This window comes from Delphinapterus leucas, chromosome 12 (assembly GCF_059928025.1).
Source record: "Delphinapterus leucas isolate spDelLeu-1000000601 "Yukka" chromosome 12, BTC_Dleu_Yukka2, whole genome shotgun sequence".
Taxonomy (NCBI): Eukaryota; Metazoa; Chordata; class Mammalia; order Artiodactyla; family Monodontidae; genus Delphinapterus; species Delphinapterus leucas.
The window spans coordinates 38,054,824-38,199,002 of record NC_143140.1 but is presented as its reverse complement, the minus strand read 5'-3'; the positions used below and the strand labels follow the sequence as shown (position 1 = coordinate 38,199,002).

The window sequence follows — 144,179 nt, the reverse complement described above, 5'->3', positions numbered from 1 at the left end:
AAGTTCTGGGGTCCTGGCGCATGCCATGCTGTGTCCCTCACTCAGTTAGCCCTGGGAAGGCCTGCGATCACCACACAAAAGATCTGTGCCCTCAGGACGGGTGTCAGCCTCCTACCACTGGGCCCAGTGAGCCTTTTTTTTTTTTTTTTTTTTCATACTGAGGTTCTGTTTTTCCCAATTGGCTCTGAAGTTACAGAGTGCCTGTAAATAGATCTTTGTGGAATTTGTATACACCCCCAAATCCATCTACTTCTCTAAAATTCTTTTTTTTTCCCCAAACTGTACACCTAAATTCTGCTTATGTCCTCCCACAGCCCTTTCAGAGAGAGAAAAGCAGCCACTTGCAAGGCCCCACTGTTTTTATGATAATGCTACAGCTCACAGAACAACATCTCATAGAATTTCCACAGCAAACCTCCAGGTAGCACTTCAGAATGCCCATGGGTTCCATATTATAATTTTAGCACGATGGATTTCTTTAAATTTATTTTATGTTTAGACGAAATTGAGATAGCCTGTGTTGTTTCTGGCCCATGTTCATGGAGAATTTTTGAAAGCTTGAGAATCCAAATGCTATGGGAGACCTGGGATTCATTTCGCCCCTCGGGGAAAAGCTTCCTCATAGCTCTTGCCCAGGCATGGCAGGCCCAAACCTGTTATGACGACCAAAGCCGCATCTCTTCATCATATGTAGCCTCAAAGGGGGCAGGAGAAAGGAAGATGGGAAGACCACAACGCCAGGAAAGACACAATGTCTCAGACGTGGGAAGATTTGTCTTATGGCACTGTCTCCAGGAGAAAACCATGTTTTCTGTGGGGAGAAAGAAAGTACCAAAAGTAACTCTTTAGAGCAAAATTATTCCCTGCATACCACACAGGACGACCATGCATGGATTTAAGAGAGATGTTTTGGGCTTCCGTGGTGGCGCAGTGGTTGAGAGTCCGCCTGCCGATGCAGGGGACACGGGTTCGTGCCCCGGTCCGGGAAGATCCCACATGCCGCGGAGCGGCTGGGCCTGTGAGCCATGGCCGCTGAGCCTGCGCGTCTGGAACCTATGCTCTACAACGGGAGAGGCCGCAACAGTGAGAGGCCCGCGTACCGCAAAAAAAAAAAAGAGATGTTTCTTGCTTGTTTGTTTTTTAAGAAGTGGTTTAAAGTGTAGAGAACTCTAGAGGTCAGTTAACAGCCTCTGGACAAGAGTTCTAGTTATCACACTGGACAAGCTCCTCATCTTCCTGGCCCTTTGCATTTTCCTCTGGCGGTGGGTTACACAGCACACCACATTTCAAAATGTAAAGTCCCATGTTGGGTTCCACTGATTTGCCACTTCTGTTCTCTGGCTTTATCCTCATTTTAGTCCAGTCACCCCTGCAGTGACCTCTTCTTCTTTGAGCTTCATAAAATTGTAGGCAGGTAAAGTCTACCCAGGTAAAATGGATCCAGATTGTGACCGATTGCACAAGTGTGCAATAAGGAAGCCATTGAGTGTTGACCATGGCAGGCAGGTAAGCACTTGGGGTGAAGCAGTGAACAAGACAAAGCTCCCTGCCAGGGGCCTTACACCTGAGAGAGGGGCCATGTAACGATAAATGTAATGAATAATTACATTATATAGGATGCTTTCAAAGCATTATGGGGGGAGGAGGAAAACAAAGACACCTAGAGTGATGAAGGAGTTGGCTGTAACTTCAGATAGGGTGGTCAGAGTGGGTCTCATTGAGAAGGTGGTAGTTGAGCAAAGACTCGAAGGAGAGTTAGCATTAGACTGGGTGTAGAGAATCACTCCAGGTGGAGGAAACAGTGCATTGAAGAGCCTCAGGGCCTGTTCATGTTCAAGAAACAACAAGGAGGCTGGTGTGGGGGACTTGAAGGGGCAAGGGTCACGTAGTAGACAAGAGGTCCCAGAGATTACATGGGAGAGTCAATCCCTGCACAAATCATTCCCTGCCATCGGACTAGGGCCTTTTGCTGATTGGCCCAAGCCTGGGTTTCTAAACCAGTTACTGGCAAGAGAGATGAGAAAAACACCACAATCCCACCCTTGGCTTATGTGTCTCAGAACCTGAGCTTGGAGCTAAGCCCCCAAACCACAGGGCGGCTGAACATCTGGGAAGGGTAAGGTGGATGCTGAGACTCAACCATGACATCCTCCACTGTGACTGAACCTTAAGAAAGTTTCCCTGCACAGTCTCTAAAGTTTGAGTCCCAATCTTGGCCAAACAGCTTCTCTTTTGGCTATTATACCACTGGCTGTCATCAAAGATTTTTCAACCACAGGAACTGGAAGAAAAGGAGCAAGGCATAGATGATGTGGATGGTCAAGGAGATACATAAGGAAGACCTTACTGGCAGTAGATAGCCGTTTCTGAAAAGGATGCTGAAGCCCCTTCTCTGGGCATCTACAGAGACTCGGGGGCAAGGCTGTGGGGCTGAGGTGAGACTGTGCAGGAACACCTCTGACAGTGGCCCCATGAGCTTTCCACATTCTCCCCAGCTCTTACCTTGTGTGACCTGGAACCCAGGGGTGGTGGTTCAGAGGTGACAGGAGCCTGCTTTATTCCCTTTCTTCCTGCTGGCTTCCTGTTGTCTCCACGTTCACAGCTTTCCTTTAGACCTCAGCTTGAAAGATCAGACTCAGAAACTGTGAGAGTCTAGGGATGATCTAATGCTAATCCAATGCCCTTGGATTTCAAATGTGAAAACTGAGCTCGGGGAAGGGCACTGACTTGCCCAAATGTACACTCTTGGGGGTTCATTTTCCACCCTACTTAATCCAGTAATGTGACTACAATAACACTAAAATGGCTCTTATTCAATTTCTTAAAAGTTGTCTATTCTTACAAATTTGCTGAATTCTGGCGATAAACGTGAAGAATAATCTCAAAGTTATTTAGAAGATGACAGTGACTCTTGCAGACAGAAGGGATTATCTAAGACTGGAGTCATCAAGGTTGATTAGGTGGTCATTACCTACTTAAAAGCCAGGTAGAGGACACAGCAAAGTGTGTAGGATACATATTACCTCAGGAAATGAAAACAAATAAAGGTGAAATTCTACCTTGAGTAACATCGTAATAGCAATGCACTCTAGATTCTGAGACAGAAGACGTGGGTTTTAGGTGTAAAGTCTGCTCTTTCTGTGTGACCTTGAGCCAAGGCACTTCATCTTTCTGAACTGCAATGTGTTCATCTGTAAATGGGGACAGTGGGATTAAACTGGTCAGTTATTGTGAAAATTCAGCTAGAAATTGATGGGAAAGCACTTTGTAAACTTGAAAGCTCCTTACAAACGAAAGATTGTATATTATGGCCAAGTAGAGATGACAGCACATTGCCCTGGTGGAGGTAGAAAGGTGATATGGTCGTCATCAACTCAGGCTGGAGATTAAATAAATTACTGTAAATCTTTCACTATTATAACTTCTGAGTCTCATAATATGATAATTTACAAAGTAATCCACGTAGTTCAAAGATATTTGGGGTGATGTGCTTCCCCGTAAGGTTTGTAACTCCCTCCCTGAGAGGTGCCATGATATGGCCTCACCTGTGTTACCGCAGGAGCCGTTGGTGAGACCTGGGTGTCTACTCTGGTCACGGCTGGGTGGTGAGGAAGGCGCAGGACCTGTGCCCTGGAGACCAAACATATGCTGGGTGGTGGGAGGTTGAGGGCTATCTGGCCAACAGCAAAGGCTGATTTGGTTGGGGAGGATGAATTGCTGTCTCACAACGAGAAGGCTTGGCGCCATTTTTATAGAGGGCTGGAAGCTGGTGCCACAGAAAACATTCTTTATTCTTGGAGGCAGTGTGCTTCATGGTTAAGAGTGCAGGCTCTAGAACCAGATTGCTTAGATTCTAATCCTAGTCCTTTTACATTTTAGTGGTGTAACCTTGGGCAAGTTATTAAATACCTCTAAGGGTTAGTTTTCTCATCTGTAAAGTGGCGATAACAGTAGTCCTAAGGTTTATTGTGAGGATTAACTGAAATAATTCATAAAATATGCTTATGTTAGCACCTGGCATGTAGAAAGTAAACGGTCAATGTCCCTATAAATTCATTCAGGTAAGTTTCTTTCCCTACATACAGCAACAGGTATGAATACCACATATTTAAAAACCATAATTGTTATTCCTTCTTGTATTTGAATATTTAGCATAAAAAATTGACCCTAAGGCTAAATTTTAAAATCTCTCCTTTATAGAAAAGAAAAAAATGATAAATAAGAAAACTACTTTTTTTTTAACATTTTTGTTGGAGTATAATAGCTTTACAATGGTGTGTTAGTTTCTGCTGTATAACAAAGTGAATCAGCTATACATATACATATATCCCCATATATCCTCTCTCTTGAGTCTCCCTCCCACCCTCCCTATCCCACCCCTCTAGGTGGTCACAAAGCACGGAGCTGATCTCCCTGTGCTATGTGGCAGAACCTCAATTTTGAAAAGTGGGAGATTCTTACTTACATTATTCAATTAAATAAAGTCAATAAAAGAAGAAATAACAGATAATTACTGTCTCTAAATTGGCTAATTGAAATTGTTTTTTAACTCCACTGGAAACAACAGAATAGGGAAATGAAAATAAGTTGAAGTTTCCATGAAAAGAAAGAAGAAAGAGGTGTACTTTTAGGAATCTTGAATGATATGGGTACATGGAAAGCATTTGTACTCTGTGGGGAAACCCCCATGAGAATCAGAGGACAGCCCATCATCCCAGCTCATTCCCAGAGGGCCACCCTGTCACCTCTCCCTGAACCATAGTAAGATCTACTCTGGGGAGTAATTCACATCGTTGCCCTTCCTTATGGAGCTAGTGACTCGGAGACGTGGCTTTTAGTGAAAAACTACAGAGTATGACTTTGCTCAAATTCTGGTTAAGCAGAAGCCAGTGAGCCTTCGTGATACCAACAGCCTCTTCCTGGGCAGAAGCATAACTACAGCAATCTTCACTACCTCCCCTGTGAGCCCCCAGTGGGATTGTTAAGTCCCTCTGCATACATTCTAACAGACCACTCTGCCAAGCGTCTCTGTTATACACCATGCTCTGAAATATTTAACGTTTCCATCATAAAGCCCATCTGGGGTCAGCTCCTCTTCCATTTTGTAACTCCTTTAAACTAATGTCACAGAGAAGCTTCTAATGAATTCACACTTTAGGTCTTTTCTTCCTTGAGGATAAAGTCGGATTAATCTGGTCCTGCTTCTCTTTGAATTAATCATCTTCAGCAGTTGGTCTCCCAACTTCCTTCCTTCTTTGGAATATTTACTGCCCACCCACAGAGAACTAGAGAGGAAGGAAGTTCCCTGAGAATCAGATTCTAGGAGCACAAAACAAGAGTTGGAAGGATGAGATTTCCCAATTTCTACTCTAACCAGCAGCCACTCAAGCCTCTATTTCATCATCCATCCAGAGAATTTTTGTGGTAATCAAATCCAGCCCTGGTCATGCCACAGATCACTGGCCTTGTCCAGAGTTCTAGTTCATTCTTTAAAAGTTTGTTTCTTGTAAGCAGCATATAGTTGGGTCTTATAGTTTTTTTTTTGCGGTACGCGGGCCTCTCACTGTTGTGGCCTCTCCCGTTGCGGAGCACAGGCTCCGGACGCGCAGGCTCAGCAGTCACGGCTCACGGGGGCAGCCGCTCCACGGCATGTGGGATCTTCCCGGACCGGGGCACGAACCCGTGTCCCCTGCATCGGCAGGCGGACTCTCAGCCACTGCGCCACCAGGGAAGCCCAGAAATCACACTTTTATTATTCCTGCCCAATAGCACATTCTGAGTTGTGGCTTCTGCTATACTTCATTCTAAGGAGAGCACACACCAGCCACAAGGACAGGGGAGACAGGTATTTGTTGAGCACATTATTGCCAGTATTATCCTACCTCATTATATATAAAGGGAACAGCTAACATTGTTTTGGAAGCTTATTTTCCTTAGTCACTGGGATAAGGTTTTCAGAATATCTAGATAGGTCGGAATTGCAGGAAAAGTCGCCATTGGTGATTTCAACTTTCTGCCACACAAATTGGTTGATTCTTAGGTGGATGCCTGGAAGCTGCCAGAAAAATTCCATGTGTTTTGCCTGCTAATGTCAGTACGCTAGCCATTGCCAGAGACTAAAGTTTTCTCTTCTCTTTCACCTTCTAAATTTCATGGGAGTGACTCTCACTGATGGAATCTAATCAGTATCCCCGCAGACAGAAAATTCTGGAACATAGAGTTCCCAGGCTTCTCCCCTGTGATGCAAGGGAGAGTTCAGAAGGAACTGGGGACGGCGCTGAGTTGACCACAGTCTTTTCTAGTCACTACTTTCTACTGCCTTCCAGTAAAAGACACTTTTCCACTGTAGTGAACAGCACCACCACCCATTCCTCAGGCAAATAGTGAACATCCACAGATGAGACACACGGATCTGAGGGTTTTAAAATCTGATATTCCTAGCCTCAGGTGCTCATCACACTGCCTATTAATCTTATTCAGATGCCTGGAAATTTTTCCTACTGTGCCATCCTTTACTATAGAATTTACTTTATTTAGTGAATGCATCAATTCCCATCAGATTGGTAAGAATTGTAATTATTACAATCATTGTTGATTCTCCCCCACCTCCCTCAGGTTTACGTGTTACTGTTTATCTTGAATGGTCTTCTCTGATGGAGTAAATACGGGAATTTCTCCTGTTAGGGTTTTTAGTGTCAGTGCCTCGTTAGAGATTGTTTTGTGGTTTACGAATTTTTATTAAATCAGTGGCTCTGACACCTACATTAGACCCCTCCTCTGTCAGATTGCATTATTCCCACAGGGCCTTTGGGGTCCTGAAATCTGGAAGAAGACCAAAGAGTCAAACCATAACTTAGGTGTCATGGGTAGATCTGGTATGAGTAACAGAAGAAGGAACATTGGGGAAAAGACTAGAGAATAAGGTAAGTGAGAAGTAGAAGGGAAAGGAGAAAGGAGAAAGATAAAGCAGAACCGCGTGTCTCAGAAAATGGGTGCAGTAACACCACCAACTGGCTTTAAGTTGCCCAGAAAATTGAGGCAATAGATTCTATCCCCTTGATATATCTTCACTCTGTCCTTTCCTCCCCCTCAATACCACCATTCATCACCAACCTCTTGGGTTGTTGCAACAGCTTCCTTATTTTTTGCCATGTCTCCAACTTCACTCCCACAAATGCATTCTGCTGAGGACAATCTCACAAAAAAAGAAATCTAATTATTTTAACCTTCCTTGGCCCCTTGCCAAGCTTACTCATAATCTGTTAATGTTTATAAAAGTTTTGAATGGGGCAAAGTTTATGGGATTAACTTTTAAAAGGTATGTATAAAATTGCTTTTACAGTAAAATCTCAGATAGGTAAAATAAAAAATGTAGAAAAATATTGGAAGTCATCTGCCAAAATGTTAATTGATGCCTCTGCATGGTAAGATTATGGATGATTATTTTTTCCTTTCCAATTTTCTACAATGAGCATATACTACTTTCATAATCAGAAAAGAGCAAAATTTTTCTTTAAATGAAAAAAAATTAACCAAGTTTTCACGTTAAGCTAAAACTCAGCCATTGTCTCTTCATCAACATTATAAAGTGGGGCGATCAGTTTTACTGACCAATTCTTCTTGGGAAAATGGATGGAGACATTAGAACAAAATTATCCATTTGTATTATTTGTTATCAACTTTCTAATGAATTTAGGACCCACGGTAAGAAGTAAAAAAAAAAGTATATATATAGCTATGTATATACACATAGAGTATACATATATGTATACATATATGTATACATGTATTTGTTTGCTTATGTGTGTTATAGAGCAGTTAAAGTCATCATATAAATTCTGCCTATACAAAGTATAAATTCCAAAAAACAGGGAAAATGGAGGCCCAAAGAAGTTCTGAAATCTTTGTGAGGTTTCCCAGTAGCTACTGCCTCATGAATGTTACTCAGTACTGCTGACACCAGCCCTCTGTTAGTTCCCTGATCCTTGCTACCTGTCAGGTAAAAGAATGGTAGAATTCTCTAATCTCTGAGTCACTTTGATATTGTCAAAATTTATTGGAGGTACTTATTGTTCTGGTCAGTCTTCAAAATCCAGGAGATAAAAAATAATCTGATCCAATTAAAAGGATGTTTCCCCTCTACTGTGAGAAATTAGCATCTTTTCTTTGTTCCAATTTCCCTTGGAAGTTTTACAAGTTCCAGACCTGGGCCAGTTTACGGCTCTCTTGGTACTTAATTGATTTTTTTTTTTTTTTCCCTGTCTAGGCAAATAGTTAATAAGGATCCATCCTTTCTGTGTCAATTCCAATGCAATTCATTCCATAGTGGTAAAATTTAAAAGGTACAGAAGAAAATAACAGAATGTTATTTCTTACTAAATTCACAGTGATACACACACACACACACACACACACACACATCTTAATCTCCAAATATCCCTGAATTTTTCTCATTTTAACCCAATGTTGTATAGCCTTGCTACTTAATTGGTATTTTCACTCTAATTGTTTTCCCCTCTGTATTTGATGGCATCATTTTCTTCCCGTCTTTTTTTTTTTTTCCCTGTAGTAGACGTAACCAATATAGGAAATTATTTTTAAGGTAAAATTTTAAGGTAAGCTTTTACTCACTTTATTTCCCATGCTATTTTGCATCTGTAGTTGAATGTGAATGAATTATTTTAAATGAGTTTCCAAATTATTATAATGTATATTTCTGTCAAATGGTTTGTTTTCACACAGAACAGTCATCAGTTAGTGCTTCTTTCATCTCAGCACTGTTGGGTACGTCTTTCTCCCTTCAGAATTGATTGTTAATACATAATAACAGCCACATCCACCTACTCTAATGAAGTTACCAGTCACTTCGTCAGATGCCTCAGAAGAAAGCTAAAATTAATGTTGAGCTTGTCTGCCCAGCAGCAGAATGGGTTCCAGAAATGAATTTGACTATAACTTTTCATAGAATTATTTTATCACAGGGACCTTTAGAGTAAGAAATTTTGTCAAATTAATGTAATTTAACTTGACAAAATTTTTTGTTTGTTCTATACCATCAAAACAACTTGGATTTTGAGGCCTTGACAATTTTTGTTGCTGTGTGAAGGGCTCCTAAATTATCTACCTGATACAAAGACTAATGAAAGAATAGCCCTGAAACCCTGACTAAACATAGTCCTGAAGGTTGACTTCCTGGTCCAACAGTAGAAGGAAAATAAATCCCAAAATTCTGAGGAAGTATTTAGGATTTTTCAATATGCATGTTAGGATTATTGTTTTGGATTTTAAAATATTTTTTCCCTTATTTCTCTTTTTTATTCTACAGTTTTTACTTTCACATTTCCATTATATATTTGTCAAAATGTCATTGGATTAGGAAAGAAATGAAGACACGAAGGGAATAGTGAATAGTGAAGAGGGTGTGAAGTCAGTGCATTGGGGGTCCCAGGTGAAATGTTATGGAAATCAGGGTACTAGAGAGAATAAGCAGAAAAGATAGAAGGAGGCTTGTAATTGAGATTATGGGGGTTTACAGATATTGGTAATGACAAAGTCTGGAATATGACCACAAGAAAAAATGACTGAGATAAGGTAGAGGACAAGTCATTGGAGAGAGAAGCTGGTATATCAGAAGTGTCATCCCCTTGGATATAAGAATCACCAAGACTGAAGTAGTGTGAAGAGGGGACAGCCAGCCTGGTGTAGCATCTTTGAGGAATGAACGGGATGACTGGGGGTTGGTAGAAATTCTGGTTGGTATGGCTGATAGCAAGAGCCTCAAAAGCGCTGAAGGCTTAAAGTCAGGAGAGAGGGTGAGTGATCTGGAAGGAAATGAGGAGGAAGGAGGCTACCTCAGCTCCAGGTCCACCTGTGGGTAGAGTGCAAGAAAAATAGCTTCCACTCCTTAAGGCTGCAGGGCAGGCAGTGCCTTCAGGGTATGGTCAGATTTTATTTAGAATAAGAAAGAGGAAGGAATGCTGGGAGAGGAAGTGAAGGATAAAGGGGATTTGGGTGTGATCCAGAGAATGCAGTGGAAGCGTTTAGGGGTCCATCAGAGGAATGGAGCCCAATTAGGGGATGCACAGAGGTCCAGGGGATGAGGATGGTGTGCCCTCCAGTCTAGTGACACAATGACGGGGTCATCTACGTTAGCAGAATAGCTGGGCTGGGCTGGTGCTCAGTTCTGAGCTGAGGGCCCTTGGAGTTGACTTCTCACCTTCTGTGCGCTCGGCAGTCTTTGTGTAGCTCTGCTGGTAGCCCTGACCTGGGACCTTTGGGTCAGTGCGGAGCTGGGGCAGCTGAAGAGGGCGGGGACACAAAAGGCAGCTGAACCAGAGGGCAGACAGCAGAATGGACACCAAGGGGGGAAGTTGGGGGGGGAGTGAGGGGTGGTGGTGGTGGTGGGATGAATTGGGAGATTGGGATTGACCTATATACACTAATAAGTATAAAATAGATAACTATAAGAATCTGCTGTATTAAAAAAAAAAAAGTCAGCTGGTCCACTGCACTCACATTCCAGCAGTTTCGCTGTTGCTCCTTCACTCGGTAAACCTTCTTGAGCCTCCACCACGCTCTACACATTAGGTGAGTGTTGGAGTTATGCCAGATCCCTGCCCTCGGGGTACTCATACTGAGACATGCAAATACATGATTGCAATCTAATGAGACGGGTGAAAGATAAAGACATTAGTTTGTTTGGTTTAGGTTTTTTGGGCATGAATTTTAGGGACTAATGGAACATAACAGCTAGAATTCTTTAAAGGACAGTTGGTATATGCATATGAAGCTCAGCACAGAGTATCGGCTAGAAGTATAGGTTTGTAAGTTTGGAGGGTTTGAGGAACAGGAAATAAATAAGACCCATCTTCTTCATCCGAGATCTGAATCAATTAAATAAAACAAAAGAGAAAGAGAGAAAGAAGACCAAACTGATCAAACTCGCAGTGGAGAATCTGGCTCAAATCTGCAGACAAGGAGACCTGTAACACCAAGCACAGAATTAGACAGAATTACCAGCCCCGTGATGGGCAACTGCCAGGGACCATACCTCCTGGCTCAGGGCCTTTACCGTGGAGCTTGTCATGTGCTTGGGAGTAACAATGATACGTGGCACTGAGACAATGAGGGAAGCGTTGGGCCAAGCACACCCAGTTCATCCTTTCCACATTTACCAGTGTGATAAGTGACTCCACCTTCCAAACGACGGAGTGAGTGAGAGAGGGAACGGGACCAGGAGGGTTTCACCGGCAGGGACATTTCCACATGGAAGGAAACATCAGTAGTGGGGCAGAAACATCCTCTCGACCACTCCCCACTTAATCAAGTCAGGCCAATCAAGGGCCCAGGAGAAGACAAGAAGCTAGACCAGGAACTCTGGGCATGAGACACTAGGAGACGGGCAGCTGGGAGCACCTGGGTAGAGTGAAGGGAAGAAAGATCTCAAGACGAATAAGCTTCTCCCATTTAAGGGAATACATCTGACTCTGCCTGTCGCTCCAAGGACTCCTTTAATGTGAGATTTTATGTTAATAAAATTTTGACAGCATCACTGTCAGTGTTTTCTAAGACTGTCCTATATGTTTTTTCATGACTACTCACCACTTAGAAAACTCTAAGATAAATAGTATTTTACGGCTATCATATAGATGAGGCCACTGGGATCCAGAGAACTTGAGTCTCTAAAGCATGATCACTCAGCCACTCAGGGGGAAGCTGAGACCTCAATCCAGGATTCTGATGCAGCCCCTCACTAGGTACATACAGAGCTGAAAAAATGTATGTGATGATCTCTTTTGATCTGGTGATCGTTTAAAAGGATGACTGAAATGATCATCTGTTATTAGCTGTGGCTCCTCAGGTCCTAATAGGACAATTAAAAAGAAAACACAGGATCTTCTTTTCTTTATAAGAGTGAAATAATTGTCATAAATTATTTGTTTGAGGTTAAATCAGTAATACTCTAACTCTGAGACATATTGGGTTCCTTTGGGCTCTTTGGTAAAGGGGGAAACTCAAAGCTGAGACAAAAGTCATGAAATATCTGAGAAAACGTATATTTAGCATCAGTGCTAAGTTGTGATGTGTATGGCAATTTCACTAATTCAAAAAGAGCATTTAACATAAAAAAGCTGAACCTCAGATTTTTTTTTTTTCCCCCAAAGTGTGCTTGTCCCCAATCTTCAGTTCTTCCAATGTTCTTTAGGCCTTAATTAAATAAGAGCAAGAGAGAGCACTGGGCTTGGGTTCAGGATAAATATCCCGGGCTTGAGCAGGAGATGTTGCTTTATTGCTTTAATGACTTGGAATACATCCAGAAAGCTCAGACTGGCTAGCGGGCGTATCTGACAGCTACTGAATCTCACAGCAGCAACATTCTAACCAATTAAAAACAGAGCTAGAAATAATGGTTTGTCGCTGAGTGGTGTTTCAGAAACCAATTGGTCCAGATTAACCAGAGGATTAACTTTTCTAACTGAATTTAAAGGTCACGGGGAGCTGCCTTTAATGAAAGAAAGAGAAAAGCATTCAGGTAGAAGGGGAAGACTTACATAGAGAAATTAGGTTAATAGATCTTGCTTTCTTATTTATAGATAACTAACCAAACTGCTGTCTTATTTTACGGCAGGAGTTCAGAGTCAAGGATAAATATGTTCAGGATACAAACGAAAGTTAAATGAGCAATCAGGTGTTTCTAAGGGATCCCTCTAATGGAAAGGGCATAGATGGCCTTCTAACATCCATAAGTATGATCATTTTTAAAAAAGAATTTTTGCTAGGTAAACCAGCCTACTTTTGACTGATACCTAAGTCAGATGGGATTGAAGTCAGGTTAGTGACAGACCATCTGACTTGCGTAGGTACCTGAGATCAACTCGTCAGATGGCACTTGCGTGGATAAGACCACAGTAGCCTGTTCTTATCAGGGCCACCGAAACATGTGCACAAAGAGAAGGCTTTGGTATCACTGTGGCAAAGCTTTTCACGGCTGTGTGACGGATGGCTTTTCCTTGTTGTAAGGATCTTTCCTCCAAGATTCACTCTTCCTACAGTAACCTACCTCCACAGCATGCATCTCCCGTTGTGCGCATCACCCTCGCACCCACAGAGTGAAAGCAGTTTGCTGTGGGTGGGAGGATCTTGGGCTGGACCTTGGATGAAATACTGGTGTGCAGTTAAGTGTTAAAATGACCTCCTGTTTAAAGTTACTTCCTGTCCCTAGCACATAGTTGGTTTTAATAAACATTGTGGAGAGAAGGTTGGGTGTGTGTGGCAGGGCCGGGGGAGTGGAAGGGAAAGAGAGGGAGGAAAGTTAGTCTGACGGAAGGAAGATGTTGCTACTGACTGTAAGGGATTAGAACGGCCAAATAACCGAGGCAGTGTCAGTTCTGTCATTTACGTGTAGAGCTTGCATTACGTTCTGGAATTGGATTTTGAGAGCTGGGTTTTGCTGCGAAGAGTAACCTTGTGTCAGAGGTGTGTAAGAACCTTCCAGAAGCATGACACCCCAATTGCTGATTATTTAAAGGGAGCCCTTTGATTCCTCTGTGTGATATGTGTCAACAGCCTCCAACAGGCACCACTCGATCCTACTGAAGCCAGGCAGGGATTAGAGTTTCAGGCAGGATCTGAGATTGTATGCTGGATCTAGTCACAGACATACGGGGCCCAGTCCATTTTCTGGACTCTCCCCTCTGGTCGGTTGGTCTAATGTTGAGTCTGGCTGGGATGTTCTGCTGAATGGGACTGCGTACTCATTAAAACTCCTCATGGGGGGCTTCCCTGGTGGCGCAGTGGTTGAGAGTCCGCCTGCTGATGCAGGGGACACGGGTTCGTGCCCTGGTCCGGGAGGATCCCGCATGCCGCGGAGCGGCTGGGCCCGTGAGCCATGGCCGCTGAGCCTGTGCATCCGGAGCCTGTGCTCCGCAACGGGAGAGGCCACAACAGTGAGAGGCCCGCATACCGCAAAAAAAACCAAAAACAACTCCTTGTGGGTGGAAACCAGATTCTATACCAATATTCAAGGATAATTTTCAGTTGGGGTGCACTGGTTTGACTGACTGTTAAGAGATCACTGCTTTTGTACCAGTGGTAAATGGCTGCTGCCATAAGCACGCCTGCCTCCCACCCACTGCCCCCTACACCTGCTGCCCTGGCCTCCCCCTCACTGTCCTGAAACTAAAGGCCTGGCCCAGAAGGGGACCCTCAGGACTCTGAACCACGATCTGCAACCGGTGCCCGTTCTTAGGGTCTGTGTCGAACGCTTGGCATATTGCTCCTGCCTACATCTGTGCGAGGCTCTCAGCAGTCACTAATGTGTGTTCTGTGTGCCCCTCATCGTCTCAGTTTACAGGGGTCACCTCACTGACTCCTATTCGCTCAGAAGCCCATAAGTAAATTACCTGCAGCTATCAAGGAATGAAACAGTCGCTTAACATCTTCATCCTAGGAACACCACAGCTAGGCCTATATATCCCAAAGAGAAGCGTAGAGGTACTGCTATCTGGCTTACTTAGATGTGAAGGCAGTCAAACGAGTTTTCTGCATGTAAAATGCACTTTCTGACCGAATATTTAAATTGGCTAGTTAGGGGGACTGAATTAACCTGACAGCTGACGATCTCACCTCCTTCTAGGTATAACCTTATCGTTAGCATCTTACGGCTAGAAACACAAGCATTTCAAACATTCTTAGCTTAGCAAAATTCCTTTGTTGATAGTTCATTTTTCTGCTGGTCATTTAAGTTTTGTTCCCTTTTAAATCAGTTTCACTCAAAACATAAGAAATAACTGTGACCAAATTAACTGACAAAAGTTCGTATTTTAAACCCCTAGTAAAAAGCAATTGTCCTTCTAGGGACATTTCATCTCAAACTGAAGTTATCCCTCCTGTATGAGGGCAGCAGAAAGATGAGCCATGTTTGTTCCACTTCTGAGACTTGGCTGAGCTACAGTTGATAGGTTTTGCGACAAGTGCACTTAGATGCCAGTGGAGTTCCTATTATGAGCCACGCACTCTTCTGAGTGGTAGGGATTCAACAAGGAGCAAAACAAAGTCCCTTCCCTCCTGGGCCTTAACATCATCCCAAACTATCGTGCTGTTTGTGGGAAAAGAATCATGAATTCCCCAGATGTTTTGAGGATCTTAAAAAAGAAATTCTGCTAAATTATTTTTTATCTTATTTTTTGTTCATTCTACTAATCCTACTTTTCTATTGTATATTATACTGGAAAGAAAACCTGGAAAGAAGAAAAAAAATTTCAGAAAGATACTTCTGGTTATATTTACCATTTCTTTACACTACAAATCCTTGGGTGTAATCACAGTAAACTACTCCCCTGTACATTTTTCACAAAAGGAGTGCCGCCTTTGTTGGCTTTGGTAAAATGCACAGTGCCTAGAAGGATGTCTCTGTCCCAGAATCCTCCCTGCCCTGGACTGGACCAGCCCTCCCTCCTGCTGGAAAGCTCTTCCCCAAACACCTCCACTTGTGCAAGTTCTATTTTCCTGGTCGTTTGCAAACACACTCCTTTGTTGTGTTTTTCCTCCATGTATGGTGTATCCTTTAAAATCGAGCATTTACAGCCATGTGTAGACCGCCCATTCTTCAAAGTCTTTCTCTGACATTGCTCGCTCCGGCAGTCCCTCCCTTTCAGAGCCCCTGGGATGGAGCACATTTCTCTTTCTTCTCTCATGGCTCCTTGTTTAATATTTCCTCCAGTCTATCATGAATTAGGGCTCTTTGTGTATGCATTTGCCTCTTTCTCTAAAGCATGAGCTTCTAGAGAACTAAGACTGTATTTGAATCATTTTTGTATTTCCCAGAGTATCTAGCATGGTGAGTTACACAGAGTAGCCACTTAATAAATGCTTACTGAATTGAGTAGAATAAAATAATTTAGTGTCACTGCAATCCTTTATCACTGACTTGAAAAGGTAGAGAGGGAAGAAATTGGGTTAAGCTAAACATATTCATTTTTGCAATGTACTCTATCAGACAGAAAGATTATTCAATGTATTTGTTTCCAGTTTCTTATAGAATATTCCTTCAATTCGTAGATATACTGTATATTGGGGTGTGGAAGTGAATTACACATGAGGCACCCTGTCTAAAGTATATGGAGTTTACAGAATTGCCTAGGCTTCGTGGGACCCCCTCCCCCCAAAATGAGGGAAATAAAGCCTATCCAAATATTTTCGAAAGCCACTGGAGAGGAATAAAATACAAAAAGGTAATCATGCAGTAGCAATAGCAACCAAACTCCCTAAGTTTTGTTAAACTACCTGACTAGTTAGAGCCATGTTCAGGGCGTCTCCCGCATTTTTCTCTACCCACCTCTACATTCCGTCTGCTCCCTTGGGAAGCTTGCTCTCATTAAAAGGGATGGGAAACTAGCCACATCATTACATTCACTTAAGGCAGAGCTTAGCTGGTCAGTACCCACTACTGTCAGCAACAAGGGCCACTTTGGGATTTTTGAGCCCTTATGGGCATCTTGGTTGGGATTTTTATTTGTCTTTCTTTGAAATTTACATGTCTTTAGAACAACTAAAATTCACAAGAACGAGCTAATTAATGGATTCCATTTTTGACAGCTACAAGAAGACGGATGAGAAAGTAACATGCTTCTGGCAGCGTGTTATCAATTGGGAGGCAACAGTGCATTCTCTCTATGTGGAACAGTGAGCTGGAACCGACACTGACAGATGACACGGCCCTTTGACAGTGACGCCTGTACGAGCTGACAGCTCCACTTGCAGTCAGTCAAGTCCACGCTTTGCAGTGGAATTTTAACGGGCTTGATTTGCAGAATATGCTTTGCCTACTTCTCAGCTTGTAGTAGAAATGAATAAAAATTTCAAAACATTCACATTAAAAAGTGGATTCTAGGCTCTGTTACCCAACCTTCTTCTCCCTTCAAAGCTAACGGTAATAACAGTAAATAAATCTTAACCTTAAAAAGCAAACAAAAAAAATAAAAACCTGTAAGACATCTAGAAAAGGAGCAATTCTCTCCTTAAAATTAGGTTTTCTATAAATCAAGGTAATTCACATATTAGTCAAAAGCCCTTAGGAAGGGCAAGATGCCAAATTTCCCAAGGTAATTATAATTTAATCATAAAATATATATGAGTGTGTGTGTGTGTGTGTGTGTGTGTGGTTTGTATTCAAATCACAGGAAAAAGGACTGACTCAGTTATGTTTTTTTAAAAAAAATTTACCACCTCAACCACTTTTTAAAAAATAAATTTATTTTATTTATTTATTTTTGGCTATATTGGGTCTTCGTTGCTGCATGTAGGCTTTCTCTAGTTGCAGCGAGCGGGGGCTACTGAGGGGGGCTACTCTTTGTTGTGGTGCGTGGACTTCTCATTGCAGTGGCTTCTCTTTGTTGCAGAGCACGGGCTCTAGGCACACGGGCTTCAGTAGTTGGGCAAGTGGGCTCAGTAGTTGTGGCTCACGGGCTCTAGAGCGCAGGCTCAGTAGTTGTGGTGCACGGGCTTAGTTGCTCCGTGGCATGTGGGGTCTTCCCGGACCAGGGCTCGAACCTGTGTCCCCTGCATTGTCAGGTGGATTCTTAACCACTGCGCCACCAGGGAAGTCCCAATTATGGTTTTAAAGCTTATTTACTATATCAAAAACTGCTTCCAAATATTAGAAAATATTTTTCTTTAAGGAAATTGTTTACTCATTCACTTCCAGGTTTTAGGTCACGCTTTTTCTTTTACCTTTTTGCAGTCTCCTATCTTTGAATAAGACATGTGCATGAAGCTGATTTTCCTGTGTGACATTTGTAAAGTTACTGTTCTGTGTTTCAATTCCTTTACCAATAAAATATAGCTAATCACCCCGTCACCACCAACATACCTCCCAGGCTCAGAGCAAGAAATGAGGGTGTCTGGGGTGACAAACTAGTGACTAAAAGGCCAAATCGGACTGGCAGGGGGGAAGTTTTGTGTTTGAATGCCCCTAGGCTGGGCAGGTACGCTTGGGTTTCCATAGCCTCTGCTCCCTGTCTAACACTGTTATCTTTCCACATTTCTGTAACTTGCCTGGGCTCTGCAGGCAGTTGAGTTTGTGGCGGTGGCAGCATCAACCAACGTATTCTCACTCTTCCTCATAGAAACACATAATAATTCTAACATGGTTGATTTCAAAAGACTCCATAAATGGCAGAAATGAATAGAATTGGATGGTGGAGACAGGCAAATACAAATGAAATAAACATACAGTTACCAAGAACAATTAAGTAAAAGGATAATATTGGCATATGAAGCAAACTCTGTTTCAGGGGTGATAAACTATGGAATCTAAAAAAAAAAAAAAGGCTCTGCAGAAACAGGGGTAGGACAGGAATAAAGAGGCAGATGTACAGAATGGACTTGAGGACATGGGGAGGGGGAAGGGGAAGCTGGGACGAAGTGAGAGAGTGTCATGGACATATACACACTACCAAATATAAAATAGATAGCTAGCGGGAAGCAGCTGCATAGCACAGGGAGATCAGCTTGGTGCTTAGTGTCCACCTAGAGGGGTGGGATAGGGAGAGTGGGAGGGAGACACAGGAGAGAGGAGATATGGGGATATATGTATATGTATAGCTGATTCACTTTGTTATACAGCAGAAACTAACACACACATTGTAAAGCAATTATACTCCAATAAAGATGTTAAGAAATAAATAAACAAAAATAAAACCAAAATTCTTCCCTCTTCTCAAAAAAAGAAGACTATGTTGTTGCTGCTGGAATAGAGCCCATGCAATTTGTAATGAGGAAAATATAAGGCTGGGGTCCCAGGATTTACTTCAAACACAAAGTATTACAGTGTGCTATGTTGTGAGGAAATACATTTCACAGACTGCGTACAGAAGGCAAGTAAAATATAATGACCTTCCATTTGTTTTATGGTAATTGGACTTTTAGTTCATAAAGTAAGTACTGCTATTATACCATGAGCCGTGATAAAAAGGAAAACTTTTCAGTTTACATTTCACCCATCATAACCTTGAATATTAAAATAAACTTACATGCTCCATTAACCAGAAAATAATTTCTCTCCATGCTTTGAATTTGTCTAGGGTGTGGTTCTCAGTGAGGACAAATTCAATTGATATGCTTGAAGAATTCTAATTAAGAAACAAGGTAATTTCAAAGGTATGACATTCAATGCATTACTAGCATCTTTTAAATACATGCTTTTATTCTATCCTTCAATTTCTTGAAACTCCATATTTTTTTTGAGTCTTAACTTTGTGATTTGTATATGAATTAAATCTTATTGGTCAACCTCTTACTCCATAGATGAAAATTATCATAGGCTGATAAAGAATATTTAGTTAGTGCCTAGTATGCTTAGAATAGTGTATCAATGAGGGTTAGTTGGATATCAACGTGCTAAGTGTCTTGGTGGTATTCAAAAGAATTATTGGACGTATTTTTTCCCTCTAATGAGCAGTTGATGATATAAAATAGAAAATTGTAGAAAAATAGATTTCCTTTTTAAATTAATGCTTCTTTTCAGGTTTCTTTTTTTCTTTTAATCTCTAATCAGTTTTTATTTTAAAGCCCTTGACCAATTATATGATAGGAAAACACAAAATGGTTATAATATCAAAAAGTCAGGTTACATAAGAGTTTTAAATAAGATGGGTAGATTGTAAGACAGTTAAATATAATTATACAAAACTAATTATGAGAAAATTTCCCATTATAGATAGAAAAATGAGGGAACCAAAATTCCAATAAAAACTCTGGTCAGAGTAAGAAAATAAGAAAAACATTTTAATAACAGGAGTTAAAATGAGAATCATGTTTGTTGTTCTAGTTGGATAAATGCAATAATTTAATGGAAATGTCCAAAGAAAGGCTTTATAGGTTTTTAATTGAATTTAAAACAAAAATGCTTGTATAATAGCTGTATACCTGATATTTTATGTAGCTGTTGAACTTGGCATGAAGTAATCATTTATCCTTTAGCTTTGACTTTAATTTTGAGTGATGCTAATTTAATAGACACTTTTAAGAATTAAATACAATTTAATTTTTATTTTTTTTTTGAAAAAGGGAATTTGGTTTTCTATAAATGTGAAGAGGAAAAAGAAAACAGATTTAAACAAATACCCCAAAAATGAAATGGGGGCTTCCCTGGTGGTGCAGTGGTTGGGAGTCCCCCTGCCGATGCAGGGGACACGGGTTCGTGCCCTGGTCCGGGAAGATCCCACATGCCGCGCAGCGGCTAGGCCTGTGAGCCATGGCCGCTGAGCCTGCGCGTCCGGAGCCTGTGCTCCGCAACGGGAGAGGCCACAGCAGTGAGAGGCCCGTGTACTGCAAAAAAACTACAATGAAAGTTTCTTTTAAAATTTTTCAAGTGTATAATAAAATACTTTATTATTGGATTGAAATTAGTATGTTTCAATCATAGAGAATGAGAAGGGTGGGGGAGGGGAGAGAGAGAGAGGGAGAGACCTAAAAAGTTTTTTAAGAGTGACCAGTAGGTCACTTTAAAGGAAAGTGAGTTGCTGTGAGCAATGTAAATTCAATACCGAAGATCTTGTTCTTTAATCCATGTTTTTTATTTTATTACTTTTCTATCTTTGTTTACTGATTTGTAAACTGACTTTTAATTTTATCTTTTTTACAGATGTAGAATGGATACCTCAATAATTGCATCAAATGTAAAACATAAATAAATCACTGTGGTCAGGTAGGAGAGGAGAAGTCAGGTCAAACAGGACCCCCCAATGCTTGGGGTATCCAGAATCTTTGTCAGACCTCTCACTGCCACTTTTATGGCCCACAGACCACTGCATTCGTACAGTAGAACTGAAAGCTAATTTGTAGGTCTGCTCAACACTGCATTGTATTCGAGTGAGAGAATTAAGCCAATCAGGAAATGCATGGTGATTTGGGTTATCTTCATAACTATGACTCCCATTTTCCCCTTCTTTTTAAACTAGGATAACAAATGGTTGTTTTTTTTGTTTTTTTGTTTTTGTTGTTTTTTGCGATACGCGGGCCTCTCACTGTTGTGGCCTCTCCCGTTGTGGAGCACAGACTCCGGACTCGCAGGCTCAGCGGCCATGGCTCACGCGCCCAGCCGCTCCGCAGCATGTGGGATCTTCCCGGACCGGGGCACGAAACCGTGTCCCCTGCATCGGCAGGCGGACTCTCAACCACTGTGCCACCAGGGGAGCCCAACAAATGGTTTTTGTTGGGATATCACTCTGAGCATGTAAGCGTTCAAGAAAGACTTATAGATAGCAGAGACCAAAGGTGATAGTTCTTGGCTTAAATGAGTTCTGTGTTCAAAACCCAAAGCTTAAAATTCATTAAAAACTCTCTTTTTGATGGTTTCTGCACACCCAAATCAAGTTATATGTTTTATTAATTTCCTTGGATATAGTTGCATGGAATGATCTTGACTGGTATATTCCTTGTAAGTCAGGATAAAACTAAAAAAATGGGACAAGAGTTTTTGTCTGATATTAAGTGAAAATTTCATTTAATAAGAACCACTTCAGAACATATATATAGCTAGTAATGAGTGTATTAACTACAAATAGTCTTTGATTTTTCAAAACCTATTAACCTCATCAGCAATCATTTACTCTTTTTTTCCTCTCCTTTCCCTAACATAATTTTGGGCTCAGTTGCTTCCCTGTTGACCTTTCCCCATCTTCTGGAACTCCACTGAGTAGATTTCCCGGGAGCCAGGGAAACCAAGACAACGCTGACTCAGTGTACCTGCCATATCTCCTCTGGCATGGTCCCTCTCTGTTTGCTCAGGCTGCAGATTTCTTTCCTTCCCTTCTTCTTCATTCATTCAAGAACTATTTATTGACTATGTGTTGGACTGTGCTCAATGCTGAAGAAACAACAGTGAACAACATAGGCTTGGTCACTGCCCGCCGGAGCCTACAGTCTCCGTAGAGGCAACAGAACAAGCAATTACAATGCAATGTAGGGGATGCCATAAGGAATCAATATAGGAGGGGAACACAGCCCAAAGGGCTGGGTGACTTCCTGGAGGAAATGACATAAGCAGACACCCAAAGGATGAAAGGGAATTGGCTAGTGACGAGGTGGAATAAGTTCCCTGCAGACGGTACAGCGTATGTCAAGGCCCATATGCAAAAGAATGTGAAGGAAATTCAGCATGTCTGGAATACAGGACACTTGTGAGGGAGTGGTGGTGGTGGCGGTGACATTGAAGCTAGACAGATGAGCAGGGTCAAAGTCATTCAGGGCCTTATAAACCTTGCTAAGTTGAGAAGATTTCATCCTTGGAAAAATGGGGAGCCATTCCAGGAACTTCTATTTGAAGCACATGTATGTTTTCTATACTCACCTTGTTATCATGGGTAAAGAAAGAGGACATTTAATTCCTTTCCTTGACAAATAACCATATTGTCCTCTTCATCTCATTATGCTTCTGTGAGTTTGTGAGTGTGTGCTAGTAGAAAAGAATTTCCCATCTGGAAAATTGGAGTTCTCTTTGAGCCAAAATAGTCTTCCAAAGGCTTCTCTGTCATCTTGAGTCTTCCAACTCTCTTTTCTAAAGAAATTCTTCATTTACTAAAAAAAAAAAAGAAATATTTTTAAGCACCTAGCATGACCAGTCATTGTGCTAAGTATAGGAGATGTAACACTGGGCAAAAACAGAGATGTTACCTGCTCTTGCGATTTACATCTTTGTTAGAGTTTCCAAAAGAAATCCCTAAATAAGTAAATAATTAGTATTTCTCCAGTGACAGTGGAATAAAAGTTTAGAAGTATAGAGCAACTTTTTTTCCCCAAGAACACTTCAGAGAATACAGATCTGGATTGAAATGAATTATTGGCTCATGTTTGAGCCCTGTTGACATGATGACAAATAAATATTTAGGCAAGTTATAAACTGATGTGTGAAGGCCACAGCAGTATCTTAACTTCCCCATCTCCCCTTCCGGCTTCACTCAGAAATGTTTTGTGAAAATGTTTCAAACTGCTGTAGTATACTGTCACATTAAAGGCAGGTTTCCAGGAAAAAAAAAAAAAGTGGCAACAGCTTCCCTGCCACCGCAGAGATTAATGTTTTTCCGTTATTTATATCCCGTAACATGTGACTTTATGGCATGCCTGAAGGTGTTACAGCAGGAAAGACGAGTAAAACAAGTGAGAAGGGATTGAAACACATGACTAGAAAAAGAGGAGACATGCAGGGGGGCAGGAAATAAAATGTATGCAGTTTTTCATAGGATTCAGTGGGGAGGCATATTAATTAGCTCAACCTCACTGGCTAAATTCACATCCCATAGGTGATGTGCCTTAAGGACTGATATGATGGGAGGCTGACTCTTTCTAAGCTTACAATAATTAGTCAGTGAGTGTTTATGGACTACCTTTGTATTACATGGCACAGAGAGATACAAAAGAACAGAAATCCAATGAGGACATGAGAGAATTTTGTTTTCTTGTGACTCCACGCCTCTTGTTCCAGCTCTGGTTGAGAGGAGTTATGGATCCCTGCGTTGGGGGCACTGGTGCCTTGGAAGACGCTCAGGGTCAGGTCCCCTTCCCGACGGTTTCCCTGGTGCAATTCTGGGACCTCCTCACACTGGCCAAAGTTTGAGAGAGTTGAGAAGGTCATTTTTGCAGATGCTATGATATGGGACCTCGTGGGATCAGGTTTCCTTCCCCTGGGGGCTCACCTGGCCAAACAGAAGTACTGGGGAAATTTGTTTTTATTGAATTGAAAGTGCATTTGGGCAATGTTCCCAAAGCTGGCTGTCCATCAGAATCCCTGTGGGGACCTTTTAAAAATACGCATTCCTGGCCTCGTACCAGACCTTCGGAGTGACTCAGAACCTTCAAAGTACCAGAATCCCACATTTTCAAAAGCTGTTAGTGTGAGTCCTATGCAACCCATCTTTGCATGTGCTGGGGGAAAACTAAATAGTAATTCATACTACAGCTATGTTGTTTGACTCTAAACAGTTTCCCTTCTGAATTTTGATTCAATTCAACAATGATAATGTAAATATCTACCAAGTGTTCGTTGGGAGTCACTAATAAACATGACTGGAATTTATTTCTCTTAATACAGATTAACAGTATAGTCATTAAGCTTTTGAGCCCTTCACAACTATTGTCTTATTTGATGGTTACTACAGACAGCCTTAGGAGGTATGTACTATTATTATCCCATTTTACAGATGGAGACATTGAGGGTTAGGCGGCTTAAATATCTTGACTAGGTCATGTCAGGATTTAAATCCCAAGTTGGCATAACTCAAGAGGCTGAGCTTCTAACGGCTCAGCTTACTGAATCTTTTTCTGTGCATTTAATAGAGATGAGGGGGGCTTCCCTTGTGGCACAGTGGTTGAGTCCGCCTGCCGATGCTGGGGACACGGGTTCGTGCCCCGGTCCGGGAAGATCCCACATGCCGCGGAGCGGCTAGGCCCGTGAGCCATGGCCACTGAGCCTGCGCGTCCGGAGCCTGTGCTCTGCAACGGGAGAGGCCACAGCGGTGAGAGGCCCGCATACCGCAAAAAAAAAAAAAAAAAAAAAAAAATAGTGATGAGGCTTAGAAGGAAATACTGTTCAATACTGTGTATTGTTTAAACAACTGGAAGAAATGATTAGCTTGCTGGGTAAAATGTTTTCAGTGGACAACTTGCCTAAAGATTTGTTCTAAGTTAAATTAGTCAGTGAGCAATGTGTTAGCTCCATTCAAAGGTAGGGATCCAAATTTAAAATATTGCTGAACTAAATATTCATGAATGTGAGTAGACAGTTATTTACATAGGTAGATGTGAACATAGCCAAAAATATATGTCTATGATATTTTTTTCTCAATCAAACTTTTCCTAGAATTCCTACTTTGATATATTTTAAGTGATCTATATTTACATCAATGCTGCGGTGATTATGCAATTCAAGGCTGGCAGGGTTTGATATCTTCCAAATTTGCATGTGTCCAATAAAAGCAAATAACAAAATGACCTTGATGCAAATGACATGTTTTATAGAATTATGGGGAAAAAATGTATGTGATCGCAGAAGAGTTTCCCTTGATTACTTGATTGTGCTTTTTGAAATTGTCTATTTTCAGTACATAACTGTATAAAATAACTGTTTTCATATAAGATGGTGTTGTTTGCTAACAATTCTGGTTTTGGCCAGAAAAGAGGGTGTTAAAGATAAGACAGCATTTACAAAAAACCCGCTAGAAACCAAGAATTTATGTCATGATCTGGGAATCGCCTTAACTTGTTTTCACCACTTTGATCACAGGGTGACTCTGAGCAAGTTACCTAAACTCTTTGTACTTCAGCTCCCTTATCAGTAGACTAGGGTTGATGGTAATACCCTCTTCCTAGGGTGATTGAAGGATGAAAGGAAATAAATATAAAGCAGTTGCAAGAGTACTTGGCACATAGTGAGCCCCCAATGCTATTGGTTTTTGTTATTCAATTCAGCAAATATTTACTGAATGCCAGGTGTAACAATAGCTGACCGTTTTGTGGATAACAACTGTGTTCAGTAAGTGTTTATTGAATGAATCATTGACGTGTCAAACAGATGAAGCAGGATCAGGATACTGAAAGGTAAGGCTTCTGGCCAGCATTAGAAGAGCAACACCAACCTACTCCCTCCTAGATGAGAGTCTACCTGATTCCCCAGTGAGGAAAGACCATGAATATACCTATAAACAATTGTTGAATCATCTGGTGTTGATGGAGAAGAAACATAATCTTTTTCCCCCTCCAAACCAAAGCCTTTAACTCTTGGGTTGGCCAAAAATTTCGTTTTGGTTTTTCCGGAAGACGCTATGGAAAAAGCCGAACGAACTTTTTGGCCAACCCAATGTATTCTGCCAAATCCTCCTTTTTCATCATTCCATAACAACATCTTCAACAGTGGCTTTCAGCTGAATAGAGTCCATTCTCGCTGAAATCTTTAGTTTCATATCCAAGTTAGTGTTCATCCATTCTTCCCTCCCAGCACCGGCCTTTGATAGAGGGGCTTGGCTTCTTCTCCCACTGGGTTTCCTTCTCCTCCCGTAGATTGGCAGAGAAAGGGGGATAGTGGAAATGGACAGGCATCTCTTATGTACCATGGTCTTCTCACTGCTGTCTCTGCTTCCTTGGCCAAGAATGACTGACCATGAGGTTCTCTGGGTGGTAGGTATCCACATGGCCTCTCCCTCATGGGATGAAGTTGTTCCAGGTCTCCTACATTCGGGTTCTTGCTCTTTGGGGGGCCCTGGAGGGATGCCCCGCTGCCCCGCTACACAGTACACTGCCTGGCGGTCCTCTAGGCTCCATCTCTTCCATACCCCCTCCACCTTCCTCTCTCGGAACAGGTCCCACTACCTCCTGTTGCTGGTGTCCTCTCACTCTGGACTTCAGCCCAGCTGACCTGCTGCTGCATCTGCTTGATCCAAGGGAAACGCAGCCATCCTTGCCTCCCCAAAAGGTGGGAGTCAGCCCACTTGGCTCTGGTCCTCTCTCCACTCGGCCATCCCTCTCTTTTCTTTCTACTTAAAAAGGAGTCCAGAGTAGTAGGCTGCATAGTACATGTTCAACCAGTCTCTACAAGTAATTCTCTCAAAGCCCTCCTCCTAACTGGGCAGAGGAGTTGAGGGCTGGCAGGGAGGACAAACGAGAGAGAAGACCCCCCAGGGCGCTCCGCACTCAGTTGATGACTTTTGACTCCAGTGATCCCTTTGAATCCCCCATCCTTGTTGGCCTCTCTGGCCAACTCTTTCTTTCTTTTTTGCATGAATTAAAAAAAAAAATTATTGAAGTATAGTTGATTTATAATGTTGGTTTGGCCAACTCTTAATAAGCTCTAAAGAGGTGTTTGTTTCTGTTTTCTGCTGTCTTTATAATATAGGGTAATTGATTCCTCTTCAGTGTCAGTATTGGGTCCTAGATGCCAATTCCAGAGGAATAAAAAAATTTTTCTAATCAATATCTTGTATCCTACACATTTCTCACCATTTGCTATTTACAGATATATGCTACCAGCTGATGCTGGGGTTGGGGGCATTTCCTCAAACCCCACCTTCTGGAACACAGGCCTCATCACTAGTTCTGTAAGTCATTCATTACATACTTTTATATATTCTTTCTGCTCATATTTTTATGTGCTTATAGGTACCCAGTGTCCTTTGGGGGGCAATGAATGAAACTGATGAATTGGCTGCCTCCATGGAGCTTGCACTCTGGAGATGGAACAAACGTTCCATATGTAGCTAGATTATTACAGATAAGAACCTGAAAGGAGTTATGTCTCACTGAATGCCTTGGGCGGTTCCAGATTCTGGTTCTTTTATAATGAGACTTCTCCTTCCCTCTCTCTGTCTCTCCCTCTCTCTGTCTCTCCCTCTCTCTCTGTCTGTCTCTCCCTCCTTCTCTCTCTCTCTCTCCCTCTCTCTCTTTCTCTCTGTCTCTCTGTCTCTCTCTCCCCCACTGATTAATCCTTAGTCAGTCTGAGTTATATCCTTCGGTCACCTACAAAACACTTCTTCCTAAAACTGCCCTCTGCCTCTTGACCCACTGTAAGGAGTTTACTTTTCATCTCTTATAACCTGAGACTAGAACAATCAGGCTCCTCCTGGATGAGCCATACCCTTTCCCCATCTTTAGAAAGGATGTCTCCTGCCTCTTTGCTCCCATAGCCCTTATCTGCGCCTCCATTACAGCACTTCCACACTTGAGGACAGGGACTAGGTCATTCCCCTTTGTAACCCTCTCCCCTCAGAAACACACCCTCCTCGCCCCCACTTCCGCCTCCAGCTCCATCACTGCCCGTGCCACAGCTTCCAACACTGCCATCTTTGTGCCTTGTACAAAGTAGAAATTCAACAGAAATTGTTTGAGTTGAATTGTTTATCCATCAGCAATTAACCTTTCACAATGCCGGTGCAGTCTTTTAATAACTCTGCCTGGTCAGGCAATTGAAGAGCTCCTCCACTTCCAAGCTGGCAACAAGGACAATTCATCACAGATAATTCTACAGGAAGTAACTGACCCTCGTGGCCCAGCTGTCCGTTAGCCGTGGCTATTGTAAGAATAACCAGAGGCCTTCAAATTCCATGTCCTCCCATGATCCATGAACTCCCAGAAAGATAGATACATAAAGGACACGTCTGTTTCAAAAAGCTTTGCAGTGTTAGTCAGCCTTTAAAACCTTATTTATTGTGTTCATAATACGTCAATTTAGGACTCATGTTTGGTCAACTCTGCTGAAAAATGTTAGAACTGCTATCTGAGCTTCCTTTGTTGGTTTGAATTTTCCATAAAAGAATTTCTCCTATAATGAAAATAACCAAGAGGGCTTTCATTCATGAAAATATTTGAGGCATTCGAAAGCCTAGTACATGTAGGAGTACTTTTGTACTGGTCTTTTTGAGGAAAATTTCTTTTAACTCTTTTTTAACTGTATCAAAAATGTTATGACAGATCTCTCAGCAACTGCCTCTTTGCAAACGAACATAAAATAGACACTAATTTTTAAAAAAGGTATTTTCATTGGGAGTGGACAAGAGTGGAGGGTAGATCAAGGTTGGTCTCAGTCAAAGAGAATAAAAATCAAAATGCTTCCTGGGGTAATGACCCGAAAAAAAAAACAATGAGTTTTCCAAAGCCAGTTTAGGGCAAATTTTCTACGGTAATTGCTGATTAAACAAAAGAATAAATAGAGGCTTTACATGTCATTTATTCTCCACCTGACTTGGAGAAATTGTGAATCCTACTTTCCCTAATTTTATCCCTTGCTAACTTTGAAACTCAGCTAAAGACTTGGTCATTGAGTTAGAGCATTAGAAAAACAATTCCTTGAACATTAAACCACTCAAAAATTTCTAGAAATGTGGTCTTTCAGGAGATCTCGGAAGAAAAAAAGTAAAATTTATCATAACAGAGGAGAATGTGAAGGAGGATTACATTGGGGATAGGAATGAATAGGATTATAGGTATTGATTTAAAGTGGTTTAGAATAGAATTAGACTTTATTTGCTTCTATTTGAAACAGGAAACTAGTAGATGATTCCCCCATTAATTCATTCAATCATCTAACAAATATTTATTTTGCATCTACTATGTGCCATAATGAAGAGTAACAATGGATAATTAAGGCTTATAGGAGAAAACACCCATGTAATACAATTAAAATTACTTATTTTGAAGATCCTAATATCACATCACCAGCATATCATTTACTTTGAAGCATTTCATAATCCTCTGTCTTAAGGATTCCTAGATTTTTAAGACTAATTTAGACTTAAATTCCAGCTTCCATAAAATCTATAAAATCCCACATTTCTGGAGTTTTCTGAGAATTAGGAACAGCAAAGCAGTGAAGTTTTGCAAATGATGTTGGAAACTGCAGGACTGGTGATTACATTAAGTGTATTCTACCTGTGGTAAAGTGTATGTCATAAAACAAAGTGTCTAACATATTGAAAAATTAATATTTTAATAATAAAATATTTACTAGTCATAATATATCAATATGGTAAGAGGGATAGTCTTTCCTATCCCTAAAGAACAAACCCAAAATTCATTAGTTTAGTAATTAAGTATACACATTAGGGCTTCCCTGGTGGCACAGTGGTTGAAAGTCCGCCTGCCGATTCAGGGGACACGGGTTCGTGCCCCGGTCCGGGAAGATCCCACATGCCACAGAGCGGCTGGGCCTGTGAGCCATGGCCGCTGAGCCTGCGCGTATGGAGCCTGTGCTCCGCAATGGGAGAGGCCACAACAGTGAGAGGCCCGCGTACCGCAAAAAAAAAAAAAAAAAAAGAATACACATTAAAAAATAGGAAGGAGAGAACTGTTTGCCTGCAAATCAACAAATGCCATTTTACAATGATAGTAACTATTTTTGGTGGGAGTTCTTGAAAATAAACATCCTCAAATAACTATCAATAGGAGGGTAAATTGATACAGTCTTTCTGGAAGATATTTTAATACATATATCAAGAACTTTAAAAATATTCATTCTTTCTGATCAATTCTGTGTTGAGGAATGAGAGCTACACAAAAAGGTAAACCCAAGGATACTCATTACTGCATTACTTATAATAATAAAAAATTGAAAACCATCAAAATGTCCAGCAATAGGAGATTGTTAAAAATTTAGGTTGCATCTATGTTTTGTCATATTTTAAAGACATTAAAATCACATTGTAGAATAGTTAATGCATGGAGAAATGTTCATCATATACTAAGCGAAAAAAACACAAATGACATAGCAGGGTATGATACACCTGTTATTAGTCTGTTCAGGCTCTCAAAACAGAATACCATAGACTGGGTGGCTTAAACAACAGGAATTTATTTCCCACAGTTCTGGATGCTGAAAAGACCAAGATCAAGGTACCAGCCAATTTAGTTCCTGGTGAGAAGTTTCTTCCTGGCTTGTGGAAAGCAATTGCCTTCTCTCTGTGCCCTTACATGGAAGAGAGAGAGAGACAGAGAGAAAGAGAGAAGAAACTCTCTGGTGCCTCTTCTTATAAGAGTATTAATCCTATTGGATCAGGGCACCATCCTTGACATCATTTAACCTTATGACATCATTTAACCTTAATTACCTCCTGAAGGCCCTGTTTCCAAACACAGTCACATTGAGAGTTAAGGCTTCAGCATATGAATGGGGGGGTGTTGAGAGTGCTGGCAAACAACCAGTTCATAGCAACCTGTCTATTTACAAATACACATCGTGTATCATAGATACATGGAAAGAGGCCTGAAGGACACACGTCAAAATATTAACGATGTTTGCATTTAGGTAGTAGGATTGGAAGTAATTTACATTTTTTTCTTTCTTTGTGAGTTCCTGTCATTTCAGAATGTTCTATTAAGAAAGTGTATTACCTTTGTAATTAGAAAAACACTGTATAAATAGTATATGTATTTTTAATCTCATTGCCATAGCGCCGATCTTCAACGATCTGACCGTGTGCAGCGCAAAGGCAGGTCCTGGAATCGCTTTGGGCAAGGTACGCACGGTGCAGTAGGGAACAGAGACTTATTTGCTGAACTTCCCAGGGAACCCATAAGAGATAATACAAAGACAAAGCTTTCATGGGATTTCAGTAAACAGCTACTTCTCCAGGAGAGCCTTATTATAAATGGGACTTTCGAAGAATATGAAAGCCAAATAAGAATAACTAACGCTCGAAGGGCACTTTTAACTTTTCCAAAGCCCTCTCACATTTATTAATTCATCTGATCCTCATAACAACTATGCAGGCAGGACAGCTATTAGTATTCCGATTTTAACAATGAAGACAGAAAGGTAGAGAGCGGTTAAGAGGCAAACCCAAATCACACAATTCGTGGAGCAGGGCTGCGCTTGGGAGCCAGGCCTCTGGCTCTGGGTCCAGAGCTCCTTCTCCGCCCGTGAGCGCTCACTCACAGGACTCTTTCCACAGCAGAGCCTCGTGGAAACTCTAGGATCTTTTCAGCTCTTATTAAAAAAAAAAAAGAAAAAAACCCTAGCTTTCTTGTGAAAAGAATGACGCCAAGTAAGAAATAATACAATTCAAAAGGCAAAATGCAGCCTGCTTTCACCCAGACCGGCGGCTTTGCACCTATAGCGTGTTACATGATTGTTTCTGTGTTTTAGAAGGTGTCACTTTTTCCACTGATTTTATACTGTTGCTCATTTTCTCTGAGACCTGGATAGGTAACAACTCAAGAAGTTAAGTGTAGCGAACGCTCCCCTGGTGAAGTGCTTAGGGACAATGCACATTTAATTCTAGGTTGAGTGACTAAATGTGCAATACAAGATTACACGGTCCTAACCTCTATCTTAATTAAGAAAGGATTTCCTATATAAGGACATTATTTTGTATACTAGACGACTTCACAGTTCTACCCAAATGCAGTGTAAGAATATGATTTAATCGTTTTTTTGCTTTAAACACTCAAACATGGCAGTTTGGGAGATAGTTTACAACTCTGTTTTTAATGAACTGATTTAACTATAGATATTATAACTGCAAATAAAACACATTTACAAAAAGCTGTTGTCTTTAGAATTGTAAATCTGGCAAGGTTTTTAGCAGTAGAGTCTTAGATAAATAAAAAGTTGCAGCTTTTTAAACTGCGGGTGTTAATTGGGCTTTTCTTATCATCCGGGAGGAGTTAAAAGCATATGTTGATCTGAAACAATCACTTATCGTGGCTAGTGGTCCTGAGAGATGGCATTTTCTTTGATGCCCTTATTTGTTCTGATTTATTATCAACCAGATTTATCTGCTGGTCACATACTTATTCTGGCTTGGAAATATCAACCAACAATAAGTAATTCAGGAGATAGCTATTACTAGAGAGGAAAAAGACAAACAAGAATGTCACAAATGTGTTTTGTCAGTGGACTCTAGCCGTGTCAAGGTGAGATAAACTAATCGTTCACCTTGACGTGCTAAATTAAGTAGTGTGAAGAAATCAGAAGACAATGGTGAGTAAAATGAGCTGAGTGAATAACTTGCTATTTCCTTGCATAAATACATTTTTTGTGATGATTAAAGCTTAGTGAATAAGTTCAGGGGTGGGGACAGATGAGGCAATTATTCCACACAACAGGAGAAAGCATCTGTAATTACTTCATGATAACTTTAGAGTCAAACCGGGGGAGTTATCAGAGGTTTGTGGTTGAATATTTATCTAGTAAGGCAGGAAAGGCAGAATTTGTCATTCTGGCTCAGAAAACGTGGGTTCAAATCCATCCCTTTCAAAATGACAAAGAAATAGAAACATGGTCATTGAAGAGAAGTTCAAGTATAAAAAGGATGAATGCAAATACTGGAGGCTGTAGGGTTTGAGGCAAGTCGCTGAGCAATGAATGAATAAGAAAGCTTGCCCCTCACTTCATCTCTTTCTTAACTTCACTCTTTCTCACTCAGTTCTTTCTACTTTAAGAGCAACATTTATTGGGCATTATTCTAAGTTCAGGTCCTGTGCCCATAGGCACCGAGGCTACCATGGAAGCATTTCTGCTCTCAGGGAACTTCAAGGAAGGGAGCTAGTTCCATTAGGTGAATTCTTACTTTAGTTAATTGCTGCCCAATCAGAAGTGCTACCACATCAGACTGGATATGAAAAGCAGTCTCAACGCAGTTTATAAAGGCTAAACAGGAAAAACACACATTGTTAGGTAAAGTGTTAATGAGTGACAACTCCCTTCTGGGATTGTCCGGTTTGCCTCTCCCTCAAATGCACGTGCACATGTGTGTGCATGTCCATGCATATGGGGAGCCCAAGTCTGTAAATGTGAACATGCGTGTGGGCACAGGTGCATGCATAACTGTATATGTGTGTCTCTACTAGACCAGCAGTCAGCGCAGCACGGGATTTTGCAAATCTGAGAGCCTAAGCCCAAGACCTTAACAATCCTACTTTTACTCAACTATTCTATTTCACAAGTTGGTGACTTCCCATTTGTAACATAATACATTTTTCAATTAAAATTGAGCAAAGTAAGGTCAAATGCCAAACCTATTAGCCCTTGGCTGCTACTTGCAAGAGTTTGAACTCAGGTTTCCTCCTTAGTGTCATGTGATGTGTCATGACACTCTACTGAACCCAAAAGAGGGGTATGGACCAGGGCTGCACAGATGGAAGTCTTCCTGGAGGAGGTGTTGTCTAAGCCAAGAACTGAAGGATGAGTAGGAGTTAGGCAGGCAAAAGACAGAGGGGAGGAAATGCATTTCAGGCAGAGGGCTTGGCAAGGGCTATTTTAGAGGTTAAAGAAAGTTATACATTCAAGGAACTTGTATTCATTTGCTAGGGCTGCTGTAACAAAACACGACAGACTGAGTAGCTTAAAACAGAAATTTATTGTCTCACAATTCTGGAGGCTGGAATTTCAAGATCAAGGTGCTGGCAATGTTGGCTTCCTCTAAGGCCTCTTTGACTTGCAGACGGCGACCCTCCTGCTGCCTCTTCAAGTGGTCTTTTCTCCATGTGGGAGCATCTCTGGTGTCTCTTTTTGTGTCCAAACCTTCTCTTCTGGTAAGGACACTGGTCAGATTGGATTAGGACCACGCTAACAGCCTCATTTTAACAAAATCACCTTTTTAAAGGCCCTATCTCCAAATACAATCACATTCTGAGATATTGGGAGTTATGGCTTCAACATATGAATTTTGAGGGGGACACAATTCAGCCTATAACAGAGCTTAAAGCAAAAGTTAATGCCATTTGAACATTTATTAAAGAGGAAATACTTGCCTGAATTCTACAACCAAACCACAATATCAAATACGTCAGTATTTTGGGACAACTCGAGAAAATGCATTGTTTCAAAAGGCCCTGTGGGGCTTTTTCTTCTCGCCTCCAAATGGAACTGAAAACAGTACTTTGCTCACAGGAAGCTATGGGCTTAAAAACATCTCAGCAACTTGATAGTAGCAGTCTCCGGAATAATTCGTTAAACAAAAATCCCTGCCTTTTAAAAAGAGCATGTTCCCTTTATTCTATGAGCACAATACCAGACAATTCTCCTTCCTGTCACTGGGAGAGAACTGACAACACAACGGTGACTGATTCTTGTCCCAGCACCTGGAGTGACATTATCATTAAAAAACCTGTTGACCGGTGGTAGCACTGTGTGGAATCATTGTTATTAACATGAAAGAAATTTCATGCATGTTTAGGGCATCTGTCTGTTGTAAATTTGTCATGAGAAAGGTCCTCACGAGTGAGGTTCGAGCCTTAGGGGTGCATCACTGTGGTTTAACTCTTAAGAGAATGACCTCTGCCTGTGCTGTCAAGAGCCCTGGATTCAAGTACAAGTTTTGCTGCTTACTATGATCCTGATGTCGCTCCTGGCATGGACATTCTATGGCTCTATATCCCTCCTCTATAAAGCCACGTCTGAAAGGGATCACAGATAAAGAGGTAAGGCTGCATTTACTCTTTGTCCTCATCGCCAATCGTAAATGATGAGCCGATGTCAGAAAGCTGTCTTCTTGTGCCCCCAGCCCTGCGATCATGAAGATAGCACTATTAATGGGAGGACGCCTGCTTTTCTTTTCCGGGCCTCTAGGCACTAGGCAGTGAAACCGTGCAAAACTTGGAAAGCTCTTGCCTGCATAATTTATGGCTAGAGCCAGTTCTTTATTCCCTCACTTTCATAAGCACCAAATTCTGTTAGAAAATTGGGGGGAAAACCTGCCAATCCTGGGCTATTTTGGGGTTTCTTCATCATCTCTTGACCTTTGATTTGACAAGCCAAATAACAAAATGAAAAATGGGCTCCCTAGTGTTGACCATGATCGCAACCAGAGCAAGGCAGCGCGAGGAAGGGGAAACAAAAATCCACACCATTTGGTACAAAAGATTCCCAGCTAGCCGCAAAGGAGAAACTTGAGAATTTGGGTACAAAGTCCCAATAAAGTAAATTATTTTAAGTATGACAAATTATGCTTCTAATTTGCACCTATCTTTGTGGGATAGAAATGGAAGCTTAAGGAATTGTATTCCATTTTCTGTGGCCGTCTATATTAGGCACATCTCAGAGGGTAACTTTGATGTCCTTGACTTCTATGAGAGTGTGGCTATAGAGTCTATAAAATCCACCTGGTATTATTAATATCCTTAAGCTATTCCGCAAAGCTAACGTTTAAAAATTTCGCTTACGGTGATCAAGATGTTCTTGTATCGAGTTGTAATTTTGTATGAACATCAAGGTATTTCAGTATTGTTGACGGTTTTCCATTCTTGCCTTATATAAAATGTCTAAATTTGAAAGTGAAAGCAAAGTAATGAGGAAATTTGCGAAGCACAGAAATACATTCCACTTGTTCCCTTCCTGATTTTTTTCTTGCAGGTAAGGAAGAAGGTGCAATGTGCCAGTTAATCTATTTAAATGAAACCGTAGCTTTTTAAGCTTTGAGGATAAATATTTTTCAGACATTTACATGCATAAACAATTGCCCTATGAAAGCTAAACTTAGTCATACAATCTACCTAGATCTTGAGAACATGCGCATACATTAAACCCGCTCAAAATTAATAAAACTCTCTAAATTATGCATGGCGCAGAGGGTGAAAAAAGTTGATAACAGGAACTGCTGTCTGCTTGGTGCGATGAACTTGGTAATGCACTGAGAGCAGCCCTATGGCTATGCACTAGAGAAGATCATAATAAGGTATAATTGTTGCTGCTCATTTGCTTGAACTCCAAAACTATATCAAATAACACTTAATTATACACATAGAATACCATTACAGCAGAGAACTTGTGCTTGAATAGTTCAGTGTAAGTGAGGACATTTAATATTATTTGGCTCCAATAGGTGCAAAAAAGATACAAAGTAACAACTGCTAATTAATCTGGAGTTCTAGGTTTGCAACCTCAAAAGAAAATCTAAAGAATATTTCCTGGAGTTTGAATATGTAAAGTTTTAACAGCTCCATCTGGTGCATGCCCTCTGATTACCCAGAATGTCGGCTGGCAGCTTGAGGGACGCATTTGATAGTGGGCCAAGTTTAAAGGTCTGCTGGAGGTAAAACAATGCCCACCCTTTAACAAGAGCGCCATTGTTCCTTAACAATGAAGCTCTCTGGCTTATTTGAATGTCAACAATTCAGAAAAGTTGATGTTTGGAGCCATCAAATAAAATGTTTTTGTGAAACAGTTTATTATTTCAGTGGTAATTATTTGAATCATTCATGGTAAAGGATGTTTGCTAATGAGAGCTTGGCTGCTGGAAATTCCAGAGAGACTGAATGCTCTTTGTGCTGACAAAAAGACCCAAATCACTGGAGAGCAACTGACTGGACAAATCATTCATCTATGCAAATGCCAGCCGAAATGGTCAGATGCATTTATTACCCTCCTCATTATAGTAAACAAGGCAGGAATCGTGACCGGCAGTTATCAACTTGCCCTGAAGTATGATTTGTTCTCTTACCACTATTTAAATGAGAGGAAAAAAGGCATGCCACCAGGGACTTTGTTGGTTTATAAAAGAGTAAATGTCACATAGCCCAGTGCTTAAAGACTTTTGATTGACAAATGTTTTATTTGACATATCAAACAATGATGGTTTTCATATCAAATAGTCCATATTTGTTAGCAAAAATCTTAACCCCTTGAAGTTTGGCCAATGCTTTTAGCTCACTTCTGCCAAAGCTTAGAAACTAGAACACAGATGGCAAGTTACATTAAAGGCGATACCAAATATCTCTACACATAATGTGCAAAGACCTAAAAATACTCTGCATTGGGTGACAGAAATGACACTGTTTTATCACAACACATATAGTGTAAAATGTTCTTCTGAACTGATAATGCAAATTAAAGTGATGTTGACCTACTTGCACTTACGAAGTATTCTTCTGCTGTTTAGTGCAAGATAAGCTAAACATTAAAGAATTTATACAGCATATGTCACAGTGAAATCTAAATTGTCTGGTGTAACTCTTCTTAAATGTCACAACAATGTCACAACACACTCAGGGTTTCAGGGCTTACAGTTAAAGCCACAGTACCCTCATATAACCTCTCGTTCTCATGTGCTCAAAACTTTTCCTTTCTCGTTTCCTGGGACTTAAGTCTTGTGTACATTTCGGCCCAGTGGATATTTATAAGTATACCTCAAAATACAGAAGCCTGCCAGGCGGACATGTGAGTTTATGGTATTTGTAATCAAGGTTGTGACTTGAGAAACACCACAAGGCAACCTGCTTTGGAGACTTTTAGGATGACGTGTTCTCCCAAGTGCTTTCCTTCCTTTGTTGCTATGTTTTAGGCTGTCACCACTGCTGGTGGTTAGTGCCTCCTCTTTCTTAGAACCAAGACGGAACTGTTCATCTTGAAAAGCTAGGGACTTCCCTGGTGGCCCAGTGGTTAAGAATCCTCCTGCCAATGCAGGGGACATGGGTTCGAGCCCTGGTCTGGGAAGATCCCACATGCCGTGGAGCAACTAAGCCTGTGCACCATAACTACTGAGCCTGTGCTCTAGAGCCCACGAGCCACAACTACTGAGCCTGTGCGCCACAACTACTGAGCCTGTGTGCCTAAGGCCCATGCTCCGCAACAAGAGAAGCCACTGCAATGAGAAGCCCGCACACTGCAACGAAGAGTAGCCCACGCTCGATGCAACTAGAGAAACCCCACACACAGAAATGGAGACCCAATGCAGCCAAAAATAAATAAATTAAATAAACAAAGAAAGAAAGAAAAGCCAGAAAGTAACTACAATCACTAGAAGAGGTTTTAAACACACCCCAAGCAGTGGTATGTTTTCCTTGCACAGAATACAGCGCTAATTTATCATTATAGACTAAACTACTGGTTAGTTGTTTTCATTCCATTGTGTTTTAGTCAGGTAAGCTGACATAGTTTTAGGCCTGTATATTATTATTACCTTAAACATAAAAATAAATTTAGTTATTTTCATTGATATAATTTGAGCATCCTAATGAGCGTTTTATCTAAAGAAATAGTAGTATTCCTCCTTTAAATATATGATTGTAAAGTCATTCATGTCATCTTGGATCTAAACTTTCTCTACAGAAGCATTTCCACCTTTGTAAGTTGCAATCACAAAAGAAAACATGATTATTAGGGGAGAACACTTATTCCCCAAAGCTGCTGTTTCCTTCTATGTGGATGGCCATCCATTGGGAAACTTATGACCTGTATCTTCCCCATCACTCAGGGGCCTCTCTGGCTGATGCACTCGGGAAAAAACTGAGCCTCTTTATCTGCCTATCACTTTGGGGTGCATCTTCCCGGCTGCCTGGAGAGTCCACGAGCTCTGATGTGCCCTTGGAGTGGGCAGGTTGGATCTCCAACCCCTCCTGAGACTGAGTGAGTAAATCTGCCTAATAATTCACGCGGCAGCATGAGGAAGCCCACTGCTGAATTCACACATGAATGTCATAAAGTTCAGTAGTTTTATCAGAAGTTTGATCACCTTCCCCTGACTCCTTTATTTCTCAGTCAGTTTGGAACTTGGGTGAGCCGGGGAAATAATATTAATATGCAGTAAAAGTCATTTCATTAATAAGATTTGGGGAACACATTTCTTCTGAAAGAAATGGTACAAATGCATTAGGAAAGCCTGGGACTCAGCTGGCTCTGGTAAGTTGAGAGAAGTTGGAGTTGAACAAAGAAAGGACAGGACCGCAAGAGGCAAGAGCACACAAGAAGCTTTATTGAGGGGTGCTCGGACAGGGTGGTGGGACAGGGGAGCCCCTCCCAGCAGGAGACCTTGTAGAGGCAACAGCACGCTGAAGCCACCACTTAAAAGGGCACTAGGGCTGAAGGGGAGATTGGAGTGGGGAGCTTTGTGTCTAGCGATGTTGCTCAGCTGGAGGTAGGGAGTTTCTGGGTCCGAGAGTGCTGAAGGGCAAAAGTGCTTTGACGTCTTTTATAGCTACGGGCTTCATCTTATCCATGGTTAGCAGATACCGGGTGCAGTTTCAGGGAGTGTGTAAAGTAGGTAGGCTCCAAAGGGCTAAAAATACGTTTATTTGGACTCTATTTAAAGCAACTGGATGTGTGAGAATTTGAGTTTGGCTCCGGCTGGCTTTGGGCTGACGGTCTGAGTCTGCTGTGAAGTCAGTAACTCTGGGGCCATTTTAGGTGAATGCACAGGGGCTGTCTCTGGTTCATTTACAGAACTCTCGTTCAGTCAATCTTTGTTTCTTTTAGAGGTAAAAACTATCTCTTTAGGACGAATGCACTAGGTTTTGTTCTCTAAGGCACCAAAATGTCTCTGGGGGTAAGAGTTTTGGGCTCAGGTAGGAGTACATATAAAAGGCCCAAAGTGAAGGCACTTTTCTGTTCAAATGAAGACTTGTAGTCCTGAAATGACGTTAAGTACATGGCTGTGATTTCATTTCTTGTAGGGAAGCTTTCTTGATGGAAAGCTTCCTGAGGACAGGGAAGCCTTAGGGACATTTAGACAGATATTCCCTTTCAGAGCTATGACTTTTGCTTGGCTTCAGTTAATGACTGCAGCTGTGCTTTGACACTGAGATTACGCGTGTGAATTTGTCTAATCAAACCTGGGTTAGTCAAATCCTGCCTTTTGATTTGGGGCTATAGTTGCTGCTTGCAAGAAATAATCATAAACTTTGCCACAGGGCTTTCACCAAAGAAATGGTTACATCTTGCATGGCAAATGCTGTTGACTGATGATATGTGTTATATGATATTGCCATTTTGCTTTGCTCCCCCAATACCTCCCTCTTTTTCCAGCTGCAAGCTTTTTTTTTTTTTTTTTTTTTTTTGCGGTACGCGGACCTCTCACCGCTGTGGCCTCTCCCGTTGCAGAGCACAGGCTCCGGACGCGCAGGCTCAGCGGCCATGGCTCACGGGTCCAGCCGCTCCGCGGCATGTGGGATCCTCCCGGACCGGGGCACGAACCCGTGTCCCCTGCATCGGCAGGCGGACTCTCAACCACTGCGCCACCAGGGAAGCCCCAGCTACAAGCTTTTGACTCTGCCTTTTGAAATTCTGACTTCTGAAATGTTAGCATGGTCATCTCTAGATGATAAGGTTATGGACAGTGGGATTATTTGCTTCTTTAGCCTTGTTTATGTTGTCTTTATGCTTTGCCATGTTTTGTAGTCTTTTAGGAAAAGACTATAAAGTTATAAATAGAAAATACTCAGATTCGAACAATCTCATCAGTCGCTTTCTGGTTTCCCTCCCTTTACTGCTGGACTATATTTTGTCTCTGTTGATTTTATTTTCAAACTTGTGACCCTTCTTGTGGGTGCAAGATGACTGCCAATTGTCCTTGGGCTACAGGATTTCTGGCTCAGGCCCACCTGGAAAGTGTGAGAGTATTTGTTCCAGTATTCTCCTTTAAACTCTCGACATTTATTTTGATTGGACCAGTTTAGATCATAAGCCCATCTTTGAACCAATCACAGTGGTCATGAAATTTGACATTTTGATTGGCTTACACCAGGGTCTACCCCATAGGAGCCTCCTCTAACCCCTGACAGTGAGAGCTGAGTGTGGAGAAGGGGTACATGGCTAATCAAAAATCATCCAGGCAGGGAAAAAACAAATGTCCACTCTGTCTTTCTGGCCACCTTCATGGGAAGTGACCAAAAGAAAGTTACTAGAGTCGCAATGTTGACAGTAGTTTCATGACTCTCTCAGCATGTATCTGAATTACCTTTGCTTTGCTGGCTACAAAGATTTATTTTGTCATGGAGAGTTTTGAAAGTGATTTCATTCTCCAGAAATTTCATATTGTTTAGTGTATAGCACCTTGAGTTCCAGTTATAGTTTTTTATTTCCTCTTAGCCTTTGAAGTATATGAACACATATGTGATCAGCCTAACTTTTTTTGGAGGGCTAATTAACAATGATAACCATGGTAATTAACAATGGCAGTAAACTCTATAGAATCCAACAATGACTTTTCCACCCTACATATATTGCCTAATAAATCATGATAGAAATTTTAGGTCACATTTGAAATATTTAGCTAAAAGTTTTGACAAGAGAAGGAAACACTCAAATTACTAATACTGAATTGAGTGAGATTAATGCTTAGAAAAATTGGTATATGTACTCTAGATGATTCTGGAACTAAATTTTAAAATAGTGATTTATTAAAACACATATAGAGTTCTTTAAATCATAGAGACCTGCTAAATCAACTGTTGATAGATATACAGTGAGAGACTGAATATCTAACAAGACAATGGCCAGGTCATAAATGAAAATAAAACTCTGACCCCCAGTCTGCAGCAACCAGACCAGGAAACCAATCCATTACCTGCAGTAACTAGTCCAGGGAGCCAACCTGCTGTAAGTCAGACTTGTAGTCAGACCTCTATCTCTAGCAACCAACCCAGAAAGCCAAACACTAACCTCTGTAACAAAATGGCCAGGACTTGATTAATAAGACAGCTTCCCTAATTGTTGTCCCTGCTCCCAACTGAGGACCAACCAGAGAAAGCCAAATATATACTCTTAACCAATCAGACAGGATGCCCCACTTCTAGATAGCCTGTCTAAAGCTTCCCATGCTAACAGCCTTCAGTCAAGGCATACCTGAAGGATCCCTTTTTTCTACTCTAAAGCTTTCCCACTCCTCTGCCTGCCTTTGAGTCTCTGCCCAAATGTGAATGATGGCTGCTGACTCCCTTGCTATATAGCAAGCTCTGAATAATTATCCTCTGTTTGTTCTCATTTGAATGGTCTCAGATTTTTCCACAATGGTTATTTGAGAAGTCAGGTAATTATCTAATGCACATATCCTAATAGTCTTTCCTATGCATGCCAGGAAAACTGTAATTCTGTCCACTTAAATAACATTTTTCAGTTGCATAGTATCAGTGATTTTAAAAATATTAATTAATTCTACAACGGTCCTCATCTTTGTATCTCTATTTTACAAATGGAGTGACCTAAAACCACTAAATTGAGTAACCTATAATAAATAAAAGTTAGAATTTGACATTTTCGTTTCACAACTGATCTTTAAACAAACATATAATAGGGATTGTAAGAGAAAAATATAGCTAGAACTAGATTTTATTTTATTTTTAAATCAAAGTCTGAGGAGAGACAAGATTGAAGTTTATAAAATAAAGAGAAGTATGTTTACCATGGGCATCCTCTGATATTTGAAAGGCAACATAAGGCAAATGAAAGAAATTGCTATTTTATTTGGCTGGTATAAAACATATTTCTCAGTTGCTGTGTTCTTTGGACTGATAAAGGATAATAGGTAAGTGGAAGAACTGTGTACTTAAATGAAAATCAAAGGCCCAGCTCTTGTCCCAGGACTGATCTTCTCTACCTGAGTAACCACGGTCAAGAAACTTCACCTTTCTGGACCTCAATTTCCTCATCTTCTAAAACGAGGTTTCTAACCTCCATCTGCTAGACTATTGTAGGAATTAAATGAGATAACGTGTGGCATCTGATACATATTTGTTCCTCTTTTCCTCTCTGTTCTGAGTGCTGTCACTCTCAGAATTATACCTGTCCATTGATCGTATAATATCATCTTTATTGATTTGCCAGTCATTTTCTCTCCAGCTTGTACTCCTCCAGGATAGAGATGGAGTGTTACTCATCTCTGTACGACCAGAGCCTGATAAGATATAAACACTCTGCTAGTCAAGGCTAGTCAAATATAGATGAAGTATGTATGACATGTGATCTGGGACTTCAGGAAGCACATACCCTATAAAAAAAAAAAAGAGTAACATGAATGATGGAATAAAGGAATGACACAGACAGCAAACACTTAAGGGATAAAATGTGTGGCACTGAGTAAGTAAAAAAAAAAAAAAAAAAGGGTAAGTGGAGTTAGGGAAAGCATCATTGAGAATGAATGAACCATGAGGTAGACCTTAGCAAAGAAGAGAATTATTTTGGCCAATTTTTTTAAAAAATTGAAGTATAGTTGCCATACAATATTATATGTTACAGGTGTACAATATAGTGATTCACAATTTTTAAAGGTTATACTCCATTTATAGTTATTATAAAATATTGGCTATATTCCCATGTTGTACAATATGTCCTTGTAGCTTGCTTTATACCTCATATTATAGTTTGTACCTCTCAGTGCCCTACCCTTATCTTGCCCCTCCCTCCTTCCCTCTCCCCACTGGTAACCACTAGTTTGTTCTCTATATCTGTGAGTCTGCTTATTTTTTGCTATCTTCACTAGTTTGTTGTATTTTTTAGATTCCACATACAAGTGATATCATGCAGTATTTGTCTTTGTCTGACTTTTTTCACTAAGCATAATATCCTCCAAGTCCATCCATGTTGCTGTGCAAAGAAGAGGATTTTATCACTAAGCGAAAGCTATGAAATGTAGTGCAAGAGGAATTCATACAGGCGTAGAGGTAGAAATAGACAAAATGTCTTGGAGAAATGGTGAAAATGGGAGATCAACAAGCAGAAAATCTATTTGGGGCTGAAAAAAGGTTGCATAGTTATGTTCAGATCAAATGAGACCTTGAGTTTGCCAACAGGTGTTTGTGAATACCTATCTATGCCTATGCTTACAGCAGCTTACTTCCTCTGCTAATCCCCTTACACCCCAGTCCTTGCTGTTTCTTGAACATTCTAGGCACTATCCTGCCTTAGGCTCTTTGCTTTTGCTGTCTCCTTTACCTGAAATGCTCTTTCCCCAGATATCTTTTTGGCTCTCTCCCTCACATCCTTCAGGCTTACACTTCTGTCTCACCTCCTCCTTAAGGCCCACCTTGATCTCCATATTTAATACAGCAACTGCTCCACCCTACCCCCCTTTCCTAAATCCTCCCCATTCTGCTCTACATTTTCTTGTTCTCAAAGCACTAATCACCTCCTCACATACCATAGATTTATTTATTTATTATGCTTATTGTTTTATATCCTTACTCAAGTGTAAGCTTTATGAGTGAAAGGTCTTCATTTGCTTTACAGATGTATCCCAAATGTCTGGCACACAGTACACCCCCAATAAGGAATCATTTACTGAATAAATGAGGAATTGGAAAATATCCAATTTTACTAAAATGAAAACAAGACTGAGGATTCAAATTTAAGCAAATTCTTTGCCAGCCAGTGTTAGGATTATTGATGTTTTAGTTTAGTACTCTGACCACTTTGGTAATACATACTCAAACCTAAACAGAACCTGGATCTGTATTTACTCTACTGAAAGTCACTTGAACTTTATAGGGGTTAGAGGGAAAAAGAGAAAGTAATGGATGGAGAGCCACAGACTTCATACTGACGTTAGCTGAAGCCAAAGAGACAAATGCAGAACAGAAAACTTTCGATCAATGAACTTTGTTTCAAATGTGTATTAAGAAAACCTGAAGTCTTAATTCCTTTCCTCAGAAATGTAGAAAGGTCAGGAACCTTTGTGACAGAATTTTTTGATCTCCCAGCTGAAGTTTCCAAATGTTTTTCAGATATTTAAATGTGGATAAATGTCAAACACCTTGAACTGAAAGTTACAATCAGGCTTTAAAGCTTGGTTGAACAGTTACACTAAGTAAATCACCATTCATCAGAGAGCAAGAGTACTGAAGAAACAAAAGCTATGGCACTTAAGCATTATCGGCACAAGTGGTAATTTGGAAATCAGCTCAATTCTGGATGAGAAAACTTATTTTCCCAACGATAATGGTTGTAAGCATAATGAGACTTTTGTGCCAAATGGAAAAAATAATTTAGCCGTATAATAAAAATTCAAATTGAAGTTTCTTATTAGAATTAATATTATTATTATTATTATTTTGCGGTACGCGGCCCTCTCACCATTGTGGCCTCTCCCGCTGCGGAGCAGAGGCTCCAGACGCACAGGCTCAGCGGCCATGGCTCACGGACCCAGCCGCTCCGCGGTATGTGGGATCTTCCCGGACCAGGGTACGAACCCGTGTCCCTTTCATCGGCAGGCGGACTCTCAACCACTGCGCCACCAGAGAAGCCCAATAATATTATTTATCCATGGCATTCTTGTCATATGACATTGGTACTTCAGCCAGGAATTAAAATTGGAAGACAGGAATCATCTTTATTTTTTTCCCCATCATACATTGTATTCTATTAACCAATCATCAGAGTTTATAAATTTTTCTTTTGTTATTTTATTTTAGTTTTTAAAAATTTTGTTTATTTTCGGCTGCTTTGGGTCTTCGTTGCTGTGCATGGGCTCTCTCTGGTTGCATTGAGCTGGGGCTACTCTTCCTTGTGGTGAGCGGGCTTCTCATTGCAGTGGCTTCTCTTGTTGCAGAGCATGGGCTCTAAGCACATGGGCTTCAGTAGTTGTGGCTCGCAGGCTCTAGAGTGCAGGCTCAGTAGTTGTGGCGCATGGGCTTAGTTGCTCCACAGCATGTGGGATCTTCCTGGACCAGGGATCGAACCTGTGTCCTGCATTGGCAGGCGGATTCCCAAGCACTATGCCACCAGGGAAGTCTCTGTAATTTTAGATTCCACATATAAGTGAGATCATACAGTATTTGTCTTTCTCTGTCTGACTTATTTCACTTAGCATAATGCCCTCGAGTTCCATTCATGTTGCTGCAAATGGCAAGATTTCATTCTTCTTTATGGCTGAATTATATATATATACACACATATATGTATATATTATAATCTTTACATATAATAATGATTATATAATACATATACATATAATCACACACACACACACATATATATATATACATATATATATATAATCACATTTGCTCTATCCATTCATCCATAAATTATGGACACTTAGGTTGCTTCCATGTCCTGGCTATTGTAAATAATGTTGCAATAAACATGGGGGTGCACATATTTTTTCACGTTAGTGTTTTTTTTCTTCAGATAGATACCCAGAAGTGGAGTTGCTGGATGATATGGTAGTTCTATTTTTAATTTTTGAGGGATCTCCATACTGTTTTCCATAGGGGCTGTACCAATTTACATTCCCACCTACAGAGCGCAAGTGTTCTCTTTTCTCTATCTTCTCTCCAACGCTTGTTCTTTGTAGACTTTTTGATAATATTCAAACAGGTGTGAGGTAATATCTCATTGTCCTTTTGATTTGCATTTCCTGATGATTAATGATGTTGAGCCCCTTTTCATATACCTGTTGGCCACCTGTATGTCTCCTTTGGAAAAATGTCTATTCACATCTTCTGCCCACTTTTTAATTGTATTGTTTGGTTTTTTTGCTATTAAGTTGTATGAGTACTTCATATATTTTGGATATTAACCCCTATCAGATATATGATTTGCAAATATTTTCTCCCATTGAGTAGGTTGCTTTTTTATTTTGTTGATGGTTTCCTTCACTGTGCGGACGCTTTTTAGTTTGATGTAGTCTCATTTGTTTATTTCTGGTAAAAATATCAGAAATCTTGATAGCTCTTTCATTGCAAAGACTGATGCCAAGGAGCTTACAGCCTGTTTTCTTCTAGGAGTTTTATGGTTTCAAGTTAGTGATTTTTCTTTCGTTTCCTATTATCACTGCCACACCCTAATTGGGGTCTCTCTGGCTTTTGTTTCTCACTTAATCAGGACCTGTGACTTACTGCTTTCAGAATAATCTTCCTAAAATTCCACTTCCAACATTCAACTTAAAGATGTGTTAACCCCTCCTAAGTGTAGTCCATCATGCTAGGTGTTACTCCTTCCTTTGTTATTTCCTACTAGAGACCCTGGGCTAATGGATTCTCCATCCTTCTGTCATCCAACCCAGAATATGGGCATCATGTCAGCTTCTTTCCAGCACATGTCAGTTTTCTCTGAATATCTCTTATCCAAAGTCCTCTCCACTCCCACGGATGCTATCTTAATCCATCCAGTTTTGCCTTAATTAATGCACTAATCTCCTAAATTGGCATCCATTCTCATTTTCCTCTATCCTCATTGTGTGCAGAGCAATATTTTAAAAATATAAATTTTAGTCTGTCATGGCCCATGTAAATTCCTTCAACGGCTTCCCATTACCTCCAGGATAAATCCAGCTTTCTTAACATGCATGCATTATTTTTCTCCGTCTGGCCTTGTCTAACCGGAAACGTTGAGGGTGGGTCCTTAGGTGTCATTATGAAGGGCATCATTCTCACCTCCTCTTTGTGTCCCAGACCCAAACATTCTGGCTAAGAGAGAGATGGAGCATTGCCAATCCAGAGCACATGCTTCCTTCTGTAAGGTCACATCCCAGCCTCGCAAAGAATTGTCATTTTTCTAAAGTAGTCTAGTTAAAGGTTACTATTTTGCTGAATTCCAAAGAAGGAACTGAGAGCAGGTTCTTTTCCTCTAACCAAATGGATTCTTTAAGAACTGCAACTCACCAATGCCAGAACAAACCCAGGCAACCTTCAATGCTTGCTTCCAGCCTCCCTCGGACCACATGGGTAGGGAGGGATTTCCAGCCCGGAGAACAGTAGAGAACTTTATTTCGTGTCTCTCTAGGCAGGGTACAGTGCTAGCTAGAGGTAAAGGAGAGAATTGGGGGTTGGAGTAGTATCACCCCAGGAATGATGAAAACATCTCTGAGGAGAGAAGGATCTGTGTTTCAGCCAGTGGGTGTTTCCTGTTACTTCAGGCTGCCTGGAAGAAAATCATAGGGTAAACCCTCTTCTCATGCTAATTGGGTGTACAACAGGTTCTTTTTAGGAGCAGCTGGGCTCTCACGACCTGGGCTGTGGGGGGCAGGAAAGTGTTAACTCAGCAGGCCTTTGTTGCTCAAATTCAGTCCTTTCGAAATAAAAGTGTGGCTTCAGAGCTGGCCCTTGACTAACTCCTGGGAGATAGTCTCTGAGACCTTGGAGTATTCTGCCAGCTAAGAGTGTTTGTGTGCCTGAGGTCTTGGGCCAGGCTACACCTGTCTGACCAGATAGACTTACCCTAAGAATATGACTTATGTGTGGAGCAACAGGAACTCTCATTCACCGCTGGTGGTGCAGCCCGTTGAGAAGTTAGTTTGGTGGTTTCTTACAAAACTAACCACACTCTTACCATGCGATCTAGCAATAGTGCTCCTTGGTATTACCCAAATGAGTTGAAAACTTAACGTCCATACAAAAACTTGCTGACGAATGTTTATTACTGCTAAATTAATAATTTCCAAAACTTGGAAGTAACCAAGATGTCCTTCAGTAGGTGAATGGATAAATATATGTGGTATATACAGGCAATGGAATATTATTCAGTGCTAAAAAGAACTGAGCTATCAAGCCATGAAAAGACATGGGGGAACCTTAAATGCATATTACTATGTGAAAAAAGCCATGCTGAAAGGCCACACACTGTAGGATTCCAACCTTCTGATGTGTGGAAAAGGCAAAACTGTGGAGACAGTATACTGATCAGAGGTTTCCAGGAGTTAGTGGGAGGGAAGGATGAATAGACTGAGTACAGAAAATATTTAGGGCCGTAAAACTACTCTGTGTGATGCTATAATGGTGGATACATGTTATTACAAGTTTAACCCAACCCACAGCAGGTACAACACCAAGAATAAACCCTGTATAAACTACGGTTTGTCAGTGTAGGTTAATCAATTGTAGCAAATGTACCTATTCTGGTGGGTGATATTGATAATGGGGAGGCTATGCATGTGTAGGGGCAGGAGGTATATGGGGAATCTCTGTACCTTCTGCTCAATATTGCTGTGAACCTAAAACTGCTCTAAAAAGTGAAATATATTTAAAAAAACAAACAAATAAAACGTGACTTACAGTGAATGTCTGTTTTTGCTCTGGGCATATGGGCAGAGTCTGAGTAGTTGAGAGCATTCATACAGCCCTGCATGCCTGCATGATTGGCGTCCATTATAAACCCTGGACACCAAGACTCATTTGAGCTGCTTTTTTGGGGAACATTTTGTATGTGTTGTCAAATATCATTGCTGGGAGAATTAAGTATGTCCCTGCGCAATTCCATTGGGATGACACATTTGGAAGCTTGTGCCTGGTGTTTCCTGGACTTCACCCTAGGTACCTTTACCCTTTTCTTATTTCATCTGTATCTTTTCCCTGTAATAAATCATAACCGTGAGTACAACAGCTTTCCTGAGTCCTGTGAGTCCTTTCAGCAAATCATTCAGCCTGACAGTGGTCTTGGAACTCTTGACATAGCTGCCTATGCATACAAACTACCAAAGTGTATTTTTAGAAAGTAATCATATACTTAGTTCAAACATCATCTTTTTACTTAAATTTAAATTTATTGCACTGTAAACAATTTTCATCATCTTTTATTAGTTTAATGCTTGGTTCATTGGCTCCATTCTAAGGCTGCCTTTGCTTCATATACAATCTCTTCCCCAGTCAGCAGTGGCTATTGGGGCAGTTTGTTTTCACTTGAAGCTGGAGGCACATCTCACCCCAGCTTTTAAAGGCAGAGAAAAACAAAGCAAAGGGCTTCCCTGGTGGCTCAGTGGTTAAGAATCTGCCTGCCAATGCAGGGGATACGGGTTCGGGCCCTGGTCCGGGAAGATCCCACATGCTGTGGAGCAACTAAGCCCGTGTGCCACAACTACTGAGCCTGTGCTCTAGCGCCCTCGAGCCACAACTACTAAGCCCATGTGCCACAACTACTGAAGCCCGTGTGCCTAGAGCCTGTGCTCTGCAGCAAGAGAAACCACTGCAATGAGAAGCCCGTGCACTGCAACAAAGAGTAGCCCCCGCTCACTGCAACTAGAGAAAAGCAACGAAGCAGCAACAAAGACCCAGAGCATCCAGAAACAATAAATAAATAAAATAAAATAATAAAATAAATAAATTTATTAAAAAAAAAACACAAAGCAAAACAAAGCAGTTCAGGAGACTCTTCTTAGAAAAGAGCAGCTTACACTGCAGACCCTTAGGTCTTCATGGGCTTGTGTAGTGTGGGCTTGTGTAGTACCTCCCTCTTTCTTCATCCTACAAATTATATGATGAATTCAGCTATAAATAAATATCCCAAACTAGGGCACATCCGCAGTGTGGTTCCAGGTGTGACGAAGGTAACAATTTCTATCCTGCCCCAGTTTGGATGCTCTTTTTATATTGAGCTGGATCACTGCCTTTTTTTTCTCTGTCCCCCACTGATCAGGTCTTCAGTCATCTATGTTAAATGATCACTTCTCTACACCAGATCTGTGATGTCAATTCCAGAGAATGAACAGCCTTTGCATTAGCAGTTGCTTCATCAGTTGTATTTCTTCCTGACAACATGCCATTGAAATGCCTGCTATGGCTGCCTGCTTTTCTAGGAGTGAGGATTTTACCTGTGCAGTGCTCTCTGCTCCCTGCCTTGTCTCCCTGTGGTCTGTCTATACCTACTCTGCTCCAGGGCAGTGCCATGGGAAGCACTTTGCATCTCATGCTCCATTTCCGGGAGGAGGGAGTAGACAGAACTGGACTGAAACAGGCTCTTCTACTGTACAGAATGTATGAAGTTTATGATACCTTGTGGCATCTCAGGGGTTTATTGGTTAACCGTTTCATACCCATTTTAAGAGTAGGTGATGATTATGCCAAACACGGACTGTCTGCATTTTCCTAGTTCAAGTTTATCAAAATAAATTAAATGCCTTTTTTTTCATTACAGGATGATAATATGGTTTTCCTCTTTTGATTTATTAATACATTTTCTACTATTGAACTATCCTTGCATTTTTGAAATTAACTTTGCTAGGTCATTCTTTTTTTAAAAAAAAATTTATTTCTTTTTTATTTATTTATTTTTGGGCTGCATCGGGTCTTCATTGTTGCACGTGGGCTTTCTCTAGTTGCGACGAGCGGTGGCTTCTCTTGTTGCGGAGCATGGGCCCTAGGCGCGTGGGCTTCAGCAGTTGTGGCTCACGGGCTCTACAGTGCAGGCTCAGTAGTTGTGGCGCACAGGCTTAGTTGCTCGGCAGCATGTGGGATCTTCCCAGACCAGGGCTCGAACCCGTGTCCCTTGCACTGGCAGGTGGACTCTTAACCACTGAGCCACCAGGGAAGCCCCTAGGTCATTCTTTAACATTTAAAAATATTCAAACTAAATGGGCTCATCTTTTACTTAGGAGTTTTGTGTCAGTTCTTTTAAGGGCAGTTGGTTTGAAGTTTGTATTCTCCTTGTTAGAATGGATGCTAACTTCATGTAAGGGAGAGAAACAGTTTCTTTCTATATCTATGTTCTGGACCAGTTTATATAACATAGAAAAAATTTGTTCCTGGAAAGTTTGAAATAATTCATCTGTAAAACCATCTGCGTGCTGCACATTTTTGAGGAGTAGTTCTGTGACAACTTTATTTTTTAACATGAAAATTGATTTATTTAGATTTTCTACCTCGTCAAGGGCCAGTTTTGGTAATTTATATTTTCTTAGACTACTGTTCATTTCTTTCTGATTTTATTATTATAGAGATGTGCAAAGCATTGTCTTGGAGTTCTTTTAATATCCTTTCTGTTCTCTTTTTCATTTCTGTCTTTGTGTATAGGGCACTTCTGGCAGCATAATTGCTTTTTGTATGATTGTTAGAAGTCAGGTCATTTTTATTTTTTATTATTTTTTTTTTTGCGGTACGCGGGCCTCTCACTGCTGTGGCCCCTCCCGTCGCGGAGCGCAGACTCAGCGGCCATGGCTCACGGGCGCAGCCGCTCCGCGGCATGTGGGATCTTCCCGGACCGGGGCTCGAATCCGTGTCCCCTGCATCGGCAGGCGGACTCCCAACCACTGCGCCAGCAGGGAAGCCCCAGGTCATTTTTAGATAAATTCTTTAGATAAAGTCCTATAGATACAGTGTTATGAATCGGAGCTCTGGTTCTAATCATGCTATAAAAATACCAATGTTAATCATAAAAGTAAATGCAAGGAAATTATAAAAATATAGTTAATTAGAAGCAAATATTTATAAATTCATAAAAAAATATTTACAATAAAATATATATTGCAAATATCCCCTTTTGAGGATTTTTCTCTGCGGAATTTCTTTAAATGAATTCAGAAAGTTTGGATTGAGATTGTTTTTCTCTGTTTCTTGAAAGATTCCTTGAAGCAAATACAGATGCTCTTCATTGATCAAGGTAAGATCTTCTGCCTTGAGAATTGCACTGTGCAGAGTTTTTGAATGGTAAATTCTGGAAGGCAGGGCTATTTTCATGATAATTCTATATGACTGATCATAGGGTACAAGAGGTAGAGATGAATCTGGACAGAGAGGCAGAGAGCAGTTCACGATGTGTCCTGTATGTTATGTACCATCTACAAAATTTGGGTCTAGATCCTTATAAACAATGGAGAGTCGTTGAAGAGTTTTAACCATTTGTGTAGTGTGACCATATTGCATTTTATAAATATAACTCTGTCAATGTGAGGCCTGGATTAGAAGAAAGAAAGCATGAAGGCAGAGAGACCAGTTAAGAAGTCAGGGAAATGGCTTAGGAGGCAGAAGGGATAGATTCAAACAATACTTAAAAGGTGAAATGGCAAGTCTTAGAGATCAATTAAATGTGAAGGGTGGGGTAAAGGAAGACATTTAGATTGGTTTCCAGATCACTCATGGCCAGAATGATTGGGTGAATGACGGTATCATTTGTTAAGGTAATTTGGAAAAGGAACAGGTGTTAGTGGGAAGGTGATAAATTGCTTTGCACACATTGAATGTTCAATGAACGTTCTATGGAACATTCAAGAAGAGCTGTGTGTGGGAGCCAGCTGTATATACTAGTCTAAAATTCAGCAGAGAGGTTTGAGCTGGATCATGAATTCTGGCACGATTAGAATACGCTAACCAAAGGCACGAGATGAGTTTGCCTAGAGAGTGTTTTGTGGAAGAATGAAGAGGGCCAGGACCAAATCCTGGGAAATACCACAGTTTAAAAACCATTATATTTACTTATTTATTTATTTTAAAATATTATTTATTTATTTACGTATTTATTTACTTTTGGCTGTGTGGGTCTTCGTTGCTGCACGCAGGCTTTCTCTAGTTGCAGCGAGCGGGGGCTACTCTTTGCTGTGGTGCATGGGCTTCTCATTGCAGTGGCTTCTCTTTGTTGCAGAGCATAGGCTCTAGGCACATGGGCTTCAGTAGTTGCGGCACATGGGCTCAGTAGTTGTGGCTTGGGGGCTCTAGAGCGCAGGCTCAGTAGTTGTGGCTCACAGGCTTAGTTGTTCTGTGGCATGTGGAATCTTCCCGGACCAGGGATCGAACCCGTGTCCCCTGCATTGGCAGGCGGATTCTTAACCACTGCACCATGAGAGAAGTCCCAAAACCAATACATTTAAATAAAGTGTTTTCATCACGCCCTCCCAAAATTCGGTCCTCTCTTCTGATGAATATCTTTTCAAGCACTTAGGCTCAAACCTTCAGGTCATATTCCTTCCTCTCCTGCTGAGTCTATTCTCTTCAAGTGTCTCCTCTCTGACCCTTACTCTCCATTCTCCCTGCCCCTTCCCTAGACCCCTAATGTCACCCACCTGGCACGAGCCCTCCGGCCTCAGATAAAGCTCTCTTATCTGAGATCGTCGGGGCCAATGGCTTTCAATGTCGTTTTTAAGTCTGTTTAAGCAGGGAATTGTAAAAATAATGACACTCAGATACCTTATGAGCATATAAATATACACTCACTCACTCATCTTTTGATATAGCCATAACATTTTCCTGACTGTTGATCCATTTATTGCTATTCTTTTTTTTTGTTTTTGTGGTACGCGGGCCTCTCACTGTTGTGGCCTCTCCCATTGCGGAGCACAGGCTCCGGACGCGCAGGCTCAGCGGCCATGGCTCACGAGCCCAGCTACTCCGCGGCATGTGGGATCTTCCCAGACCAGGGCACGAACCTGCGTCCTCTGCATCGGCAGGCGGACTCTCAATCACTGCGCCACCAGGGAAGCCCCTTGTCCCATAATTTTGAGTTAGAAATGGTTGGAGAAGCCCCTCTCTTTGAGGACCACTTGCTCAATGTTTTTATCCCCAACTTCTACTGCCCTTTACTACCGGGTTCCACTGGAGTATGAAGTGGAACTGGGGGCCTGGACTTGCAGTCTCAGCCAACAGCGCCTCAGCCCGGGGGCCTCCAGTGCCTCCCCCCACCATCTTCCCTGTGCTCCGATTTTGTCAGATGGCTGCCAGCACAGTATCGCTGGATGATTCTTTTTTCCTTCTGCGAACTCCTTAAGCTCTTGCTTAAGGAGCATTAACGTTGACTGTGTCAGTTAATGCCAACCTCAGTTATCTCAGGCCATCAGGAGAAGTGAAATGATAGTGTATGTGCTCCCTAGAAAATCACTTCTGCTTTAGAATTTCTTCACATACCAATCTGCGTTCAATAACAATATTTTCACAACATTGATCAAAAGGGGGCAAAATGATCACAGTATGCTGTGGATAAAAAAAGGGTTGGCGATATTTCGCTACTCTTGGCAGCTCTCTCCTATCACTAGTCCCCAAAAACTCTTCCTGCCTCTTTTTCCCCTGCAGGCTCTTCTTCATGTCCTTGCCTTTGCCTGCAGATCCCCGGAATTTTACCTATCTTTTTTAGCTCAGTTCAACACGCCAACTCCTTTAAATAGCCATGCTTGGTGGCATCTTATCCAACTTTGTGCTCCTTCAGAATTTTGTTTATAATGCTTTTAAATCCTCTTCTTGTGATTAACGTATCTGTACATATGGATTATGTCTTTGGCTAGGTAGTGAGGTCTTTGTTAGTGTTTATGTCCTGTGCACTTAGCAGAATACCTTTCACATAAGAGATCCACAACACAAATTTGTTGAGTTAAATTTCTGAGTTAAATTTCTGAATGACAAGGAATGGTGAAATATTATACTAAGGTTATAATAGTATAATAAGGTTTATATGATATGTATTTATTATATATGATTATAAGCTTCAGAAATTTAAATCTGATTAGAGTCTTTGAGTCTGGTGTGTATGTGTACGTGTGTATATAGATATATACGTAAGTATAAAAAATATATATATATTTACATACAATGTAAATTAGTGTCTCATTTACTTCACATTTCTATAAATTATTGTTCCCACTATTTGGGCTTAACTTTGTATTTAATTTCAGAAAAGGCTTCAAGGGACTTACCTGGGAGAACCAAGGAATTTTAGTGATGGCAAGTTATCACACACACCTAGTGTTTAGTCTGGATAGTTGGTAGAAGTGTACCCTAATTATTTGGTTCTGATTAAGAATTAATAAACCCTTACAGCAGCTGAATGTGAAAATTTGAACATGAAAAGTGATAAAAAAATATGACAAGAAGGAGCAAGAAAAAATGTTAATTTTTAAAAATATTAATTTATTTATTTTTGGCTTCATTGGGTCTTCATTGCTGCGCGCGGGTTTTCTCTAGTTGCGGTGAACAGGGGCTACTCTTCGTTATGGTGAGCGGGCTTCTCACTGCGGTGGCTTCTCTTGTTGCAGAGCACGGGGTCTAGGCGCGCGGGCTTCAGTAGTTGTGGCTCGCGGGCTCTAGAGCGCAGGCTCAGTAGTCATGGTGCATGGGCTTAGCTGCTCTGCGGCATGTGGGATCTTCCCAAAGCAGGGATCGAACTCGTGTTCCCTGCATTGGCAGGTGGGTTCTTAACCACTGCGTCACCAAAGAAGCCCAATGTTAATGTTTTAACATAGCTTTTACTTTAAGTTAAAAAGTGTTATTAGCATATTTCTATTTCAAAATATTTGCTAGACTGAATAGCTTCTACTTTGGAAGTGAGATAAACTACATAAAATAATTGTTTAGAAAAAGTACACATGAATGAATTGTTCCTTACTAACAATATGATATACATCTTCCATTCAAAGATATTAATATCAGTCCTTTCTTTATGCAAAACTTTTTCCAGCTACAGCATTTCAATTAACATACCCATCTATTTCCATATGAACAGGATCTGTGCTAATTTTACACTAATTCCTAAGATGAATAATTGAGATATTGGATGCAATGCCTCAAAAAACTGAATCTTGTTTGGCGCTTGAAGTAACAAGTCCTGAGCCATGAGTTAATCAAGAAAACTATAGATAGGTCTTCATTAACATACCAAGAATCAGCCCACCAATAACGAAGTCACTGAACATGCACATTTAATGGTGCCAAATTCAATCACATTTAACTCAGCCTGAAAATATCAGTATCTTAATAATTCCTTGTGTTTATATAGACGAGAAACTTTCCTGTGGAGAGAGCAAAGTTCTTTTGCATATCTTGATTAACCACATTTAAGAGCAAGTGCCATTATCCGCACTTGACAAAATATCAAAAAGGTGAAGTAACTTAGCCAAGGTCACACTGACAGAGAGAGATCTAAATCAGCTCTAGACATCTTGGCTGCAATTAACACTCTCCTGAATCCAGAAATAAACAAGACAAAATATATTTCTATACTTGGATGCTTCCAAGATATTATAAGGTCTCGAATGGTACTGTCACCCACCTGTGCCTCCCTCCCAGTGCTATATGCAATGAGAGAGGAAGTGTGGAAAGCAAAGGAGGCACCTGCCAGCAGTTTTGAAGCCTTGGTTCTGGAAGAGGATGTAAATGGAAACCAGAGACACATCTATGTACCCAACTATTTTGAGCTGTGTCTTGGTCATAAACATTCTATAGTATGGGTCAAGGGTGCTGTAACGTGATTCTTTGTGACCATGGAATCAGGCACAAAGCACCCAGTCATAATATGGACCCCTTTAAGAATGCTAGAGGATGAAGCTTGCCATGTATGTGGTACTGGGGAGGCCCAGATGCTGGTCAATCATGGAATAAGGGGTAGAGGAAGTCTGAAAGGGAGGTGAAATTGGCAGAGTTGTCCTAGGCTCTTGGTATGTCCCCAGTCCTTCCTCAGATGTAATTTTGCGGCCTGGTTGGTACTTGTGTCTGGATAGAGAAATAGTTAAAAAAAAAAAAAAAAAAAAAAAAGAAGAGAGAGAAGGAAAGAAAAGAAAAACTCAGATTAGAAGTTAGGGTCGATACTAGATCTGGATTGGAAAATAAAAGGTACATCTGTCCTCGTTCCTCTGTCCTGTGGCACTGGAAGTGAAACTCATTTGTCACCCTGGACTAGATGCTCTTTAGAAATCCTTCTAGTTATATCATTTTCGTATCCTGCTTAAGTAAAGAGCTTTTGAAAATTACAGAACAAAAAAAATTTTTCCCAAATGCTCTAGTCTGTTAATTGCTCTCTCTGAATGCATGAAAGTGTGATGGTTTTCTTAAAGGTATAACTTAATGCGGATATAGCACTACAAGGTCATCTCAAGTGGAACAGGTAAAAGAGCAAGATGTCCTCTGTTTAGATACATCAATATCTAAAAAAAGCTCACAGAGGGCTTCCCTGGTGGCGCAGTGGTTGAGAGTCTGCCTGCCGATGCAGGGGACACAGGTCTGTGCCCCGGTCCGGGAAGATCCCACGTGCCGCGGAGCGGCTGGGCCCGTGAGCCATGGCCGCTGAGCCTGCGAGTCCGGAGCCTGTGCTCCGCAACGGGAGAGGCCACAACCGTGAGAGGCCCGCGTACCGCAAAAAAAAAAAAAAAAAAAAAAGCTCACAGAGAATGTCAACTGACTGATTCAACACATTTCCAGAAGATGAAGGTATATTAGAATCCTGAAGAAAACAAGGCAGAGAAAACTTTGCTCATTAATCAGCAATTACTGGTAGCTAGTGAATATCACAGGTTTGATAAATTACCAGAGCCCACTAATGGCATGAGAGCATTAAGTCTTTGGTCACAAAGTCACAGCAAGACCTTGTTCAGATTTACTTTGCAGCTGTCTGGGCTTGGAGCTGTTGCTGTGAATAACAAATCTGCTATTTTTCTTATGCCCCCGTTTCTGTGCTGCACTTGCACTTGGTGAAAACAAAAGCAGGCCAGAGCAGAACAGCAGCTAGAGATTGGCATTACTGGTTGAGAACTTTGACACATAGAAAGCTAAACTCATCCAGCTCATGTAGTCTTGGCACATGCCAGAATTCGGTCTCCAAAACTCTGCTAATACTGGCTGCTGGCTTCCTCAATTACCTTGAAAGATGGGCCAGCTACAGTCTTCTGAGACTAAAGGGATACCCACTTGGGCTATCACCTCATAGATTTTTCTCTTGAATTGGCCTTTTCAGCAAAATGAAAAGAATCTAGATTACCTCCCCCTATTCCCAAGGAAATGTAAAACCATCTAAAGGAGCGGTACACATATTTAACAAGATTCTATCCACTTACCACCTTATTCAAGACTCCAGTTAAAGTTGAGATATTGCTCTGTAATATTGGTGCTTGGTCATGCTAACTAAATCTTCATAGGTCAGATACAATATTCGCAAGTGAAATGGCCTAAAGCTTTCTATTCAAAGTGTAGTTCAAGGCTTAGTAGCATCCATATAGCCTGGGAATTGTTATAAGTTCAGAACTCAAGCTCCACCCAAAATCAGAATCTGTATTTTAACGTGATTCCCAGGAGACTCAGATTCACATTAAAGTACTGGCATATATGACTTTTACTATTTTTACAACAAATGGTATTTGTCAGGCATTCCTTGTGAAAGAATGCCTACTTAGATTCCTACTTGCAGTCAGAGGCACAGACAGAACTTGGAATAGAATAAACCACCAAACACAATTTGTATGTAAGGTCCAACTCTCTGTCTAAATGAACATAACTTCTTATTAATGGGAGAATAAATAGTGATATTGTCCTTACCAAAAAACGGCCCCTCCCATCTTCAGAATATGACCTTCACAGAAAGTAGCTCAAAAACCCACTCTTCTGAATTTCAAATACTTGTGTTGTTTCCCTAAAGAGGTACTTTTCAGTGACTGCATTAAGCTTGCTTCCTAGCTGCACTAAAGGCTATGGAAAAATATTCATTATTAGGGAAATAGGACCTACAAATATGAAATTAGCTCAAGACGTCTCATCCTATAAAATAGTCCAACATTATATGAATAGCAATCTACTTAGGAAATAGTAAATAAAGTGCTCAGTTCCATAACTGATTGATCCAAGCTGACCATTGTTAAATCTCATCTGGCCCGTCTCCAAGACGTTTGTGTTGTCCTGGCAGCCGCAGGCGTTCTCGGGGGCAGGAGACCAAGAAGCGAGCGGAAGGGGGAATGCTGCCAGCAGCCCATCCTGGATTCTCACCCTCTTCTTTTAGTGACTTGCTTTGTGAGTCATTTGATTTGGAGAAAAGACCCCCTACTCTAAAGCAATCAGATCTGTCACCATTAAAGGCTGAAATGATAAGCAAGAAAAAAAATAGCAGAAGGATAGTGTATAATAGGAACTTTACCCTTGGTAACGTTTTGAGGAACCCATTAAAGGGGAAAGTCAATTTCTCCTCAAAACTTGGAAAACTTCTACCAATTTATAACCAGAAGAAAGAGAGAGATAAAAAGAAAGCTACTTTTAAATTTATTTTCTATGTTTCTTTGACATAGAGGAATTTTTCCCAATAAGGCACTGAGGATTCTAACCAAGAAATCCCAAACAGTTATAGTATCACAAAGGATGATACTTACAGACACACTTTTAGGGTGCTGCTTGCCAGATGATGTTTGTCTGCTCACACGCTATCCAGAAGAGATAATGCTGGATGAAGGAAATAGGTCGTCAGTGGGTACTGGGTTTGGGGGAAGCTTTATAATAAAGGTTCACCAATTAGTGTAAAGATTTCATTTTAAATTATGCATAATAAATTATTCTTGGTTCATTTGTATTTACTATATAGGTGATATTATTTTTTTTAATAAATTTATTTATTTTATTTATTTATTTTTGGCTGCATTGGGTCTTTGTTGCGGTGTGCGGGCTTCTCATTGTGGTGGCTTCTCTTGTCGCGGAGCACAGGCTCTAGGTGCACAGGCTTCAGTAGTTGTAGTGCGCAGGCTTCAGTAGTTTTGGCTCGCAGGCTCTAGAGTGCAGGCTCAGTAGTTGTGGTGCACGGGCTTAGTTGCTCTGCGGCATGTGGGATATTCCCGGACCAGGGCTTGGACCCGTGTCCCCTGCATTGGCAGGTGGATTCTTAACCACTGTGCCACCAGGGAAGTCCCTGTGATATTATTTATATTAACTTGATGGGGAAAATAGTTATGGCTCAATAACTAAAAGAGGATACACTTCTTTATGTTCCAATGGATATACGTAACCTAGAAAATCATATTTTCATAATTTTCTTTTAAATAAATGCATAGATTATATTACAGTGGGGACAGGCTATTCACACTTGTGCCAGAGCACAAATAAATGAATGAATACTGAGTGTTTATCCGGATAATCCAGTCCCCTCAAATCTTCCACTGAGGACAAAATAGTTGTAAGGGATTAAAGACTTTGAATTATATGGAACATTACTACTGAAACTCTCAGTCACATATCATTTTTGCTTTACCTGTATGGACAGAGAATCTTTGCTTTTCTTCTGTGAATAGACCATAGGGATCTGCCAAATGCAGACACACAGGAGCTCTTTTAAAAGCATCTCCACTTCAAAAAGGAAAAGTAGGAAGGAGAGGGATTGTAGCCTCAACTGGGTTTAGTGGAGGTCCTGACCACAAGCTTCATTTTCACAGCTGTGTGCTCCAGCCATCATAGAACCACAGGTGTGAAGTTACTTCAGGAAGAGATCTATTCTGTCCACTGTCTCCAGGTGGTATTTCTCCTATATTATTCTTGACCAGTGAGAATCATTTATCAATGCTAAAATTTTAAGTAAATGATTCAAGCTACAGAAGAAAGAACAGTACAACTCAAAACAGCACAAACAGTCTGAGTTAGATAAGTTATTTTAAAAATATATTTTAAAAATATTTAAAAAATATTTCAATATATCCCTTCGGGGCCTGTGTAGATTGTCTAAAGTTTTATCTGGTTATCTTAAACCATCTTACTGGTTTGTAATTAGTAGTCACTTTTCAAAGATATTATAAGTTGTAAGTTAGGAGACCTATATTCAAGTCTTGGCTTTGCCAGCAACTTACCATAAGTCTTTGGGTAAATTACTCACATTTTCTGGGCTTTTCTCACCTCTGGTGACAATGGGAAGGATTAGACTAGAATGAACTTGAAGGTTCTGTTCTGACATTTTGTACTGGAAAGACTCAATTTCTGATCTTCAACACCTTGTAATAAATATTAATAATATTCATACACTGCATAGTACTTTATAGCTCACAGATTACTTTCAAATATATGATTTCTTTTAAATCTCTCCAGTGCCTGTGAGTTAGGCACATTTCATAGACCTGAGAACAAGCTCAGAGAAGTTGTAACTTATCCAAGATCACAGAGTTACTTACATAGCAGAGCTAGATAGACAGGTCTTCCTACTCCCAAGTTCAATTTTCTTTCTATTGTATTCAGCTCTTTCAAGGTTATGGTAATATAGAAGCATGATTAGTTTAGTTTTTGTTAAATAATAACATGAAAATGTGGTATCATTAAAGAACAAAAAACAAGAACCCCAAAGCCTCTGGATTTAAAGTCAGAGAACTAAGTTTCATGGACAGTTCTGACACTTTGATTTGGGGAAGTCACCTAACCTCTCTGAGCCCCAGTTTCCTCATCTGTAAAAAAAGGGGTTTGGGGCTTCCCTGGTGGCACAGTGGTTGAGGGTCTGCCTGCCGATGCAGGGGACGCGGGTTCGTGCCCCGGTCCGGGAAGATCCCACATGCCGCGGAGCGGCTGGGCCCGTGAGCCATGGCCGCTGAGCCTGCGCGTCCGGAGCCTGTGCTCCGCAACGGGGGAGGCCACAACAGTGAGAGGCCCGCGTACCGCAAAAATAATAATAATAATAATAAATAAATTTTTTAAAAAAAGGAGGTTTGGACTACATAACTTTTGGGCTTACTTCTGGCTTAAAATTCTTATTTTCTTCTTAACGGCTGTGACGATTTCTAGACTAATTTTGTGATAGGTTAATATTAAAGTGAAACTTTTCTAGACTGTAAGAGGTTTAAAAAAGTACACTGATAGACCACTTTCACTATTATTCATGCTCTTTGGCCACCTGCAAATTAAACACCTTGGACTAATATTACTGACTGGATGCCATTTTCCAACAAACTAGTTAACTTAAGATTTCACAGAGGGGTAAATTATTTTGGCTGAGTTATGTAGGAAATGTATGGAGTTGCATTTTCTGAGAGGTCTTGACAGAAGAACTTATTTGGGAACCAATGACAGAAAACCTAGGGAGCTCACCATGAAGACATTTTGGGTCCTCTTGGCAGCGTATTGAATGACATCTCTGCCTCTCTGGTATAGTATCTTATTGCCATACTTACTCATTGCCCTGAAAGTTTATAACTGGTAGAAATTTCTTTTTAAGATGAAGAAAAGGGACTTCCCTGGTGGCGCAGTGGTTAAGAATCCACCTGCCAATGCAGGGGACACGGGTTTGAGCCCTGGTCCAGGAAGATCCCACATGCCTCAGAGCAACTAAGCCCGTGCTCCACAGCTACCGAGCCTGTGCTCTAGAGCCCGCAAGTCACAACTACTGAGCACGTGTGCCACAACTACTGAAGCCCGCGCGCCTAGAGCCTGAGCTGCACAACAAGAGAAGCCACCGCAATGAGAAGCCTGTGCACCACAACAAAAAGTAGCTCCTGCTCGCCGCAACTAGAGAAAGCCCGCGCGCAGCAACGAAGACCCAATGCAGCCAAAAAGTAAAATAAATAAATAAATAAATAGATGAAGAAAAATCACTTGAAAATAGCAGAGGGTATGACGGTGAGTGTTTCAAGAGTTAAGAGACGAAGAAGAGTTTTGAACCTGCTGCTTCTTTGCCCGCCTCCCCTTCTGAGCAGAACATTGTAACTTTTGAAGCTAACAGAATGGATCATAAGCAACTTGCTGAGCTGGTGACTTTATGCACAATTAAGCTTTGTTGGGACTTTCTTTATTTGTAATAGCGCTGTTACGGCGTGGGATGCTATTCAGCTCCAAACAACATTCCATTTAATAACGAGGCATTAGTTCACCCATTAAATCAGTGCCATCATGAACTGATAAGTATCACCCTTTTCCCTGGCCTCACTTGGCTCTTCTGCCCAGCAAACAAATCACGGCAATGGCATGGCCCTTGGGATGAGAAGGATGGAGGGAGGATAGATTGAACAATGATGATCGAAATTCCATCTACTCACAGAAATGGAACTTTGCCGTGGTCTTTTCCTTTCCTTAAATAGAACCTTATATACGTTCCAAGCAGCACTTCAAGTGCCTTTAAAAACAACAGCACCAACTACTACGTCTCTTACACACACACACACACACACACACACACAATAGGAAATGTATGGAAGGGCATGCAAAGGATGTGCACTGACAAATATGAGTAAGAATGTTCATAGCAGCATCACTTGTAATAATCAAAACTAAAAGTACATCAGGAATAGAATAGATAAATAACTTATGGTATATTTGTACCACAGAAACTCGAGAAACTACCACTACACTCAATAATATGAATAACTCTCACAAACCTAATTTTGAGAGAAAGAAACCAGATTCAAAAGAGTGTACATATAATGTATGAATCCATCTACCTAAAGGCAAAAGTTAGCAAAATGAATCTCTGGTATTAGAAGTCAGGATAATGGTTACTTTTTTTTTTTTTGCGGTACGCGGGCCTCTTACCGCTGTGGCCTCTCCCTTTGCGGAGCACAGTCTCTGCGACAATGGCTCACGGGCCCAGCCGCTCCGCGGCATGTGGGATCTCTCCAGACCGGGACACGAACCCGTGTCCCTTGCATCGGCAGGCGGATGCTCAACCACTGCGCCACCAGGTAAGCCTGGGATAATGGTTACCTTTGAAGAGGAGTAAAGGGTAGAGATTTAGAAGAGCAAAGAGAGGCTTCTGAGTACTAGTAATTTTTTTTTTTTACCTGAGTGATGAATACATGTGTATGTTCACTTTTCATCAAACTCTGCATTGTATTTTGTCTTTTTCTAAAGACATTTTTTACTTCAATGAAAAGTTTATTTAGAAATTATATGAGAAATGAGATACTGTTTTAGTAAGACTGAGTCTGAGTGCTCTATGGACATCAGCTCAATTAAGTCTAGCTGGCAACCATAAACAGTCAGTTTCATTTACTTACAATTAATTTATTATTTGTAATCCACTCTTTATTTTAGAATAAATAGAGATTTACAGAAAAGTCGCAAAGATGATACAGAGAGTTCCCTTACATCACTCATCCATTTTCCTTTTATTGTTAATACTTTACGTTATAATAATACGTTTGTTACAACTAAGAAACCAGCACTGGCACATCACTACTAACTAAATTCCATTCTTTATTCTAGTAGAACTAGATTTCCCACTAATGTTCTTTTCATGTTCCAGGATCCCATTCGAAATACCATGTTACATTTAGTGGTCCTGTCTCCTAAGGGAGAGGGCTCTGGTCTGTGACAATTTCTCAGTTTTTCTTTCTTTTTTTTTGTTTTCATTAACTTGGCATTTAGTTCAGGTTTTTTATAGGATACCTGGGCTTTCTGATGTTTTCTCAAGGTTAGACAGGGTTTACAGGTTTTGAGGAAGACTATCACAGAGATGAAGTACCCTTTTCCTCTCACCATATCAAGGCACATGCTATCAACTTGGCTTATCACTAACCGTGTTAACTTCCATCTGGCTAAGGAAGTGTTTCCCAGCTTTCTCCACAATGAAGCTACTTTCCCCTCCTTTCCATATTCTTTGCAAGCAAGTCACCAAGTGCTGGCCACACTCAAGGAGAGTTGAGGGTGGAATGGGGATTAAGCTTCAATTCTGTTAAAAATTTTCCATTTTTATATTCAATTTATACTGCACATCATGTATTAGCTCAGTTCATGTATATAATTTATAAATAAATATCCTTATTATTTTGCCTCTTTAGGAGCAATTAGATAGCAAGTAATGTGTAGGTCAACCTTTCTTCATTATTAAACGTTTTCCATCCTAATGGAAACCTTGCAATATGCAAGATAAATATGCAAACTAAAAAAAGGGTAATATTGTATCTACTCAAAACACATTAAAATGATTAAGGGAGACCGTGAGAGCATCTTCTTCAACAGAGGTAATGATCACGGCCTTCGGAATGTTGGGAGGGAGATGAGCCTGCAGGAAGGACTTGTATCTGGGACAGAAGAGGTTTGCAAACTTGGTGAATTATGCCTTTAGGAGCGCCTATAACTTTTGTTCCACTTTTCCTCTGAGAACCTTAACATCAGTAATCCCTGTGCATCCCCTGACCCAACAACTCTGGACTGGGGAAGTCCTAGCAGGCTGATGAGAGGAAGAGATTATTTCCGCAGTACATTTGCAACCGCTGCCTTCTGGGGAGTAACAGGCAATTTGTAGGGTACGACTCCGGCAAGGAAAGCAGTAGGAAGCTCCTCCCCTCGGCCTCGGAGGGGCGGTCCAGACGCCGCCGTGGCCCCGCCCCGCCCCTGACCACGCCCCTCCGCGAAGCCTGCTTCTCTTCCTTCCGGGTCGTGCTCGGCCGGGCGCGCCGGCTTTGCGCCGCTGAGCGGAGCCTGGGAGTCGCCCCCGCGCCCCGGCCTCCCTGCGCCGGCTGGTCGCTGGTGGAGCCTACGGCGCGCGCCTCTACCGGACCCTGCAGGGTACGGCCCTTCCATTACTTCTCCCTCCTGCGGGTCTCCGTCTTCCTCTTTCGGCGCTGGGGCTGGGCCGGGCCCGGGCGGAGCCGCGCTTCGGGGAGCCCGGGCGTCCGGCAGAGGTCCCCTCCCCGGCCTTACCGGCCCCGCCGCCCGCCTGCGCTTGCGGGACTTGCTGGTGACCCTGCAAACAGCTTACTTGCCTCGGGCGCTGCTTCTCTGCTCGACTGTCCGCCGGGCGTGAGGCGTCGCCCAGTGCGCGCGGCGCAGGGTTGTTTACACCGCGGGGTTGGCGGGTAGTGCTGACCCTGCAGCCCTGAGTCGGCCACCTGCCCGCCTGTGTACTTGCTGCCTCCTGCGCGTGCTTCCTTGATTTCTTTTTGGCACCCGATGGTTTTTACCTAACCAGGCCCATGTCTTAATTCAGGACTGCCACGAGATACCCGGCAGCAGCCCAGTTTCTGTGTTTTAGGGATATCCTTAGAATACAGTGTGATGATGAACATCCACTTGGCCTCCTTGTCAGCATGTTTGCAATGGGAGTGGTTTTGGATTTCCTTGATGGTTTCCCAAATGCTCGTTGCCACAGAGCCTCGCTTGCAGTCACTAATTAAAATATACAAATAACTAGAAAGTCAAGATGCTATAAACCTGTGGTCAGGTAGTTGCGTTGGCAAGGATGCTGTGTCTGGCTTTATGCCCCGGAGGACTCACGGCAGGTGTGGGGATCTTGCTTGCTTTGATCTGTTAGAGGACACAAGCTGCCTTTACTGCTTCTTGGTATTCTTAAGTTCAGAATATAAGTACATTTTTTTCCACTTAAAGCTCACTTCATTGCTTCTGTTGTCCTATATTACATATTGTACCTGTTGGTTGAGTAGAGGGAGATTTTCCTGAGACATCAGTGCTTCTCTAGCCCTTTATTAGATACTAAGTTCTTGGGGGAAAGGGACATGTACTTATTTTTCTAGTGACAGTATGCATCACCCCGTAGTAGGTGCTCTACTCGTTCACTGAATTGGATCCTTCTTTCCACACTTCCTTTCTGAGTACCATATCTTTTCTTTCTCTCTTTTTTTCTTTTTACTACTGTCCCAAATTTTGGCTTCTCTGAGTCCTGCATTTTCATACTCTTCCCTTCTGTTATGGACTTGAAAATCAGAGAGGTCATCAGCTCAATGTAAGATGGTTAATTCCTTTTTACTAGCGCCGTGATCCAGTAATGCAATTATAGTCCTCTGTACAGTGACATCGTAAAATGTTGCTGTTATCTTTTACTTCTAATTATGGCCAGTTAACAAAAACCGCCCTTTTTTTCTTTACTGGGTTAGTCTCATTGCCTCATCCTCTTAAATTTTGCTGTGATCAACATAATCGGTTTTAACTTCATAGATCTAACTCTGGTATCCTCTGAAGAAAGACCTTTTGCCACGTGAATTGTATATAAGTATCCTCCTCTCTTTTCTTCTAGTACTTTTAATGGTCTTATTCTTCATATTGAAATCTTTAACCTACCTCAATTATATTTTAGTATAAGGACGGAATTAAGGCCCTTTACTTCCTCTCTTGTAGTTGTTAGTCATTGTCCCCATCATCATTTGTTGAATTCTGTTTTTCCCTACTGATGGCAAGCACTGTATTTATCTGAGGCCCTAATTCTTGTATATTCTTGGGACTTTTTCTGAATTAATGTTTAGCAATCTCTGGCTTCCTGTACTGACACCATACTGGTCTTATTACTTTAGCTTTATAATGTGTTTTAGTGTCTAGTGATTCAAACAGTGCCTAAATATTTTTGGAATGGACACATTTAGTGAGGGTAAGTTGATTTCCTTTTTTATCCCTTCCTCCCTACTCCACCCCCTCCTTAAAGTTTCTTGCCTCTTGTTGAAATTATTTTTTAAGCTTGCCTTTCTCATGGTCAGTTGAATCATTAACCATTGTTAAATAAATCCCTTCTCTTGCTAACTCACAACTTGCCATGTTAGAGTTGCTCCTCAGAGATGTACCTAGAAAAGCAGCTTGATTAAAAATCTGCATGTCTTTTGACTTTGCATTGTGTACTAGTAAGTGGAGTGTGTCTCTCCTCATCAGCTGTGACTCAGGATGTTCTGTACCTGGTTTCAGTAGCTCTAAGGGATAAATGCCTATAGAAGTGATCCCTGGGACTGCACCATGCCCATTTGTGTTTTACTATCCCAGCTGAACATCTTAAATGTAATGATTTTCAAGTGTTGCTATAATAGATACTTACAAATGTTATTAGATCATAAAATAAATGTATACGTTCTTTAAAAAAAAGTCAAGTAATACAGAAATAGCCAAAGGGGAAAGTGAAAGTGTGGTGTGCCCACCTATCTGGTAACCCCATTCCCCAGAGATCATCACTGTTTAATCACTTGTTCTCTTTCCTTCCAGACATTAAAAATACATGTGTATAAGCCTATGTGTGTTTAATAACTGGCAGTATACTACATATAATTTTCAGTAACTGCCAGTTGGTAATAATTGATGAACATCTTTCTGTGTCAGTGCATATAACATTATCTTTTTAAAGTATTTTGATATTTCATTGTAGGAATAACCCAAAATTTTTTTAACCAATCCTCTGGTGATATTTAGGCTATTCCAAATTTATTTCTGTTAGAAACAAAGCCTCAGGGATTACTTTTATGTGCACATATTTACACATTTACTTAGTTCCTTAGTGTGAATGTTTAGACGTGGAATTGCTGGGTCAAAGGCTATATACGTTTTGAAATTATGATAGATTGTTCCATATTTCTCTTCAAAAGGTTGCCATAAGAGTAAATTCATACAATTTCTGAGAATGCTGCCTGCTGTTGCTGTATCATTGCCAGGAATTGTCAAGGCTGAGTTTTACCCTACTTGCAAGCTCATAGTTTCATGGTTGCTGGTAGAAGACATGAGATCCTGGGTCAGAGACAAAGCACAGCAATTACAGTAGCCAGAGGATCATCATTGTCTTGTGCCATTTCCTTGAACCCTAATTTCCACAGGGTGATGTGATGAGGGTCAGATGATTCTAGCACATGCAATAGATTGCATTACAAGAGAGGAACCCTGAGCTTAGGGAACCTGACTCGTTCATAATAGGCTGCAAGTAAACCTGCCTAACCTTTGCCCTAGAGAGAGACATTATCTTTATTATGCTGGATAGTAAAAAAAAAAAAAAAAAAAAACCTTCCCTCTACTCCAGAGGGAGACCTCTCTTTATCTGCCAACGTTTGCTGTATAAATACCCTTGAAAGGATAGTTTGGAACAGAGATTATCAGTGACCCTGCTTATAGGATATGCAGAAATGTGAGAGACATGTGAAGAATTTTCCTGAAAACAAAATCACTGCTAAAATGATACCATTTTTTACATTTTAGTAATTTTATGGATGAAAAGTAGTATTTTTACTGTTTCAATTTTGCATTTGTCTGCTTATTGATGAAGTCGAATATCTGTAAATGTTTTGTTACTTACCTGTTCATATTCTTTGCTTAGTTTTCTGTTGAAGTGTTCCTCTTTTTCTTACTGATTTGTAATAGCTCTTTACATGCCATGCTATCAATGACCTGGTACACCATTTCTAGTATTTTTTCATAGTTTATTCTTTAAATGCTGTTTCTGGGATCTTTTGCCATGTAGAAATCTTTAATATGTATGTTGTCAGTTCTGTGTTCTCTTCCTTTATGGCCTCCTGAGTTTCCGTTCCAAGGTTTTTAAAATATTCTTTGTACATATTCTCTTATTGGATATTTTGTATTATATATTTAGATTTTTAAAAAATGGTTGCTCTGGTGCTTCCCTGGTGGCTCAGTGGTTGAGAGTCCACCTGCCGATGCAGGGGACACGGGTTCGTGCCCCGGTCGGGGAAGATCCCACATGCTGCGGAGCGGCTGGGCCCGTGAGCCATGGCCGCTGCGCCTGCGTGTCCGGAGCCTGTGCTCCGCAAAGGGAGAGGCCACAACAGTGAGAGGCCCGCGTACCACAAAAAAAAAAAAAGGTTGCTTTGATAATATAGTTGACCAGTGAATAACATGGGTTTGAATTGCATTTGCTAGTATGACGTGGATTTTTTTCAATAGTAAATGCTCAGTACTACACAGTCCACTGTTGGTTGAATCTGCAGATGCAAATCTGAGGATGAAGAGGAACTGTGTATATGCAGGGGTAACTATAAGTTATACATGGATTTTCAACTGCACAGAGGTCCCATGCACCTAACCCCTGCGTTGTTCAAGGATCAACTGTATTCTAAATTTACTTTTCTAAATGTATGGACATTTTCCCAAAGCATTTTTGATAAGCTGTCCTTTCCCTGTTTTTGGTTTGACACATTCATTGTACTATATCCTTATTTACTGTTTTCTCAAAACTAACAAATCAGTAAGCAAAATATATTAGTCTCTTACTGTGACTGTGAATTTGGTTGGATTCATCCTTAAAGATGTTTGTTCTTAGTGGATTTTAATCTTATAAAATACAAATTTTTTGTTTCTGTTTAATGATTTCTGATATTACTGTTGCCATCTCTGTCAGTTTTGTGTATACTGGATAGATCTTTTTTGCCCATATGTTTCTTTCAGTTATTCTGCATCATTTTGCTTTACTTGCCTCTCTTTAAATGTAAAACATCATCTAGCTAGACTTGCATTTTTCCTTAAAACCTTCCCCCCTCCCAAATTGAAAATTTGTCTTTATTTATTATTTATTTTGCATTGTTAGAAAACTTTTTAAAAAAGATAATTATAGATTCACAAGCACTTAAAAGAAATTATACAGGAAGATCTTGTGTATATACTTCACCCAGTTTCTTCCTGTGGTAACATTGTGCTATAGCACAATAGTACATGCAGGAAATTGACATTGACACAATCTGCACACTTTACTCAGATTTCATCAGTTTTATCACTACAGGCACTTGTGTGTGTATGTGTGTTCTCTGACATTTTATGTAGATCTTGTCACCACCACCATAGTCAAAATACAGAATCACTCCATTACAAGGATCGCTTGCAAAAGGGCTTACTTCTTAACAGGAAAATTTAACCTATTCATATTTACATTTTTTCTCCCCTGCAAGTTTGGAAATTCTAAAACCATGTAGAATTGACTTTCTGTTGCCCTCACACCTCCATTTAATAAGGTGAGACCTTGACTCCTTGCCTTCCCCACATTCTTGGTTCAATTGATTTGATTTCCTTTTTAAATCACTTATCTTCTGTATTTTTTCCCTAACCATCCTTTTCAACTTTACCACTACTGCATCTATAATGATTTAGACTTAACTATAAGGTCACTGGTTACTTGAATATTATGTCTTCCCTTTTTAAAAATTATTTACTTTAGTTCATTTGTTTTTTGACTGGAATACTTTCTTGAGTAATGTTTTTAAGAAGAGTTATGGGAAGTATACTTGCATGTCCAGAAACAGTTTTCTGTTTGTTGTTTGTTTATCTATGTGTATAAGAGTTTGAGTCAGTTCTTTTTCCTTAAGAATTTCTAAAATATTACAGTATCTTCTAGCATTTTTTTGAATTTTCATCAGCTTCAATCTCTTCTTGAATTCACTTTATATAGATATTAGGTTTCTTGCATCTGTGTTCCAGGTTACTTATTATTTTTTTCATTTAGATTTTCAATTTATTTTGAACACCATGACTTTAATTTCCACGAACTTAAAAAAATTTTTTTTCTAAATTCGCTTGTACTTATTTTATGGATCCTATGCCCTATTAATTCACACTAAAGATAATAGTTATTATTTTTAAACTCTTCTATTTTTTGCATTAACTTTTGTTGGAGACCATTTGCTCTAATTACCCAAGTTATTTCTATGTCTTTAAGATGGATAATTCTACTCATATATATAAATTCAGATCTGTAGTGACTGATTTGTTCCTGGTCGGGAATCTCTCAGAAGTCATGAAGGTCTCTTTTCTGGGCAGGTGGTCCCCAAAGGCCAGGTGAGTGGCTGGGGCTCTGAGATCAGGCTTTGCCCTGCGCATAATGAATGGGCAGGACATGCCAACTAGTAGATATCTTTCAGGGTGTGCTGGTCAAAAACAGACTAATAAGCTAGGATGCCCATAAACAAGCCAATTCTGGGATACCAAATCTCCAACTTGACTGTCTTGGTCCACAGCAAAGACTGAAAACAGAAGCATACAGAAGGGTTTCATTGCTGTAAAAATTCTTTTGCGTGGCCCCTTTGTAGTCATTGGAAGCAACCCTGTAGTCATTGGAAGCACCCCTAACTCCCTGGTGACCACTGATCTGCTTTCCTTCCCTATAATTTTGCCTTTTCCAGAGTATCATGTACATGAAATTAAACAATTAGGTAGCCTTTGTGTGTCTTCTTTCAGTCAAAAATTGCATTTTAAGAGTCATCTCTGCTATTGCCTGAATCCGTGACTCATTCCTTGTTATTACTGAGTAGTATTTCATTGGATAGGTGTACCACTGTTTATCCATTTGCCTGTTGAAGGACATCTTGGATATTTCCAGATTGGAATGATGATGAATAAACCTGCTATAAACATTTGTGTACAGGTTTTTTGTTTAAATATAGGTTTTAATACACTTGGGTGAATACCTAAGAGTGGGATTGCTGGATGGTTTGGAAAGAGTATGTAAACTTTATAATAAACTGTCAGACTTTCCCAAAGTGGCTGTACCATTTTGTATTCCCACTGGAAGTGTTTGTAGCATCCAGTTTGATATCTTAAAATTTGAATGATCTGTATTTAACTGTTCCCAGATTTAAGATATTAAACACTATCTGTCTTAGGGTTTATTCTTTTGAAACTGCTCTTAAGTAAAGCATTTGCTAGGACACACAAAAACATGTCATAAAAGACAAATGATAAATTGCCCTTAAAAATTGAAAACTTTTCTCTTTAAAAGATATTATCAAATAGATGAAAAGGCAAGGGCTTCCCTGGTGGCACAGTGGTTAAGAATCCGCCTGTCAATGCAGGGGACACAGGTTCAAGCCCTGCTCTGGCAAGATCCCACATGCCGTGGAGCAGCTAAGCCCATGAGCCACAACTACTGAACACGCGTGCCACAACTACTGAAGCCCACGAGCCTAGAGCCCGTGCTCCGCAGTAAGAGAAGCCACCACAATGAGAAGTCTGCGCGCCGCAATGAAGAGGAGCCCCTGCTCGCCGCAACTAGAGAAAGCCCGCTCACAGCAACGAAGACCCAGTGCAGTCAAAAATAAATAAATAAAATAAATTTATAGGAAAAAAAGAAAAAAAAGGGAAGCACAGACTGGGAGAAACTATTTGCAAAAGATATATCTGATAAAGATTGTATCTAGAATGTATAAAGAACTCTTACAACTCAATAAATAATAAGAAAACAAAAAAAAACAATGAAAATGGGCAAAATAGACATTTCACTGAAGAAGATACGTATGGGAAATAAGAACATGAAAAGATGCTCCACATCATTACTAGTCCATTGAGAAATGCAGACTAAAACCGTAGGGTATCACCACCCACCCACTGGAATGTCCAAAGACTGACAATATTAACTGTTGATGAAGATGTGGAGCAGCTAGAACTCTCACTTATTGCTGGTGGGAATGTAAAATGTTACAGCCATTTTGGAAACATTTTGGTCCTAGAAACAACCCAAATGTCTATGAGCAGGTGAATGAATATGTCTGTATAATAGATATGATTTAGCAAGAAAGGAACAAACTGTTACATGTAACAACAGGGAAAAATCTCAGTTATGCTGAGCAAAATAAATTAGACACAAAAGTACATACATATTTCACTTATATGTTAACTCTAGAATAAAGGACAATCTGATTTATAGTGACAGCAAGAAGATCAGTTTATTCCTGGCACAGGGAGTGGATGGGTGATTGGGAGAATAGAGATATTCTATATCTCGGTCCTGGTGGTGGTTGCATTGGTATATGTCTTTGTCAAAACTCGTTGAACTGTACACTTAAAATGGAGTACATGTTTTGGAATGTAAGTTATACCCCAAAGTTAATTTAACAGTATTACACCATTTTAACTAATGGCTCTTTTAGCTTGAATGGCTAGCAGTGACATACCTATGATCTTGTACTTGGATTTTTGTTAGGAAGGCCAAATAAATTCAGTATATTTTTATTAGGTAAAATGCTCTTTATTTTAATGTACAAATGTATAGTTAGTATTTGGCTAAAATAACTTCACAGTTACTTTGTGGTTTTAATAGCTAGAGAGAGATTTTTTCCTCTTTAGTGTGTCCATTAAAATTATCTGCCACCAGATATTCCTAATTTTTAATACTGTAGGTTTTAGTTAAATATACATTGTGTGTCGGCTAGAGGTTTAGGGTTATTATAATTCTTCCCATTCAGATGGTTTATTCTTATTCATCATTAAACAATTAAGAAACATGTAAAATAGAGATAATATAGCATTAGTGACATTTGTAAGTAAGGTACTTTATAGTGTCATACCTGTGTAATTAGAAATATGTCCCTCTTTGTCACTTGTGAGATAGTATCTTGGGTAGGAAGAGGGTTTCCAGATCTATTGTATCAGAAAATCACCATTCATTTATCCTACAGTTGTGTGTGTGTGTGTTTTTAACATTGACTCCTTAATTCCTTTTTCGTGCTACTAAAGATTGCTTATGAAATATTTCGTAAGTTTAGATATGCTTGTTAAAGTCTAGGAAAGAAAGAGGAGAAATAAGACATTCTGTAGAACTAACCATTGTCAATTCCTAGTTTAAATTGATTCTAAACCTCCTTTGCTTTCTGACAAGTGTATTCCTAGTTTCACTGGTTAGGCACTTCCTGCTTAGTCCTGGCCATTTGCTCATTAACTCAGCAGAAATTTTGAAGAGCCCACTGTGTTCCATACTTTTTGTATTTTCAAAACTGACCTTGATTCCTGGAAGAGAAATGGATACTGTTTACCTCTTTGGTTTTCAAGATTTTTCCCTGGCCTTTAGGTTTTTCTTCCTGGTTGGTTCCCTTGCCTTCTCCTTGTGCTTTATATGCCTGGATTTTCAAAAAGCCTTGAAGCTGGATGGGAGGCTCTCTTCTCTCTGTTCGTCCACATGGTTCAGTTAAGAACTCAACCTGTTTATTCTATATTGGGGCCTTGTTGATTACAAACTATAGTCATAATAAAAATGTTTCAACTGGAGGAGAATTTACTTAGAGGAAGAGAGAGAAACGTGAAGTTATAATATTCAACCCCCCATAGTCTCCTCCCTGACACTGTCATATTTTTTCAATATAGTACATTGTAAGTAATTAAGGGATGCTTTTGTTTAGACTTTGCTCCTCCCTATAGCATATCTAATACCTGAACAATATGAACCTGTCTTTTTACCCTTACTCTTATATTATTGCCTCTCTTGGCCTGTCTCTTTTCTTTTGCTTGAGGTTATCCCTTTTTTGTTTAAGAACTTCTTTTTCATCCACAGTTTTTCCAGTTCTCCATAATCACCGTATGGTCTTAACATAGATTTGGAGTGTTAAAAAAAATCATCATATTTGAGAGAATAGCTTTCTTTTACTTCTCTAATCATCTCTTTCATGAATCTTTCTTTAATTTCAATCAGAGTTTCTTTGTGGCCAAGGTCAGGTCTTTTTACGTATTCAAAGCTGCTTTTGTACTAATAGAAATTAGTACAAAAAGTTACCACTGTTTTACATTCCCTTTGAACAGTAAAATTTCAATATATATATACTATTCCTTATTGGAGGGCTTCAAGGAAGGTCATACATTTGATTCTTACCTATTGTGTTTCCGTTTTCCTTATCCATTTCCCCCCTCTTTTTCTCTATATCAAGATATGGAACTTTTTTTGCTTCTTTTTTTGGTCTACATGTGCCTTGTATTGAAGGGTTTTATTTCTGTGTCTATTTTAAACTTATATATTTTAATTCTTTTCTGCCATCTACTCTGCCAGTCTCCCCAAAAATGAATAAATGTTTATTGAGTATATATTGGCATGTGCTAAGCCCTAAAGATGTAGTTCTAATTAAGACACATTCTTAGAACTTGAGGTGTTCGTAGTCTATTAAGGTAGAAAAAATATCTCAGCATGTAAGAAATGGCACACGAAATGTAAGAGCAAGGAAAAAGTGGGTAGTGGATAAGGTCTGAACCTTAAAGATGAGTAAGAGGGTGCCAAGCAGAGGAAGAGCAAGGGAATTCCAGAGCCACACAGCCTCAGTGGGAGACTTGAAGATGCGGAGGTGTGAAAGCACAAGTGCAGTTGAGGCCGTGGTAGAGGTTCTGGTGGGTCTACAGGAAGGGTGGGGTGTTTAGAAGTGGAAGGGACAGGGAGAAGACTGATCCAAGGTAGGTGGGAGGTTCTCATGTATCATGTTATCAAGAAGACAGCCTTCCTTTAATGGGACCTCTGTATATTTTAGAAGAATGAGGAGGGAGAAGGCCCAGAGAGGAGACTGAGAAGTTACCAGAGGGGTGGGAGGAGATAGGAGAGCATGTGGTGGCGTAGAAGCCTACAGGGGGCAGGCCAGGGAAGGGGGCTGGTTATGTCAGCTGCTGCACCAAGTTCAAGTGTAATTCCATTCTTTTCTTGATTGATATTTTCCTCCATTCCCTCGTGTCTTGATGTCTAGACTCAACCAGAAAAGTCCTTTCCTTAAAGCAGTGTCTCTTGATCAGTTTCATCAGGATTCAGAAATGACAGCATTTAAAGTTCAGCCATTTTTTCTTGATCTGTTACCACATTACGCCTTCTGTGACATTTTGGTAACATCCTGCGAGGCTGCCGAAACCCTCGTTTTTTTCTGTCACTTCATTGACACATCTCTGTGGGCTATTTTACAAGTAAGTATTGTGTTATGACTTGCCTTCAGTGTAGGACTCTGCCTTTTTGCCTGGCCTTTTTATCTTTCCCATATCTTTTGACTTTAATATAAGTTGAGAATCCTCTTTGGAGTTTTAAACTTGTTTTCCAGGTTATTCCATCACACCATGAACCTAGGCTTTCGAGTTCATCCCAACTGCCTCCTTTTGTTGATTTCATGAAAAGCCCTTTTCCTTCCTCCTCTTTCCTCTGCCGTCTTCTCTGCAGTTCCTGCCATCCTGCTTCTCTCCGCCTCATCGACTCCCCATCTCACTTCAAATCTCAGCAGTAAACATATGTTCTCCCTTGTCTATACCTCTTAATTTCTCTTTTCCACTGTTATTGCTTTCTCTGTAATTGTATTGTTTAACTTCGTTAAGCATTTTATAATATGAAAGATGTGGTTGAAAATAAACTTGTATTAAAATGATATCATGTCGCATAAAGCAAGTTGTTTCCCAAGGTGTATGAAAGTCTCCTGATGCAGGTTAAAATGGCTGTTGTTTTGTATTCCTTGATTGTGCTAGTATAAAATTTCAGTGAGTTGTGGGGAATTTCTTACTTCGTAATCATTGTTGACAACTGATTAGATAAAATAACTTGTAAAATAAAGATCACCCTATTTCTATTTCAGACTTTTTGTTAAATGGAAAATAATATTTTTTATGTATTGTGAGAATCCTTAAAATTAATGTAGCTTTTTTTTGTTTTGCTCAAATGTTTTATTATAGTCAAAATTATTTGAAAAGCACATTTAATATATTACAGACGTTTCACTGTAAAAATGATCCTTGTATAACGTAGCTTTTTGAATGAACTGGAAAAGAAAGGTATATACCTCCCAAAAGGTATATCTTATAGTCACCCTCTTGGACAAATTTAGTGTACCAGACTAATATTTGTTTATTTGCACCAGGTGGGAAAAATCATTTTGTCTTTGAATTCCATTCTCCTCCTAAAGGGGAGTTATTGTATCTTTTGCATTTGGTTCAGTGCCCATTGGGATATTCACTGGTTATCACAAATTGCCTCAATGCCTTGGCAAAAGTCCAGATAGTACATGGACAACTTAAACTTCTGCGTTGGTCGTTGCTGCCCACATGAGTCCTGAAACTGCAGCTCTCTTCCCTTTTTCAGCTTCATTTCCCAGGGAAAAGTAGAGTGAGCTATCCTTTCTTCTCCATATGTTCGTCCCCACCCCCCAAATACTTTTATGTGTCATCTTAGTTGACTGGAAAGGACTTTAGAATCAAGAAGGATGTTAACAATGGGTTTACACATTTCCCTTTTTTATTTCCATGCCGTGTTTGTTTTCAAAAACAGGTTTTAACTTCATTACATTTTTGCAAATAGTATGGCTGGAAAAAGAATAAATGTATTTGCTTTTCCAGTGCTTTTTTTTCCAGTGCTTTTTTTTTTTTTTACACCGCTTTTCCTTCTTTTAAAATTTTTTGTCATTTTAGCTTTATCTCACAAAAAATTAACTCTAAAGATTATTGTTATCCATAGTTAGAAAAAATCAAGCATCCATTTACATTTCTCCACTGAGAAGTTTGAACTTCTTCATATGTAAATGTGAAAATGTAAACTTCATGTGTAAATGTAAACTTCTTTATATGTTATAAAGTTATAACTCACTTGTACATATGTTACTTCAGTGCAGAATTTTACTTAACTTTAACAACAGCTTAAAAATGATATTGCCCACACGACAGTCTTGCTGTTTTTGATATTATCCCATAATCTATGATGGTAAAAGCTAGCTGGGAAACAGTTGTAAAGTTCATGGCTTGGTAGGTCAAATAGAATTTGTCTTTCACAATTTGTCTCAACCTTTTTGCCAGGAATGATTGTGAATGTTCACATGAATGATGATATCTTATTTTGCAGGTGTTTCTTTGGTTTTATAAACTATTACTTTCTGATAAATGCAGTTTTATAAAGAAAGTAAAAGGAGCTCGGTTGCAGCAATTTATAGACTGTGGAGAGAGAGGTGATGTCCATCGATTATACAGTCAGACCCATCCATCCACCTTGGCAGATGGGTTTCTGTCCTTCCCTTGAAGATTTCCAGGAATAAAACATCCACAGTCTTCCAAATTAGCTGAGCTGTCAATTGAGTTGGATACTTGTACATTATTCTTTATTTCATAAATTTCATTTTTGCAGTTTAAATTTGTTTCATTAATTTTCTTTTAAGAAAGAGTTGGGCCAAGTAACTTCTTTAGAAAATTACACTTCTTAATTTACCTGGGGGCCTATTTTGAAATAAAGTGTATGTGGTAAAAGAAAGAGCTATTTCATTTCAGGTTTTGGTGTTAAAGATTTGATACTTGTGCATTTGTAAATTTTTTTATTTGACATATTTATACTTGTGGTAGGTGAAATGTTTGAATAAAGAGGTGATATTCTAGATAATTATTTTCCCCACATTTATAACCTGTCCTATACTTCAGCACTTGGTGTTGTATGTCCTGAGGTGAATCTGATTTGTCAACTCATGATATGTCAGCATTAGAGCATGTGCTGCAGAAACTCATTTATTTTAATACATGCTTTGTTAGTCTTTTCAGGAAAAGTCTTGTTCAGAGTGTTCTATTATTTCTTGTTTTTAGGGTGCAAGTTCTTCCATTTAGTGTGTCTGCCTACTGACTGTCCGTCCCTGTGGTTCATTTTCTTTTACGGTCTGCAAGTTTGTACTGTGATGCATCTTTAGTAAGGGTTTAGTCAGTCTCGTGTTGTGGAAGCATCCCCGCAAAGAGGTTCACATCTGCCCCTACTAGTTCAGGACCACTCTTTCTTTTTAGATCTTTTGGCTTAGGGATGGTGTAGGGATTCTCAGCCATGAAGACAGTGTGAATTTAGGCCCACACTCTGCGTGGTACACGCCTAACAGGGTTCTGATTTCCCTCCGGTGACTTTCCGCCACTGCCTAGGTTGATGTCAAGTGTACTTTGGCTTCCTGGCCGATGAATTAAGTTTTCACGTTCCTGGCTTTACAGATAGGGTGATTTTTCCTGAATTTGGCTTTATGAAGTTTCTTCGAAATGTGACCCGTGGCTTGAAATAACCTCTCTGCATGTGTGTTAGAAAGTCCCCTTATTACAACCACTAAGACCCATAATTGGTTCCCTGACTCATACTAGCTTCAGCTCCTGCTCTCCGCCCTTTGACTTTCCTCTCTGTTTCTCACAACTGTGGGTTTTCCTCACATGTTTCTAACTCAGCTCTTTATTTACTGTTTTGCCGGTTATATTTTTGTCAGGCGTTTCAGTGTGGATCTGACTGGGATTGAGAGGAAGAGGATGCTGTTATCTAATTTTAAATTATTTTAGATTTGTATAATTTTTTTGTTTGCTCATCATCTTTCTGTCAACACGTGACATATTTTGTGCCTACTGTGTACTGAGTACTTTGATAAATGAAATCTTTGGCTAGATTACTTCTTTCAAGAAACTTGGTCCTAATGTAGGCCCTTGTGGAACAAGGGTATATATCTGATACAAAGGTGGTACCAGATAATAAGCCTGCTTATGGAATAAAGTGGCTGGAAAAGGAATGTAGAGGTAGAGTTAGAGTAAAATAGGAAGGGTGTTTAGAAAGTGAAAGAGTTTACTGCATTAGACAAAAAGAAATGGGTCTAGCTTGAGGAGAGCCTTGAAATGTCAAACCAAGGGATTTAGATTATATCTTGTACGTAAGAACAAAAAGCTGTTAGAGGTTTTGGGTTGGAGAGGCGTTTAATGTTTTATAATCTTAGTGTTAAGGTTTTGCTCTACTGAAGAAAAGTTGTTTTATTTTCCTTCTTTTACTTAGGAGAAATTAAACTCAAGACTTTACAGGTAGAAAAATGAATATGCTTGATTTCCCTGTTTGTGTAGACAAGAGATTACTAGTCAATGCAGACAGGGGCCAGGCCTGTGTTGTAAACTAGTAGAGCTGGCTGGGAACAGGAGCGGCCACCAGGCCTCTTCTCAACAGGGTTTTCTGGATTGTTAAAGGTTGCAAACTCATCCAAATTTTAAAAATCACCAAATATATTTGGACCTAATATATTTGCTGGCATGGTTTGACCCATAAGCTATGGGTTTGCAGCCTCTATATAAAAAGGGTTCATTAATAATATTTTTATTACATTCTGTCATAAAATTTTAAAAATATATTAATTATTCAAAATTGTCCACACAATTCAGAAAGATGTGATGTGTTCAATTTGAACGTTCTGTATCTAGTAAGTAGCTATTTATCTATGATAATAAACTTGTTGGGATATTTGACTTCCTAAGTCAGAAATAAAAATATTTTCTAAAACTCTTGTCTTACAGGTAAAAGAATGTCATATTTCAACATTGGTACCTGAAATCAGAGTGTAATTGCCAGGCCACATGGATGAGTGCCAACCTTTGCATTTCTGGTGTGTATCCTGTGACCATTCTGTCTGGGGTGAGTGATTTCTAAGAGTAGCTGGCAACAAACCAGATGCCAGCCAGCCATGGACTACCCTCACAAATGATGCTAGGGGTTATAAATTAAACACTGTCTGGTGATCTGTGATGTGTAAGGCAGTTAATATAGTTGGTCTGGATTAACTGTCGGCTCCAGAAATCTATATTCCCATAATGTGAAACCTGTACTTAGCATGTTCGGAAGTGAGTCATAATTAACAATAGGGAATCATTTGTTTAAATGTGAAGTTATAAAATGCCTAAGATCCTTTTGGATTTACAGCAGTATTTTAGTGGTTCCCCATATATTTTAAATAATTTTAATTTTAAAAGTTCAAGGACTTAGTATTTCTTGAAGGATAGTTATAATTTTGCATAAAATAGGTTTTTTTTGGGTCATACATCTGCCATTGCCTTATAATATCAGTTTTGCTTCCCATATAGCATAAAATTGTATACATTTTCAGTATTCAGTTTTCTTAAAAGTACATTAGATAAATTATACCAGAGAGTCTCATTTACGTGAATGTTGTTTTTCTCAGTTTCGTTCTGGGAAATTGCATTGGGTAAAAAGCCGTTTATTACCTTATCCATGCATTTTTCTGTTTATTTAAATTATTTTACTTCAACAAGCCATTCATTTTTTTAGAACATCCTTCGAAGAGTTTGCGCGTCTTACCGAGGACACCTGACCTTTTGAAGCTTCATAATTCACACCTAGATGCCACCAGTCTTTCCCATGTTAACAGTTCTGACTATGTTTTATTATATGTGCCTTCGGCGCCGAGCCAGGACAGCTACAAGAGGAGAAATGATGAACAGCCACAGAACTATAGAAGCAAACAGCCGGACTTCCCCTCTCAATGCAGAGGTGGTCCAGTATGCCAAAGAAGTAGTGGATTTCAGCTCCCATTATGGGAGTGAGAATAGCATGTCCTATACCATGTGGAACTTAGCAGGTGTACCAAATGTATTCCCGAGTTCTGGTGACTTCACTCAGACAGCTGTGTTTCGAACTTACGGAACATGGTGGGATCAGTGTCCCAGCGCTCCTGTGCCATTTAAGAGGACGCCGCCTAATTTCCAGAGCCAAGACTATGTGGAACTTGCTTTTGAACAACAGGTGTATCCTACAGCCGTTCACGTTCTGGAAACCTATCATCCTGGAGCAGTCATTAGAATTCTAGCTTGTTCTGCAAATCCCTATTCCCCAAGTCCACCAGCTGAAGTCAGGTAAGACTCATTTTTTAATGACCATGTTCTATGGCTGAAAGGTTGTGGTAGTTTTAATACTGGAGGTCTTTTTTCACTGGAAGCATTCTCTTAAGTCATTTAAACAAATTTGATTTTTAAAATTTTCCTTAGTTTTCTGATAGGGAAAGAAAGATCAGACATATGAAATGTAATGCATTCTTTATACCTATAAGACCTCACACCATAATAATCATGGATTGTGAGATTTGTGTGTGAATTTACTATAAATGAAAAGCACGATTTGAACTAATTGGGACATGGGCCAATCTGAGAAGTTAGTTGGAAATATGATCTCTAACAGATTTTCAAACAGACATCATATTACTGCTTTTAAATACTTTGAATAACTCAAAGTCGACCTACAGAGTGACACTTTAGAGGAAGTCCATAGGGGATTAGATTTAATCTTAGGTGGATGTTTTCGTAACAAGTATATTCATTTAAAAATAAATCCTGGGGACTTCCCTGGTGGCACAGTGGTTAAGAATCTGCCTGCCAATGCAGGGGACACGGGTTCAAGCCCTGGTCCAGGAAGATCTCACATGCCACGGAGCAACTAAGCCTGTGCGCCACAACTACTGAGCCTGTGCTCTAGAGCCCACAAGCCACACCTGTTGAAGCCCACGTGCTACAGTTACTGAGCCCGTGTGCCGAGAGCCTGTGCTCCACAACAAGAGAAGCCACTGCAATGAGAAGCCCGCGCACCGCAAGGAAGAGTAGCCCCTGCTCGCCGTAACTAGAGAAAGCCCGTGTGCAGCAATGGAGACCCAGTGCAGCCAAAAATAAATAAATAAATAAATAAAAATAAATACATATTGCCTTAAGTATTCATGCATTCTCCCTAAAGGCACTCTCTCTCTATCTTTCTCTCTCTCTCGTTTCTGTAGTTCAGCCTCCTGATTTTTTAAAATATAATTATTTGACTAGGCAATATATTCACATGGTTCAAAAATCTAAAAATTACATAATGCAGTCTTGCATGTACCCTGTTCCCCATGTGCCTAGGATCCACCCCTCCCTCAAAGAAACCACTTTTATCCACTTCTTTGCATTGTTCCAGAGTTTCTTTATGCAAATATAAGCAAATACAAATGTATTTATTTTATTTTTCTTTATACACAAAAATAAGCACACTATTTGCATTGTTCTGTACCTTATTTGTTTCACTTACTGGTGTATATTGTATCTTTTCATGTAAGTGCAAAGAGAGCTTCATTATTCTTTTCTACAGTTGCAAGTAATGCAGTGTATGTGTACCCCAACTTATTAACAACTCCCCTATTGATGGGTTCTTAGTTGTTTCGATACTTTTGCTATTATTAATATTAATGCAGTGAATAACCTTGCCATGAGTCACTTTGCATGTGTGCAAGTATATCTGTGGGATAAGTTGCCAGAAAGATTGCTGGGCCAAGGGTCTATGTATTTGTAATTTTAATACGTAGTGCCAAACTTCCCTCCAAAGAGGCTCTCCTATTTCTGTTCCCACCAGCAATGTATATGCATGCATGTTTTCCCGAAGCCTCACCTACAGAGTGTTTTAATAAATTTTAGCATTTTTGTCAATTTGTTAGGGGAAAAATGTTATCTCATGTTAACTTTCATTTGAAATGCTTTTATCATCTCTGAGGCTGAATATCTTCTCATGTTTAAGAGCCATTTATATTTCCTTCTCCTTGAACTGTCTGTCATGGTATTTGTCCATTTTTCGAGTACTTATTGATCTTATCAGTTTTTAACCTTTATATTGCTTGATTCATTCATTAAGTATTTGAGTGTCTACTATGTGCTAAAGCACTGTTCTGGGTATTGAGGATACATTAGTGAACAATGAACAAAATAGACAAAAATCTCTGCCCTTATGAGCTTATTCTAGCCCAAGGGCAGTCGGTGACACCTGTTAAACTGTAGGAGCCCAGCTGCCTGTGGAGGAGGAGTGAGGGCCCAGATCACATTGCATGTTGCATCTGACACACTGCTTCCTTGAAGTTCCTGTCCCCTCAACTCCCAGGGAGCGCCTCCCAGTCTACCAGGAAGCAAATGCAGAGTACAACTCAACTCAAGCTGGAGACTGCTGGTATAATCTTTATGTGTTCTTATCAGAACGATTTTGATAATTCATTGTGAACAATATTATTAATGGGTCAGTTTTTTTAAAAAACAGGAAACCAGCATCCTTTAATATACGGGCTTTTTTTCCTGAGAGGAAAAAAAAAGTACTTTGAGTAGGATCCTTTCTTATGTGAGAATTGTTTCATTGGACTCTGTCATTTTTTGCCTCTTTCCTACAAAGCTATCTAGTTTTTTTCTAAAAAGATGAACCAATATGGGGATAAGATCTATGCAACATGTAATGTCTTTCCTCTGATCTAAAACTTAATGTCTGCATAACTGATTTTGAGTATGAATCATGCTCTTGGGTTCCTAGCTGAGAGCTGTAGTGCGTGATTGTGATCAAAGTGACAGCTTTATTTATAGATGTATCTCTACTTTGCCTAACTGATTTTTAGCCTTATTCCACAGAAAATACCATTAACTTTTAAGAGAAAAAGAAGCTAACCAATATATATTATTGCAGAATAAAAAAGGGCCTTTTAAATTTTACTGATTATGAAATCAGTTTCAGTGTTTAAAAAAACTTGTTAGAAAATACCAAAAAAGAAAATATATATAAAAAACCCCCACAGTTCTTCTGCCCAGATTCAGTAACTGTTAACGTTTTGGTGAATTTCTTTAGACAATCAGAAACATTGATTGAACACCTTCTCTGCTCACTCGCTGCCAGGAACAAAACAGAGCCAGACAGATGTGGGTCTTGTTCTTTGAGTTTTACAGGCAAGCCTGGAAGAGGGCCGTGAGATTGCAGGTTGCATGTGCGGGCAGAGGGGAATGCCTAACCTGTGGGGCTCCGAGAGGTCCTCCCAGAGGAAGTGACTTAACTGGGACCTGAGGGTTGAGTGAAGCTTTAGTTTGGGTAGGAATGGTGGAGAGAGAATACTATGTACAAAGGTGAAACCATGAGGTGAGATCTTGGTGTTCTAAGAAGTGAGAAAAGCCCCAGAGTGGAGAGAACAAGCTGTTGAAGGGCCACAAGCTTTGGGATTTCATAGAGCTCTTGGATCCAGTTTCCCAAAAGCAGACCTTGAGAGGACAGTCCCTCTACCAAAGGTTTGTTAAGGAAGTGCTCCTGAAGAAACTGGTAAGGAGTGGGGAAGATAAGGGAGTGGGGAAAGCACTGTAGGGAAGGGAAGAAATCAGGCAAGGATGCAAAGTCCTGTGAAATCCCAGTCAGCCTGGAGGCACAGTTGCCCGGGAGCTGGGCTCTTATGCTCCTGCCTGTCTGTCTTGGGCTGTGGGCTGGGGGAGTAGGAAGGGGAGATGGAAGTCTTCCAGGCACATGCCACTCTCAGGATGAAGAGGAGGCTCTGGGAGCCTATGTAGTTCTCTGTAGAAGGCTGCAGGTGGGAGCCCTTAGGAGCAAGCCCGCACATCTGGGACATGGGCACCAGACCTACCAGGAGATCTAAGCAGAGCACAGGTAGAGAAAGTCAACTCCAATAAACTGGTAAACATAATGGTATAATCATAATGGTATTGATAATAAAAGTTAGAGAACTGATAAAGGGTTGTCAGATTATTTACTTTGCTACCAACATCATTTTTCATCACTATCATTTCATAAAAGAAACCCCAGTTTATACTGAGAAATTAGCATGCTCAAAATCTTGAATAAAGAGCGGTTGGCAACTTACGTGTATATGTGTGCATGTCTTTATATATACCAATGTATTCTTTATTTTTTCACATTTAATCATGGAAAGCTCTATCACACACTGTGGTTTAGGAACCACTGGACTGTACTGCCTATTACTTTAATTAATTGCATACAGTTTTATTTCTCCCTTAGGAGTTAGCAAACAAGAGAGTGTGTTGGAGTAGCTCAGGAATTTATGGGAAATGAACTTGTCCCAGAACATTTAAAATTTAAAAGCAACCTTTCTCCATTTTGTCTGATTGCATTTCTTTGTTCAGTGAGTGAGGTAGGAAAGTTACTGGTAGTTCTGTAAGATCTCAGAGTGTTCTGACTTTGGGCCTAGCACTCTACTAAGAGAAAAGAAAAACGGTAATATAGAGTGTCCTGGTTCTGAGTATAAGATCTTAACAGATGCTTGTGTAAGAGTCAGAAAAAAGGCTAGTGCAGGGTTACACATGGGAAAGAGACGGAAAAGAGGAGGAAGAGAATGACAAATTGAGGTCATATTAAGGAAGCTGACTGGAATGAAGCTATTTGGGGATAAAATTTAGTGGTATGGATTTTTTTTTTTTTTGAGTGTTGAAAGCATTTTCACTACAGAATATTGAAGTTAAGAAGGCAGGGAGAAAGAAAGTGGCCATCACAGAAAGAATTTGTTGCCAAAGGAAGTTGCTTAAGCAATGATTTCACGAATTGGTCATAGTCTGGTCCCCTTGACTTTGTGAGTCAAGAAGCATGATTTTGTCATTTAAGTCAGAAATGATCAGACCCTTTATCGGTTAGTTCTTTTTAAAGCAGATGCCACTTTGTTAGTTACAATTAGAGACAGGCTGGGAAGCAGGGAGTGAGTAGGTATACCTATTAGAGTACTTAATTTTATTCTAGTTTGTTTTCCTATTCTATCCCTTCACTTTCAGCGGGTAAAATGGAACAGTGTTGGCAAGAGAACTTTCTTTTTGCTGGTTACTAGTTGTGCTTACTAACCAGGAGGAATTTTGGTTATAGGGAAGCTCTTTGCATCCATGTGCCTGGCTTCCAACCTGAATATGTTAGAAAACTTGCATTCTCCGGTTTCCATTGATGAACATCTCTCTTCCTCTCTTGTCTACCTGCTGCTTCCTGGGAGCCCTAGAGAGATGTTCTCAGTGAGTAACAACAGGTCAGCAGTTACAGAGACAGAGTGCTTTGTGTCCAAGCACTGGACATATAGTAGGCATTCAGTGCAATCAACAGAAGGAGAAATAAGTGGGCTGGTAAAGAGAATGCTGGTTACCAACCCAGAATTAAGGGCTCCAAGTGCAGACAAAGCGCAGCCTGATAGGGATTCCATGCCGAATTTTGCACATGATACTGTAGATTTAAAATACTTACAAAGGACATTAGTGTTTGTCAGATTTGTCCAGTAGATGAATACAGTGTGTGGGCATATATAGTCAGCACGTAAACGTGCAGACTACAAAGGCCATGACTTAAAGCATTTTAATCTCATCAACACTGTTCTGGGTCTAGAGGATTAAGAGTCAGGGCTATCTCATGGAAAATTGTGTGTGTGTGTGTACACACATGCATGCACACGTGCATTTGCTTGTATTTGCTTATTTTCACTGACTAGCTTTTTAAATTCTGGCATTAATTTTCTAGAATAAAAAGAGATTGGCATAGGAAATATAGCCATTATTTTATAATAAACTTAAGTGGCATCTAATCTGTAAAAATATTGAATCACTATGTCACACACCTGAAACTATTATAATATTGTAAATCAACCATACTGTAATTAAAAATTAAAAGATTGACATATTCTCTTGTTGGATAAAGTAGATATCTTTCTCTTTCTAACTTTAAAATAATATATTCTAGTTCTATTAGAATTTTAAACAAAAACACCTAAATACACATACCCCCAAATCAATTTGTATTGGTCTCAGAGTTAATGTTAATTTAATTCAACTGGCCACAGATCTATAAAATAATTTTTCCATCTTTTTAGCACTTTTCTTTATTACTTCTTAGGCTATCAAGAAAAATCAATGATGAATCAATGATGAATATAAATAACCTAATGATACTTGAATTTTTTTTATGTTTAGACATTTAAAAATATTTCTAGGGCTTCCCTGGTGGCGCAGTGGTTGAGAGTCTGCCTGCTGATGCAGGGGACACGGGTTCGTGCCCCGGTCCGGGAAGATCCCACGTGCAGTGGAGCGGCTGGGCCCGTGAGCCATGGCCGCTGAGCCTGCATGTCCGGAGCCTGTGCTCCACAATGGGAGGGGCCACAACAGTGAGAGGCCCGTGTACAGCAAAAAAAAAAAATATTTCTAATAACTGATAAGGTTTGATATTTTTCAACTTTAAGTATGCTCTGATATTTAAACTTATATGTATAACTAAATATATAATGTTTATGCTATATAAAGTCAGAAGCAAAAATGATGCTAACATAGCATTAAACATTTAAACATGCTAGAAATGTTAAGGAAGTCATTTTAAAGCATCATCTTAACCTTGTCCATTATGCAAGGTAGAGAGAGAGAGAGGACTTTAGTAGGTTAATACATTATTACAGTAGAATATTTCTGCTCTAATCAGTGCTTGGCAAGGGACCTGGCAGAGGAGATTTCTGTATTACATTTTCAGTTTCTGTTAAGGCTCATAAAAACTTCTAATTGAAGCTAAACAATAAAATAGGCTGCTTTAGAGTCCGCATGTGTTGTGAACCAGTACAGGCAGTTATTTCACAGGGTCCCGAGTGGTCCTTGTTTCTTGGACATGAGACATTCCTCCAGCATCATTTCATGTCATTTTTCAGCAGCAACAAAAGGATGAGTAAAACCACAGTTTGAATTTTCTAATACCTTCCACCATTTACCCCAGGATTCTTGGAAATGTACTGTTCAAAATTAGGAGTGCGTTTTCCCACGAACATTGTTTTAAATGTTTCGTATTTCTGTTCTTGTATGGCTAGCTCTATTTAACGGTGTGGATTTTCAGTAGAGTGTTCAAATCAATTCCATTGTTAGAAACCCTAAAGATTTTTGCATTTAGGCTTTAGGGGCACTTCTTAGGTCTAGGCTGGCATTCTAAATTTGCTTTTCTGCCTTGTCACAGAAAGTGAGAAGATGCCCAGCTAGCTTTCCTTTCCTCCTCAAATCTGCCGCAACCTGCTCTGTTCCTTAGAACTCTTCCCCTGCCTCCCAAGATTGGATGTAGAGAGGGACCAGTCTCTCCATTCCTACTTTCAGGTTGTCTCTGAATACAAATACTCACAGGTTCTTTATACGTTTGATGGGTTTTATTCCTAGTTTTCAGGAGAGAAGTAGCAAATCTAACAAATATGGGGTGATTATAAGGGTTCTGTTAACTGCAAAATCCTACTGGTATGGTTAGTGATACGTTTACTGGAATCTCATTGAGTTTCTGCCTTGTGTTTTTATTCCTAAACGTAGAAATTAACCAAACTTCCCTTCTCCTGAGAGTGGTGCTATATGCCGTTCTTGCCCCCATCTTGGCCTAAAGACCATTATGGTACTTGTATGTCGATGACTTCTATAGTCTCAGCTCAGATTTCTCCCCTGAGTTTCATACTCTTCTGTCTATTTCAGTTCCCTAAATGCCTTGCTGTAATCAGTTTTTACCTGGATCTCAGTAGGCCATTGGCTTATCAAGAAAAAGAGGGAGAGGACTCAAATCAATAAAATTAGAAACGAAAACGAAGAAGTTACAATGGACACTGCAGAAATAAAAGGCATCCCAAGAGACTACTACAAGCAATTGTATGCCAATCAAATGGACAACCTGGAAGAAATGGACAAATTCTTAGAAAGGTATAACCTTCCAAGACTGAACCAGGAAGAAATAGAAAATATGAACAGACCAATCACAAGTAATGAAATTGAAACTGTGATTAAAAATATTACAACAAACAAAAGATCAGGACCAGATGGCTTCACAGGCTAATTCTATCAAACATTTAGAGAAGAGCTAACACCCATCCTTCTCAAAGTCTTCCAAAAAATTGTGGAGGAAGGAACACTCCCAAACTCATTCTATGAGGCCACCATCACCCTGATACCAAAACCAGGCAAAGATGCTACAAAAAAACAAAATTACAGACCAATATCACTGATGAATATAGATGCAAAAATCCTCAACAAATACTAACAAAGAGAATCCAACAACACATTAAAAGGATAATACACCATGATCAAGTGGGATTTATCCCAGGTATGCAAGGATTCTTCAATATACGCAAATCAGTCAATGTGATACACAATATTAACAAATTGAAGAATAAAAAACATATGATCATCTCAATAGATGCAGAAAAAGCTTTTGACAAAATTCAATACCCATTTATGATAAAAACTCTCCAGAAAGTGGGCACAGAGGGAACCTACCTCAACATAATAAAGGCCATATACGACAAACCCACAGCAAACATCATTCTCAATGGTGAAAAACTGAAAGCTTTCCTCTAAGATCAGGAACAAGACAAGGATGTCCACTCTCGCCACTGTTATTAAACATAGTTTGGGAAGTCCTAGCCACGGCAGTCAGAGAAGAAAAAGAAATAATAGGAATACAAATTGGAAAAGAAGAAGTAAAACTGTCACTGTTTGCAGATGACATGATAGTATACACAGATAATCCTAAAGATGCCACCAGAAAACTACTAGAGCTAATAAATGAATTTGGTAAAGTAGCAGGATACAAAATTAATGCACAGACATCTCTTGCATTCCTATACACTAACAACGAAATATCAGAAAGAGAAATGAAGGAAACAGTCCCATTCACCATTGCAATGAAAAGAATAAAGTACGTAGGAATAAACCTACCTAAGGAGGGAGAAGACCTGTACTCAGAAAACTATAAGACACTGATGAAAGAAATCAAAGATGACACAAATGGAGAGATATACCTTGTTCTTGGATTGGAAGAATCAGTATTGTGAAAATGACTATAGTACCCAAAGCAATCTACAGATTCAGTGCAATCCCTATCAAATTACCAATGGCATTTTTTACAGAACTAGAACAAAAAAATCTTAAAATTTGTATGGAGACACAGAAGACGCTGAATAGCCAAAGCAATCTTGAGGGAAAAAAATGGAGCTGGAGGAATCAGACTCCCTGACTTCAGATTATACTACAAAGCTACAGTAATCAAGACAATATGGTACTGGCACAAACACAGAAATATAGATCAGTGGAACAGGATAGAAAGCCCAGAGATAAACCCACACAGCTATGGTCAACTAATCTATGACAAAGGAGGCAGGGATATACAATGGAGAAAAGACAGCCTCTTCAGTAAGTGGTGCTGGGAAAACTGTGGACAGCTACATGTAAAAGAATGAAATTAGAACGCTCCCTAACACCATACACAAAAATAAACTCAAAATGGATTAAAGACCTGAATGTAAGACTGGACACTATAAAACTCTTAGAGGAAAACATGGGAAGAACACTCTTTGTCATAAATCACAGCAAGATCTTTTTGGATCCACCTCCTAGAGTAATGGAAATAAAAACAAAAATAAACAAATGGGACCTAATGAAACTTAAAACCTTCTGTAAAGCAAAGGAAACTACAAACAAGACCAAAAGACAACCCTCAGAATGGGAGAAAATATTTGCAAAGGAATCAACAGACAAAGGATTAATCTCCAAAATATCTAAACAGCTCATGCAGCTCAATATTAAAAAAACAAACAACCCAATCCAAAAATGGGCAGAAGACCTAAATAGACATTTCTCCAAAGAAGACATACAGATGGCCAAGAAGCATATGAAAAGCTACTCAACATCATTAATTATTGGAGAAATGCAAATCAAAACTACAATGAGGTTATCACCTCACACCGATTAGTATGGGCATCATCAGAAAATCTTCAAACAACAAATGCTGGAGAGGGTGTGGAGAAAAGGGAGCCCTCTTGCACTGGTGGTGGGAATGTAAATTGATACAGCCACTGTGGCGAACAGTATGGAGGTTCCTTAAAAAACTGAAAACAGAATTACCATATGACCCAGCAATCCCACTACTGGGCATATACCCAGAGAAAACCATAATTCAGAAAGACCCATGCACCCCAATGTTCATTGCAGCAGTGTTTACAATAGCCAGGTCCTGGAAGCAACCTAAATGCCCATCGACAGATGAACGGATAAAGAAGATGTGGTGCATATATACAACAGAATATTACTCAGCCATAAAAAGGAATGAAATTGGGTCATTTGTAGAGACGTGGATGGACCTAGAGACTGTCATACAGAGTGAAGTAAGTTAGAAAGAGAAAAACAAATGTATATTAACGCATATATGTGGAATCTAGGAAAATGGTACAGATGAACCGGTTTGCAAGGCAGAAATAGAGACACAGACGTAGAGAACAAACATATGGACACCAAGGGGGAGAAGCGGGGAGGAGAGGGGGTGGTGGTGGTGGGATGAATTGGGCGATTGGGATTGACATATATACACTAATATGTATAAAGTAGATAACTAATAAGAACCTGCTGTATCAAAAAAATAAAATTCATAAAAAGTAAATAGGCCATTCGGGCAATGAAATGAACTGACAATATATTGGAGGGGAAAAATTTGATATGATTAATAAGCATATGAAAACATTTTAAGTGTTATTAGTAGTCAGCGAATTATAAATTGTGTCACAGAGACCTGGGTCACTGTGGAATTAGAGATTATTTTTTAAAATAAAGAGTGCTTTCAGTGATCATTCTTATATATTGTTGGCATAAGCTTCTTTGAAAGCAGTTTGTAGTATGTATTGGGAGACTTAAAAATGTTCTTAATCTCTGACATAAAATCTTTATGTAAAAGTTCTGCTAGCTAAAGTAAATAAATAGAAATAGAAGTATTTATTGAAGTATTTTTGTCTGTGTTTTTAACTTTGTTATATTAGAAAACAATATTAGAGAAATGGTTATTTATGCCATATATTGGAGAATATTATATATCTAATGATGCTATGTTACAAAGAATCTTTAAATAATTTTGGAAACTAATTTTTTAAGAAGACCTATATAAAGACATGGAATATGAGTTAGGCCTTGAAGAAAAGATGGGCAGATAATTGTAGGTTAGGCATTTCATTGGGAGGGGAAGACAGCATGAGCAAACACCTTCGTGTGGAAATAAGTTTATTATCTGGAAAGTAATGATTAACCTGGCTGAAAAGTAGAAGTTCATTTTGAAGGAATAGGAGAAAATGTTATTCACCTGTTACGTGTTAGCTACTTGCTATGTACTGAGGATACAAGGATGACTAAAAGATGACAATAATGGAAACTTAGGAGAAGGGCATATATGAGACAATTTCATGAAAACTCTGATAAAATTTAATGACTAGATAAAAGAAAATCAAAGAAAATGATAGTTTTGGGACTTCCCTGGTGATCCAGTGGTTAAGACTCCGCACGCTTCCAGCGCAGGGGACATGGGTTTGATCCCTGGTGGGGGGATCTAGGATTCCACATGCCATGTGCTGTGGCCAAAGAAAAATATAATGAAAGTTTTGAATTTGTATGGCACCAGTAACAGAAACAGAGAAGGAGACCTTCGTGAGGCAAGGTGAGCAGTTTAGTTTCCACAGTTGGTTTAGGGCATGCACACGGGAGTGCTTTCTACTGTGTGCGTTAATACTTCGTGTTTACTTTATCTGTAAAACTGAGTGTTGTTCATGTACCGCTGACTACCTATTCCAGTTTTTAACTTACCAAAGTGAAATCTGCCAAAAAGGACCTTCTAGGGAGTTGTAAAAATAATTTAAGTAGTAAAAATATTTTAAGTAATAAGGTCTATGTCATTTAGGTTTAAAGTTTATTTCATGTCCTGGAAACAATTCTTGGTTTGATCCTATCCACCTTGTTTAATGCTTTTGCTTCACACTGTAACGTATTGGGCTGGGCCCCTAACATTAAGGTAACAGTAAATCTCATTCTAAACTGTATTATAGGGAAGTTTCTTTCTTTGGCAGATGGGAGATTCTTTGGTCAGAGAAACCTACGAAGGTGAATGCTTCCCAGGCTCGCCAGTTTAAACCTTGTATTAAGCAGATAAATTTTCCCACAAATCTTATACGGCTGGAAGTAAATAGTTCTCTTCTGGATTATTACACTGAATTAGATGCCGTTGTATTACATGGTACAAAGGACAAGCCAGTGCTTTCTCTCAAGACTTCACTTATTGATATGAATGATCTAGAAGATGACTATGAAGAAAAGAATGGATGTGGAATGGACAATCTGAACAAAAAGTTTAGCAGTATTGCCCTCAGGGAAGGGACAAGTAATGGATATTTTGATAAACTACCTTATGAGGTAAGCCAAAGATATTCAGTAGCATTATTGGACATACTATCATTTTAAAATGTTTAGATGTTAATGTTTATTTTGCTAGATGTCAGAGAAATCGGAGCATTAGCAAGGTATACATAATCTGATGTATTGTGTATTTTGATTTTGGAAAGACTAGACAAAATTGTGTTCAGTAACTTCACCACCTTTGTTTTGGATTGACTTTAGTGATTCTGGATAAGCTATTAAATATATGTTATTTTATCACTGATTAACAATAACCAAAATACATAAAGCAGTGATAAATTACAGTCCACTTTAATTCATAATTACACAGTGTTAATATGGGCAATATGTGCTTAACTTGATACCGGTTATATTAAAGATGATTTGCTATGAAAAATATGAGTATTAATTAGACTGTGAGAGAAATACTAATTCTGTTTAATAGTGCGCAGTTTCTCCAAGTGTCATATACTCTTCTATACTAACTCTATTCTATATTCTAACTAGCTATGATTTTTGGTCTAGGCAGGTGTAGAGTGCCTTTTACCTAAAGTCTTGTTTTCAGTGTGTCACTGCAGGGGTGTTTCCAGGGTATATTTAGCACTCCTGGCTCCCAGGCATCGAATGCCATTAGCACACCCCCTGGGGTGGGAGTAGGGCCAGGCATTCCTTCCCCTGCTGAGAAGAGCTGTGTGTGGTTAAAAATAATATAATCAGATCTTTTAAAGAAAAATTTTATAAATTTAAACTTTAACCAGTTCAACTATCCCCCTTCCACACTGGTGGGTATTTCAGGTTTCATTGTAATAATACAAGTAGCTTAACTTGCATGGAACAATAAGGTAGCCCCTTGAGTGCCTAACAGGAGCTATAATGCCTGTTCAACATTTCACAATTCAAATGCTATGGTACATCCTGTGAAGTAGCTAAAGTTGCCACATAAAGATGAATTTAAGGATCTAAGGTAATTCAGTCAGTAAGCCATGGAACCAGGATCCAGCCCAGGCCTTCTAGGTCAAGTCTTGTGTTATGGAAGGAAGCTTCATAGGTGGACAAGACACCCTGGCCCTTAGAGGGAGGAGGGAGGAAAGATGGAGGAGCAGCTGAGCTGGGAGAGAGGAGCGTGGGGTGTTGACGGTGTTGTTCCCTGGGGCTTCAAGGAGGGTCTGTCCTGGCAGCAGTGGCAGCAGCTCATCTGGAGGAAGCTCACTTCCTTGATTCTTACCCGTTTCCTAAAACTACAGTATAGAGATTTAAATTCAGGAAATGTATTTTAAAGAGTTTGTTGAATTTTATCCAGACCTGGTAAAATGCTTAACATGTCACATTCAAATGAATAACGGGAACTTCAGGCAAAGGGAAGAGAGTGTCCAAAGGTGAGAAGAAGTGAAACTGTGTGACCTGTTTGGGAACTCCAGTATTTCACTGTGGCTGGAATAGGATTTGATAGCAGAAGCTGCAAGAGATGAACTTGGACACAGGCTCAGGGCTTGCCTCGGTGCATCACTCCATAGGCCACCATCCACACAGATGACAGTGATTGGGACATCCCAGCCGTGGCAGTGCACAGCCCACCCTGCCACGTTGTAGAGGGCTCTGTGGGTTTTACCAAGAGGTTTGCATTTTCTCTCTTCAGCCAGTGGTCCTCAGGCTGCTGTGTCTCTCCTGGGTACACCGCAGAATCATTTGAGGGGAGTCATAGAGACCTTAGATTTTATAAATCATGTACTTTTGGTAAAAAAATTAGAACAAATCCAAGATTATACCTGTAATAATTTCACACTCACTTTCTTGTGTTCTCTGAATTCTTCATATGCTTTTTTTAGTGGGAGAAAAAGATGTGGAATAATAGCTAGCATTCCAGAAATTATCCATAACATGCAGGCATTTTTGCACATGCTTTGGCCCACAGTTAGAATGATTGCCCAGGTGTTTGGCCTCATGTAAAGTTTGTTTTTCGTATGTGTCATGGTATGAAGAAGATTGTGAACCTTTTCTGTAGTCAGTAGGGAAACATTGAAAGTTTTATTTACTTTAAAAGAAGAATAACAAAATGAGGTTTCCTTCTTAGATTATTCTGTTGGTAAATGAAGAATAGACCAAAAGGAGGTCAGGGTGGGAAGCAGGGATACCAGTCGGGGAGCTGCTGCAGAAATGTAGGCAAGAAGTTATGAAGCTCTGGGTACTGGAAAGTTTGGAAAGGAGGTAAGCCGGAGAAGTATTCTAGAGATGCAGAAGGTAGAAATCAAAGTAACTATTGAATGTGGACATGAAGCAGAGCATCACAAGGACTTTTAGGCTTCTGGTTGAAATGACCTGGTGGATGGATATGCCATTAATCATATACCAGTGGGTGAAGGTGGAAGGGTGCATTGACTTGGAGGTGCCTGTGATTCATCAAAGCCAACTTCTCTGATTGAGAAGTTGACAGTAGGCAGTTGCTATTTGAGTTTGAAACGCAGGAGGAAGGTCTGAGTTTACATTTGTGTGAGTCTTCTCAGACGAGGAGAGGGCTACCATGGTAGATGAAACTGACCAGGAAAACTCTGAGGGTGTGAATAAAGGGCCAAGAATAGAATTCTGGGATTACTGACATCTAAGAGTCCAGGAGAGGAAGACAAGTCAGAAAAGGCACTTGGGACAAGGATGAGATTGTCTTAAAAACAACGATAGGAAGCTAAAGAGGTATAGAGAACAGAAAATGGGTGTGGTTGGCCACACCGCTGCAGAGAGCTCAGTGACGAGTGCCCACTGGTTTTGCTCATTGGGAGATCTCTGATAATCCTTTACCATTATCGGTTCAATGGAACTATGACCATAGGGTGAGAGATGAGAAAAACCTTACCATATCTGGTTAAGGCATCAAGGAGCGGGGGAGAAGCAGAGACAAAAAGTGTTTGCTCTCTGAGCATAAGCAGAAAAATATTTCTATTAAATATACACCAATCATGGGCAAGACTGTCCACCAATAGTGAATAATACTTGGCATCCTAACACTCCACCCCTTCATGTCACACTCAATAAGGCATATCAAAATGAGGAAGAGTATGAAATTATTATAGATATTATTTGCTCTAATTTATCTTTTAAAAGAAGAGACGAGTGGCAGAAGATGTAGCAGGGTGGGAAGGTTTCTCTTTGTGATGCAAGCTGGGAGAGATTTCAGTATGCTTTTATGCTGTAGGGAAGGAGCCAATAAGGAGTAAAAGCTTCCAGTACATGCAAGGGGTTTAATCAATACAACAAAATCACATAGACGAAACCGAGAGATAGAATCAGTCGTCCTGAAGGACATTAATTAGCCATGATGAAAGCAGTACAATGCATAAAGAGTTGATGCTGCAAAACACTGAATGATCTCACAGTGAGTAAAAAGAGAAACTCTTTTTTTAAAAGTTGCCCAAATTATATAATCCAAGTTATTTAAAGGAAAAAAAAACCCCACATTTAAATATGTCAAGTGACATAATGTTTCCTTAGTTGAAAATAATTGTATTATGAGTAGAGTGGGTTTTGAGGGCAGATCAGCTGTGTTTTGAGACATACAACATCCTACATACAACATCTTACTTTCAGCGTGGTGTCAAATGGTACTTTAGGCTAGGATACCCCCATATAAAAACATCTTTTGACAGACACTAGATACTAGATGAGTAATAATTAATAGGTATTATCTTGTGGGCCTGAAGCCTGTTATCTTTTGCTTAATCACAATCCAAAAGTGCTTTTTCACATGCCAATGTCATGGTCTCAATAACTTCATTATTCTTTTTCTACTTGGATATTTGCTTAAAATATAATATTAAGGATCAGAAAATGTTTTCACACAATATACATCTTTTAATATTGGTGACTTTGGAATGATGCCAGCAATTGCTGGGAGTTATTTAAATTATAAATCATCTGGAAAAAAGTAAATTATTTATCCTCTGATACATGGATATATTTAACTTTTAATGCCTCTTTGCACTAACTGCTTAAAAATTTTACTGAAATACCTTTTAATATTGTAGTTAAAACAACAAATTTTAAATTCATTCTACAACTGTTTAAGGTCCTACGGTTGCCAAGCCCAGATGGCTCATAGGTTCTTTCAGACATTTAAGAAGTGATCAAATCCTGTATTATTTAAACTCTTTCAAGGCATAAAGAAAAAGGAAAGTTTTTAACTTCTTAGTGAAGCTGTTATAATACTCTAGCACATAAAAATAAAATTACAGACCAATTTTACTTCTGCAAACAAAATATAGTGAATAGAATTATTTTAAAATATAATACAGGGGCTTCCCTGGTGGCGCAGTGGTTGAGAGTCCGCCTGCCGATGCAGGGGACATGGGTTCGTGCCCTGGTCCGGGAGGATCCCACATGCCGCGGAGCGGCTGGGCCCGTGAGCCATGGCCGCTGAGCCTGCGCGTCCGGAGCCTGTGCTCCGCAATGGGAGAGGCCACAACAGTGAGAGGCCCGCGTACCGCAAAAAAAAAAAAAAAAGAAACTCAACCTTCTCTCTCATCTAAAGATTTTTTTACCATTTAGCAAATATTTGATATTTTTTTCTTAGTATTTCTTGGTTCAGAATAGACTATTTAGCAGTGATTCTTTGAAAATTAGTTTAGGAGCCACGACTGTTCACCATTAAGAAAAAACAAATCTTGAACTAGTTCAAAGAAACTATTTTAATTAGAGATAAAAATCTTTTTGATTCCTCCTCCTTAATACTTTTTTGTATCTGTTAGCTACTCCCTAGTCACTGCCAGTTGCCTTAAGCAGGCCCCTGATTCCTCTTCCTTGGAATCTACAGTAGCCGCCAGGCGGGTTTCCCTTCCTGCCTCCGGTAGTGCCCCCTGCAATGATCTTTCTAAACCATAAACATGACTCTGTCACTCTGCAGTTACATAAATCCCTTCAAGACTCCTCATTGCTTTCAGAATAAATCCAGGCTCCTCGGTGAGGCTCTCTGTGATCCAGTCCTTACCACTAACTAATCTTTCCTCTCCCCAGTTTTGCCTCTCACTCTTTAAAGCTGAGCCTTGCTGGTCCAAGTCCGCTTTCACTGAGGTTAGGCCTGTGTCTTGTGTCGGGCTCTAGTAGCAGTCTATGCGTCTATCCAAGCTATTAAAACATATCATCGTACTTACCAGTCCCCACTGGACTCTGGAAACCCTGAAAGTGGGAGTTCTTCTCACCAGTGTTTGACGTGTAGTTGATGTTTAGTATATGTTAAGTATGTGAAAAATTGTATTATTCAATAGATTACCAAAATATATCTTTGCACTGTAAAAAAAAAAATAGTCGACATGAATTGAATATACTTTGAATGCTCTTGAAATGTAATATATATTGCCTTATGTATGTATGGTTACTACTGATTTGGATAATTCTGTTGAATTATTTAGTATGTGAAAGTATTGTTATAAAATGTATGATACTATTGTTCTTTATTAGATCATATCATATGCTTCAAAAAGTGATATTGTTTTTTCAGTCTGGGTGATCTTGGTTTCTCTGTTTTATGTAGCTCATTCAACTGATTCTGAATCATCTGACACTACCAGACCTGTGTAGATTAGCACAGACTTGCAAACTACTGAACCAGCATTGCTGTGATCCTCTGCAGTACATCCACCTCAATCTGCAACCATACTGGGCAAAACTAAATGACACCTCTCTGGAATTTCTGCAGCCTCGCTGTACTCTCGTCCAGTGGCTTAATTTATCTTGGACTGGCAATAGGGGCTTCATCTCTGTTTCAGGATTTAGCAGGTCAGTGCCAAGCCTTGTTGAGGTTATTTAAATCAGCAGGCTATACTTACTATGTGGTAGTTTCGATAATAAAAGTTTGAAATTATATATCGTGTACTTTAGATCATGTTCAGAGTGCTTCTGCTTACAAAAGTGGATGAGTTAGTTTCACCATCCTCTTCAGCTAGACTTCACAAGATGGAGGGAAATTATGCCCTTTACCTCATATTTTTTAAATCCCAAGGAACTTTCAACAGAGCTCCTTTTTTTCTCTCTCATATTTTCAGCACAGATGATTAACACATTCTAGAAACTATTTCCAAATCAAAATCTACCTCCCTAATGTGATTTGTCAGAAATGGAAAACAATTTATTATAGAACATTTTTAATTAAATCTTAATTACATGTGCAATACATCACCCAAATTTAGAAGCTCATTTAAACTAATTATGTTGAAAATGCAATTGCATGTTAAATAGGCGACCACACTTGCAGACCTGCCCAGGTGTTTCTGCTCCTTTCTATTTAAGCATTTAGTTTCCTTACTATTAAATTGTCACCTGTTAAACATTTGAAAGCTTGCACGAGTACATATTCATTTAGTAATGCCATAGTCATTTTTCTTGTGAAACAAACAGGTGTTTTTCTCCTAACCTTGATGGTTATTCTCATTGTATGTTACAATATAATCTGTTTCATTAAGTTAAACAACGAAGAAGTAGACACTTTGGGGAAATTACCTGTTTGTTTGTTTGTTTGTTTGTTTTTTGCGGTACGCGGGCCTCTCACTGTTGTGGCCTCTCCCGTTGCGGAGCACAGGCTCCGGACGCGCAGGCTCAGCGGCCAAGGCTCACGGGCCTAGCCGCTCCGTGGCATGTGGGATCTTCCCGGACCGGGGCTTGAACCCATGTCCCCTGCATCGGCAGGTGGACTCTCAACCACTGTGCCACCAGGGAAGCCCTACCTGTTATTTTTATAAACGAATAATCTCCTATCCTGTTTTTAGAAGTAAGAATGAACTACAGCCCTCCCTACACATATCCCCAGTGGATACATTCCTGAACAGTGGTTTATGAATTAGAAATCTGTATTTTGAGCTTTGTTCCCCTTGACTTAAAGTATAAAAATAAAGATGCAGTTCCAGAAATAAATATTTGATACCATTAGATTCAGATGAAGTCATGTTTGAAATAGCACCAATGTGTTCAAAATGCTAATATTGATAGTTTATGCATCAAAGTAAAAAATAAACACAAGCAGTAATGGCTTATAGCACATGTTGAAACCATGGATGCACTGAGTTTCTTTCTTTTCTGCCAGAAATAGAGCCAGGGGAAGGGGTTCTTAGATAAAACATGATGGGATTGTGGGTCAGAGTCTAAAGATTTTACAACAGGCTATGTATACAAAATTCTTTTTTATTATGTAAATTTGCTTAAAAGGGGATATATATATTATATATATATATATAGTAGAAAAATTAGGCATTTCTTTTTGGCAGTGTGATTTTGGTAAATTTTTATAGAATCCACATTTTGAAAATTGCTGGATCTTTGACAGCTCTCCAGTGGAACACAAGCTTAGTCCTTTCTACTTCCTTTTGCTGCAGACACACACACTTCATTGGCTAATTTTCCTCGCTATTAATGGGACCAAGAAGAACTGAAGCTAATGATGACTGTGGGTATTGAGAGCATGCACTATAGATCATAAACCAAGACTAACTGACTCTGAGAGCAGATAGAACCATTGGTATCAGTAAGCATTATTTTACGTTATAAGGACTTTTGGGTGTTTTAATCCCTCATAGCTCTTTTTTCAATGTTTCCCACCATTAGGAACTTACTGTTTGTTTTCACTCTTGGTGTGTAAGGCATTATGGTGAGTGTCGTGGGCCATGTAAAGAGATAGATAAATAGTTCCTGCTACAGAAAAGATAAAGATATAAGAATAAACATTTAAACATATCCTTCCTATATTTTATAAATAAAATAACAGGGAGGCAACTAATGAGTTAAAGAAAATATTGGTAATGAATGGCTGAAGTCCAGCTTCTTTGGCAAAATGTTGCATATAACCATGGTATAATGAATAAAATGTAGAGATAGTATTAAATCAGTTTTTAAAAACTTTATGTAGCTTCTTCAGGTGCATGAGCAGAAACATAAGTTGTGAGAAGAAAACTTCGCAATGCTATTGTTAACATTTTAGACACGTGATGGATAAAGATCTTCTTTTATGAGGTTAAAGCTCCAATCTACTTTCTCACCAGCAATTTCTCTTCCATTTTCAATTCAGCCATTTAGTTGCCATGGGGCTGTTTAAATAATCACAAAAGTACATACATTAATTTAAGTTTTCCATATTTCACAGGAATATTTCAGCCAGTAAAACCATAAATAAATCTTGATAGCATTCCTTTAAGTATAGTCATTGTTCTCATTAAGAAAATAAAAAGGTTAAATAACAGGGAGAGAGACTCTTTTTTGGGTGGGAGATACTGGAGTTTTGCCTACTGATTGCTGTTGGCCCCCTTGACCTGACTGCTGAATTGGTAGTCATTATGGCTTATAGGCAGCATTCCCAGAATAAACAATAAATATTCATGGCTTGATTATTAATGAATAATCTATGAGTAAGTATGGTCTATTTATGCTCATTACTGTGAAGAAGACTTACTTGTAATACTTTAAAGAGAAAAAGTACATTTTTAAAATAGAGACCAATGATGATGAGCTTGCTTTTTTTTTTTTTTTTTTTTAAAGAAGATGTTGGGGGTAGGGGTTTATTAATTAATTTATTTATTTTTGGCTGTGTTGGGTCTTCGTTTCTGTGCAAGGGCTTTCTCTAGTTGTGGCAAGCGGGGGCCACTCTTCATCACGGTGCGTGGGCCTCTCACTATCGCGGCCTCTCTCGTTGCGGAGCACAATCTCCAGACGCGCAGGCTCAGTAGTTGTGGCTCACGGGCCTAGTTGCTCCGCGGCATATGGGATTCTCCCAGACGAGGGCTCGAACCCGTGTCCGCTGCATTAGCAGGCAGATTCTCAATCACTGCGCCACCAGGGAAGCCCGAGCTTGCTTTTTGAGTAAGTCTTTGGGAAAAGTTTGATATAGTTTATTTTTGTTACCTAAAAACCTTATCTTCACAAGCTGGAATTGTTTCACTGGATTTTAAAGAACTTAGGAATTTATTTTATTCAAAATAACAGGGAAATTGGAATAATAAGAACTTAAAACTTTTAATCAGTTATTAAAACCCTATCTACAGATTTGTGATTTGTAACTTCAAGTACTGCTCATTTATATCATTACTCATTAAAATCACATCTACTGTAATTCCACTTTTCTCTTATAATACACTTCCCTAAAGTCTTGGATATGCCTTTGCCTCCCTGCCTGTTGGTGCTCTGAGGCTTAATCATATCATTCTAATGTTCAAAAAGTCTTAGGTTCTATTTATTTTTCCTCTATCGTTTTTCTTCAGGTAGTTGCTCAAAATAATCACCTTGAGCTCCACCTCAGTTATGTAGAGATTTCTATCCCTCACCCTTCTACTTGTTCCCTTCAGAAAACATTATTGGATGCTTTCTATATTTAAGAACTTGATGTTTTGACACAGAGCTACAGTTTTATGGAATAGAGAGCTTTTTGCTTATTCATATATTTGTTTATACAGTTGCCTGCCTGTGTTTTACACTGTTGTCTCTTTTAGATGGTCAATTCCTAGAGATTAAAGACAATTTAAGACTTTCTTTTCCACTTCCTTCTACCATTGCTAGATAGTACCGTACACAGTTAAGCAAGAAGTTTTGTTTTTAATGACTTTATTTTGGATCGGCTATAGTAAATAATGCTCCAGCTATTTGGGATTAAAATTATCTTAAATATACTGTCTTATAAAACTCAAGTGAGGGTCAGCTAACAAAACATGAGATTAGCAATCAGAAGCCGTGGATATTTATACCTAATTCTCCCCTTTACCTTGATACTTCAGGCAGCTTGTAAGGATTAGTGCCTTTTATTTTGTGATGAATAAACTCAGATTAAATCATTCATTCATGTGATGTTAATTATTTTAGGGTGCAAGTCACCATTTAGTAAATTACTTTTTATGTACTTATATTAATCTGGACAAATGAATTCACCTCATAAAGATAAGCAATTTATTTCTCTCTCCAGAGACTCCATTTCTCGTAGTAAGAGACCTCGTTTGGGATTGTTTATCTGAACTTAGGTCTTCTCTTAATATCCTCAATATCAAGAAATACTTGATGAGAATTCATAACATGGTATGAACAGGCTGCAGGAAGTAGACAAGCTATAATTCTCCTTATCACAATTGAGATGAATAAATAGATGACCAAGACAAAAACATGTATGTAATTATGCATTAAAATAAAACTTTATGAGGAGCATTAAGGAAAGAAACAAGAGTTGTGTTCAGCTAATTAATTGATTCTGCTGCTAATTCTGCCTTCTTGGAATGGAAATATTATGAAAAAGTAGGTAGTGTAGATCTTGTAAGTTTAGGAAGAGAGACTATGGGGATATTGACCAAATAATCTCAGTAAAAATATGCAATATATAAAAAAGAAGAGAGAGAGTCATAAAGGTAGATAAGCATGATCATTATCTTTATTGTGCTTCCAAAGTTTTTCATTCATTCAATCAATTTGGGATGTTTTCTAAGCTATTAACAGTTGGCTTTCTGGTGATTTACTTTCTATCTTTAGAAGGGAAAAGTTCATTAATGAGAGCAAAGAGAAAAGAAATGTCAAAGTATTCCAAGTCCAATACCAAAAAGAATTGTAGAACAAAGTGCTTTGCCAAATAATGAAGACCTTCAAGAGATAAGATGCCTCAAGATTTTAATTTTAAGAGTTAATATACTCATTTAACTTTTGTAATCTGCAAATAATTTTAGGAGTACCAAATCAAAATAGGATACTCCAGATCTCTGACACCCTACATTCATTTCTAGATTGCTAGCTTATAAATAGTGAAGAACTAGCCATAACTACGATGTATACTCAGAGTAAGGTAAAAATGTTAATTTTGTCATATTTCTTAGGAGTTTGACCCTCTTAAGGGAAAAATTCTCTGAGTCCATAAAACTTAGTTTGTTCCAGAGTAGAGGAAATTGAAATTCTTCAGATGAATTTTCACCATTGGAAGATTTATTCAACAAAGTCATCCAGTGCTTTTTACATGCCTGACATCATGCTAAGTACTGGGTACACCAAGAATCTGTTTCAATTGCCGAAGGATTTGAGGCACCTTATAAAACTCAATGTAAACAAATCAGTATGTAAGGAAACTGGTTAACAGAAAAATAAATTATGGTTGAGAAATAGGTGAGCCTGAGTTCAGTTCAGTATGAAGAAGGTATGTCATAATGTAGTACACACTGCCTCCCTTTGAAATAGATCCTGAGTCTGAATATTGAGTACAACATTCAGTGCCACCACCGGATCCAGTGCACCATCCTCTCTTCCCTGAATATGGTCGTGGTGTCCTGAGGGTCCCCCTGTTTTTACCCCTGTTCTCCTTCAGTCTGTTCTCCACACAGAAACCGGAGTGACCCTGTTAAAATACAAGCAGATTGTGCCACACCTCTGCTCAGCACCCTCTGATGATTGAGGATACCACCTCCCTCAAAATAAAAGCCAGAGTCTTTATAGGACACACGCTCTGAACTGCCCTTACCTCTCTGATCTGCTCCCCATCTCCCTCTCACTTTGAGCCTCCTGACAGTTCCGTACTCTAGGCATTGTCTGAGCTGTCCTGCCTCAGAGCTGTTGCGCTTGCCCCTCCCTTTGCCTGGAGTGCTGCTTCTCCAGGGAACTGCTTTGCTCACCCCCTCACTCCCTTTGGGTCTTGATTCACCTTCTCAATGAGGCTTCCCTTACCACCCTTGACACTTCCTGTTGTCCTTCTCTGCTTTTATTTTCTCGTTGGCACTTTTCACTGTCTAATATACTATTAATTTTACTCATGTAATTGATTTGTTTATGATCTACCTCTCCTACCAAAATGTAAGTAAGCCCCATGAGAGCAGGAACTTTGCTTTGCCCACTGCCAACTTCCAAGTGCCTAGAGTAATGCCTGGGTCATAGTTGGAGCTCAATAAATATTTGTTGAGTGAATGAATTAAGGTGCTTGATGCAAACTGGCAATTTAGCTATTATAATACAAAGGACACAGCAGTGAGACAGGTCGGAGGAATGTAAGGAGGGAATAGCGAGAGGACTATCTGAGAATTTGAAGGAAGGTGAGGGCGGTTGTGTGAAATGCCACAGTAAATCAGGTAATACAAGGACTGAAAAGAAAGGCCGTTTAATTTGGCATTTAAAAGGAAAGGATGAATTTAGGGAGAGCAGAACATACGCTGCAATGGATTAAGAATAAAGGGATGTTCTTGGATGTTTGGGTGTAAATAAGATGTGTGGGCTACTGAGTTATTTGCAACATTTAAAATAAATTTATAGCAATTAAATTTTTTCATTGTTGTTTGAATGTGTGTTGGCCAAGATTTCACTTTTATTTTAACGTTCGTGGGGTACTTTGGTCTTTGCAAACTGCTTTCACATTATTGTGGGATGTTCAAAACCACAGTGTGGTGAATGCTGTTAACATATTTCTAGTCTGCCTTCCACATCTGAGGAAATGCTGAGACTTGGGTAAATGCCTTTTCCAAGGTCACATGCTAGGAAATGGTGGAACAGGGCAAAATATCCATCTTTTGACTTAGAAATCCAGTGCTTTGCTTGCTTTACTTTCATAAGTGATTGATTTAGTCAGCTTTATTTTGCATGTGTTATTGTAAGCTAATAATTAAATCATGTAGAAAAAAGATGCGGCATAAATAAAATAACAGTATGTGACTGATGTGACACTGAGATGGGCAAGAAGACGTCAAGAGACCTGGATGGGGATGAGTGGTGCGTTTGTTTAAGGGATAAACAGGCGCCCCGCTTGTTGATAAAGTTTCAGGGGTGTGAATACTCGTAGGCTCACATTTTACTTTTATTATCAGATGATGATTATGGAAAGGCCTGTTTTCCCCCCATCTGTAACGTAGTGAAGATAAATATTTTTATTACTACTCTGATAAAGGGTTTTGTGTCCTCCACACGAAGTTATTTCTGTGTACTTTGTGTGAAGCTGCAATTGAATATCTTGTAATAATTTCAACATCAGTCTAGGCATTAAATAGTATCAGTTACAAGGAACATATCTCAACAGTAGAGTGAAGCCAACCCAGAAATTTTCTTAGTTGAGAGGAGGCTAGTCTGATTTGTTTTCAGGTCATTTAGAGATGACACTTTGTGTGCCACATTCAAAATAAATTATCCAGTCCTGAATGGGTACTGTTTAGGGGGAAATAACTTCCAAGAGTTTAGAGTTTTGTTATGTTTTGTTTATTGGCTCTCCCAGCTCAGATGCGAATTACAGGTAAGTAGATGAAAAACACCCTCTGCTTTCTTAATTTCCCACTTAGCAGTAGCTGACTTTTTATGTGATGTGAATCCATTTTATCTTCTTAGGTTGATATATTTTAGCCTACCCGTGCCTGTTTTGGCATGCAGTAAATGAGAATTTAAGTGAGACAAGTTTTTTTATTTTCCCTGATAGAAATCTGTTCTTCTGAAGGTGTCTGCTTAGAGTCGATGGAATATATAGTACTTGATATATAAATATATAGTACTTGATATATAAAAGATATAAAATATCTTTTAGTTTTATGAAATTCACATGGAACATTGTTTTTACAGGTTTCTGAAGGTCTGTGGATCTGAATTAGTGCGTCTTGAATTATCTTGCAGCCACTTCCTTAATGAAACTTGCTTGGAGATTATTTCTGAGATGTGTCTAAATCTACAGGACTTAAATCTCTCATCCTGTGATAAACTACCACCTCAAGCTTTCAACCACATTGCCAAATTATGTGGCCTTAAACGACTTGTTCTCTATCGAACAAAAGTAGAGGTAAGATTTACACCTCTGCTAGTGTTAATAGCCAACCGAATATTTAGTTACCTGTAATTGCTCATAATAATGTGATTTCTGATTTTCAAATAGTTTAAGTATATGATGCAACCTGACTATTCTAAAATCATTAGAGCTGGCTGATTCAGTCATTTCAGAATTAGTCTATTGTGTTGTGGGTTTTTCTCATTTTAAGAAAACGTTGTCCTCTGTGCTCTTAGAATTTTTGTAATGCTGTTCATGTTTGTAGGTAAAGAAGCAAGCAATGGGCTGAGGTGAGCCGAAATGCTGGCAGGGAATGAATTAGAGAAAGAGGTGGGAGGAAAGTATGTAGGAGAACATTTGCTTGGAGTGGGAGGAAGCAAAGTGGAGTTTATTCAGGACCAGACTTTGGAGTTAAAATCCCTAATACATAGTTTAGGAGTTTATCCAGGACCAGACTTTGGAGTTAAAATCCCTAATACATAGTTTAGGAGTCTCATTAAAGAAAAATATTTATTGATCTGCTTGCTTTTTTTCACATAGCTCTAGGACATCTTACCAGGTCATTACATATACTACCACCTGACTGTTTTCATTTTATTTTTTTATTGGAGTATAGTTGCTTTACAATGTTGTGTTAGTTTCTACTGTAGAACAAAGTGGATCAGCTATATGTATACATATTACATTTTACCATAATCTACTCAACTGTTCCCCAAATGGTCAACATGTAGGTTTTTCCAGCTGTTTTTCTTTTACAAACCACCTAACGATAACATTATTTTGCACAGAGTTTTATATGTACCGGTTACTATTGCTATTGGATAGAGTTCTGTAAGTGGTATATCTGGTCACAGTATGTGCCTGAGCCCCTGTGATAAACATCCACTTACTACCATATACTTGTTTCCTCTACTCCAGCAATGTTGGCCTTCTTTCTATTCCTTGAACATTCTGATCCAGTCCCAGCTCACAGCTTTTTCTCCTCTGCCTGTCTGGAATATCCTTCCAGCTCATTACATGGCTGGCCTCTTCTCAACTCAATGTCCAACTTAAATGTTTTTTTTTCAGAGATGGCTTCTTAGACATTGATAAAAGGTAACCCTCCCCCGCTTCTAGTTTGCTTCTGTCATATCACCCACAGTGTATTTTCTTTTTAGCAACTTTATCACTATGAGATTATCTTATTGGTTTTCCTACTATCACCTGTCTCCTCACATCGGGATATAAGTTTCATGAAGGTAGGACCCTTGTCTGTCTTTTTCATTGCCGTGTTCCTGGTATCTAGTATCATACTTGGTAAAGATTGGCCATTCAGTAAAGATTTAAATGAATGCATAAGATAGCCAAATTACTTTTCCAAAATGGTGTACCCCACTCTAGTGACCCCTTGCCTGTCTTGAATGTTGCCTTGGCCAAGTATTCAATCTCTCTGTTTCCTCATATCTAAAGTGGAGATAATAAAAATACAGATCTCATAGGGTCATTGTGAGAATTAATTACATGTAATGTACTTAGAGGGTGCTGAACACATAGTAAACTCTCAATAAATATTAGCTACTAATAACAGTAGTAAGACTATGGCAGTTTTGTAGTATGTTTTACTATGTGTTAGGAAAGTCTCCCCTCTATTCTTTTTAAACTTAAAAAAAACCCTTGTGTATTATTCTTTCAGATATATCTTTCAGCAAGGATTTTATTAGCAGTGCCTTTATTATATTTCATTTTGCTCTTTAATAAGGTTTCCTATCTGTTCATATAGGTCTTGTTTTACATCCAAGAACATGTTATAGTTTTATTCACTTAGGTTTTATATCTTTCTGGTTAAATTTAACCCTTCTATTTTTTAGTCTCAGATACTATTTTATTTAATTTTAATTGGTTATTGTTAATATAAAGAAAAATTGGGCTTTTGTATATTTATCTTGTATCTGCTCACCTTACTGAATGCTTATAACTGTTCTAATAACTTACGTCTTTTGGTTTTTCTAATGATACAGTTATATAATCTGGAAATTAATATACTTTTTCTCTCTGTTCCAATATTTAAAGTGTTGCTACATTAAGTAGAACTTCATAAATAATGTGGAATAATAGAGTCACAATAGGTATACCCGTTGTATTTCTAATATAGAGGGAATTTTTTTTCTGTTTTTAATATTTATGTAACAAATATTTGCATGCCTGTTACGCGCCGGGCACTGCTCTAGGCACTAGAACTTCATTAGTGAAGTAAATAGAAATTCCTCATGTAGCTTACTAATTTTGTATATTGTTTGATGTTTCCTTCTGATAAGTAGTCTTTATCATTCTCATTTGATTAAGAATATTTTTATCAAAAATGTATATTGTATTTAAAAATTTTAAAGCCTCCATTACCACACTGATCTTTTTTCTTCTTTTATTTATTAATATAATGACATGTTGAACAATCCTTACATTCCTGCAGTAATTCCTACATTTTTTTTTTTAACATCTTTATTGCAGTATAATTGTCCTACATGTTTTTTTTTTTTTTTGCGGAACGCGGGCCTCCCACTGTTGTGGCCTCTCCCGTTGCGGAGCACAGGCTCCGGTCGCGCAGGCTCAGTGGCCATGGCTCACGGGCCCAGCCGCTCCGCGGCATGTGGGATCTTCCCGGACCGGGGCACGAACCCATGTCCCCTGCAGCGGCAGGCGGACTCTAAACCACTGCGCCACGAGGGAAGCCCTGTCCTACATGTTTTAACTTAATACATAGCTGGGTTATTTTCCTAATGTTTTGGAGCCAAGCTTTATCACTTAGAATCCAATATTTTGGATTCTAGCTTTATCACTTACGAATTATGTTACCTTGAGAAAGTTTCTTGACCCCTTGTGCTTCAGTAAAGTGGAGATAATGATAGTATGCCTTTCAAAGAGTTGTTATGAGGATTAACTGATTTAATATATATAAAGTGTCTACAACAGTACCTGGTTCATTGTAAATATTCTTTAAGAGTTAAGACTTATCAATAGTTTTTACATCTGCTTTCTTCAATGAAATTGAGCTGTGTTTTTCCTTTTCATGCCATTTTATCAGGTTTGGAGCTGAGATTATGACACCTTAGCAAAATGATTTGTGACATTGACATCTTTTTCTTTGATCTGGAGTAACTTTAACAAATGAGAATTATCTGTTAGATAGAATTTATCTATAAAACCATCTGGGTGTGTAGCATTTTTTATTGGTAGATCAGAGTAGATATCTTTAGCTTGACGTAGTTTTTAAACTAATCTGTGGAAGTCTGAATATAGTATTCCTGGTTTGGGGCAAAATTTTTACCTAGAGTTTAACTGGTGACCTGCTTTGTTGGAAAGAAGACTTTGATTCTAGTTCTGGCCCTACCAGTGACAAACTTAACTCACATAGTCTCTCAAATCCCAAGATTCTTTCTTTGTAAAATGAGAGGACTATTGTCCCTGAATGCCAGTTTAAAGATAGTGTTAGCCCATGTTTTCACTGGTCTGTGGTGAAATGACTCGTCATTTATGTGGGTGTAAAATTGTCAGCTATCTTTTCTTGGGTAGACCTATCTATTCTGAAATTATGCCACACCTGCTTTTTACTGGTGTATTTACTGTTTTATATTGCTCTGTGTGTCTGATATCCTCTGAGCAAGATGATGCCTCATTTTAAAATATTCTGATTAAATTTAACTTTAAGAAGAAATGTAGCATAGTTCATTAATAAGGGAACCTTCAGGAAGAAAAATCGGGTAAAAACCAAGAAATTATATCAACTTGCTAGGCATCTTACATCTGTGATGATTTGTAAAAATGTATTCCATGTGATGCTTTTGAAATGTCATAAATTAACATGATCTAAGTGTCAGGGAATCATTACATAGTCCACAGTTTTCTTCCATTTACCACAAGAAACTGATAGAATATGACTACATATTTTTTTAAAAGTGTGATTTATAGGAATTGAGAAGATTTCATCTCGAGTGGAGACCTATACATATGCATCCAAGTCTAAATAGCATCAGCTCAGCTTCCCTCAGTTACTTAAACATAGATGTGAAGTCACTGTATGACTGCATTAAGTAAAATTTGGTTTGTACCATATGTTACTACCTGTTAAAGTTTGTTTTTATTAGTCTATCTGCTAAAATACCATAAAATCATTTATAAACTTACCCTACACAATTTTTCTGACATTTAGTACATAGAAAAAATTATAAAATTGATTTTCATTGATCTACAGTTGACTTACAATAAAATAAAAAATAGTGTCATCTTAGTGATATAAATGGCAAAATTCAAAATTAAGAAAAACCTACCCAGGCAGTGTTTACTTTTACAGCTTCCCAGGTCTCTCTGCCTATACTTTATTCACTTCTGTTATCTTGTCATTCTTGGGATCTGCATCAGACTCCCCCACGGGCACCAAGTAACTCAGAGGAATAAAGGGAAAAGACAACACAATCAGCTGGTCTCTTTTAAAACAAACAGAAGCCACAGCATAAGCACCTCCCTTGTCACTTAGGCAAAGCATTATGTCACCCCCTTTTCCCTTCCATATGTTCAGTGCTTCAGTCCTGCACTCAATGATGTTGGTGGATGGGAGAAAACAGAGTGAGAAGACAAGATTTAGGGGATTGGCTTCTCTCTAAACCTTCCACGTAATCGCTGGCAGTACATTCAGATGTTATAAACTGTCTTGGAAAGAAGGAATAGCAGTTGACTTCAGATGCCTCTGATGGCTCTAAGGAAATATATGAGGAGAAAAAGAAGATATGAATTTGAACTTCCTGGGAGAGGTTTTTGTTTTTAAAGAATACATATTATCCAGTGCCACTTTTACCCTTGTTTTTCTAAACACTACATAATTATAAAATAAGAAAAAATTAGTATTTCAAAATATTGACTCTATTGTAGTGTATAATCTTCAGAGAGGTCAGATTTATGATGTAGTAGAGTTATATTTATGTGCCTATATATAATTTACATTAATAAATGTAATGTATTTATGCCATTTTATAAGATTGAAGCAAATCTGTGTGCATAGTGAATATAGCTTTAGAGGATATCGGAGACCTGGGTTTTAGTCCCAAAGTTTGGGAAAACTTACTGAATACGTTGTTTGCTGTCCTAGACATTCCGCATATTATTTAATCCTTTACACTAGTCTATTGAGAGTAGGTGTTACTCTTAAATCTTACAGATGATGAAATGAAGGTCCCAAAAGATTAATGTTTCCCAGTGGCACAGAGCAATAAGTTAGAGTCAGGATTTGAACCCAGATTTGGTGGCCTCAGAGTTACAGTGAAAATTGTAAGATACATAAGAGCATAGAATAGTAGTTATTCTAATAGCTTGGCTGTCTATCTAAAATAGAGCTTTTCTCTTTACTGCTTAATCCTTTTCTAATCCATAATTGGTAAGGAAATATAACATTGTAAATAAGATACACAACATTTTGATCCAGTGTAAAATGCAAACTATTAAGTTATATTCTGTAAACATTTTCTAGTCTAAAATATCTACTACAGACAAATGGACTTTTGCCTTTTATTTTTATTATGAACAAACTTAGTTTGAAGTCTTAGTTCTGAATTCATAATAACAGTTAGTTATTCAAATTACATTTAGTATAATTTAAGTAATAGTTTGTAGAGTCCGTACTTAATGAACTACCTCAAGCACATGGTATATATATATAGGCCAACTCTCAATATTACACTATAGTGGGGAGCAGCATTGGAACATATAATTTCCCCAAATATTTTAGCATGTAAAGTGGTGCATTGTTGATGTCCAGGTAGTGTGTTCTTAAGTGGTTAGGTAGAGCCAGACATATTGCAGGTCTGGTTACTCAATAAGAATGAGAATGCGGAGAACAAAACTATAGTAGGGTCAGAATTGCCTTATATGCAGGTAGGTAGATCCTGGTGTGCTGATGTGGCACCTCCCTGAGCCAATGGTGAAACAGGCAGTGGGCCCAGGGCACTGGGCTTCTCTGTTCCTGACATTTTACCAACAAGGCCTGCTGCGTTGACCACTGAGCCTCATGTGTAACCTTGTCAGACACGGGCTGTATCCCAGTGCATTTCATTTGTACTGCTTAATTGCTGCTTTGGTAGTCAACTGTGTGAGAGCAACCTTAAAATAAGCCCCAAGTGTCATTGTCACCAATTTTTGAGCCCAGCCTTTTATGACCTGGCCTAGCTCGTTAAGATTTTTCTCCCCAGCTCCACTAGCTACTACCATAGCTAGTACCCTACAGTGAGAGGAAGCAGCAATAGGATCTTGTTCAGACTTTAGGTATGGTTAAAACTGCTTAGCAGTGAGGTCTGGGTGTTGATTCAGACATTATTTGATAATTTAAAAGCTGGGAAGATATTTGTTATTTGGTCTGTATCAGAGATCAGTGTCAAAAACCTCAGTCCTAGAGAGTTCCAAGGTGATGGAGGAGTAAGAGGACATGGAGTTCATCTCTCTCTACGGATGCATCAGGAGTACATCTACAGATGCAACAGTTCTCACAGAACACCAGCTACACACTAGCAGAAGACCTTGGACACTGGGAAAGACTGTAAAGATCCCTGTATAACTGGGTATGACAAAAGAAAGAAGGGAGAAGGAGGAGGAGAGGAAGCGGGACGGGACCTGCACCCCGGGGGGTGGAGGGGTGGGAAGCTGAAGCAGGGGAGAGATTCCCGCATCCGGGGAAGCCCCCTCACTGATGGGGGAATCGGCTGGGACGGAGGGAAGCATTTGAGGCTGTCGGAGGAGGGTGAAGCGACCAATCTGTGGCAGATGGGACAGAATGAAAAAACTCAGTCGTTCTCTTGGCTTTCCCACTTGAAAGATTTATGTGCTCGGGTAAGTCACTTATACTAAGCTAAAAGTTTATTTATCTGTTAAAAAAAAAACTTACCCTATCACATAGGCTATTGAGAAGCCCAAATTAGGTCGTACATGTAAACAACAACACACTTTATAAATTAGATGGACTTGAGTAAATGTGAAAATGATAGTATAGGTTTACTCAGCATAGTCCTATGCAGTCATTCCCAACTTTGTGAAGTATTCTTTTAGGTCTTCCTAAATAAGAATATCTTTTCCATCATGTGCTAAGAGAGGTTTAGGCCGAATTACTGCTTTCACACTTATGATCTGTTTCTGGTAAAAGGGATGTTCATTCCTAACTTATAAACCCCCTAATGGGAGGGACCATGTTTGACTGTTTACTTTTTACAACCAGTACGTAGAACAGTGTCTGGTATTCACTATAGTGAATATGTCTAGTAGATATTCAGTAAACTTGTGTTGAATGAATGAGTGATAACTCTCGCTTGTCAATTCATTTTTTCTTTATTTGCTAAGTTAGTAAGCATAAGTTTGTCTTTCTACAGAATAACCACATCAACTAAGCAGAGGGGTGGGTGGATCTACAACTTGGAAAACTTGTAAGAAAATATTTGAACTGTATTTGTCCAGAAATTTTAGCTCTAAAAAATAGTGAAATATAGTTCTATTTGTTTGGTTAGTTTATTTCATGAGATCTTTTTCTTTCTTTAGGTATGTTTAGGATTGTGATGAAAAATTGCTTCATCAGAGAAATAGCAAATGTCTTCTTATAACATCAACCAAAAAAAGAAAATCATTAAATAACCTCTTTTCAGAGTTAGGGGTATACATTTGTTGGATTTCAGCAGTTGCGGAGCAGTAAATGTATGCCTGGTGAAAAACAAGATAGTACTAGGTGATGGAGAGACAGAAACGACCCTCAAGCTGAGATTTAGACCCGTTTATTGCGTGATCCCAGCATAACTAGTGAAATGAGTGGTTAATTGCAGTAATTTTCTTTTTACTGAATTTGGTAGATCTTTTAGAATTGTGTAGGCAAGAATTTTAGGCAAAAGATGGGAACTTAAAACAAACAGGAAGGAGAACTTTAGTTGTACTTAGTTTCTTCTGCCATTCGTGACGAAGAAGTAATTATAGTAGAGTGAGGTATATAATGATTGGAAAGACTTTAAGTACCTTTAGTCCTTTTCATCTCTATTCACAAGATTCTTATTATTTATGATAAACGTTAACTGCAAGTACTTCTTTAGCCATACATGATGATGTATTCTCATGAGAGGAGGGTTATAGAAATTTAACTCATTAAATAGACTTTTAAATACTTAAAAGGAAGAAGCTTTTATTTTGAAATAATTCTAGGCTTACGAAAAGTGGCATAAAAAGTAGATTTTCCTACTATATGCATATGTTTTTCCTGAACCATTTGAAAATAAGTAGAAGATATAATTCTCTTTTACCCCTGAAGGGACATATACGTGCAACCTATTCGTAAATACTTGTGCCATGGGCTGAATTGTGTCTCCCCAAAATTCATATGTTGAAGTCATAACCCCCAGTACCGCATAATGTGACTGTATTTGGAGATAGGGCCTTTAAAGAGGTAATTAAGTTAAATGAGGTCATTAGGATGGGGCCTAATCCAATATGAGCGGTGTCCTTATAAGAAGAGGAGATTAGGACACAGACACACACAGAGGGAAGACCATATGAAAACACTGGAAGGAGATGGCCAGTTTCAAGCCAAGAGGAGAGGCCTTAGAAGAAACTAACCCTGCTGACACCTTGATCTCAGACTTCTAGCCTCCAGAATTGTAAAAATTAATTTCTGTTGTTTAAGCTACCCAGTCTACGGTACTTTGTCATGGCAGTTCTAGCAAACTAATACAACTTACAAAGGATAGCATAAGGATAACTTTTTAACATATTGCATAAAAAGTGACTTCAAGAGAAGTCCGTTGCATTGTCTAAAACAATCTGGATTAGTGTTAGGAATTTGAGCCTATTTACCTTTTCTTTGTTTGGGAAAAAATATCTGAAGTTGGGGGTGAGATGGGGCATGATAGGTAGCTCAGTAAGAATGTCATTCTGTTGCTTAGCAGCAGACAAGAAAACCAAGAGTGTTTTTTTAAAAGTTGGAGTTATAAATGGAACACCTGCATCCAATTTTGATTGCCTCACTTCAAGAATGATAGAGCATAAATTGAAAGAATCTGAAGTAGTGCAAAAACTGATTATAGGTATTGTAGGGGACTAGTATATGACAGTAATCCATAAATGTGGTTCAGCAACTGTTTACTTGGCCTGCTAGGCAGGGATGACAGTTTCATGGACCCCACTGCCTTCATCTGCATGAACTAGAAGACAAACAAAAGTAGCTGATCTTTACTTCTGTTGGATATCAACACTCTCCTCCTAGTTTCTTTTTTCTGTGCCAGTTTATTCAGCAGAGTGAATATATAAGTAAAAATGCATACCACCCTGTCTGTTAATGAAACCACCTGAGCTTTCCTACAAAAGATACATAAATGGTTTGATTTAGTGCCACGAATTTGCTTTCTGACACATAGATAATGGTGTTCTCCTGACTGCGTTCTTATTTGATTTAGAGAACACATTCCTGTATATTGGTAAGTAGAAGCAGGGATGGTCTTTCTTTTAGTAAAGCAAGTGCATTTAACAGACTTAAGGAAAGGAGTGGCCTCTCACCAGAGCCACTGCTGATTATTAACTAAGATCGAACAATTGAAGCAGGAAGAACCTACTTTGGTCACCTAAATTGACTGATGCAGGCTGTCATTAACTGTCACCTAAAAGGCAGTCCATTTCAGACAGATTTGTTTAGCTAGACAACATATAAAACAAAGATATTAATAATTACTTTGTTCTTAAACAGAATCAAGTATTAAGATTTTAATAACTTTTACTATATTATATTCTAAAACTAACAAACTTTTAAAAGTCTTTATGTCTCCAGGCAAGAATATGTCTATACTTCTTTTCTATCCTGGATTGCTTTATAGAAGTGCCAGTGGGAAGTGCCAGGCTTTTTGGTGGGATTGAGTGTGTGTGACTTGCATGATGGGCTATGATTCAGTCACAGTTGAGAAGCTTCTTGGGGGTCAGATTCATTATCATCCACATTCATGACAGTAACCAGTATACCGGGTATAAGAAGTCTACCTGGTAAGGACACATTCATTAGAGATAGCTGATTAACACATTCTCTCACTGTTGGCATGTCACAGGGGAAACCAGATTACAGTTATAAGACCTGTCTGGTGAGTTCAGAATGAGAACAGTGAGCATTAGTTATGTGACTTAAATGCTTAAAGGCATCAACACAAGACAGATTGATACCATCCTCTTAACAGGAAGGAAAGACATGCTTTTGGAAGAAAATAGATAAAGTCTTTGGACCAGTGCACCCTCTTCAGCTGAGCATCGTTTAGATGAACAGTGTCAATCAACCAATGTGTGCTTCAGATTCCTATGCTCCCTTGGTGGTCCAACCCTTACCCCTCTGATCAAAATATTCTTTCTTTTATATAGGTAATAAGGTTACAGTCAAGTCCAGCCGGTGTGCAAACTGCCATGACTTTTTGACTGCACATCTCTGCCATCATCCATCATGGGTTGATATGGAAATTGATCAGTTTAGTCATCTGTGAGCAAAGATGTATTCAACTGTATTATTATAGGAGAGATCCACTACAGTGGTAAAAATAGGCTCTGAAAGGAGACTGCAGGGCAAGGCAAATGTGTGTGATTTAGTCTTAGGTTTTGTTCTTTCACACATATGGCTTTTTGGAATTTAACACATTATTTGAACCTTACGCTAAAATTTCTGAGACTGTGGTCTAGGGTAGGTCTACAGTTAGGTTTAGAGAACTTTCCTTTTTTTTTCCTCAAAGGCATGTATAAGAGTTTATTAATTTATGTCATTTATGATCTTGAACATTCTCTTTTTAGAGAACAATCAGAAGTCTTACTTTTCTACCACAATGCTGATCTTCAGGTTTAACCTATAAAAGACAATATTATTTTCAAGTTGTGATTATGTATCAGTATATAAACTATACCGTATTATATATTTAAACTGTATAAAAGGACAATTTGGTTTATAGCAAATATCTATAAAGTAATTGAATTGAAATATTCTAAATATAGTTAGTTTCAAGTACTTTAAATAGGTCTTAAAATACTTCAACTTTTACTCTATATTTCCCTTCCCCAAATTTAGAGATTGGAACACTGGGGCAAAAAAAAATTAAATTAGAGAAAGAGAAATTCATACATATATGTAGATGGATCTTTAATTACAATAATTGAGTGATTGTGTTCTTAGGATTTCTTTGGTGGTATTTCTTATGTAAATTTATAAATTTTCATTTAATGAGCATACTTTTATAAAATCCTATCTCATTACTTGTAGTTATTGCTGTGATATGTTTGAAATACATCATCAGTGAAAGTATACTTGTGATCAGGTGATGTCACTAGTCTCTCTGTTTTAGCTGGTGCATGTCTGTGATATATAAACATCTATTTCTTTAAGATGCTTTCTAGGAATCATGGTTTGTTTATTTATTTGTTTGTTTGTTTTTTGCCGTGCCATGCAACATACGGGATCCTAGTTCCCCGACCAGGGATGGAACCTGTGCCCCCTGCATTGGGAGCACGGAGTCTTTTTTAATAAATTTATTTATTTATTTATTTATTTATTTTGGGCTGTGTTGGGTCTTCGTTGCTGCGTGCGGGCTTTCTCTAGTTGCGGGGAGAGGGGGCTACTCTTTGTTGCCGTGTGCGGGCTTATTGCAGTGGCTTCTTTCGTTGTGGAGCACGGGCTCTAGGGGTGAGGGCTTCAGTATTTGTGGCGCATGGGCGTAGTTGCTCTGCCCCATGTGGGATCTTCCCAGACCAGGGCTCGAACCGGTGTCCCCTGCATTGGCAAGCGGATTCTTAACCACTCAGCCACCAGGGAAGTCCCGGGATCCCGGAGTCTTAACCACTGGACTGCCAGGGAAGTCCTTAGGAATCAGGACTTAGAGAAATACAGACTTGGGATCCTATCTTCCTATACTGAGTGTTACAAGTAAGGGTTGTATTCTTTATTAAAGATAAGCAACAGTTAATTTTTAACTGCAAGAATTTTTAATTGCAAAAATTATTAATTAGTTATAATAATTATAAACCTGTATTAATATAAAATATGAACACAGTATTGCATATGTGGTTTATGTAAGGTCTCATTATAAAATGTATATGGTATGCATAATTATAACTCTACTAAGTTACAAATCTGGAATATCTAAACCATTTATGTGAGTATAAAAGTATCAGTTATCACTTTATTAAGTATTTTTGCTTAGCACTTTAGTAGTGTGGAGCATAGGAGATTTTGAACTTTATGGGTAGCATCTCTTAAAAAGCTGCCAATGAAAATTTGAATTCCTGCCTTCTTTTACCTCTTAATAAATTTCCTTGTAACAAGTAGAGGCAATAATAATTCTCTATAACTTAATAGTTATCCATTGGATTTTGAGGCTGCTGAACAGAGTTAGTAGGTAAATTTTAGGTTGAATATAAAAGGGTTCTTTATTTCTTTTTCTAAAAAATATTTATTTATACTTTGGCTGTGTCAGGTCTTAGTTACAGCACACAGGCTCTTCATTTCGATGCGCGGGCTTCTCTCTAGTTGTGGTGTGCGGGCTCAGTAGTTGTGGCATGCAGGCTCTCTAGTTGTGGCTCACGGGCTCAGTTGCCCGGCAGCATGTGGGACCTTAGTTCCCCAACCAGGGATCAAACCAGCATCCCCTGTATTGCAAGACGGATTTTTAATCACTGGACCACCAGGGAAGTCCCCAAAGGATTCTTTCTTTATGAACATAAATCCTACTACCAGGTGCCAGCTTCACCTAAAGTATGTTTTGAAAATTTTGTAAAAGAAATTAACATGGAGCCAGTCACTTCTTAGTGACTCCGGTTCCACAGTGATTTAAATAAGGTTGGCCTTTGTTTAAAAATTGCAAACTCATTTGAAAATGAATCTGCTGCATTGCATTATTAAAGCTGCTAACTATTTAAATTGTGTTTTAATTTTATAGAGCTACTCTTGTGCTTATATTGAATTTTACAGGTCTAACCAGCAGAATTTGTCAATTTGGGAAGCTAAAAGATATCTTAAGTAAAAGGTTCATAAAATTGTTCAGTTTTTATTTCTGAATACCTTTTTTTGTAGTATGCTTAATATAGGTTTAATCCATCTATTTGTGTGTTCTACAAGGGTAAAAGTGATTCAAGTACTCGTTAAGGTAGAATTGTTTTCTTAAATTGGGGGTGGGCGAATTCTTTCTGCGAAGGGCTGGATAGCAAATATTTTGGGCCTTGCAGGCCATATGGTCTCTGTCATAACTATTCAGCCCTGCTGTTGTAGTGTGAAAACAGCTATAAACAATACATAAATGAATGGGTGTGCCATGTTCCAATAAAACTTTATTTACAAAAACAACCAATGGGCTGAATTTGGCCCATGAGCAGTATTTTCTCAACTGCTTTAAATCACTGAGACTGTGGTCTCTCTAAAATCAGGTCATTTTATGTCTGGAAGTGAAGAGGTAGTTTCTCCTTTTTGCTTTAGCATCAATAGTAGTACTTTAATTCGGAATACTAATAGCATAGAGAAAGAAGATACTAAAGATATTCTAGGAGGAAATCGGTTAGCTGGATTTGGAGAGATTGCAAGCTGATCTATAGATGTGTGCTCTATACCTGGGTACTCCCACCTCTCTGGCTTATCTTGAGCTCTGCTGGAGGAAGTCAGGAAACTGTTAACTTGTGCTTTCTCACCTCAGTGCTACCAGTCAACCCTTTTATTTATCTCTATTTGACTCCTTGTTATATTCCTCACAGCACCCCTTCCAAGGTCATCCTTATCCCTTTATAGCTTGGTCTCAGCATTTGATCTCACATCTCTTATTTAGCAAAGATGTGTGTTATTCAATATGAATCTCTTATGTTCTATGTTAGTTCCTTTTTTAAGGTAGGAATGAAAAATGATAATTCTACTACTAAATGAATTTTTTTTTATAAATTTGTTTATTTTTTAAATTTTATTTTTGGCTGCCTACGGTATTTGTTTTTCTCTTTTTGGCTGCGTTTGGTCTTCGTTGCTGCGCTCGGGCCTTCCTTAGTTGCAGTGAGCGGTGGCTACTCTTGGTTGCAGTGCATGGGCTTCTCATTGCGGTGGCCTCTCTTGCTGCGGAGCACGGGCTCCAGGCATGCAGGCTCAGCAGTTGTGGCGTGCAGGCTCAGTAGTTGTGGTGCACTGGCCCTGCCGCTCCGTGGCATGTGGGATCCTCCTGGACCAGGGCTCGAACCCGTGTCTCCTGCATTGGCAGGCGGACTCCCAACCACTGCACCACCAGGGAAGCCCTAAATGAATTTTTAATTCTCAATTTAATACGCAGACTGTGTAAGTTATTGTAAAATATTTGCCTGAATAAGTATAATAGGCCATTAATTCCTCTTCTACGACTTGAAATGCATCTACCCTTACATAGGTGATTTTTAGATACATAATTATGAGAATATTAATTCAAAAGTGATCATAATGTATAGTAAAGTTATGTAATTTTCAAGCATGTTTTTAAACCCTGAGTCATGATAAAGGTCACTTCTGAGAAAGTATGTGAATGGAAGGAGGGATACACAAATAGAGTAGATAAGCAAAGAAGGCAAAATGTTAAGATTTGATAAATCTGAGTTGTGACTACATGGGTGTTTATTGTCTTGGACTTTTGTACTTGTCGCATATTTGAGGTTCTTCATTGTAAGGAATTTAAAAATAAATGACCAAAAAATTTCCATGAATCATGAATGAGGTATATGTATATGTATTTTTTTAATTTAAAATTTCTTATCCACAAGAGTATGTGGAATCCTCTCTAAAAATTCTCTACTATGTTCTGGATCTTGCTCTGGGAAAATCTTATAAAACAACTTTGTGATAAGATCTGGTACTTTAATAAAAACAAACCTAATGTCATTTTCCCATCAGTAAGTTAAAATAGCTAAGTATTATGGAGAATCTGAAACTTATCTTCATATACCTCTTCTGATGTCAACATTCTGAGAGCTACATGGCATTGTCTTATAAATGTTATAAGTTGTGTTGAAACTTAAGCATAGAATCAATATAAACTTTTTTTTTTTGCTTAAATTTAAAAAAATGCACAACAGTGAAACAATTAGTCTTAAGTTTGGTACCAATCTAGGGCCTATTATAACTACTATTATTTTATTTTTGCCCTAAGTTTATTTTAAATGAAGTACTTTGTTACTTTATTTTCTCAATAAGAATCTGAATAAATGTTTTGTGTTGTCATTGGCACATTCTTCAATCCCTCCCCAACTGATAATTTTTTCACTTCTGAACACTTGGAATAGATTAAACAGAGGCTGTATAATATCATCTTAATTTTGTTAGATATGATTTATTAGTTCAGATGTTTAGAAAGTTTGCCACATGTTTGTGTAGTATTTTTTTTAATTTATAAAAGAAAAAACTAAAAATCTGAATGCTTTGCATTGCTCGTTTTTAAATTTTTCATGGCAGGCATGTCATCAAGTGAAATTTTGACTGTTCAGAGATATTTCAGGAACCATGATTATGTAGCAGTCTCGGACACCTTTGGGTTTCTTTAGTGGTGAGACCGTTTCCATTGCACAGGATGGATGGGCTGAAATGGCAGGAACATGACTAGAAAGTGCACGTTTCAGTCAGCATGGTGCTAGTGACAGGTGCTCGATGGTTGTTGGGATCCTTGTCAACAAAGAGAATTCTTTGACATTAAAGTCACGGGCTCAATCCTGATTTGGGGTGGCTATTGGCAGTTCCATCAGCCTGCAGCTGATCAGTGAATGTCAGAGCTGCCGCTGTTCTACAGTTGTCACCAACCCTTGATGCTTTTTTTTTTTTTTTTTGGAGGGTGGGAGGGATGGTTTAGCTTGTCTTGTTCAGCCTTCACCAGGCTTTCAAATTGCTTACGTTTGGAAAATGCACTGAGAGGTCATAGGGAATATAGGTGTCTTTAGGGCATGCAAAATCATATACAGAGTGACGACTTACTACGTGGAGACGAGTAATGATTACCTTGACTCCAAGCCAATCAATGGTGTGAACACCTGGGGACTCATTAAATGGCATTTGTGGTGTTTGTAACCGAGGTTTTGAGCTCTATTTCAGGAAAAGCAGTGACAGCCTTTAATGTCTAATTGACCTCTTCTCTTTGTTTCACTTTCTTGTCCTTTCCTTATTTGCCTCTGATGTGGTTCTTGATGGCAGCAAACAGCCCTGCTCAGCGTTTTGAACTTCTGTTCAGAGCTTCAGCACCTCAGTTTGGGTAGTTGTGTCATGGTAAGTATTGGAAAATTCTTTATTCTCAATTGCTGCTTCCCTTTTTCTTCCCATGGGTGACTTTTATCCTGACCCTCCCCACACCCACCCACAGCTTTTCAGATTTATGGATAACTATGTGCAACCCGCTTTAGAACATTTTTCTTAAATGGGAGAATTTGTCTTTGAAGCATTGACATTATTTATCTGTGAGAACAAGGAAAGAAGTATAGTGTGGTGCAAAGAGTGTGGTTCTGCCTTAAGCCAGATGTTATCTCAGACAAGCTATTTGCTCTCTGGGCTTCTTTACAAAATAATATATCAATCATACCCAAATGCCAGTAGTCTGGTAAGTTTTTCACAAAGCTAATTTTAGTTTTTGAGTTCAGAGATTATTTTCTGGAAATGCTGATGATAGTAGATAGGTTTATTTTGTTTGTTTTACTGTCCTTACTGAGTAAGATGAAAAGATGGACACCAACCTATGTTGGAGCTAATTTCTTTAAAACGTTACTGGTCTGTGAAATCCAAAAACCTAGGGACTGTTGGAATAAATAATCTTGAAAGTCCTTTCAGATATAAAATTATAATTTATATGTCATTGGAAGAGTTCATGGGATGAATTAAATGTTTTTCAACTAAATTACATGGTTAATAAATAAGACTGACACTCAAGGGACAGTAGAACTCTGTGTGCGCGTGTGTGCATACGGGTGAGCCTGTGTGCGTGTGTGCATGCATGCACACTCACAGGAAATGCATCTCCCAATATAACTGACTGTGGAGCGATCCATTCCTCTTTATTTTCTTACCTGCCCCCCCATACCCAAAGCAGATTCAGGAGATCCTAAACCATTCCAGTTTTGCATCCACTTATTAGGAAGACCTGAATAAGCAGGATGGTTGCAAGATCAGAGAAGTGTTTAGGCCTTATTAAACCCCATGTATGGGCTCAGGCCCATCCCGGTCTCTGGAAACAATCTGAGAGCCCATAACAGCATTAGGTTTCCCTTCTGGTCAACTTTTTACGTTAGTAAGGCATTTCATGGGCTTCTGTTGGGTCCTTCTAGTGGCTCTTCTAGATGGGCTCAGTGACACTCCATGGCACTTTCTGTGACAACATACCAACCAGTTACTGTCACTTGGACTTTGCTTATTGTTAGCCTGCCTTCTTTAGATTGGTAAGGACCCTGCTTTGACTTTGGCCAGAGGTATCTTATTCTGCCTGTTAATTACCTCCCCATAACCTAGAGCAGCATTCTCTAGAAAAGCAGGCCTCTAATCACAGACACTTTCGAGTTGGAATTATGTATGTTTATAGTTGGAATTAGGTGTAGTTGAAGTCAGCATTTTCCTAAGTTGACCTATGGAACATTAGTCCTAAAAGATATTCAAGTTAAAAAGTTGTGTATTGTAGGGGGAAAGAAGGGGGAATAGGAATTCTGGGTCTAAATTAGGAAACGATGCTCCTATATCCTCCCCCTGGAGTTTTCAATGGTATGTCCTACAATAAAGAAACAGTTTGCCTTTGCTTAAGCCAGTGTTTTCCAACTTTACCTGACTAATGAACCCATTTTTTCATGTTACATCTATTATTATGTAATATGGTATGGGAAATGCTACTTCAGATAAACAGGCCATTTTTAAATTAAAGTATGTAGTTACCAGTATTGTTACAATTGATATTTATTTGCCAGGAAATGAAGTTTTAAGGACTTGACATCCGAAGTTCAGAAATACTGCTAATATTGCTGATACTGCTACTAACATGATGATTGAAACATTTCATACTTGTCACAGAAGTACTGTTCTTCACAGCAGGTCTGGGTTCACCAGGACAGTAACACGGACAGCTCTTGGTTGATACTTTAATACCATGTTTATTTCAGTTTCTTTCCTGTCAGCTGACCAAAAGGCAGGATGATTCATTTGATATTTTATTTTTGACTATCAAAATAATAGCAATCAGAATCATGGGTTTTGGAAAGTTTTTAATTTGCTTCTTCCCAAAGGAGCTAATTGGCTGCACTAAGGATCAAAGCTACAGTTTTGTGTTGTTTGGGTCCACTCACTTAAGAAGATAGTTGTATTTACCCAAATCGATTTCTCGTGGTCTTCTGCATGATTGTTCCTGAAGAACCTTAGAAATCATCACCACTGTTTCTAATCTATCAGCTCTTTGGTTCTGACTCAAAATATATCCCCCAACCTGTCCACTTCTTCAATGCCACTGCTTCACCTTGATCCAAGACCCAGCATCTCTCCTCTGCGCTAGTGCAGGCCTCTTCACTGGGCTTCCTCCTCCATTCATACCCACCTTAGACCATCCTCCAGAGCCCGGAGGGGTTTTTGTTTTAATGTGAATCATATTTGTTTCAAACCCTCCATCGATCTCCTTATAGTTAAAATAAAAATTCAAAGCCCTTCACGGCCTGATGGCCTGGCCCCTGCGTAGCTCTCTGGCTTCACAGCCTGCCCTCTCTCTCACTCCCCTTGGGCGTGTACCCATCGTATTTCTGTTCCTTGAATGAGCCACGCTCATTCCCGGAGATCCCGGCAGCCACCACTCCCTCCCTCAACCTCTGCCACTCTGATCACTCTCATGTCACCCTGTTTTATTGTTTTACTTATCACTCTCTGAATTTATTTTGCTCATTTATTTGTCTGTATGTCTTTCCAAGAAATGTGAACAGAGTCTTTTTTTTTTTTGATTCACTGTTGCTCCTAGCATCTGGAGTGATGCTGGCACATCGTAGATGAAAATATGAATAAACAAATGGACAAAAGGAAGTAATCATGGGGAATGTTTGCTGTTTTGTTTCCTTTTGACTTCTGATGATAATGCTGATACCTGATTATAACAAAATCAAATGAAACTCCTAAAAGAATCTGTTTAAAGAAACATTATTAAAACATTCGAAGCCCATGAACTGAAATGTTTAATTCTTGAATAGTAGAAGCTTATCCCACGATCATGAGGTAAATCATTGGACACCTCCAATAACTGACAGCAGCTAACTTATCACAATCTAAATTATTTTTCAGGTTGCATTTTCAGTCCCCAAATGCCTCATTTAACCCAAAACTAGTACCCTTATTAGTACCATCAGCATATTCACTTACTGTTTTAGAGCCTAGCTAAGTGCATACCTTTATCAGGGAGATCTTACATATATCAAAGTAGCAACAGCACTGTCAAAATGGGAGGCATACAAGGACAATACATAATCCTCAAGTTCTTTAAGAGGGACTGAGGATTTCAGACTGCTTTGGGATTTAATTCATTAATGTCCTCTGTCTGGAATTCTGTTAAATGGATTTTTAAGTAAGTGATTACTCTCGCTGTTTTACGAAACGGTGGCAGGTCTGTGAGATGAGTGGGCACATCTGTGTTAATGGCAATGTGGGTATGTTTGCACAGAAGCAAACAACAGGAGATGATTAAGAATGCTTTAACATGCTCAAAACAGTTTGTGTTTCTGAGCATAATGTGGGAAAGATTGAAATTATTTGATTTCCAGATTGAAGACTATGACGTGATAGCTAGCATGATAGGAGCCAAGTGTAAAAAACTCCGGACTCTGGATCTGTGGAGATGTAAGAACATTACTGAGAACGGGATAGCAGAGCTGGCTTCTGGGTGTCCACTTCTGGAGGAACTTGACCTCGGATGGTGCCCTACTCTGCAGAGCAGCACCGGCTGCTTTGCCAAACTGGCACGCCAGCTTCCAAACTTGCAGAAACTCTTTCTAACAGCTAACAGGTCTGTGTGTGACACAGACATTGAAGAACTAGCATGTAATTGTACCAGATTACGCCAACTGGACATATTAGGTAAGGATACAATCTATAAATTTCTTTTAAAGCCTTGACATAAAAACTAACCTCAGACTTTTTATAGGGAGAAAAAAAATTCTTGGATACAATAAAAATGTTGTCCTGATAATTATAACTGTACTTAAGTAAAAGAGTGAGGGCAGTAACAGAATTTTATAGTTGAACCTACCAGAAAGTTCTAAATAACCATAATTCTTGGTCTAGTAAGAAGAGTGAGAATTTGTGTGAGCTGTGTTCTCTATCATTATTGACAGATAAGAAGTTAATCCGTTTGTTTAATGAATTCAGGACACACACACACACATATGGCTTCTTGATGTTAAATTCTTGATTAAGGAATCTTGTGAAATTTCCATCCCTGATGATTCTAGTTTTTAGGAATAGTTCTACCCTAAGGCAGAGCTATTGAAAATCCTTCCCAGTGCTGGGATTCCTTGTGTCTTTTTTGCAATTTACAGCCAGAAACCCTGTGATATTTTGTTACTTCTGACACTGGCCAGAAGTGCTAGCAATGCCACGGTTATAATTGCCCACACAGTGGTGAACCCAGATAGCACTTGCACTGTGTTGCTAGTAATCTATTAATACTAACAGATTAGTCCTTGAAGTGCTAATTATATCCTTTACTGTTTATTCAACATTCAACCAAAGGGAAACCTGAAGATTTTCAACACTTATGTTTGTAGTTTCAGTTAAAATCTCTCCACAGTCCAGGCTTATGGGTACATTTGTAGATGTTGCTTATATAGTTGCATGCTACTTATTCAAGTTCCTTGTAGGCAGAAATTCTTGCTTAAAAATTTAGGAAGGGGAAATTAGGCATATGGGATTAACAGATACAAACTACTATATATAAAATAGATAAGCAACAAGGATATATACGCTGGAATTATATCAAGTATCTTATAATAACCTATAATGGAATATAATCTGCAAAAATTACTGAATCACTGTGCTGTACACTTGAAACTAACACAATATTGTAAGTCAGCTGTACTTCAATAAAAATAAATAAAATTTTAAAAATCAATAAAAACAGTTGACTGAAAACAAAACATTAGGGAGAAATTCTTGCCTATTATATGTACACTTTAGGCTAGATACTTCATCTGTGTTATATGCTCCTTAATCTTCATCGCTCAGGAAGCTGGTATCATTGTCTTTTCATAGATGAGGATACTGGAGCCAGCACTTAATATGTGGCAGAGCAAGGGTTCACGTACAAGGGTTTTGTCTCCACGGTCAGTACTGTCTTTTCAAAACACCACACCACTTACCTTGCTTGTTTCTTTGCCTGCCTATCTACCTTCCCCCTTGAATTAGCCTAGACTTTTTTTAATAAGGTAATTATTTTGAAACATTCAAGAAAAAGTCATGAATTCACAGGGACAATGAGGAAAGGCAGTCAAGGGCCTTTTAAAATGATCACTAATTGCGTCAGGCTTCACTTCAGAGGATGGTGCCATTGTTGTTTAAAATCTAGTTTACAATTCTCCCTCCAAAAAGCCCTCAAATAAACCCAAAAAACATACACTTGAGATGGAGAGTAGCCAGTATCTGAAAGATGTGCTACCAAAGAAGTCGGTAACACTGATCCCAAAACAAAAGCACAGTTGTGATGAGCAGTGGGTTCAGTTGTCAGGTGGCCTAAGTTTGGTCTGTAAATGTATGAATTACTTGACAGAGACATAAAAGAAAAGCAGGTACGAAGTATAAAGACTTCTTTTTGAAGACATTTGTGACTTTCATGAGCGTAAGAGCAAGGCAGTATCATTATTTATTATGTCAAATCTAATTACCGATGCAAGATGACTGTTATGCGAATATATTGGAACATCTTATTTCAAATATAAAGAGCACAATGAAAAGTAATATCACTAGTAGTCAATAATTAATATTGTTAACAACAACATGACTATGTGCTTTATACTGTTCTGAGCATATATTAACTGATTTAGTCATCACAACAACCTTATGAGGTAGATATTATTATTAGCCACAGAGGAGGAAACGGGTGGAAATAGGTTAAGGGATTTGCCCAGGGCTCATAACTAGTAAGGAATCTGGACTTGAACCAGAGTCTATGCTTCTAACCACACTGTGCTATATTTTCTTTACTTTTATTGTTGTTTTTTGGTCTCCTTTCATCGTTTAGTGTTAGAATCCTTATTTTTTTTTTAAAAAAAGGATTCTTAGTTAAACCATGCTGATATTCATTATTTTATGTGTCATTTTGTGATTAGCACATATGAATGTTAAGTGGCAAATCTTCGTCATACTAAACGTACTTATCGATCAGTACAAAGCCGAATAAGACACAGTGCCTGTCTTCAGGAGTTGAAAACCTAGCAAGAAGGAATAAAACTAGCATATAAATAACTGTAATGCAAGCCAGAAGCAAGTCCACTTTGATGGGGCTCAAAGAAAAGAGAGTATATATATGATCAGAGAAATAAGGAAAAGCCTAATTTAAAAGGCTAATAGATATTTGAAAGGTATCCTTAAAAAGTGAGCAGGAAATTGGGGGAGAAGGGCATTTTAGGCAGAATGAATAGCATGAAACGAAAGCAAAGGTGTTAAAAGTACAGAATATCTTTAGAGAATAGGCAGTCTAATTTGATCTAGAATGTTGGTATAATGGAGGGTATCCTGGAGAGTTTTGAGCACCAGGATGAGAAGTATGCGCAAAATTAAACAAGGAAGAGGTTTTACTGGGTTTTAATTAGGGATATGAGTGATACTATTTAGAGCTGTGTTGTAGGAATACTTATCTGGAAATGAGTAGTAGGTGAATTGGAGAAGGAAGAAATCAAAATCTAAGAGATCAGCTTCAATAATCCATCTCATGAGGGTCTATACCAGGGTGATGGCATTGGACAGTTAACCACCATTCCTTCATTTTTTCATTCATTACACACTTATTGAGCATATACTGTGTTTGGCATTATTTTAAACACTGGAGATATTCAGTGCCCTGAAGGAGCAAGCTGACTGAAAACAGAATTGTGTCCTAAGTGGATAACAAAACAACAGCACAAAGTACCCTGGAAACACAGGACAGGTGACCCTAGCCCAGTTAAATGTTCAGTCTCTGACTTCCTTCCCTGGCATTCTCTTAGGCTTTAGGAACTCCTAATTTATCAGGAAACTCAGATTCTAATGACCAAGACTGGCAAATAGAAAAAAGTCACAGCCCTAGGTGAAAATCTCCACAGAGCCAAATGGCTTAGGTGAGGGTCTCTGATCTTATATAACAGAAACCCCCTCAAGATAACTTAAGCATACGAAAAAGGCGATTATTATGAAGATACAGGTGTCCATCTCAGATCCCATGGGTAGAAACTCGGTATGGTCAGACCTCAGGAGAGACTGGAAAACCATCAAAAGGCGAGGAAGCTTTTTTCTCTTTTTCGTTCCTTCTCCTATCCTGCATACTCAGGCCCCTGTCCCTAAGCCACACCCTCTGCCGCTGTACACTTACAGAGACGGTTGTGTCTGCTTCTCCCTTTGGTTTTGCTTTGTTCTTTTCTTGTCATGCTGGCCATTTCTGTTCCTCTGGGTACACATGGCTAAATATAGCAGCCCTGACCCAGTTTTCCATGTCTTTAGTTCAAGAGATCAAATGGGCACTGGAGGCTTTACTGAATCCCAATTCTAAATTCCCAGGAGAATCTGCATTGGTTTATCATGGGGCCAGTCGCAGCCAGGGTAGCAGTATAGTTACAGCTTCTGGTAGAAGTATAGTTACTTCTCCCTTCTCATGGCAGGGAGGGGCGAAGAAAGGATTTCTCAGAGAAAAAGGCATAGACTAGTGTTTCAGAACATTTAATCCCCATCCCAGGTATATATATGTAATACGATTGTGATCGTTTTTTTTTCTCCTTAGAAAAGCTATAGTTACAACAGATGACATCTTAGAGCCTAGTGATATTTGGTACTTATTGAGTGCCTGCCGTGCATCAGGTGCTTTACATAATTTATATGATTTATAACCCATCCAAATATCTCATAATCACTTCAGATTTAACATGGGCTAAATAGTACTCATCATCCATCATTTGTCTTCCAGTAATGACATTTTATACCTACCGCTTACTGTAGAACTTATCAAATTGTGTTGTAGTTATTTGCTTTCAACTCTAGTCAATGAGTTCCTTAAGGCAGACACGTGTCTTACTCATCTTTGTATCTCCAGTGCCTGAAACAGAAGTTTCTACAGGGTAGCCGCTCAGTAATTGCACTGCGTGGAATTAGAGGTTGAATCATTAAGTATTGCTGTCTGATTTGACCCATGGGTTCAGGAAAATGAGATGTGTAAACAGTTTTGAACTGGGGTGAACAGAAATAGGAAAGTCTGGAGGAGCTGATTGGAAAGGGTAGGAGGTAGGAATGAAGATAGAATGGGTAGAGATTGAAAAAATTCAGGTCCCAGATACCAATTTGGCTGGGAAATTTTATTTTTTTTTAACAGGACTATTTCAATATGAAGTCTTGTTTTAAGAAATGTTTTTAATTTGTAAAAGTCTATTTTAAATAATAAAAAGGGGCTTTTTCAGGATATTATATAAATGTTATATAATATTTTGTTTGGTTTTTTTTAAACAGGAACAAGAATGGTAAGTCCAGCATCTTTAAGAAAACTCCTGGAGTCTTGTAAAGATCTTTCCTTACTTGATGTGTCCTTCTGTTCACAGATTGATAATAGAGCTGTGCTAGAACTCAATGTGAGCTTTCCAAAAGTGTTTATAAAAAAGAGCTTTACTCAGTGACTTCATATATGTCTTATAATAAAATTAATGTGCTTTTGTAGGGTTTTGTTTTGGGGTTGGTTTTGTTTAGTTTTTATAATGGTGGGAATATCTTAAGACATTTGTGGATTTTAAAGAAAAATATGGAAATGTCCATTAAATCATTAAATCAGTGATGTAAACAAATGTTTTCACAAAATATTGTAAGCACTTTCCTTCAAGAATATGTGAGTGGCTCATATTTTTTTTGTCTTATGTTAATCAGTGATATTGTGCTTTAGTCAATAACTAGATGTTTAATAAGAGAGTAATATGGAAATATTTTAACTTATTTTGAAAGGAGCACTTTGAACAATAAAATATCATGATATTTATGCAAGAATAAAGTTAATTTTTCACACTTCCATGTAAAGATGCCTTATTAATTATAAGCCTTATGACCTGGCCAGTATTTCTTTTGGTATGTACAAAATTGTCAGAGTTGGTTGGAGAAAGAATCTTACTTTTTATCTGTTAAGATTATTTTTTACGTTGATATACTAATTCTTCAACTTGAAAGTTTTCAGTTTTTCCAGTTTTCTTCTGATATATTTATCTATTTTACTACTGGATAATAACAGTAGTAAAATATGGGCATAATCAAGAACAAGAGGTAAACTATTAAATGAAATACTTTTCCAGCTGTTCAGCAGATGCCTTAAAAATTTGCCAGAGGGAAAGGTTTAAGACTTCTGAATTATATGTGGATTTTATTTTATTTTATTTTCTCTGCCCCAGCACCTTAAATAATTAGAAATCAGGGACAGTGGAGAAAACAAAGCAAACAAACATTGTTTTGTCAAATAGTAAATCGATTTAGTTCTGCTGCTAAGAAAGTAGACAGAAAATATTTTGTGGAATGAAAAGGCAGGGCTGTTTTGAATAGCAAACTAATACTAAATATATAGTGTAACAAAATTTATTTTCCCACACAGGGCAAAATGTTAATTTCCAATATCCACACATCCTAGAGTGATCCCGTAGAACTCTGCTGTCCAATACAGCAGCCACTAGCCACATGTGGCTATTTTATTTAATTTTAGTTAAATTTAATTAAAAATTCCATCCCTCAGTTGTACTAGCCACATTTCAAGTACTCAGTAGTTACCTGAAGCTAGTGGTTATCATATTGGACAGCACCAGTCTAGAATTTCTTGCTATAAGGTGTAGTCATTTAAGAAAAAGCATATTTAGTTTAAAAATTAGCACAGTTAATATATATCTCTAGGAAATTTTTGAGGATACTCTCAATAGTACATATATGAAAGCATTTTACCCCCAAAGTAAAGCTAGTGGATTTATACATATGGAAAATAGTAGGCATTCAGTAAATACTGAATGAATAAGAATATATTATTGAATTAAGCCATATGTCAAATTTAAAAATTATAAGTGTTATAAATTACTAGTAGTACTGTGTTTATTCTTCTATAGAATATAAAGAATGTAATACGTGACATTTAAAATATTAAAATAGTAATCCAATCTCCTCCACGTAAGAAACCATTGTATGAGAGCTGCTGTCTTGTTGGTATGCCCCACGATGTCTTCTATTTGGTGGCAGAAGCAAAGGGCAGTTGGAAAAGGGCTTGGTTATCCTCTATTATTAGCTTCATGCATTTGGATTTTCTTTTCACCCAGGAATGTATGTAAACATCTTAAATGTTTTATTCAGTGGACGTTTTAGGAGGATGAGATTTATAATTGGACTACCAACGGGGTGAAGCAGTGCTTTTGTCTTAAGCTAACAGCTGCCATTGAGTTAATGCTTACTTTGTGCCGGGCACGCTTTCCTGTGTTTTGCATTTACTAACTCACTTAGTCCTCTTAACAACCCTGTAAAATAGATACCATTGCTTACTCCCATTTACAGGTGAGGCAGAGAAAGATTGAAGAACTTACTCATGATCCCACAGCTGCTAATGGCAGACCAGCAGCATACAGACTCAAGCCATCCAGCTGTAGAGACAGTTCATTCAATCCATGCTTTTAAAAGTGTCCAGGTAGTATCTGGTTCTAGAGCAGAGGTCAGCAAAAAATTTTCTGTAAAGGGCCAGATAGTAAATATTTTAGGCTTTGTGGGCTAAGAGGCAAAATGGAGATTATTATGTAAGTACTTATGTAACTAAAGAGAAAATGAATTTCCACAACATTTTTATTGACAGAATTCAAGACATAAGAATAATTGAGAACAGTTTTTTGTATTACAGTTCTACTAAGAAGAAATACTTTGGGGGAGGATATTTCACTTAATTGGGATTCAATGTTAATATTTCCTGTCATCAAAATTGATTGTACATATTCATCTGTCAGTGTTGATCTATAGTAAGATTTTACATATTTTGTTTTTGAAAATATCTTTTCATACAGATAAGTATTGCCAGATACTTACATTAATCCATGAGAAAATGATTTTCATGGAGCGTATTTATCACTTGGAAGGCATTGAAAGAATTCCATTAGGTTCTTTCTTCTCTTGATATTTTTCTTTTAGAATGTTATTACATTGCAGATTACTCACTTCCCGACTCACTTCCTGGTTGAAGGTTAGGTGGAAGCTCCTCAATTGCATAATTGAATGGATTTTGACAAATGGGTATTTCCTTTACACTTGCATTGAGGTCCTGGACATATCCTTTGAGCTCAGAAAGTATATCTGCTGCCAGTTCATGTGAGAATAGAGCTCCTGCCGCTTATCTTACCTTTGATAGCACAGGAAGTATATAAAGCAGCTTGACATGACTTCATGATTCAAACACTGTTAGTTGTCATCAAAATTACTTTACTGTAGTCTGTTTCACATCTAAGCACTGTTTTGCTGGCTTCACCTCCAGAGCTTCTGATTCAGCAGAATTTGCATTTCTAACGATAGTCAGGTGATGCTCACGCTGCTGGTCTGAGGGCCACCCTTTGAGAAGCACCACTCTACAGTCCTCCTTGAGTCGGAAGCTTTTCTCTGAATCCCAATGAATCCCACCTACAGCGCGAGTAGCTATTCTCAGTGTTGCGCACGGTTTCAGTTTTTGGTTGCATTCAGTACAAAACGTTATCAAGGCTGCAACAGAAGCTAAATTACAAAGCCATTCAGTATTCTGTAATATTGGTTGAGTGCATTTCTTCTGGTTCCGAAAAATCTCAGTATCAGCTCTGATCTCAAAAACTCAACAATAAAACTACCACTGCTCAGCCAACAGACTGTTGTGTGGGAGGGCAAATCAGGATATTCAGCTTCTACATCTGATGAAAAAAAGCTGATGACGGTAAGATGAAGTTCACCATTGACACTGCTAGTTCAGTAACATAAGATTGAATCATACATATTCCACAGAGCACCTGCAGATGAATAATACCATAGGTTTTAAACATTGCATTTTCACAAACTTTGTAAATTTGACCAACTAAGCCCTTGTTTACCCCACACATATTTTTACCACAAGTTGTAACACATCTTAGCAGATTCTACTTCAGGTTATACTGAGCTCGTGTTTTCTTAACTTCTTAGAAAATAGTCTTGTCCGTAATTGTCCTATGCAGACAACTCATAGAAACCAACTCTTCAGTCACTTCAACCTTGGCATTGACTCATCAAATAAATCACAATAACTAGGCAGTATCAGTGACACCTTTTGACACATCAAGAGCCAAGGAGAACAACTCAGAATCATTTGCCTTGGTTTTTTATTGACTAATGATGTTGTTCTCAATGTTCTCAATTCTTTGAGCAACTGTTCTTGCCAAAAGGCTAATTTAATAGTCTTAAGCAAGTTTACTTTGGACACATTTCTTTAGCTGATGAATCAAAAACAATTTAATTAACTCACTATTGGTAAATGGCTTTCCTTGCTTGGCTAACAAATGAGCCCCCAATTCCTTGGGTCCCAAAACTCCAGGGGAACCTTCCTACACCTGAAACATGCATGGGACACAAAGAGGATGGTACATCGTCTGATCGGGAAGAGTTTGGAAAAGGCCCCTCATCCCCTCATCTCCTGGTGCTCGGGTTCTCCCCACCGGCCTCTTTCCTAACAATCTCCCCACTTGGGGAATCCGCACCTTCAACATCCTGTTTCGAACAGTTTGCAATTTGTCCGGAGGATGAAGGGGAAGGGGGGGGCACCAATCAGAGACAAGCCCTGGGTGTTTGGACAGGCATCATGTAGTATTTTTCTTTCTGTCTGGTTTATTTCACTTAGCACAATGTCCTCCAGGTTCATCCATGTTGTTTGCAAATTGCAGGATTTCCTTTTTTTTTTTAAGGATGAATAATATTCCATTTTATACATCCCCTCCCCCACCAATGCACAAACACCATATTTCCTTCATCCATTCATCTATTGACAGACATCTAGGTTGTTTCCATCTTGGCTATTGTGAATCTGTGAATAATGCTGAAATGAATGTAGGGGTGCACTCTACAGATCCTGGTTTCACTTCCTTTGGATGTATACCCAGAAATGGGACTGCTGCATCGTATGGTAAGTTCTGTGTTTAATTTTTTGAGGAACTTCCATACTGTTTTTCATAAAGGCCATACCAATTTATATTTCTACCAACAGTGTACAAGGGTTCCCTTAATGAGAGAGAATATATAGACTATCCATTAAAATTTGAAGCCAGATGACCCATTGTTACTAGCATTGTCAACTGACTTTTAAATTTTTTATAATTATCTTAGAATTTTGGTAAGACAAATTATCTTCCCAGTGGCTCATAATAGATAAAAGGTATGTTCCTGACTCTGGGAGCATAATTAAAGGATCCTCTCAATTTAAATGGCTCTGAAATAAGACCCTAAAAATAGACAACATGTAGCAAAACGTTTAGACAGTTAATATTCTTCCTCTCCTTCGGAGTGATTAATTTTGAACCAACATGTAGCAAAGAAAAACACTTCTTTTCAGAAATATTTCTATTTTTTGGTGTTTCCTAGGAATTAGAGACTGAAAACTCATATTTGCTAGTGTAATAATACTAACCAAGGAGAGTCAATAAAAATTACATTTGGTTACCATATATATTATTAATGAATGTTTGGCTTTTCATTTTTTACTTTAAGGTATAAAAGGATGCCTATTACTAACAGAGTAATTTTCATTTTCAAAGCCATTTATCACACATTTATTGGTGTTGCATGTTAGTTTCCCCCCATTTGGCACATTTAATATTGCTACTTCAGAACTTTTTTTAGCCACTCCAAAACTTTTGTCAATGACCCTTAACAAAATGTTAGCTATTGCCAAAACACTACTTCCTGCAGCTATGGTTTTATACTTGCAGCCTAGTTCTCTAGCAGTACATTAATGTCAATAAGCAAATGAGGTGATGATTGGCAGCTATAGCTACAAGTCAAAAGGGAAGAGAGAAATTAATCAGAGGTGATTTATTATATATATTTTATATATTGCTTTATAAATGTGGATAGAGGCCAAGATTTTTCCTTTGGCAGAGCAGAGCGTATTTAATGTTTTTGCCTATGAGTCTGAATTTTTGGCTTAAATTTTTTGTGCATATGAATACCATTTAATTGTCTATTCGATTTTGAAAGGAAAAAGGCTGTTATGTCAAAATCGACATTTTTCAGAGGAAGGAAGATTTTTTATCAATGTATTTGGTAAAGTAAATTAGTGCAGTCTTAGCTGTAAAATTTTTAAGGAAAAATTTTAAAGCAAAGCAGTCATATGATCAGATAAATTGAGTAAATTATGCCAAAGATAAAACAGCTCCGTTACAAATGAGAATCTGTGCAGACAACTGACTGAGATGTTTTAAAATTTTATTTGTATAAAAATGCTGTTCATGGGGCTTCCCTGGTGGTGCAGTGGTTGAGAGTCCGCCTGCCGATGCAGGGAACACGGGTTCGCGCCCCGGTCCGGGAAGATCCCACATGCCGTGGAGCGGCTGGACCCGTGAGCCATGGCCGCTGAGCCTGCGCGTCCGGAGCCTGTGCTCCGCAACGGGAGAGGCCACAACAGTGAGAGGCCCGCGTACCGCAAAAAAAAAAAAAAAAAAAATGCTTTTCAGTGTCCAATGATTTTTATTGTTCATATTATCCTGTACTTTAGAGTAATAAGATAAGCTTGAGTATCTCATTAGTTCACTTTCAAAACTGATCATTTCAGGACACTGCTGAATATAATGGAAGGTTTGGGTAAATAGGTTTGTGTCACAGCCTCTATGAAATTAGATGAAAATAAGCCTGGAAGATAAGCTATCATCTATGTGCTGAATGCTAACAATCCATCCTCATGCTATGAAATGACATCAGCTCAGGTCCGTTGTAAACTCTAAAATTGCTTGCATCTGCAATTAAACTGTAAACTGCATTCACACTGTTATTTACTTTTCCTTTATACTTTCTCAGTAGTTACCCCAAATAAGATTTATTTACTTAAAGTTTGTTTAGTTTGTTATTTAAAACAAACCAGGGAATTCCCTGGAGGTCCAGTGGTTAGGACTCCACACTTTCACCGCTGAGGGCCCGGGTCAGGGAACAAAGGTCCCACCTGCCATGCAGTACGGCCAAAATAGTAATAATAATAAAATAAAATAAAACAAAATGAAGTTTGATACAGTGTTTTCCTACTTTTACTTATAAGGTGTCATGTACCTTATTTGTTTTTTGTAGAAGCCAATTCCTTCATTACCAATAAACTCCTAAGTTGTTCCACAGTTCTTGGTCACACCCAAACTACTTTTAGTGAGCTAGAATGGAATAAATGACACAAGATAAAACACATTCATCTATTCATTTAGTCAGCAGTATATACTGACAACAAAAATGTACTGACATCTGTGTGCTAGGCAAAGATGTGGCGGGTGGTTACAGAATGTATATAAAGAACCACAGAGCAATTTTCAAAAATGGTATGTGCAAAGTAAATTTTATGGTGAATAAGCATAGGATACAATGGATTCAACAAAGTTAGGTTTCTTTACTAATGAACTTCAGAACCTTTAATATCTAATGGACACTGTGAAGGTGGGGATAGAGTGAAGATTTGTAGTGTTTGCTAATTTTCTGCAGAATACCTGTAAACATTTCTTGGAAACTTTAGTTTCTCAGAGCACAGTTTGGAAAATGCTGCTACGCAGCATTATATGGCGTATTATCAAAAGTATTCACTACAATAATTTTTAATATATTTGCTAAAGATTATACATTATAATTTGTTTCTAATAAAAATATTTTTAATTTTTATTTAAGAAGATTAGGAAGTTGACTAAATACTTTGATAATATGAATTTTAAAATAATATTTCTGAGCATGATTACTTTATATTTTGGCCCAAAATTTCTCACTCAATTTTTATTCATATATTAGGTTTTTAGAAGAAATATGAATCATGATCTAGTCATTGGAAATGCCTAAAGGAACTGCTGTACCATCTGATTATTTTTAATATTTTTTATATTTAATTCAGTATTAATAACACTGAATGGCAGTAGAATTTCACTGTCAAGTTGCTTTATTTAATATTTGTGCTAGCCCATATACTATTCTAATCATCAATTGTGTAGTAATAGAAAAAAGTAGAAATGTTAGATTAACTTCTGATCAGTGACTATTTTAAAAATATTTAATATGTAATATATTTTTTAAAGGTATAGTAATAACAATTCACTACTATCATCTGTTGCTAAAATCTTTTAATAAAGGAATGTGGTAATTTATTATGAGAATTGTTTCTTCCCTAATAAATACTTTTATATGAACTCTATTAGATGTTAGTTACATATATATACATGTATTTATTTGTCTCACAAAAAACAATATGTGTTTATTTTGTTAAACTTTTTTTTAAGTGGGAAGTTATATTTCAGCAATGTGTTCTATAGAATATTTATGACTTGCTGCTAAGATTACAACAACACAAGCTAGAGAACTGTTAATACTAACACACATTCTGGCATACCATTCTTCTTACTTGAGATGTTTTTGCTGACAGACACCCCAAATAAAGAACTGATAGCGTTGAAGCCCTGCTAACTTGTTTAAAAGTCTTTTTAAGACTTTTAAATTATTTTTAATAATTGCACCCAGTAAAACCTAAAATAAATATTTATACATTTTTATAATCAGAAGTATTTGTAAAGTTGAAAGACCTTTAAATGTGTGTTTTTAGCCTACTTCATCCTTACTGTTTGTCAGCAGTGTCTGACCATGTGTATCTACCCAGAAAAGAGAAACACTATTAGACTATTAGATGACTGTTCAGCTTCTGTCTTTTAAGATGTCTTCTGATTTCCCATCTATGGGCACTCCTTGCCAAAATCAAGGGTCTCATTTCTTAAGCTGGGTGCATCAGTTTTACCAGCCTCGAGTCTGAGTGGCACAGGGCTCCTGGCGCATCATCTAGTCTCATGCCTCAGTGCCTTCTGTCCTTCTGAAACCTCTGTAACAAGCCGCTAGCTTCCATTGTAACTGTAGCCTTACATCCTCCCTCATAAATCAAATTAGGCCATCTATTTTTTAATATTTTGAACGTTAAAATACCAAATGTTAAAGAAGGTGAATTTTTAAGCCCAGTGGTGCACTGATAAGTGTTTAAAAACCAACTCTCTGGCCGAGGGGGAAAATTTGTAGTGCCCTGATTTGTAGCGCTTTCCAATTTTTGTCTTATAAATTCTCCCACTGTGACTGATTTCAAGCTATCAATGTGAAGTCCCTCAAGCCTGAGTTGGGATGAGATGCACACTTTGCTCTTTTGAGTTGTTATGAACTGGCTGTAGTTCACCACTGCCGGATGATGTTATTAAACGTTGATCTCATAATTTCTGAGAAATAGGCGTAATAAGCTATTGCTAGTTTTCCCCCAGAGGTGTAATCAAGTGGTCCTTCAAAATCTATGAAATTCTTCCTTGCCATTGAATACGTTGAAAGAAGAAAATTCAAAAGCATTTTTTTCTAAATTAATATTCAGTAATCAGTAGGAGAATTAAGAATACTAAGAAGAAAAACTTTGAAACAACTCACAAGGAGAAGCAAGTTGTTTTCGCTAATGTAAAACCGACACTGGTCATGTACGCTGATAGAGAGCATTGTGTGTTTGTGGGATTATAATTTTAAAAAGCATTTCCCTATATTTCCATGGACTGAACATTATATCCCCAGATATATTGTGACATTTCCTTTCCGCATGTTGGTGCAATTTTACATTATGAAATTGTCATGTAGATTCATTACACCTATTTTCCAGACACAAATGACCATAACTCAAATATGTACCTATCGTATATCAACCTCTAAACTACATAAAAAACATCACTAACATATATGCAGGCGCATTGATAAGATATTTACACGGTTTTGTTATAACAAAGACTCTTGACTTGGGACCCTCAACATTTTTACTTTTGATATTTTTCTGCCTCAGGTACCAGATTTTTGTCCTGGATATGGAAGCATTTGTGTGCTAGCTTTATCAGGTTGCAATGAATAACAACCTCAAAAATGTCAGTGGCTTTCAATAACGATTATTTCTCAGTCATGTGGTAAGTTGGCCTCTGTGGGCTGTTGGCTGTGGCTGTCCTTCAAGATGTGGTTCAGGTTCAGGTCTGCCCCACCAGGACCCAGGCTGACAGAGAAGGCCTTACCTGGGGTACGCCCTGTGGTGGCAGAGGGCGCGGATGCGGGAGAACTGGCAGCAACGGGAAATGCATCTAAAAGTGTCTTAAGTGCTCTACAGTAGGTCCTTGTTGGTTACAGGGAACTCTGCTCAGTGTGATGTGGCAACCTGGATGGGACGGGAGTCTGGGAGAGAATGGATACACGTATATGTATGGCTGAGTGCCTTTGCTGTGCACCTGAAACTATCACAACATTGTTAATTGGCTATACCCCAACATAAAATAAAAAGTTAAAAATAAAAATAAAAAATGAAAGCGTCTCAGTGGATATACTGTTCATCAAGTCTGTTCATATTCTGTTAGACAGAGCAAGTCATGTGACCAAGCCCAGTCACTAGACAACAAGGCTACCCATCCTGTTGGAGCTATGGTTAAGTCATAGCCCACAGAGTGGGGAACAGATGATTCTGAACAGTGATACCACAATGTACCACATATATTTGTACTCACTATGAGTAGCCAGAGGACGTCAAAATAATATGAAAGGAAATAACATCTTAATGTTTAAAAAAAATCTATTACTGATTACATTGGCTTAGGTTCAGGATTTTTAGAAGGATCCTCACTCTTTGTATTTCATGTTTTGGAAAATAAAATAAATTTTTCCCAAATATCACTGTCACTTAATTTTGTAGGAAATTAAAAATATGATAAACTCGGGGCTTCCCTGGTGGCACAGCGGTTGAGAGTCCGCCTGCTGATGCAAGGGACACGGGTTCGTGCCCTGGTCCGGGAGGATCCCACATGCCGCGGAGCGGCTGGGCCCGTGAGCCAGGGCCGCTGAGCCTGCGCGTCTGGAGCCTGTGCTCCGCAACGGGAGAGGCCACAACAGTGAGATGCCCGCGTTCCGGAAAAAAAAAAAAAAAAAAAAAAAATGATAAACTCACAGAAATATTCCTAGATAAGTGATGGTGTAGTCACGGAAATAACAGAGGGGAAACAAGAGTCATGAGACCACAGTCTGGACTGTGCTTCTTTTTGGCTGTTAATTCAACTTTTCTGAGTCTCAATTTTCTCATCTGTGAAATAAGAAAGTTGTTCCACAAGTTTCCTAAGGTCATTCTTACTGTAAAGCTCTGATTCTAATGCTTTCTTATCATCATCTAATTAACAAAGCATATCCTTCTGCAATTTTTATTATAGTTTAACTCACTGTTTTTTTTTAAATTATGGCAGAGAGATAGAATTTTAATTTTCTTTTATTCATATTGTGCCCGATTAAAAAATAGATTTGAGACCAAGTAATAGAATGCAATCCTACTTGTTTTTAATCTTAACATTTAAACTACTATTCTTCCATTACTCTGAGATTTACTGG

The 144,179-nt window shown here is 39.0% G+C and overlaps 1 protein-coding gene across 5 annotated transcripts; it reads left to right on the top strand.

Moving 5' to 3' along the window:
* The first annotated feature begins 65,883 nt into the window (after positions 1-65,883).
* Positions 65,884-134,084, top strand: FBXL4 (F-box and leucine rich repeat protein 4). 5 transcript variants are annotated; one of them, XM_022553039.3, is made up of 10 exons: positions 65,884-66,033; positions 81,214-81,331; positions 81,983-82,566; positions 94,344-94,686; positions 100,184-100,428; positions 108,184-108,397; positions 124,560-124,631; positions 128,132-128,444; positions 129,618-129,688; positions 133,053-133,166. In XM_022553039.3, the coding sequence occupies exons 3-9, from the start codon at positions 82,055-82,057 to the stop codon at positions 129,641-129,643; spliced, it is 1,725 nt and encodes a 574-aa protein (XP_022408747.2). In that variant the 5' UTR covers positions 65,884-66,033; positions 81,214-81,331; positions 81,983-82,054; the 3' UTR covers positions 129,644-129,688; positions 133,053-133,166. The 5 variants fall into 5 exon arrangements, with proteins under 5 accessions (XP_022408747.2, XP_022408728.2, XP_022408706.2 ...); XM_022553020.3 differs by lacking the exon at positions 129,618-129,688 and having other exon boundaries at positions 81,214-81,302; positions 133,053-134,084; XM_022552998.2 differs by lacking the exon at positions 129,618-129,688 and having other exon boundaries at positions 133,053-134,084.
* The last annotated feature ends 10,095 nt before the right edge of the window (positions 134,085-144,179 follow it).

What these genes read in the sequence shown, in the direction of transcription:
- FBXL4 (XM_022553020.3), top strand. Translation starts at nt 82,055, where the DNA reads ATGCCACCAGTCTTTCCCATGTTAACAGTTCTGACTATGTTTTATTAT. An exon ending in TCTATCGAACAAAAGTAGAG is followed by an intron (nt 108,398 to 124,559) that starts GTAAGATTTACA and finishes TCTTGATGGCAG; the next exon opens with CAAACAGCCCTGCTCAGCGT. An exon ending in GTTTGGGTAGTTGTGTCATG is followed by an intron (nt 124,632 to 128,131) that starts GTAAGTATTGGA and finishes TTTGATTTCCAG; the next exon opens with ATTGAAGACTATGACGTGAT.